A 144,179-nucleotide genomic window follows, 5' to 3' on the forward strand; every position below is an offset into this window, starting at 1 on the left:
GCAGAGGAGAATGATGAGCATTATATAGAGGCAGCACGGTGGCTCAGTGGTTAGCATTGCAGCGCTGGAGTCCTGGGTTCAAATCCCACCAAGGACAACATCTGCAAGGAGTCTGTATGTTCTCCCTGTGTTTGCGTGGGTTTCCTCCAGGTTCTCCGGTTTCCTCCCACATTCCAAAGACATACTGATAGCGAATTTAGATTGTGAGCCCCATCGGGGACAGTGATGATAATGTCTGTAAAGCGCTGCAGAATATGTTAGTGCTATATAAAGATTATTACTATATTAAAGTCCGAACCAGAGAAAAAGATAAAACTCACAGCTGGGGGCTACTATTCTCAGACTGGTAAGGGGCCACTGATATAGGCACCCCATCGCCTAAAAACCGCAGCCCGCAGCTGCCCAGAAAAGACACATCTATTAGATGCGCGTTTTCTGGCGCTTTGCCCGGCTCTTCCCACTTACCTTGTAACGGTGGCAAGTGGGTAATATTTGTGGGGTTGATGTCACCTTTCAAGTGACATCAAGCCCACGGCTTAGTAATGGAGAGGCGTCTATAAGACACCTATACATTACTAATCCTATAGTTGTAATGTTAACCCCGTTAGCTTTTTTCGTTTTTTCATTTTCGTTTTTCGCTCCCCTTCTTTCCAGAGCCATAACTTTTTTATTTTTCAGCTAATATGGCCGTGTGAGGCCTTTATTTTTGGCGGGACGAGTTGTACTTTTGAATGACACCATTGGTTTTACCATGCCGTGTAACAGAAAGTGGTAAACAAAATTCCAAGTGCGATGAAATTGCAACAAAAAGTGCAATCCTACACTTGTTTTTTGTTTGGCTTTTTTGCTAGGTTTACTAAATGCTAAAACTGATCTGCCATTATGATTCTCCACGTCATTATGAGTTCATAGACACCAAACATGTCTATGTTCTCTTTTAACTAAGCGGTATAAAAAACTCAAAGGTTTGCTTAAAAAAAACAAATTGCGCAATTTTCCGATTGCGTCTTCATTTTTTGTGATCTTGGGTTGGCTGAGGGCTTATTTTTTGCGCGCCAAGCTGACTTTTTAATTATACCACGTTTGTGCAGATACGTTCTTTTGATTGCCCGTTATTGCATTTTAATGCAATTGTCGCGGCGACCAAAAAAACGTAATTTTGGCCTTTAGATTTTTTTTCTCGCTACGCTGTTTAGCGATCAGGTTAATCTTTTTTTATTGATAGATCGGGCGATTCTGAACGCTGCGATACTAAATATGTGTAGGTTTGATTTTTTTTTTATTGTTTTTTTTTTGATTGGCGTGAAAGGGGGGTGATTTGAACTTTTATTTTTTTATTTTTTTTTATATTTTTAAACATTTTTTTAAAATTTTGGCATGATTCAATAGCCTCCATGGGAGGCTAGAAGCATCCACTACTCGATCGCCTTTGCTACATAGAGGTGATGCACATATCACCTCTATGCAGCAGAATTACAGTCTTGCTATGAGCACCGACCACAGGGTGGCGCTCATAGCAATCTGCCATCAACAACCATTGGGGTCTCGAGGAAATCACTGGTTGTGATGGAAATGCACCGATGACCCCTGATCACGTGACGGGGGTCAGCGGTGCACGTACTTCAACCGCGCGGCCGGCAGCATTTGTTAAATGCCGCGGTCAGAGTTTGACAGCAGCATTTAACTAGTTAATGGGCACGGGCAGATCCCGATTCTGCTCGCGCCTATTGCAGGCACATGTCAGCTGTTGAAAACAGCTGACATGTTTCGGCTTTGAGGTAGGCTCACCGCCGGAGCCCACCTCAAAGCGGGGAATACTGCCAGCTGATGTACTATTCCGTCAGCTGGCAGAAAGGGGTTAAATAAAGACACAGCCAGAATAAAGTCCTTTATTTGAAAAAATTACACAGACTCCTTTAATGTTCCAAATTAAACCATACTTACAGTAACACCTAATTCCCCGACGCCCTTGATCTCCTGTAAAAAAAATAAATAAACCATTTACCATGCCTGTCCGTCTTTGTGTCCCACACTGTAAATCCAAGTCTGGGGGCTAATTAGTTTTAAACCAAGATGGTGCCAAGATGCAACCGTTCCGGCTGAAAACCACTGGTGAAAGAGCTGCAGAGAACGCAGCATCATTCACCAGCAGTGACATCATCTCTACTCCTACAAGACTACTGACCCTATAGCCACCGATGAGTTCCTATCAGGTATCACTAATCAGTTTCATCCTACAGACAGCCAGGAAAACCTTTAGGACTGGCAGGAACCCAGGCAGTGATTGTCTTCCACCGAAGTTCTGTTTAGCACTGGGAGACCTAATCAGTCCAGACAAATTATAACGGTACGAGAAGATGGTGGTGGAAGGCAGAAATCCTCCATCTTTGAGGGAAGGAATGGTCACAATCCTGTACAAGCGAAAGGGAGAAAGGTGTGACCTGAAGAATTGGTGTCTCATCACTCTTCTGAATGTGGACAAAACCAACGGCGAATCGCAGACAGCTTCGCCCTCAGTCGAGTACATCAAGGCCCACTGTGCACACGTGGCCCTGGTCTCTTTGAATCAAGAAAATGTCTTTGACCAGGTTCCCCATGAGTTCATAGGCAACGCACTGCATAGATTAGGTATGGGTAACATCTAATGTACCTTGACATTCACAGGACTTAATGGCTGGAAGACTGATCCCTTTCTGGTCCTCTCTGGGACCAGAACAACACGAGGTCAAGTACTGACTCTACAAGGATGATGTGACAGGTTGCATTTTGCACTGACTGGTGCTCAGTTGATGCCCTTGTCTAGATATGCAAGACCTTTGGACAAGCTTCAGGGGCTACGGTCAACTGCAGGAAGTTGGAAGCCATTTTCTTCGGAGACTGGCAACTGGCCTCATCCGTCCCTTTCTCCAACATCCAGCTGGATTTCATCTTGTATTCTGGTTGAGGAAAGAATGAGCAGCCCTCAAGTCTTGAGAAGAACATTTGGTCAAGGTACACTAGGGGATTGGACTGTGGAGACTCAGATGCCTCACTTGTGAGGGAAAGGTACTGCCCATGCGGCAGTACATGGCCTATGACTGTACCAGGACAGTGTTTCACTTTGTCTGGGGTTCCAAGATGAACAGAGTGAAGTGGACCATCATGTTCAAGGAGCTTCACAATGGTGAGAAGGGCAATCCTGACATTCCCACCCTCCTAAGGACCTCTTTCGTTTTTTGACTGTATTCAGTGGACTCTGTGAGTGAAGGAGAAAAGCTCTGCGGGCAGCTCCATATCTCATTTCTTCCTGCTTCCTCTTTGGAAGGGACTTATCTGGGACAAGTGGGACAGCTAGTACCCCTACCACTGATCAGCTCCTGGTTCAACGAAGATGTTGTCTGATTCATGGACGAACACTAACTGGAGGGGCTCAAGCTCAATTTGTGGAAGCCAAAGACTATCAATGGGGACTAAGGGGTAAGGTTTCTCCTTGTGGAGAGTGACATACCAGCTCTGGCTTGTCAAGGATAGGAGGCTTATTCGCCGTGCAATGCTCCTCTGGGAAATTTAATATGCAAATTGCCTCTTCAGAGAAAAAGAGGACTTAAACTCTATAGCGCCACCTTTTTAAGTAGCAATCCAACAAGTCACAATCAACCCTTTAACGAGTCGCGCAATATGACTTAGGATAAAAGCCAAATCAGTATTCCCAGTCCAGAGCCTCTCACCTAGCCAAATTAGTTCTCATGCTTCGCACTGACGAGGGCCAACAGCCCGAAACACCGTGTCTGATTTGGTTCTTATCCTAAGTCTTATTGCACAACTCGTTAAAGGGTTGATTGTGACTTGTAGAATCGCTACTTTCAACAGGTGGCGCTATAGAGTGTAAGTCCTCTTTTTCTCTGAAGAGGCAATTTGCATAGTAAAGACTATCAACAAACTCGTCAGAGCCAAGGATGAAGAGGAGAACATTCCAGGTCTCCATGCAGATACATTGAAAACTGTGTGGAACAATGAGTTGTCTAACAGACTGACCAAAGGGCACAAAGACTTTGTCATTGATGGCAATAGAGAGCTGGCTGCCCCTCTGGTCATTCATGCCCGGAACCCATCCAAGAGCTGGTACTGTCCAAGGTGCCCCTTTGTGGAGGAAACATCTGTGCACGTCTTTTGGAATTTCCGTTTTGCACAGCGCCTGTTGGTTGCGACCTAGAGGACGGCCTGAAAAACTCTGTCCTCAAAGTGGGACTATCGTACATTGGTCTATTTATGGACTCTTCCCTGGTGTTCATACTGTTGCCCTCCGTGTGTGTTGTCTTTCAATAACGCTTTGGGCCTGTGACTTTAGCCTTCCCCTATCGTGGTTCCTCATACTTTATTGTTTAACTTGTTTTTTTTTAGCTTCTGTGTTTGTGTAGTGTAGGATTTAGATGTATTGTATACGGTTTCATTCTTTTATGCTATGTAAGAATGATGTAGAATTATTTATGTACTGGGCTGCGATTCAGTACACTGCTTGTTATCCCTTTTGACAAATGCCTGTAAATAAAGATTTTACTCAGTCAAAAATGATGTCCTACCCTTGGTACTTCTGCCAGCTTCAGAGTGCCTCACTGGCATTGACCCCATCTTGAGCCCCACAGCTGCTCTACATTATGTGTCTGTTTGTTGCCCTTCACATCAGCAATTAGTGACTAATTTGGCAGCTGTGGCCTATGGACCTACAAGGGAAAGTGTCTACCTACATACGAAAGGTACATTTGAAGAATAGAGCTCATTTATTTTCATAAATAAAATATCTTAGTGAGTACAATGAGAGTAGGAGTCTACTAACTTTGGCAGGATCGAATGCCCAGATGCCACACTGTTCACTTTCATCTTTGACCATGAGAAAGGGAGGTTATGCTCAGATTTTTAATCATCAAATGCCAATGTTTAGACCAAAAGATAAACCACAAGAAGGGGTAAAGTAGCTGAATGGTAAAGGGGATTTCCAGTTACAGAAAACATCTTTCCCTTGGCTGCAGTTTGTTTTAACAATCAAACTACGGTATGCTTTACTCACCTTCTTCGGGTCCAGAGCTGAGTCTGTCTGTTATTGTCTGTAGCACTGACGATACGTGGGCAGCGATGGGGCCAAACAGTGAGCTCTGCAGCTCGTGACGTCAAGTTGGGTAGAGCTACTTATCGATGTGATGTCAGTGCTGCAGACAATGACATACAACGGGAGCACAGGTGGAGGCTCGGCGCTGGACATGGAGAGGGTTCGTAAAACACAGTTTAATTTTTCAGCTGCTGTTTGTTTTATTAGACTTTGTTATTCCAACTGTGTCAGCCTGCTGCACCAACGCCTTCTGTCCGTGCTACACAGGTTCTGCTTTACCAGACCAAAGGCTCGAGAATCCACCTCTCTTGACATATCCAGTGTATCTCTACATATAAATGCAGTATACCTATGGAGAATCAGAACATTGATAACTTTCATCTGAGAAAGAAAAAACATTCACTTTTCAACACCCTAGAGAAGGAAGCTTATCACTAGGCTCTACCATAGGAGAAGCTCATTACGACATTACTCAGCACAAGTCACTCATTGCAACAAACCGTGACACAGCAGTAAAAGGAGACCTTCAATATGGCCACATCTCCAGTATTCCAGGTTCACAACTTGCTGTCATAGATCGGGTGACTGAAAGCAATAGGGTTGGAGGCAGTCTTCTTTGTTACCTAAGGAATTACCGAGGATTAGTTGATTAGTCCTACAAAAACTTGGTAAAAGGGATGTAAATTATTTACAGTTCTTGTAAACTGATTACACAACATAGTCAAACTATGGTCACACTGCAATTAGTGATCATCAGGCTCTCGCTGAAGGCCTTGATAGCATATCAGTCCATGTGTGGCCCAGTATAGTCAATGACTGACCAAGTGTGCTCAGAAAGAGAGGCACAGTGCGTTTCATGGAGCTGCCACTATCTTACTGATGGGTCATCGTATGGCAGTTGATCAGACATTCATTAGTGAGATCTCCATCTAGTATTAAGGACATATTCTTGAATGCTTTCTCTTGGATATTAGTTATGCTTCCACTCTTATCCCTTGCTTCCTGTCATGGCGTTCATGAAGAGGCCTTTTTTTGATTTTTTTTGTTCCTGCCTTTTTGGACCACAAACCCATTATATGAATGGAGGTCCTATGTGCTCCACATGATTGGAGCTGGAGTACGCATGTGTGAACTCTTCTCGCTGTCTACAGGAGCCATAGACACACATGCACACTACCTCTTCATTAGACACATAGAATTGATTGGCTTTTAATTACTGTAAATGCCAATATACTTTGCTATATTAGCGAATGAAAGGATTTGACTACTACTTGGACAACCCCTTCTTAAATACCTGAGGCCCCCAAGTGAAATAAAAAAAAAAAGATTATACTCAACTCCTGCACCAGTCATGTTCTAGGTATGTTGGGGTAAAGTCCACTGGCAGTTGTATGACATTATGTAATACGAGGGATGAAGCCAATCAGAGGCCAATAACAGGATACTGTCAGAAAACATGCAGAAAAAAACAGTATTTCCACACTTGGGAACTTGGCCTAATGCTCGGATCGCACCTCTATTATGGCACAACTGTGTCCCTGGGCTTTGTTGGGATCTGGCACCACATTATGGTTACTGTTATGAATGGAAAACATGGCCTGGATGTGAACAGAGCATATGGCTGGCCATACACTTTAGGTAGATGTTAGACCCACATGCATGTGTAATCAATATTCCAGTCCACAATTCTCTTCCTGATATCTTGGCTGATTTCTTTAGACTTTCCCATGATGCTACAAAAAGAAGCAGAGTGTTTCAGGTGTGTATTAAAATACATCCACAGGTGTGTCTCTAATTAATTCTGATGTTGCCAAAAACTATCAAAAGCTTTCAAACACATGACATCATCATATGAGCAGTCCGGAATAGTTTAAAGGCTTAGTAATCTTAGTGTATGTAAACTTTTGACTTTGCAGTAAGTAATAAAAATGCTTTAAACATTCTCTCTCTTTCATTATTCTGGCATTTGGCAAATATTAACAATTATGGGAATCCTAGCTGACCTAAAACGGGAATGATTTATTCTGATTTCATGTCAGATATTGAGAAAAACATGTCTGTAGGTAACTCAGCACAATTCTGCTGACAGATTCCCTTTAAAAAACGGACACAAAAACCGGATGTGTGAAGGAGGCCTAAGTGGACATGGTGGAGTCAGATGCTCCTGATTTATTAAAAGGTGCACACTCCTTCATGAATCTTGATCATCTGATGAGCGGTGTGTGCTTCCTTGTCCCACACCAGAAATCTTAGTCCAGGGGTCCCCAACTCCAGGCCTCGAGGGCCGCCAACAGTGCAGGTTTTCAGGATTTCTTTAGTATTGCATCGGTGGTAATGTGATCATCTGCACAGGTGATGATTCCAACCCCTGTGCAACACTAAGGAAATCCTGAAAACCTGCACTGTTGGCGGCCCTCGAGGCCTGGAGTTGGGGACCACTGTCTTAGTCCATACAGAGTCTGGAGTGAGATTTCTGGCATAGAAAAAGCCACAACTCATCATGAATTAGACAAGCCCTGTCCTGCCCCAGCTCCACCTATTTTGGCAAGCAGGGAGAAACTAGTGCAAAAAAAACAAAAGGCTGCTCAATTTTTTTTATTGCAACTTTGTGTTATACCAAAATTTTACAATTTTTCAATATGTTAGCATTTGGGGCCCCACTTTAACCCCTTTCTGACATCCGACGTACTATCCCGCCCATGTGGGCTGAGCCCGTATAACCATGAACGGGATAGTACATCGAAGCTGATTCTCACAGCTGACACCCAGCACTAAGCACGGACGGCACTTTAACCCCCGGAACACTGCGATCAAACAAGATTGCAGTGTTCCAGTGGCATAGAGAAGCATCGCGCAGGAAGGGGGCTCCCTGCGTGCTTCCCTCAGACCAATGCGATGTGATCGCGTTGTTCTGAGGTTCTCCCTGCCTGCAGACCCAGGATCCAAAATGGCCACGGAGTCCTTCCGGGTCCTGCAGGGAGGTGGCTTTTCAGTGCCTACTAAGAGCAGGCACCGAGACAAGCCTCCTTCACTGCTTGTCAGATTGCTGTAAAAAAGTAAAAAAAAAATTATGCTGTGTAAAAATATATTTTTTAAAATTCCTAAATAAAGAAAAAAATAAATAAATATTGTTCCAATAAATACATTTCTTTGTGTAAATAAAAAAACAATATATATATGCATATATTTAGTATTGCCGTGTCTGTAACGACCCAACCTATAAAACTGTCCCACTAGTTAACCCCTTCAGTGAACACCGCAAAAAAAAAAAACGAGGCAAAAAACAACGCTTTATCATCATACTGCCAAGCAAAAAGACGGATATAAATAAACATGGTAGCACTGAAAACGTCATCTTGTCCCGCAAAAAACGAGCCACCATACAGCATCATCAGCGAAAAAATAAAAAAGTTATAGCTCACAGAATAAAGAGATGCAAAACCATTTATTTTTAATATAAAATAGTTTTAAGTATATAAAAGCACAAAACATAAAAAAATTATATAAATGAGGTATCACTGTAATCGTACTTGCACAAAGAATAAAACTGCCTTATCAATTTTACCACACATGGTATAAACATCCCCCCCCCAAAAGAAATTCATGAATAGCTGGTTTTTGTTCATTCTGCCACACAAAAATCGCAATAAAAAGCGATCAAAAAATGTCACTTGCCTGAAAATGGTACCAATAAAAATGTCAACTCGTCCCACAAAAAACAAGACTTTAAATGACTCTGTGGGCCAAAACATGGAAAAATTATAGCTCTATTTTTGCAATAAAAAGCATCTTTTAGCTTGTGACAGCTGCCAAACATAAAAACCAGATATAAAACCCCCTAATAAATAGTAAATCAAACCCTCCTTTATCACCCCCTTAGTTAGGGAAAAATAATGAATTAAAAAAAGTATTTATTTCCATTTTCCCATTAGGGTTAGGGCTAAAGTTAGGGTTAGGGTTTGGATTAGGGTTAGGGGTGGGATTACGTTTACGGTTGGGATTAGAGTTAGGGTTGGGACTAGGGTTAGGGGTGTGTTGAGGTTAGGGATGTGTTGGGTGTAGGGTTGTAGTTAGGGTTGTGATTAGGGTTAGGGGTGTGTTCGGGTTAGGGGTGTGGTTGGAATTGGGGGGTTTGCAATGTTTAGGCACATCAGGGGCTCTCCAAATGTGACATGGCATATGATCTCAATTCCAGCCAATTCTGCATTGAAAAAAAAATCAAACGGTGCTCCTTCCCTTCCAAGCTCTGCCGTGCGCCCAAAGAGTGGTTTACCCCCACATATGGGGTATCAGCGTACTCAGGACAAATTGGACAACTTTTGCAGTCAAATTTCTCTTGTTACCATTGTGAAAGTAAAAATTTGGGGACTAAAAAATCATTTTTGTGGGGAAAAAAAGATTTTTTATTTTCACGGCTCTGCATTATAAACTTTAATGAAACATATGCTGGTTTAAAGTTCACACAACACATCTAGATGAGTTCCTTTGGGGGTCTAGTTTCCAAAATGGGGTCACTTGTGGGGGGTTTCAATGTTTAGGTACATCAGGGGCTCTGCAAATGCAACATGACGCCCGCAGACCAATCCATCAAAGTCTGCATTCCAAAACGTCACTACTTCCCTTCCGAGCCCCGTCGTGTGCCCAAACAGTAGTTTTCTCCCACATATGGAGTATCAGCATATTCAGGACAAATTGCACGACATCTTTTGGGGTCCAATTTCTCCTGTTACCATTGTGAAAATACAAAATTGGGGCTAAAAATGTATTTTTGTGAAAAAAAAAGATTTTTTATTTTCACGGCTCTGCGTTATAAACTTTAGTGAAGCACTTGGGAGTTCAAAGTTCTCACAACACATCTAAATAAGTTCCTTGGGGAGTCTAGCTTCCAATATGGGGTCACTTGTGGGAGGTTTCAGTGTATAGGCACATCAGGGGCTCTCCAAACGCGACATGGCGTCCTTTCTTAATTCCAGCCAACTTTGCATTGAAAAGTCAAACGATGCTCCTTCCCTTCCGAGCTCTGTCATGCACCCAAACAGTGGTTTACCCCCACATATAGGGTATCAGCGTACTCAGGACAAATTGCACAACAACTTTTGGGGTCCTGTTATGACCTGGTGGTCAGGACAATAATGGACCTGGTGGTTAAGAGCACACGGAATGACCTGATAGTTACTGATAATAAGGATGAGCTCTGGGATGTGGGAACTCTGCTGACCGCAATCCCTAAACCTATCAAACACACTAGAAATAGCCGTGGATTGTGCCTAACGCTCCCTATGCAACTCGGCACAGCCTAAGAAACTAGCTAGCCCTGAAGATAGAAAAATAAAGCCTACCTTGCCTCAGAGAAATTCCCCAAAGGAAAAGGCAGCCCCCCACATATAATGACTGTGAGTAAAGATGAAAATACAAACACAGAGATGAAATAGATTTAGCAAAGTGAGGCCCGACTTACTGAACAGACCGAGGATAGGAAAGGTTACTTTGCGGTCAGCACAAAAACCTACAAAAAGACCACGCAGAGGGCGCAAAATGACCCTCCGCACCGACTCACGGTGCGGAGGCGCTCCCTCTGCGTCCCAGAGCTTCCAGCAAGCAAGACAACAAATTAAATAGCAAGCTGGACAGAAAAATAGCAAACCAAAGAAATAGAAGCTGGAACTTAGCTTCTGATGGGAAGACAGGTCACAAGAACGATCCAGGAGTGAACAGACCAATACTGGAACATTGACAGGTGGCATGGAGCAAAGATCTAAGTGGAGTTAAATAGAGCAGCAGCTAACGAATTAACCTCGTCACCTGTGAAACTTAGAAACACCCACCAGAGGAAGTCCATGGACAGAACCAGCCGAAGTACCATTCATGACCACAGGAGGGAGCCCGACAACAGAATTCACAACAGGGTCCTTTGGGGTTTTTCTACTGTTAACCTTGTAAAAATAAAACAAATTGGAGCTGAAGTAATTTTTTTGTGAAAAATAGTTAAATGTTCATTTTTTTTTAACATTCCAAAATTTCCTGTGAAGCACATGAAGGGTTAATAAACTTCTTGAATGTGGTTTTGAGCACCTTGAGGGGTGCAGTTTTTAGAATGGTGTCACACTTGGGTATTTTCTATCATATAGACCCCTCAACGTGACTTCAAATGAGATGTGGTCCCTAAAATAAAATGGTGTTGGAAAAATGAGAAATTGCTGGTCAACTTTTAACCCTTATAACTCCCTAACAAAAAAAATGTTGGTTCCAAAATTGTGCTGATGCAAAGTAGACATGTGGGAAATGTTACTTATTAAGTATTTTGTGTGACATATCTCTGTGATTTAAGGCCATGAAAATTCAAAGTTGGAAAATTGTGAAATTTTCCCAATTTTTGCCAAATTTCCAATTTTTTCACAAATAAACGCAAGTCATATAAAATAAATGTTACCACTATCATGAAGTACAATATGTCACGAGAAAACAATGTCAGAATCACCGGGATCCGTTGAAGCGTTCCAGAGTTATAACCTCATAAAGGGACAGTGGTCAGAATTGTAAAAATTGGCCCGGTCATTAACGTGCAAACCACCCTTGGGGGGTAAAGGGGTTAAAATATTGACTAGGGCCACATGTTGGTTTTGTTCACGTCCTGCATGTTTTTCAAGGGTAGAAAAATTATGCACTTTACAGAACCAATAAAGTGACTGAGATTTCTATGTGTGGTACATTATCGTTCTTTACAGATTTTAAAGTGTTTTTTTTTTTCACATCTGCAGCATGTCCATTCTTTTACTGTTTTTCAACCATTCAAATGAATAGGAAAAAAATGCAAGTAAGAATGCGTAAAAAATGTGCATTTTCATGTAGCATTTTTACGGCAAAATTCAGGTTTTTGGTCCAGAAAATCCGCTGCACGTATTCAACTCATGCACATACCCTTAGTCTAAAGCTGTAGCTGTGAGCATATACCATTTTATTTGCATGGCAGTAGAATGATTATGTGAATGGTCATTAATCCCTGTACAGTTTTCATGAATCCGTGCTCTGATGAACTTGTAATGGGCAGACTGCCGGTGTGAATGCTTGTTGATGTATGTGGTGACAAGAGTTCACTTACTTTAACATTACTCCACCCAGTATAAAAGTATCCCCTGTAACCCGGCCCAAGCCCAAGAGAAAGTAATAAAGGAAACAAATCCACATCCAGATAACTAATCCGGCACTCTGATTCATCTATTAATTACCAGACATACCGGGCAGCCCCAGGACAAGGCAGGAAGCCCCTGTAATACACAGAGAATAAAATAAAGCTCCGACAGGAAGAAATCCATCTACAATACAAAAGGATGTCAAAGGCCAGAAGTGAAGGTTGATCTGTAAGTTGATAAGGACATCGGCAGAGTTAGGCGGAAGACGGGAGAATCGGCATACAGGACTGCTGAATAATGAAATACAAAGCTCCGCAATTAACACAATTAACTGACGAGTGATGGACAATTCTGCAACTGTAAGCCCTACTAGGACAGTTATTGGAGAACTCACAGAATGTATGGTATATACACCTCTGATTCCAACGCATGGAATATACTGTATACAGTTGAAAATGTGTTTGCCCCCTTCCTGATTACCTATTCTTTGCATACTTGTCACATTTAAATATTTCAGATCACCAAACAAATGTAAATATTAGACAAAGATAACACAAGTAATCACAAAATGCAGTTTATGAATGAAGGTCTTTATTATTAAGGGAAAAATAAATCCAAACCTACAGGGGCCCTGTGTGAAAAAGTGATTGCCCCCTAAACCTAATAACTGGTTGGGCCACCCTCATCAGCAACTACTGCAATCAAGCGTTTGCGATAACTGCCAATGAGTCTTTTACAACGCTCTGGAGGAATTTCGACCACTCATCTTTGCAGAATTGTTGTAATTCAGCCACATTGGAGGGTTTCCGGGCATGGCACAGCATGTCAATTGGATTAAGGTCAGGACTTTGACTAGGCCACTCCAAAGTCTTAATTTTGTTTTCTTAAGCCATTCATATGTGGACTTGCTGGTGTGTTTTGGATCATTAACATGCTACATAACCCAAGTTCACTTCAGCTTGAGGTCGCAAATAGATGGCCGGACATTCTTCTTCAGGATTTTTGGTAGACAGCAGAATTCATGGTTCCATTTATCACAGAATTCTTCCAGGTCCTGAAGCAGCAAAACAGTCCCTGACCACCATACTACCTCCACCAAAAGAGGATCTTTTTGTCTACTTCACTTTGTCAGGTAGGTCCTAAATCAGTGATTTCTTGATTAAGAACAGGTGTGGCGGTAATCAGACCTGAGTTGGCTAGGGAATCTGAACTCCGCTTCCCAAAGATGTGATAAACACTTTTTCACACAGGACCGTGAAGGTTTGGATTAATTTTTCCCTTAATAATAAATACCTTAATTTAAAAACTGCATTTTGTATTTACTTGTTATTTTTGGATTAATTTTTCCCTTAATAATAAATACCTTAATTTAAAAACTGCATTTTGTTTTTACTTGTTATCTTTATCCAATATTTAAATCATTCTATTCCCATGCAAATAAAATGTTATATGCTGTCAATTAGAGTTTTAGACTCTTCATGCGTTGAGTATTTGCAGCCAATTTTTCTGGACCAAAAACCAGAGTTCTAGCAGTAAAAATGCTGTTGGTATGATGTTCCTTTTCTGAAATGCTGTGTTACTTCTATGCCAGATATAATGGGACATACACCTTCTAAAAATTTCAACTTTTGTCTCTCCAGTCCACACAGTATTATCCCAAAAGTCTTGGGGGATCATCAAGATGTTTTTTTTTTTTTTCTGGCAAACCTAAGACTAGTCTTCATGATCTTATTGCTCAGCAGTGGTTTTTGTCTAGGAACTCTGCCATGCAGGCCCTTTTTGACCAGTCTCTTTCTTATGGTGGAGTCATAAACACTGACCTTTTCAAAAACCTGACCGGCACATCCAACATAGACTAAGTGTGAACAGGTGCTGAACCTAGAGTCGCCAACTCATATATAGTTAAGTAAATAAGGCAGCACACTGCAGCGCTAGAACATGCAAGGACCTGGTATAAGAGAGATGCCGTAAAGTGGCTACCAGGTACACATAAAATTGGCCATTTTTATGCGCTAAACGCTCTCATTTTTCATATTTCTAGTGCAGTAATGCAGTTCAAATTTCATTTTTCAAGTTTGCATGTTTTGGCGCTGCAGTGTGCTGCCTTATTTACTTAACTATATATGAGTTGGCGACTCTAGGTTCAGCACCTGTTCACACTTAGTCTATGTTGGATGTGCCGGTCAGGTTTTTGAAATGTATTCTTTAGCCTTCTGATCGAGCACTCCGCCTCCTAGCCACAGGTGTTTTAATTACAGCAGGTCCCATACCCCTCCACAGAGAGAGAGATTTTCAGTCTAAGTAGAGGTTTCACATGTACCCATTCAGATGGAGACGTTTATTCTCAGCGAGGTAAGGCAAGCGTAGGACCTGGTATAAGAGAGATGCCGTAAAGTGGCTACCAGGTACACATAAAATTGTCCATTTTTATGCGCTAAACGCTCTCATTTTTCATATTTCTAGTGCAGTAATGCAGTTCAAATTTCGTGTTTTAAGTTTGCATGTTCTAGCGCTGCAGTGTGCTGCCTTATTTACTTAAATAAACACTGACCTTAACTGAGGCAAGTGAGGCCTGCAGTTCTTTGGATGTTGTTGTGGGGTCTTTTGTGACCTCTTAGATGAGTCATCGCTGCGCTCTTGGGGTAATTTTTGGTCGGCCGGCCACTCCTGGGAAGGTTCACCACTGTTCCATATTTTGACTATTTGTGAATGGCTCTCGCTGTGGTCTGCTGGAGTCCCAAAACATTAGAAATAGCTTTATAACCTTTTCCAGACTGATAAATCTCAAATACATTGTTTCTCATTTATTCCAGAATTCCTTTGGATCGCGGCATGATGTCTAGCTTTTGGGGATCTTTTAGTCCACTTCACTTTGTCAGGCAGGTCCTAAATAAGTAATTTCTTGATTGAGAACAGGAGTGGCAGTAATCAGATCTGAGTGTGGCTAGGGAATTTGAATTCAGCTTCCCAAAGATGTGATAAACCACAGTTAATTTATGTTTTAAGAGGGGAGAGGTGGGGCAATCACTTTTTCACACAAGGCACTGATGGTTTGGATTTTTTTTCCCTTAATAATAAAGACCTTCATTTATAAACTGCATTTTGTGTTTAACCCCTTCATGACCCAGCCTATTTTGACCTTAAAGACCTTGCCGTTTTTTGCAATTCTGACCAGTGTCCCTTTATGAGGTAATAACTCAGGAACGCTTCAATGGATCCTAGCGGTTCTGAGATTGTTTTTTCGTGACATATTGGGCTTCATGTTAGTGGTAAATTTAGGTCAATAAATTCTGTGTTTATTTGTGATAAAAACGGAAATTTGGCGAAAATTTTGAAAATTTCGCAATTTTCACATTTTGAATTTTTATTCTGTTAAACCAGAGAGTTATGTGACACAAAATAGTTAATAAATAACATTTCCCACACGTCTACTTTACATCAGCACAATTTTGGAAACAAAATTTTTTTTTGCTAGGAAGTTATAAGGGTTAAAATTTGACCAGCGATTTCTCATTTTTACAACGAAATTTACAAAACCATATTTTTTAGGGACCACCTCACATTTGAAGTCAGTTTGAGGGGTCTATATGGCTGAAAATACCCAAAAGTGACACCATTCTAAAAACTGCACCCCTCAAGGTGCACAAAACCACATTCAAGAAGTTTATTAACCCTTCAGGTGCTTCACAGCAGCAGAAGCAACATGGAAGGAAAAAATGAACATTTAACTTTTTAGTCACAAAAATGATTTTTCAGCAACAATTTTTTTATTTTCCCAATGGTAAAAGGAGAAACTGAACCACGTACGTTGTTGTCCAATTTGTCCTGAGTACGCTGATACCTCATATGTGGGGGTAAACCACTGTTTGGGCGCACGGCAGGGCTTGGAAGGGAAGGAGCGCCATTTGACTTTTTGAATGAAAAATTGGCTGCACTCTTTAGCGGACACCATGTCACATTTGGAGAGCCCCCGTGTGCCTAAAAATTGGAGCTCCCCCACAAGTGACCCCATTTTGGAAACTAGACACCCCAAGGAACTTATCTAGATGCATAGTGAGCCCTTTAAACCCCCAGGTGCTTCACAAATTGATCCGTAAAAATGAAAAAGTACTTTTTTTTCACAAAAAAATTCTTTTAGCCTCAATTTTTTCATTTTCACATGGACAACAGGATAAAATGGATCCTAAAATTTGTTTGGCAATTTCTCCTGAGTACACCGATACTTCACATGTGGGGGTAAACCACTGTTTGGGCACATGGTAAGGCTCGGAAGGGAAGGAGCGCCATTTGACTTTTTGAATGAAAAATTATCTCCATCGATAGCGGACACCATGTCGCGTTTGGAGAGACCCTGTGTGCTTAAACATTGGAGCTCCCCCACAAGTGACCCCATTTTGGAAACTGGACCCCCCAAGGAACTTATCTAGATGCCTAGTGAGCACTTTAAACCCTCAGGTGCTTCACAAATTGATCCGTAAAAATGAAAAAGTACTTTTTTTTCACAAAAAATTTATTTTCGCCTCAATTTTTTCATTTTCACATGGGCAATAGGATAAAATGGATCCTAAAATTTGTTGAGCAATTTCTCCCGAGTACGCCGATACCTCATATGTGGGGGTAAACCACTGTTTGGGCACACGGCAGGGCTCGGAAGGGAAGGCGCGCCTTTTAACTTTTTGAATGGAAAATTAGCTCCAATTGTTAGCGGACACCATGTCGCATTTGGAGAGCCCCTGTGTGCCTATGCAATGGAGCTCCCCCACAAGTGACCCCATTTTGGAAACTAGACCCCCCAAGGAACTTATCTAGATGCATACTGAGCACTTTAAACCCCCAGGTGCTTCACAGAAGTTTATAATGCAGAGCCATGAAAATAAAAAATAATTTTTCTTTTCTCAAAAATGATTTTTTAGCCTGGAATTTCCTATTTTGCCAATGGTAATAGGAGAAATTGGACCACAAATGTTGTTGTCCAGTTTGTCCTGAGTATGCAGATACCCCATATGTGGGGGTAAACCACTGTTTGGGCGCACGGCAGGGCTCAGAAGGGAAGGCACGCCATTTGGCTTTTTAAATGGAAAATTATCTCCAATCATTAGCGGACACCATGTCGCGTTTGGAGAGCCCCTGTGTGCCTAAACATTGGAGATCCCCCACAAATTACCCCATTTTGGAAACTAGACCCCCAAAGGAACTAATCTAGATGTGTAGTGAGCACTTTGAACCCTCAAGTGCTTCACAGAAGTTTATAACGCAGAGCCATGAAAATAAAAAAAAAAAATTATTTTCTCAAAAATGAATTTTAGCCCGCAATTTTTTATTTTCCCAAGGGTAACAGGAGAAATTTGACCCCAAAAGTTGTTGTCCAGTTTCTCCTGAGTACGCTGATACCCCATATGTGGGGGTAAACCACTGTTTAGGCACATGCTGGGGCTCGGAAGTGAAGTAGTGACGTTTTGAAATGCAGACTTTGATGGAATGCTCTGCGGGCGTCACGTTGCGTTTGCAGAGCCCCTGATGTGGCTAAACAGTAGAAACCCCCCACAAGTGACCCCATTTTGGAAACTAGACCCCGAAAGGAACTTATCTAGATGTGAGGTGAGCACTTTGAACCCCCAAGTGCTTCACAGAAGTTCATAACACAGAGCAGTGAAAATAATAAATACGTTTTCTTTCCTCAAAAATAATATTTTAGCCCAGAATTTTTTATTTTCCCAAGGGTTACAGGAGAAATTGGACCACAAAAGTTGTTGTCCAGTTTCTCCTGAGTACGCTGATACCCCATGTGTGGGGGTAAACCACTGTTTGGGCACACGTGGGGGCTCAGAAGGGAAGTAGTGACTTTTGAAATGCAGACTTTGATGGAATGGTCTGCGGGCGTCACATTGCGTTTGCAGAGCCCCTGGTGTGCCTAAACAGTAGAAACCCCCCACAAGTGACCCCATTTTGGAAACTAGACCCCCAAAGGAACTTATCTAGATGTGTGGTGAGCACTTTCAACCCCCAAGTGCTTTACAGAAGTTTATAACGCAGAGCCGTGAAAATAATAAATATGTTTTCTTTCCTCAAAAATAATTTTTTAGCCCAGAATTTTTTATTTTCCCAAGGGTTACAGGAGAAATTGGACCACAAAAGTTGTTGTCCAGTTTCTCCTGAGTACGCTGATGCCCCATGTGTGGGGGTAAACCACTGTTTGGGCACACGTGGGGGCTCAGAAGGGAAGTAGTGACTTTTGAAATGCAGACTTTGATGGAATGGTCTGCGGGCGTCACGTTGCGTTTGCAGAGCCCCTGGTGTGCCTAAACAGTAGAAACCCCCCACAAGTGACCCCATTTTGGAAACTAGACCCCCCAAGGAACTTATCTAGATATGTGGTGAGCACTTTGAACCCCCAAGTGCTTCACAGACGTTTACAACGCAGAGCCGTGAAAATAAAAAATCATTTTTCTTTCCTCAAAAATGATGTTTTAGCAAGCAATTTTTTATTTTCTCAAGGGTAACAGGAGAAATTGGACCCCAGTAATTGTTGCGCAGTTTGTCCTGAGTATGCTGGTACCCCATATGTGGGGGTAAACCACTGTTTGGGCACACGTCGGGGTTCGGAAGTAAGGGAGCACCATTTGAATTTTTGAATACAAGATTGGCTGGAATCAATGGTGGCGCCATGTTGCGTTTGGAGACCCCCTGAAGTGCCTAAACAGTGGAAACCCCTCAATTCTACCTCCAACACACCCCTAACCCTTATCCCAACTGTAGCCGTAACCCTAATCACAACCCTAACCCCAACACACCCCTAACCCTAACCACAACCCTAATTCCAACCCAACTCTAAGGCTATGTGCCAACGTTGCGGATTCGTATGAGATTTTTCAGCATCATTTTTGAAAAATCCGCGGGTACAAGGCACTGCGTTTTACCTGTGGATTTACCGTGGATTTCCAGTGTTTTTTGTGCGGATTTCACCTGTGGATTCCTATTGAGGAACAGGTGTAAAACGCTGCGGAATCCGCACAAAGAATTGGCATGCTGCGGAAAATACAACGCAGCGTTCCCGCGCGGTATTTTCTGCACCATGGGCACAGCGGATTTGGTTTTCCATATGTTTACATGGTACTGTAAACCCGATGGAACACTGCTGCGGATCCACTGCGGCCAATCCGCACCGTGTGCACATAGCCTAATTCTAAAGGTATGTGCACACGCTGCGGAAAACGCTGCGGATCCGCAGCAGTTTCCCATGAGTGTACAGTTCAATGTGAACCTATGGGAACCAAAAATCGCTGTACACATGCTGCGGAAAAACTGCACGGAAACGCAGCGGTTTACATTCCGCAGCATGTCACTTCTTTCTGCGGATTCCGCAGCGGTTTTAGAACTGCTCCAATAGAAAATCGCAGTTGTAAAACCGCAGTGAAATGCGCAGAAAAACCGCGGTAAATCCACGATAAATCGGCAGCGGTTTAGCACTGTGGATTTTTCAAATCCGCTGCGGAAAAATCCGCATAGGACCAGAATACGTGTGCACATACCGAAACCCTAACCCTAGCCCTAACCCTACCCCTAACCCTAACCCTAACCCTACCCCTAACCCTAGCCCTAACCCTACCCCTACCCCTAACCCTAACCCTACCCCTAACCCTACCCCTAACCCTAACCCTAGTTCTTACCCCAACCTTAGTGAAAAAAAAAAAATTCTTTATTTTTTTTATTGTCCCTATCTATGGGGGTGACAAAGGGGGGGGTCATTTACTATTTTTTTTATTTTGATCACTGAGATAGGATATATCTCAGTGATCAAAATTCACTCTGGAACGAATCTGCCGGCCGGCAGATTCGGCGGGCGCACTGCACATGCGCCCGCCATTTTGGAAGATGGCGGCGCCCAGGAAAGAAGACGGACGGACCTCGGGCGGCCAGGTAAGTATAAGGGGGGGGAGATCAGGGCACGGGGGGGGCGTCGGAGCACGGGGGGGTGGATCGGATCATGGGGGGTGGTGGATCGGAACACGGGAGGGAGGATTGGAGCACGGGGAAGGATTGGAGCACGGGGTGAGGGATCGCTGTGCGGGGGGGGGGTGGATCGGAGCACGGGGGGGGGGTCGCTGTGTGCGGGGGGGGGATCGGAGTGCGGGGGGGTTTGATTGCAGCACAGGGGGTGTGATTGGTGCACGGGGAAGCGGACAGGAGGACGGGGGAGCGGAGCACAGGACGGAGGGGAGCGGACCACAGATCTGGGGGCTGGGGGGGCGATCGGAGGGGTGGGGTGGGTGCACATAAGTGTTTCCAGCCATGGCCGATGATATTGCAGCATCGGCCATGGCTGGATTGTAATATTTCACCAGTTTTTTAGGTGAAATATTACAAATCGCTCTGATTGGCAGTTTCACTTTCAACAGCCAATCAGAGCGATCGTAGCCACGAGGGGGTGAAGCCACCCCCCCTGGGCTAAACTACCACTCCCCCTGTCCCTGCAGATCGGGTGAAATGGGAGTTAACCCTTTCACCCGGCCTGCAGGGACGCGATCTTTCCATGACGCATATGGTGCGTCATGGGTCGGAATGGCACCGACTTTCATGACGCAGCGTATGCGTCAAAGGTCGGGAAGGGGTTAATTGTGTTATCTTTGTCTAATACTTAAATTTGTTTGTTGATCGGAAACATGCAAAAGAATAGGAAATCAGGAAGGGAGCAAATACTTTTTCACCCAACTGTATGTAAGTGCTATATAATTAAGGCTGTGTGGCCACGATCAGAAGCAGCAGGGGTTGGGACACCGCTCACCAGCGCTGCATCCAAAGCGCTGTGTTCTTCTAGGTTACAAGCACATTGAATGGAATTTAAATCTCATGCCCACAGTGGTTCTAACGCTGCGTAAATTCGCCCACGGCGTGGGTTTATGAGCCGTAGCTCGCAGTTGTAAGAGGGTGGTGCTGTTATGGACAGTAAGGAACACGCTGTCACTTTAGGAGACTGCACCCCTTGTCTGGTGTGATGGAATGTTCTGCTTCTCCCCTGCAAGAGGCTGTGTGAATGAGCTGGACTGTGCAGAGGGTGGGGGTGGAGCCTGAACAGCGCGTGTGTGTGTGTGTGTGTGTGTGTGTGTGTGTGTGTGTGTGAGAGCTGAAGCTGCTGCAGAGAGAACTTTGTGCTGCTTTCTGCAAGAGAGGACCCACAGCCTGTAACGGAGTGGACTTGTGAGATTTGACAGACCTTTCCAGGTGCAGCGAGAGTGGCTGTCCTGTGCGAGTTTGAAAAGCTACGAAGATACCGAGAAAAGGATTTACAGTTTCCAGGAGCACCTCCAGGACCCAGAAGCAAGGAGAAGACCACGTTTCACGGAGCTGGCAGAGAGCCGTGCGCACCACCGTACTGGACTGTTGGGGGGCCCCCGGGACTGGATCTGAGTCCCCAACATCGCCGGGAGTTTGTTCCTGTTTTGTGCACATGTCAGGGCCTAGTGTTGGCTTCAATAGTCAGTACACGGTAGTCGTGTGGCCTGCTTAGTAAAGGCCAGGGAGGTTATATGTAGAGTAGCATCGTTATTTGTTTATTGTTTGCATTTACTTGTGTGACGTATGTTGATTCTGTAACAGGTGGAGCACCGTGCTATATTACAGACAAGCTAAAGAATACAACTCTTGTAAATTATCTTTTGCCATTGCATACCCCTGTTTTCACCTTCCTCATCCACTTTATTCCTTGCCTTCCAATAAATCTACCCTTTGTTGTTTGCACCTCATCTTGTGTACGGTAGTCTCCCTGCACCGTGGTGGTCCCCCGGCCATCGCTTCATAGTCTCATCCATAGTCATTCATTAGATGCAATAAATCCACACGTTCATTGAACAAATGCAGATTTAACTGTGTGATTAGTATGCAGCGTTTTGAACACAGCGAAAATATGCTGCATCTAAAACGCTGCTATTTCCTGGTAGTGGGCACACAACACAAGCCCTATGTAAATATATTATACACATATAAAACGCAGCACAACGCACCAGGCTCGGCCATAGCTGAAACCTGCAGCAAAAGAAACTTACCCATCATTCGCCACTAGATGGCGGTGTAATACAGTTCCTATAGCTATCACTAGGCTGGCCCCTAGCGGCCTCGCCATGGAACAACAGCTGGGATGGGAGGTGATAAGACCTTGGCGTGTACGGTATCAGCTGATACAATCATGTGACGGCTGGATGACACGAGCTCACAGACACCAGAGCGCGCACGACTCTCCTCTCTGCAGTCTCCATGAATGGCGCCATCTTGTTGAGGACAATACGAACTACTGCTTATATACTGCTGCAGAATATGACTTCTGGAACATGGCTGCCGTGTGGCTGTGAAAGGCGAACGCCTGTAAACTGTGATTGTCACCACTTGTGTTCCTTCTCGTTGGCAGAGGGGGCAGTAGGTTGTGAGGGAGAGGATGGCGGAGATCTGAGGCGCTGACCTGCCGCTTGTCTGTGCCCACTGTGACAGCTCTCCTGTGCTACCAGGTATGGAGCTGGGGACGGTGATTGTAGTGTAGTGTGGGTGATTGTAGTGTAGTGTGGGTGATTGTAGTGTAGTGTGGGTGATTGTAGTGTAGTGTGGGTGATTGTAGTGTAGTGTGGGTGATTGTAGTGTAGTGTGGGTGATTGTAGTGTAGTGTGGGTGATTGTAGTGTAGTGTGGGTGATGGTAGTGTAGTGTGGGTGATGATAGTGTAGTGTGGGTGATGATAGTGTAGTGTGGGTGATGATAGTGTAGTGTGGGTGATGATAGTGTAGTGTGGGTGTGTGGTGCAGGGTGTGCACAGCACAGAGTGCTCCTGTCACTGTATGTGATGGATACAGATATGTACAGCAAATGTCTCATTACACCAGGTGGGTGATGGATATTGTAGTTTGCAAATGGTTCCTGAGATGTAAGAACCGATCATGTCCAGTGTTGGCCCTCGTGACTCCTGACTTACTAGATTCCTGCCTGGAGTAATTTTCTCTTGGCCACAATAACATGTCCCTCCTGCATGGACCCTCCACCGTGTCCGGCCCCGTGCCCCTCCTGCGTGCGTCCCCCCACTTTGTACGGCCCTATACCCCTCCTGCGCTGGCCCTCCACCGTGTCCGGCCCCGTGCCCCTCCTGCGTGCGTCCCCCCACTTTGTACGGCCCTATACCTCTCCTGCGCTGGCCCTCTACCGTGTCCGGCCCCGTGCCTCTCTTGCGTGCGTCCCCCGCTATGTACGGCCCTATACCTCTCCTGCGCGCGTCCCCCACTTTGTACGGCCCTATACCTCTCCTGCGCGCGTCCACCACTATGTACGGCCCTATACCTCTCCTGCGCGCGTCCACCACTTTGTACGGCCCTATACCTCTCCTGCGCGCGTCCACCACTTTGTACGGCCCTATACCTCTCCTGCGCACGTCCACAACTTTGTACGGCCCTATACCTCTCCTGCTCACGTCCCCCACTTTGTACGGCCCTATACCTCTCCTGCGCGCGTCCACCACTTTGTACGGCCCTATACCTCTCATGCGCGCGTCCCCCACTTTGTACGGCCCTATACCTCTCCTGCGCTGGCCCTCTACCGTGTCCGGCCCCGTGCCCCTCCTGCGTGCGTCCCCCGCTATGTACGGCCCTATACCTCTCCTGCGCGCGTCCACCACTTTGTATGGCCCTATACCTCTCCTGCGCTGGCTCTCTACCGTGTCCGTCCCCGTGCCTCTCCTGCGCAAATCCCCCTTACCGTGTCCGGCCCCGTGCCTCTCCTGCGCTGGCCGTCTACCGTGTCCGTCCCCGTGCCCCTCCTGCGCAAATCCTCACCGTGTCCGGCCCCCGTGCCTCTCCTGCGCTGGCCGTCTACCGTGTCCGTCCCCGTGCCTCTCCTGCGCAAATCCCCCTTACCGTGTCCGGCCCCGTGCCTCTCCTGCGCTGGCCGTCTACCGTGTCCGTCCCCGTGCCCCTCCTGCGCAAATCACCGTGTCCGGCCCCCGTGCCTCTCCTGCGCAAATCCCCCTTACCGTGTCCGGCCCTATACGTCTCCTGCACTGGCTCTGTACCGTGTCCGGCCCCGTGCCCCTCCTGCGCGCGTCCCCCACTATGTACAGCCCTATACCTCTGCGCTGGCCCTCTACCTTGTCCAGCCCATGCTCCTCCTGCGCAAATCCCCCTTGCCGCGTCTGTCCCCGTACCTGAGTCCCCCTTGCCGCGCCAGCCCTGTGCCTGGGTCCCCCTTGCCGCGTCCAGCCCCGCTTGTGTGTGCCCCTCTACCATGTCCGTCCCTATGCCTGGCCTACTCTATCCTCCCGTGTCCTGCCCCCCGATCTCCCAGCCTGCTCAGGCATTGGTTTTTATCAGATATCTGATGTAGTGTCTCAGGTAGTGTGCAGCCGTACACGGGACAGTAACATGTCGGTGCGTTGTAAAGAGTCTAAGGCTGCCGTCACACTAGCAGTATTTGGTCAGTATTTTATGTCCGTATTTGTAGCCAAAACCAGGAGTGGGCGATAAATACAGAAGTGGTGCATATGTTTCTATTATACTTTTCCTCTAATTGTTCCACTCCTGGTTTTGGCTACAAATACTGATGTAAAATACTGACAAATACTGCTAGTGTGACGGCAGCCTAATGCCGATTTCAGGCGTCGGTGGAACACGGTGCGAGTCCAGACCGGCCGCGGCTCTCCTGACCCGAACGTGACCTCTTCATACATGCCTCTGATCTGTGTGTCTGGGTCAGGAGTACCATGAATGAGAGGTTTCTTTCGGGTACGTGGATTGTACATGATGGGTGACGCGGCCCTGCTGTCTCCTCATCGCGCAGATTGTGTCACTCGTGACAGGAAGCCTCTGACCGCACTCCTCTCAGTGCTCTGATTGCTTAACAGAGGGAAGTAATATAACGTGACGTCCGTGATTTCCAGAACTGTACGTTGTATTAACACTTAAAATAAAAAAAAAAAATACATTTTTCAAACCTTTAAGTGTTTTCTGGGGATGTAAAAACAAACTCGCCCAAGAAGGTGCTGAAATAGTAAAATTCTTCTACACTGTTCGTACCTTGGAACTTTCACTGCGCTCCAGGGTGTGTCGCCCCCTATGGTGCCAGCCGGTCACTGTGGCTCACACATCACTCTGCAGTGGGCACTGATTGGCAGACACTCATGTGATATATCAGGATTCCAGAGCACTGGGCAGTCATTCATCTCTACATAAATCCTCATTCTGACGTTCTTTTTTGGCATACAAGAGAAAAAAAAAAGGTCCAGTTTCTATCGGTGTGCTGGATCCGATCTGTGGGCCATTTTTACCATTAATGTAACATCTGTTTACGGAAAGATAAAACATTTCCATGCTTCTTAAGGTACCGTCACACTCAGCGACACTGCAGCGATATAGACAACGAGCCGATCGCTGCAGCGTCACTGTTTAGGTCTCTGTAGAGACGTCAAACACCGCAGCCCCAGAACGATGCAGGAGCGATCCAGTGATGTAACGGCGACTCACTTATCATTCTCGCTGGTTGTTAGCTCCATGTAAAACGTTGCAGGCATCGTTGCTTTTGATGTCAAACATGACGAATCCTGACGACCAAATAAAGTTCTGGCCTTCTAGCTCCGACCAGCGATGTCACAGCGGGATCCAGATCGCTGCTGTGTGTCAAACACAACGAGATCGCTATCCAGGACGCTGCAATGTCTCGGATCGTAGTCCATGCACAGTTTCTCAGGGAATCTGGCAAAGTCCTCTGACATCATCACCATAGGTTTTTTTAAGGTGTCTCAGGCAGATGTCAGATCCTTGGGTACTAAAGAGCATTGTCCAACGTTGCCTCAAGTTTGACAGGAGATTTACCGTAGTCTGCTTGACATCTACTACTACTAACTTCTGTGCTGCAACCATCATTATGTCGAAGCTTAACCCAGCTTACTAGGTTTTGTCCATATCTTCCACACACCAAGCAATTTGCAAACGTCTCACAACTGTTTCCAGTGCTGTCCACACTTATTAGCCTCTGCAATCAAGGTAATGCATCTCTTTAAGCAAGTAATCACTTTTCTTAAGGTACCTTCACACTAAGCGACGCTGCAGCGATACCGACAACGATGTCGATCGCTGCAGCGTCGCTGTTTGGTCGCTGGAGAGCTGTCACACAGACAGCTCTCCAGCGACCAACGATGCCGGTAACCAGGGTAAACATCGGGTTACTAAGCGCAGGGCTGCGCTTAGTAACCCGATGTTTACCCTGGTTACCAGCGTAAATGTTAAAAAAACAAACACTACATACTTACATTCCGTGTCTGTCCTCCGGCGCTGTGCTTTCCTCTGCACTGTCAGCGCCGGTCAGCCGGAAAGCAGAGCGGTGACGTCACCGCTGTGCTTTCCGGCTGGCCTGCGCTGACACAGGATGCAGGAGGAGTGCAGAGAAGCACAGCGCCGGGGACAGACAGCTGAAGGTAAGTATGTAGTGTTTTGTTTTTTTTTAACGTTTACGTTGGTAACCAGGGTAAACATCGGGTTACTAAGCGCGGCCCTGCGCTTAGTAACCCGATGTTTACCCTGGTTACCAGTGAAGACATCGCTGGATCGGTGTCAGCGGGAAGTCCAGCGACGAAATAAAGTTCTGGACTTTCCTCAGCGACCAACGATCTCAGCAGGGGTCTGATCGTTGGTCGCTATCACACATAACGATTTCCTTAACGATATCGTTGCTACGTCACAAAATGCAACGATATCGTTAACGATATCGTTATGTGTGACGGTACCTTTATACTTCAAGGTTTCCATGTGGTTAACTATTTCCTTGCTTCAAGTCATAGTTCACCTACATCTTCTATTAACCATTGCCTTATGGAAGATACCAGACTGTTTACTCTTTTAATTCCTGTAATTAACTGTTTCCCTGCTGGAAGAATCCGGAACACATTTACTCTTTCCATGTTTATCTGCCCATCTGGCTCAGTTTCATTTGGTACTACCTGCTCCACTTGCTTGTCCGTCATCCTGCTGAACTGGTACTCGCTTATCCATGTGTCATCTATCAAGACCCGCTCTTTTAAATCACTTCCTCCTGTCCGTGCTGCTCGCCCAGACCTACGACTTAGAAAATCCAGCTCATCAGGTGAGCACGCAGTGGAATACTCGGGCAGAGGCATCAACACTGTTGCAGTTGGATACAGAGGACTTATCAGGACTTATGTCAACGAGAGCTTGTCCAGGCTGTGCGTGATCAACTCATATGCATGCACTGCCTCAAACTGGTGCTGTTACACCTCTGAACCCCCAATCCCTGCCACAGCCGTCCTCTCATCCGGCGCACACACCACACAACTCCACAGTTGCCTACACCTACTTGTTTATATGGAAATCCTAAGGGCTTTGTCTACCAATGCACTGTATACTTTTAACTTTGTACCCAACAATTTTTATATTTTTTCTTTGTGGTTTGGAGACGTTTAGCCTTACCGTTATGGGAGTCAGACTATCCTGTGAAGCACTTTCTGACCTCCTTTCTCAATGCCTTCCATATAGTTGTTGAAGAACCTGGCTGTGTCCATTGTACTGCTGATGGCATTCTCCGGTTTAGACACGGGACTAATACTATGAGACGCTGTCATTCATTTTCCTACCCTGTCATTAGAAGTGGCCTGGAACAATGACGCTCTCTTGAAAATGTGCCCTGCCAATCTCTCTAGCCGGATAAAACACTAACTTGCTGATAGCAATTTGCCATCGTCCCTTTTGACCAGATTTCTCTCGCTTCCCTGATGGACTTATATGTTAAAGAGATGTCAAGGGGAAAAGATCTTGCATTCTAAAGCTTTTTCTAAATCTCCTCATATAGAAGCCTTACAAGAAACCATGCAAACTGTCTGGAAGAAATTGTTGTCGGCCGAATGAGCCCTTGAATGTACAGAAGGGCTATGCCTCTATTGTGGTGAAAAGGATCACCCATTTAGGGAATGTCCCAAACTCAAGGCCAAACAGGGAAATTACAGACCCTCGATGTAAAGGAGGGCTAACTCTTTCTACAGTCTTGCTGTGCCTATGTTTGTTGTTTTTAATTCCTTTGAGTTTACAGGACGAAACTTTGATTAGAGCTGTTGAGAAGTTGATGAACCTCTCACTAGTTAGGCTACGTTCACATTAGCGTTGCGCCGCTGTTGCGTCGGCGACGCAGCGGCGACGCAGCGGCGACGCGCCCCTATGTTTAACATAGGGGACGCGTGCGTTTTTTGGGTGGCGTTTTTCGCCACGTGCGTCGTTTCCGACGCTAGCGTCGGACGCAAGAAAATGCAACAAGTTGCATTTTCTGTGCGTCCGATTTTTGTCAAAAACGACGCACGCGTCGCAAAACGCGCGCGTTTTTGCGCGCGTTTGCGCGCGTTTTAACATGCGTCGCGCGTTGCGTCGCCGACGCAGGGCGGCGCAACGCTAATGTGAACGTAGCCTTAAAGAGCTAAAAGTTCCTTTTGTTCTTTGCGAACGCCTCTGATACTAATCTCCATGAATAGTGGCAATTCCTGGCAGTATAATTTATTTAGGACTGTTAGTGTTACTTCAGATATGGGAACTTCACATTGAGGACATTTCTTCTTAGTTCTTTTTTTTTTAGTTTTGCCACTTTCAGACCCTCCAGTGCTTTTGGAACGTCCGTGGCTAAGGCTGCATGCTCTAGTTCTTGATTAGTCTTCTGACCAGATCACCCAGTAGAGATCATATTGCTTTCAAAATTGCCTCAACTATCTTCTCTGAAACATCACTGTTCCCCCATTGTCTCCAACTTGTCTGCTTCTTACCAGAACTTTGGAGATGTCTTTTTCCAAGTAGAACGCCTAGACGCTACCTCCACATCATCCGTTGACTATGCCGTACCCCTTTTTTTCCAGGTACTGAACCATCAAGGTGGACAGTTTATCATCCCTCCGCCAAGACTAAGGCCTTGTCCTCTTATATTAAAGAAAATCAGGAAAAGGGTTTTCATCCGATAAGATACTTTACGTCTCCAGCTGATGCAGGCTTCTTCTGAGACCGATATATAGTCGGGGACTGACTAAAATTGCACAGGAAAAAAAGTATCCAACACCCCTCATCTGGGTGCTGTTTTATTGGATTAAGGGGGCTACCATCTTCATAAAATTTAATCTGTGTGAAGGCTATTACCATATCCACATTAAAGAGGGAGAGAAATGGAAGACAGCTTTCCACACCCGTGATAGTCTTTATTCATATCTAGGCTTTCATATTATGCAAAACACGCCTGTGTTCCAGAACTTTTGTTATGGAAATTTTAGTGGTGTCTTGTACCAGTAAGTCTTAGTTGATCAGGATGACATAGCAATGTTCTCCAGACTTCTGGACTCGCATTGTCTTCATGTCCGATCCATTTTGAAGAGCTTGCGATAAAACCATCTGTTTGCCAAGCAATAACAATGTCTCTGAGCGTCATGAACTGCGATTTCTCGGTTACATCATCTTCCAGAGGTCTCCGTATGGACCAAGAGAAAGAAAGTTTCATATATTTTGGATTGGCCACAACCTATTGGTCTTAAAGCGCTTAATTTCCTAGGCTATGTAAACTACCTTCAGTTTGATAATAACGACTTGCAGTGGTAGCTTCTCTTACTGTCGCAAGGAAGTTCATTCTCGGTACTGTTGGGATTCTGCAGTTCACGCAACTTAAATCGTGTTTCTCCACTGCTCTAGCTCTACTCCACTCTGATGTAGATAGTAGATGTAGATGTGTTCCTCCTAGAAGTGGATGCTTCTGCTATCAGTTCTATTAGAAAATTCTTCAGAATCTAAAAATTCTCCCTGCTTTTTTTTCTCTCCAAGGAGTTCCGACAGAATAATATTACTTCATTTGGGACATTTAACTAAAAAATTAGCACTACAGGAATGTTGACCATCTATATGGATCATAAAACATTTGCAGTATTCTTAATCTGCCCACAGTGTGAACCCCTATGAACCCCTATGAATCCCAACGATCACTTCATTTTGACTTGTTTGACTTGTTTGACTTCATTTTCTCCTCCCATTTTGTCGGAAAAAAAAATGCAGGGCTGACGCCCCATCCAGGTCCTTTGATCCTTGTGATGCTTTTATAGATTTTTTACTTTTTCTTTCTGTGTGTTTACATCTACCACCCAATCAAATAGCATATTATTAACCTTTTGCAACAGTTATCGGGGCTGTTCACATTTGGTCTCTGCAATCAAGGTAACAAATCTTTTCAAGCGAGTCTCCAGTTTGCCTATAATTCACTGCTATTCTGCAGTTACTCATTTTCTTGCTAGAAGTCCCAGTATTTATACTTTGCTGCTATTAACCATTGTCTTTCTGGAAGATGCCAGATTGTATTTACCTCTGTCATTCCTGTGATTAACTATTTCCCTGCTGGCAGATAGCAGTTTCTTGCACATTTACTATTTGTGTGTGTTTGCACAGCTTCATCAAGCGCTACCTGTTTGTCTACCGCCTTGCATACCCTGCTGTTCTGGTCCTCGCCGGTACATTTGTCGCTTGCTAAACTGCACCAGCGGGTCTGGTCCTTACTTCTTAGGGTATGTGCCCACGATGCGGATTTTGCTGCGGATCCGCAGCGTTTCCTCAGCTGCGGATCCGCAGCAGTTTCCCATGCATTTACAGTACCATGTAAAGCAATGGGAAATGAAATCCGCCGTGCACATGCTGCGGAAAAAAACGTGCGGAAACGCAGCGGTTTATTTTCCGCAGCATGTCAATTCTTTCTGCGGATTCCGCTGCGGGTTTGCCCCTGCTCCAATGGAAATCTGCAGGTGAAATCGCGGTAAATCCGCAGTAAAAACCGCAGCGGTTTTTCACTGCGGATTTAGCAAATCCGCTGTGGAAAATTCCGCAAAGGAATCCGCAGCGTGGGCACACATGGCCTTACACAGTCCTACAGCTTAGAGAATCATCCTCACCGGATGAAACTGAGGCATGTTTTTTTTTTTTCAGAGTCACGTATCAAAGTCAGTGGGTCCATGAAAAATTGTTTCCTCCATGAGCTGTCCATTATTTACTGTTTTATTGGGCAGAAGATGATTTTTTTTTTACTTTTTGCATACAAGAAAAATATATGCACACTGATTGTATGTAAAAAGGACAACCAGGCCAACAATGAATGAAAATGGAGGTCCAGCATGCTGATGAGAAACTGTTTTTTTTCTGTAAGAGAAAAAGTTATCTTCAGGACCAGTGTACATATGAAAGCTAGTCTCTTTGCCCTGTAGGCGTGTGACGCATCAGTTCAGTTGGTCTCTGCACACTTTTCGTGACCATGATTTTGAAAAACCCTATGGGATATTTATTAATGGATAGGGTTATGTTTGTACAATGTGCTTGTATTTCTGCAGATTCCCTTCGAATGAATGAAACAGTTCAAACATTTTCCAACAAATCTTGTGTGAAAGTGTTCACTTATAGGGTTGATTCAAAACGGGTTTGAAATGTTGTGGATTTTACCTGAAAATTTGCCCCAAAAAATGTGCAAATGCTCTGCTGTCAGTGGAGAGGTGGCCGTGCATTCACTGCCCTCTTCATTCATTTACATTAGTGGGGCCCTGTTCTCTGAATATTTGCAGCTTCCATCTAGTCCTTTTTAGCTGTGTGACGGAACACTGTATGACAGAATTATTTAACTTTGGGGGATGGGATTTTCTATGAAATCCTTACTTTTCTGGTGTAAGAGCATTGAAAAGTTTCTCATTAGTGTCATGTATGCAGCCATTACATTTGTGTGTTTCAATAAGGCCTATTGATAGGGAGTGGGCTTGGGACCATGTGGCTGTGACTATTGGTAAGGGTGAGCTGGGGACATTGTGGCTGTGACTATTGATAGGGAGTGGGCTGGGGACCATGTGGCTGTGAATATTGATAGGGGTGAACTGGGGACATTGTGGCTGTGACTATTGATAGGGAGTGAGCTGGGGACATTGGCTGTGACTATTGATAGGGAGTGGGCTGGGGACCATGTGGCTGTGAATATTGATAGGGGGTGGGCTGGGCACATTGTGGCTGTGACTATTGATAGGGAGTGGGCTTGGGACCATGTGGCTGTGAATATTGATAGGGAGTGGTGTTGTGAATTCTGTGGCAGAGCTCCCTCCTGTGGTCACAAGTGGTACTTCGGCTGATTCTCTCTGTGAGCTTCCGTTGGTGGAGGAAAGTGGTACTGCGGCTTCTGAGTTTCCTTCCTCAGGTGATGTGGTGAAGTCGTTAGGTGCTGCTCTATTTAACTCCACCTAGTGCTTTGATCCTGGCCTCCAGTCAATGTTCTAGTATTGGACCTGTTTCCTCCTGGATCGTTCCTGTGGCCTGCTGCTCTGCATAGCTAAGTTCCGCTTTGCTATTTTGTTTGCTGTTTTTTCTGTCCAGCTTGTCTATTTGTTTTTTTCTGCTTGCTGGAAGCTCTGGGACGCAGAGGGTGTACCTCCGTGCCGTTAGTTCGGTACGGAGGGTCTTTTTGCCCCCTTTGCGTGGTTTTTGTAGGGTTTTGTGTTGACCGCAAAGTTACCTTTCCTATCCTCGCTCTGTTCAGAAAGTCGGGCCTCACTTTGCTAAATCTATTTCATCTCTACGTTTGTCTTTTCATCTTAACTCACAGTCATTATATGTGGGGGTTGCCTTTTCCTTTGGGGTATTTCTCTGAGGCAAGGTAGGCTTATTTTCTATCTTCAGGCTAGCTAGTTTCTCAGGCTGTGCCGAGTTGCATAGGGAGCGTTAGGCGCAATCCACGGCTGCCTCTAGTGTGGTTGGAGAGGATTAGGGATTGCGGTCAGCAGAGTTCCCACGTCTCAGAGCTCGTTCTATGTTTTTGGGTTATTGTCAGGTCACTGTATGTGCTCTTTCATTTCAAAAACCTGACCTGCACATCCAAACATAGACTGAGTGTGAACAGGTGCTGAACCCAGAGTCGCCAACTCGTATATAGTTAAATAAATAGGGCAGCACACTGCAGCGCCAAAACATGCAAACTTGAAAAAACGAAATTTGAACTGCATTACTGCACTAGAAATATGAAAAATGGGAGCTTTTAGCGCACAAAAATGGCCAATTTTATGTGTACCTCGTAGCCACGTTAAGGCATCTCTCTTATACGAGGTCCTACGCTTGACCTACCTCACTGAGAATAAACGTCTCCATCTGAATGGGTACATGTAAAAACCTCTTCTTGGACTCAAATTCTCTCTCTATGTGGAGGGGTATTGGACCTACTATAATTAAAACACCTGAAGCTAGGAGGTGGGGAGTGCACGATCAGAAGGCTAGAGAATACATTTCAAAAACCTGACCTGCACATCCAAACATAGACTGAGTGTGAACTGAGGTACACATAAAATTGGCCATTTTTGTGCGCTAAAAGCTCTCATTTTTCATATTTCTAGTGCAGTAATGCAGTTCAAATTTCGTTTTTTCAAGTTTGCATGTTTTGGCGCTGCAGTGTGCTGCCCTATTTATTTAACTATATACGAGTTGGCGACTCTGGGTTCAGCACCTGTTCACACTCAGTCTATGTTTGGATGTGCAGGTCAGGTTTTTGAAATGTATTCTCTAGCCTTCTGATCGTGCACTCCCCGCCTCCTAGCTTCAGGTGTTTTAATTATAGTAGGTCCAATACCCCTCCACATAGAGAGAAAATTTGAGTCCAAGAAGAGGTTTTTACATGTACCCATTCAGATGGAGACGTTTATTCTCAGTGAGGTAGGTCAAGCGTAGGACCTCGTATAAGAGAGATGCCTTAACGTGGCTACGAGGTACACATAAAATTGGCCATTTTTGTGCGCTAAAAGCTCTCATTTTTCATATTTCTAGTGCAGTAATGCAGTTCAAATTTCGTTTTTTCAAGTTTGCATGTTTTGGCGCTGCAGTGTGCTGCCCTATTTATTTAACTGTATGTGCTCTGACCTCTATGTCCATTGTGGTACTGAATTACCTTATCATAACAGAGTGGGCTTGGGACATTGTGCCTGTGAGTATTTATAGGGAGTGGGCTGTGGACCATGTGGCTGTGAATATTGATAGGGGTGAACTGGGGACATTGTGGCTGTGACTATTGATAGGGAGTGAGCTGGGGACATTGTGGCTGTCAATATTGATAGGGAGTGGGCTTGGGACATTGTGCTTGTGAGTATTTATAGGGGGTGGGCTGGGGACCATGTGGCTGTGAATATTGATAGGGGTGAGCTGGGGACATTGTGGCTGTGACTATTGATAGGGAGTGGGCTGGGGACATTGTGGCTGTGACTATTGATAGGGGGTGGGCTGGGGACCATGTGGCTTTGACTATTGATAGGGTGTGACTATTGATAGGGAGTGGGCTAGGGACACTGTGCCTGTGAATATTGATAGGGAGTGGGCTGGGGACATTGTGGCTGTGACTATTGATAGGGAGTGGGCTGGGGACATTGTGGCTGTGACTATTGATAGGGAGTGGGCTGGCGACATTGTGGCTGTGACTATTGATAGGGAGTGGGCTGGGGACATTGTGGCTGTGACTATTGATAGGGAGTGGGCTAGGGACATTGTGCCTGTGAATATTGATAGGGAGTTGGCTGGGGACATTGTGGCTGTAAATATTGATAGGGAGTGGGCTGGGGACATTGTGGCTGTGACTGTTGATAGGGAGTGGGCTGGGGACATTGTTTCTGTGAATATTGATAGGGAGTGGACTGGGGACATTGTGCCTGTGAATACTGATAGGGAGTGGGCTGGGGACATTGTGCCTGTGAATATTGATAGGGGGTGAGCTGGGGAAATTGCGACTGTGACTATTGATAGGGGCTGGGCTGGGGACATTGTGGCTCTGAATATTGATGGGGGATCAGCTGGGGAAATTGCGGCTGGGACTATTGATAGGGGCTGGGCTGGGGACATTGTGCCTGTGACTATTGATAGGGAGTGGGCTGGGGACATTGTGGCTTTGACAATTGACAAGGTTTGGGCTATGGAGATTTTGGCTTTTACTATTGTGAGGGGTGGACTGGGGGTTATTGTAGTTGTGTCTACTGAAAGGGGAGAAGTTGTGGCTGTGTTTGAGAGATAATGGGGTATTGAGGCTGTATCTAGTGAAAGGGTTTCTCATGTGGAGGTACTTGTAAGCTTTGTTGTGGGATTATGGCTTTAACTTCCTAGAGGGCATGGAGAGGTGGAAATTTAGATGCGTGAGTGTTAATGTGGCTTCTGGGAGGGGGTGGGCAGGGTGGTAATGTTGCTGTTTTTTCTACATGCCAGGAGGGCTGAGAGATTGCTGTGGCTACTGGGGGGTTATTAGCTTATGGACAGGAGATATGATAATGGGGCTGTAGATGGGCTGTTGTGACTACTGGTTAGGGGCAGGGGACTTCTCGTGGGGCTTAGCTTCCTTCCAGATTTCAAAATCTTATATATATTTTTTTTCCTCTACTGCCCCATCATAAACACTCATCCAAGGATCACATGACTGTCCTGCCCCATTTCTTAAGCTATAAACAGCATTTCTAGAGGACATTTTTTGCCTTTATTTTATTTTTTTAATTTCTTTACCTTTCTTTTTCATTCTCTTATGTAATTCCTGCCGTTCCATCCATCCGTGGGCTCCAGTCTGCTCAATTACGATCTTAGTAAATTGACATTTGGGATTTAGTTCAGCTATGATCCAGACGGGTAACCGCAGGTAAATGATGGGAAGCTTTCAAAGACCTTTTATGGGAAAAGAAATAAAAGCCAAAAATGAAGTGCTCTTATCCTGCAGTCACAATCCCTTATTGTCCTCTACAAACATGTTTTAGGGTAGCAAGACGTACGTTAGCTGACTACAGAGTTGTTTGTAGTCTGTTGCCATGGAGACAAATAACTTTTTTTTTTAACCAAGACCTTTTGCAGAGTTCTATTTCATTTTAGGCTTGTTTCACACCAGTTCTTTTTAATATTTTAGAGCTACATGTTTTTATATAGTAATATAGTCGAAAGCAGCAATACCTATTTTTTTTTTTAGCATTTATATGGCAGATAAAAAGGTGTTTTTTTTTGTTTTTTTGTTTGTTTTAATGGACATGGAGCTTTCAACTTTTTTGGAAGAAAAACATTATGCAAATTATGACAATACGTTTGCATCTGTTTTTCATAGGCTGCAATGTTATTAAAAATAAATAAATAATTTTTTTGTCTTTTTTTTTTTTTTAATGGATGAGAGTTGAATATTTACATCTTGTAAATAAAAAAATTAATGTGTACAAATGAATACTGTCTGACATACGTTATATACTTTGCAGACTTATGCATTACAATATGTTTTTTACAGTAAAAACTGATAGTTCAAGTAGACCCACAAGCACGTGGTGTGAACAAGGCTTTAGATATACAACATTCAGCCACATTTTAAAACCACTGTCTAGTAAGGATTTTAACATCAGGCTGTGACAATGGCACATGTCAAGGGGTGGAATATATTAGGCAGACAATTTTTAAATCTGATGTGTTGGATGTAACGGGGGTTAATACCCACCAAATGGGTGAGAACTGGTCAATCTGCAGCAAAATCATGAGTACCGAAGGTCCATTGATGTGTGAGGAGCAGTGGCCAGAGGCTCTGTCAGCTGCAATATCGTCCAGGAATGGTTTGAGGAGCACAACATATTTTAACTGGGTTTACAGGGGGTAACGTCTTTACGTTTGTGGAGGGTAAGGAGACTTTTAGGCCATGCAATTCTCCTTTGGAAAATTAAATATGCAAATGGACTTGGTTTCCAAAATTTGCAGATCTGATGTGGGATCTGCTGGACAAGCAAGCCCAAATCTTGGAGGTCGCAGCTCATAGCTTCAAGAACTAACATGATCTGCTGCTTTGACAGGTAATGGGTTTTGGAGGATTGAGGAGGGGTTTTCACAATATTAGGCAGGTGATTATATTTCTTCGGATAATCGCCATATGCGGAAAGTAATAAAAAACCCGTCTATAGTGGATATAAATGAAGACTAGTGCTGACATCCCCATAATGTGTAGTTCGCGGCAGTGAGCGCTACAGACATCACACCGCTGCACATTGTCTAATGTACTGCAGCCTTATTCAGCTGTGAACAAGGTACTGAACAAGCAGAGGATGCTGGCGCATTCTGAGTGCAGCTCTGGATGAAAGTGCAGAATTAACGAAGCATTATTTGTGTGCAGTCGTTCGATACTTGTACTTAGAGATCATCATTCACCTTTTAACACCGTTTTCAAGTTGTGACGGCTCGACGAACAGAACAAATAAAGGTGAAAAACATCTCTGATGTCCTTTAATTTGTTGTTAGCGTTGTACAGCAAGAAGGGCCTCTCTTCGTTATTAATGCTGTGACTCAGACGCTTCAAGATGGAAACTAATTATTAGTGTCAAGTGGTTTACCGTATATTGTGCAGTACTAGTATCTACAAGAGGGAAGCGTTTTACCTAAATATTTCTTTAGTCTTAGGGAGAATTTTCTCTTCTGCTTTCCCTTAAAGGAAACTCATCTTTACAAAGTAGTATAGCCGTATAGGCACTTCTTTAATCAATAAAAAGCAGGGCTGTGGAGTCGGAGACTGTGTCCATTTTGGTGTAGTCGAAGTCAATATAGAATGGACCGAGTCCTAAAATATATAATACATTGGGTGCAGTAGTACAATGCAGGATTTGCTGTATATGTTTTCGTAAGAATTTGGGAAATTTATGAAATGCGTTATAAATGTCTGTTCTGTTCCTGATCTAATGATCTCTGCTTTAGTTGAGATGAATCTGTGCTGCACGTTATGTACAATTGTGGTCAAAAGTTTACATACCCCGGCAGAATTTTTGCTTTCTTGTCCTTTTTTCACAGAATAACATTTTCTCCACTCGTGGTTAGTGGTTGGGTGAAGCCACACGATTTTCATAACCAGCATAGGGAAAGTCGATGTCTGGGGGCCGATTTTTATAGCCTGAGAAGAGACTATTAATATCAGCTCACAACTGTATACTTAGCCTTTACTGGCTATTAAAATGGGGAACCCCCCAAAAAAATGACGTGGAGTCCCCCTATAAATAATAACCAGCAAAGGCTATACAGGTAGCTGCGGGCTGATATTAATAGCCCAGGAAGGGGCCATCGATACTGCCCCCAGGCTAAAAACATCAGCTCTCAGCCTCCCCAGATAAGGCGCATCTCTAAGATGTGCCAATTCTGGCACTTATCTTTGCTCTTCACCACTTGCCCTGTAGCAGTGGCAAGTAGGGTGATAGTTGGGGGGGTTGATGTCACCTTTGTATTGTCAGGTCTCGTCAAGCCCCGAGGTTAGTAATGGAGAGGTGTCAATAAAGGTACCTTCACACTGAGCAACTTTACAACGAGAACGACAACGATCCGTGACGTTGCAGCGCCCTGGATAGCGATCTCGTTGTGTTTGACACGCAGCAGCGATCAGGGTCCCGCTGTGACATCGCTGGTCGGAGCTGAAAGTCCAGAACTTTATTTGGTCGTCAGGTCGGCGTGATTCGTCATGTTTGACAGCAAATGCAACGATGCCTGCAATGTTTTTTCACAGAGCTAACAACCAGCGAGAACGAAAAGTACGTCAGTGGATCGCTCCTGCATCGTTCTGGAGTTGCTGTGTTTGACATCTCTACAGCGATCTAACAGCGACGCTCCAGCGATCTAGTTTAGGTCGGATCGTTGTCTATATCGCTGGAGCGTCGCTAAATGTGACGGTACCTTAAGACGCCCTCATTACTAACCCCATAGTCACATTGTATGAAAACAGACACCCATAAAAAGTCCTTTTATTGAAAGAATGACACAGACTCCTTTAATATTCTTAATTAAACCACATTGATGACCTCGCCCATTCCCCCGATGCCTTCGTCATCTGCAGAAGAGTTAAAAAAAATAAACAGCGATATTCCTCACCTTTCCACAGAGATGCTGCTAATCCATTTGTCCCACGATGGCTCTAGCTCTGCTATGTTTAGATGACAGGCTGCGTGGTTGCGTGATGAGTAGTGTTGAGCATTCCGATACTGCAAATATCGGGTATCGGCCGATATTTGCTGTATCGGAATTCCGATACCGAGTTCCGATACTTTTGCGATATCTGATACCGGAATCGGAAGTTCCTATAGTGCAATGATGCACTATAATGGAGTCTGGGCGGTGTGTGGGCAGAGACTGCGTCCGTGTGTGCCGGGGCTCTGTGCGTGTGTGCCGGGGCTCTGTGCGTGTGTGCCGGGGCTCTGTGCAGGCATCGTCTGATGGGACTACAAGTCCCATCGGACGATGCCTACGACAGTGATTGACACATTAGCCAATGATGGGACAGTAGTAGTCCCATCATCCGGCTAATGTGTTGAATGAAAAAAAAAAAAAAAACATACATACATACATACATACATACATACATACATACAGTACATTAAACATAGAGTTCATACTCACCATTACTTGTCACTTTGTTCCCCGAAGCCAGTGTCATCTGTAAAAAAAAAAATATGAAAATAACAAACAACCAATATACTCCCTGTCCGCAGAAATCCACGAGTGTCCCACGACGATCTCCCGATCTACCGCTCTCTAGGGGCTCCGGGAACAGCGCACTGTATTCCTCCGCCGCTGTAAAAAAAAAATAGTCCCTAGTCTCCTGCGGAAAAAAACAAATATGGCAGAAAAAAACGGATCCGTTTTTTTTTTCAAAACTCGCGGGATTATGCCTGACGGCAAAAACCTGATGTGTGAAAGCAGCCAGATATATGGATAGATACATCTGCACTGTGTTCTAAATTATTATGCAAATTGAATTTAAGTGTCATAAAGATTTAATTGTTTTGTTTTTCAAATAAACTCATGGATGGTATTGTCTCAGGGCTCAATGGATCACTGAAATCAAAGTTTTCCAGGTGATTCTAATTAAAGGAAAACTACTTAAAAATTATGTTCCACATTATTAAGCAGGCCAAAGGTTTCAAGTAATATGGGAACTAAAAAGGATCTCTCTGCTGCTGAAAAGCATTAAATAGTGCAATGCCTTAGACAAGTTATGAAAACATTAGATATTCCACGAAAACGTAAGAGTGGTCATCATACTGTGAAGAGATTTGTGACTGAAACAGACCACAGAGTTCATGCAGATAAAGGCATAATGAGGAAGGTTTCTGCCAGACAAATTCATGGGATTAAGAGAGCAGCTGCCAAAATACCATTACAAAGCAGCAAACAGTTATTTGAAGCTGCTGGTGCCTCTGGAGTCCCTCGAACCTCAAGGTGTAGGATCCTTCAAAAGCTTGCTGTGGTGCGTAAACCTAATATTCAGCCACCCTTAAACAGTGTTCAAAAGCAGAAATGTTTAAAGTGGGCCCAGACATACATGAACACTAATTTCCAAATAGTCTTGTTTACTGATGAGTGTCAAGCAACCCTGGATGGTCCAGATGGATGGAGTAGTGGATGGTTGGTGGATTGCCACCATGTCCCAACAAGGCTGCGACATCAGCAAGGAGGTGGAGGAGTCACATTTTGGGCCAGACTCATGGGGAAACAGCTGGTAGGGCCCTTTAAGGTTCCTGAAGGTGTAAAAATGACCTCTGCAAAGTATTTAGAGTTTCTGACTGACAACTTTCTTCCATGGTCTAAAAAGCAGAAACGTGCCTTCAGGAGCAAAATCATCTTCATGCATGACAATGCCCCATCTCATGCTGCAAAGAAACCTCTGAGTCATTGGCTGCTATCGGCATAAAAGGAGATAAACTCATGGTGTGGCCACCATCTTCCCCTAACCTCAACCTTACAGAGAACCTTTGGAGTATCATCAAGCACAAGATCTATGAGGGTGGGAGGCAGATCACATCAAAACAGCGGCTCTGAGAGGGTATTCTGACTTCATGCAAAGAAATACAAGCAGAAACTCTCCAAAAACTCACAAGTTCAATGGATGCAAGAATTGCGAAGGTGATATCAAAGAAGGGTTCCTATGTTAACATGTAACTTGGCCTGTTAGGAGGTTTTGGAGTTTTGTTCAGTGAATGTGACCTCCTAACGCTGCAAATTCCAAAAATGAGCATTTTCAGTTCTTTAAAACATATCAAATGTATAGAAATTCGACCACACTTAGAATACTGTGTACAGTTCTGGTCTCCGGTGTATAAGAAAGACATAGCTGAACTGGAGCGGGTGCAGAGAAGAGCGACCAAGGTTATTAGAGGACTGGGGGGGTCTGCAATACCAAGATAGGTTATTACACTTGGGGCTATTTAGTTTGGAAAAATGAAGACTAAAGGTACCTTCACACTGACCAACTTCACAACGATATCGCTAGCGATCCGTGACGTTGCAGCGTCCTGGATAGCGATATCGTTGTGTTTGACACGCAGCAGCGATCAGGATCCTGCTGCGACATCGCTGGTCGGAGCAGAAAGTCCAGAACTTTATTTCGTCGCTGGATCTCCCGCAGACATCGCTGAATCGGCGTGTGTGACGCCGATTCAGCGATGTCTTCACTGGTAACGAGGGTAAACATCGGGTTACTAAGCGCAGGGCCGCGCTTAGTAACCCGATATTTACCCTGTTTACCAGTGTAAATGTAAAAAAAACCAAACAGTACATACTTACATTCCGGTGTCTGTCGCGTCCCCCGGCGTTCTTCTTCCCTGCACTGTCAGCGCCGGCCGGCCATAAAGCAGATTACAGCGTGACGTCACCGCTGTGCTTTACGGCCGGCCGGCGCTCACAGTCAGTGCAGGAAAGCACAGCGCCGGGGGACAGACACCGGAATGTAAAGGTACCTTCACACATAACGATATCGTTAACGATATTGTTGCTTTTTGTGACGTAGCAACGATATCGTTAAGGAAATCGTTATGTGTGACAGCGACCAACGATCAGGCCCCTGCTGGGAGATCGTTGGTCGCTGAACAAAGTCCAGAACTTTATTTCGTCGCTTGATCTCCCGTGGACATCGCTGGATCGGCGTGTGTGACACCGATCCAGCGATGTCTTCACCGGTAACCAGGGTAAACATCGGGTTACTAAGCGCGGGGCCGCGCTTAGTAACCCGATGTTTACCCTGGTTACCAGCGTAAAAGTAAAAAAAAACAAACACTACATACTTACCTACAGCTGTCTGTCCCCGGCGCTCTGCTCTGCACTCCTCCTGCACTGGCTGTGAGCGTCGGTCAGCCGGAAAGCAGAGCGGTGACGTCACCGCTCTGCTTTCCGGCCGCTGTGCTCACAGCCAGTGCAGGAGGAGTGCAGAGCGCCGGGGACAGACAGTGGTAGGTAAGTATGTCGTGTTTGTTTTTTTTTACTTTTACGCTGGTAACCAGGGTAAACATCGGGTTACTAAGCGCGGCCCTGCGCTTAGTAACCCGATGTTTACCCTGGTTACCGGCATCGTTGGTCGCTGGAGAGCGGTCTGTGTGACAGCTCTCCAGCGACCAAACAGTGACGCTGCAGCGATCCGGATCGTTGTCGGTATCGCTGCAGCGTCGCTTAATGTGAAGGAGCCTTAAGTATGTAGTGTTTGTTTTTTCTTACATTAGCACTGGTAACCAGGGTAAACATCGGGTTACTAAGCGCGGCCCTGCGCTTAGTAACCCGATGTTTACCCTGGTTACCAGTGGACTTCGCATAGTTGGTCGCTGGAGAGCTGTCTGTGTGACAGCTCTAAAGCGACCACACAGCTACGCTGCAGCGATCGGGATCGTTGTCTAGATCGCTGCAGCGTCGCTAAATGTGACGGTACCTTAAGGGGTGATCTTATTTTAATGTATAAATATATGAGGGGACAGTATAAAGACCTTTCTGATTATCTTTTTAATCATAGACCTGAGACAATGACTAGGGGGGGCATCCTCTTCGTCTGGAGGAAAGAAGGCTTAAGCATAATAACAGACGCAGATTCTTTACTGTAAGAGCAGTGAGACTATGGAACTCTCTGCCGTATGATGTTGTAATGGGACTGGATGCCTTTCTGGAAAAGTATAATGTTACAGGTTATATATGCTAGAGTCCTTGATAGGGCGTTGATCCAGGGAACTGGTCTGATTGCCGTATGTGGAGTCAGGAAGGAATTTTTTTCCCCAAAGTGGAGCTTACTCTTTGCCACATGGTTTTTTTTTGCCTTCCTCTGGATCATCATGTTAGGGCATGTTAGGTTAGGCTATGGGTTGAACTAGATGGACTTGAAGTCTTCCTTCAACCTTAATAACTGTTACTATGTAAATTCTACTGTGCCTAATAATTTGGAACAGTGCATTTTGAGTTTTTATTTATTTTGGAGATTATACTGTTATCATTGGGAGGTTTCTTCAATAAAATTCGATGTATAATCTTAACGGGTGATGAGTGATGACTTTTATTAGACTGACTGTCATTTGCACCGACCATTTAGGAAAATCCAAGAAAAATATCATTTGCATAATAATTTGGAACACAGTCTATGTATCTATAGAGATATCTATCTATAGATATATATATATATATATATCTATAGATAGATATATCCATAGATATATAATAGGCCGATGTTTCTAAGGCTACTTTCACACTTGCGTTTTTAGCAATCCGTCGCAATCCGTCGTTTTGGGAAAATGTACTCGCAGGATGCGTTTTTACCCATAGACTTGTATTAGCGACGGATGGCCACAAGTCGCGTCCGTCGTGCAACGGATCCGTCGTGTTTTGGCAGACAGTCGGCACAAAAAACGTTCAAGTGAAGGTTTTTTTGTCTGTCACGTCCGCCACTCCGCCCCCTCCTCCCCGGACTTCAGAATGAGCAGCGGATGCATTGAAAAACTGCATCTGCTGCCCACGTCGTGCACAAATTTCACAACATGCGTCGGTACATCGGCCCGACGCACAGCGACGGACCCGTACCGATGCAAGTGTGAAAGAGGCCTTAATGAGCGTTGAATTTTTAAAAAAAAAAATGGCGTGGGCTCCCGTGCAATTTTCTGCATCAGAGGGGAAAAGCCGACGGCCGGGGGCCAATATTTGTAGCCTGCTATGAATATCAGCCCACAGCTGTCTGCGTAGCCTTTACTGGCTATTAAAATAGAGGGACCCCCCAAAAAATGACATGGGGGTTCCCTATATTTTATAGCCAGAAAGGCTACGCAGACAGCTGAGGGCTGATATTCATAGCCTAGAGAGGGGCCATGGATATTGCCCCCCCCCCGGCTACGAATATCAGTCCGCAGCCACCCCAGAAATGGTGTATCTGTAAGATGCGCCAATTCTGGCACTTAGCCCCTCTCTTCCCACTCCCATGTAGCGATGGGATATGGGGTAATAAGGGGTTAATGTCAGCTTGCTATTGTAAGGTGACATTAAGCCGGTTAATAACGGAGGGACGTCAATAAGACGCCTATCCATTATTAATCCAACAGTAATAAAGGCTTAATAAAACACGCACACATTAGGAAAAAAGTATTTTAATATTCTTCATTTCAGCATACTTACCATACTTAAGCGCCTGCAAAAACCGTAAAATAATAAACCGTATGCTACCTGTCCGCCGTAGTCCAATTAATAACGAGTGTCCCATATAGAACATCGGGTGATGTCACTGCTCTATAGGTCGCTCAGTGACACACTGACAGGAGACAATGGCTCCTGCAGTGCATCACTGAGAGGTTACCTTAGGACAAAGTCTCACTTTATGGCAATTGCTGCATGGGAAAATTTCTCACACAGCAATGCCAAAAGTGAGACTAGGGACTATTTTTTTTACAGCGGTGGAGGAATACAGTGCGGAAGGATACCTTCCTCCCGTCATTGTGTTCCTGGAGCCCCTGGAGAGCGGTCGCATCAGCTGATGCTGCCGTTCTCTATGGGAGATCGTCGTGGGACACTCATGGATTTTTGCGGCCAGGGAGTATATTGGTTGTTTAGTTTCATATTTTTTTACAGATGACACTGGCTTCGGGGAACAAAGTGACAAGTGATGGTGAGTATGAACTCTGTTTAATGTACTGTATGTATGTAATGTATGAAGCAGCACGGTGGCGCAGTGGTTAGCACTGCAGCCTTGCAGCGCTGGGGTCCTGGGTTCTAATCCCACCCAGGACAACATCTGCAAAGAGTTTGTCCTGGGTGTTTGCGTGGGTTTCCTCCGGGCACTCCGGTTTCCTCCCACATTACAAAGACATACTGATAGGGATTCTAGATTGTGAGCCCCATCGGGGACAGTGATGATAATGTGTGTGTAAAAAAAACTGTAAAGCGCTGCAGAATATGTTAGCGCTATATAAAAATAAAGATTATTTATTTATTATTGTATGTATGTACAGTGCTGGCAAAAAAATTCTTTACACTTGCACAGCAAAAAAAAAAAACCTTACATATAAAATCCTCATCATAATTTCACTTTTTAAAAGTGTACACAATGGGGGAGATAATTAAAAACTGTCTAATATTAAAGCTGGCTTTGTTGCAAATATCAACCAATCAACGCTCAGTTTTCACTTCTCTGGTAAAGCGAAAGCTGCACTCTGATTGGTTGTTATGTGCAGCTCAGCCACTTTTGCTATTAGGCAGTCTTTTATTATCTCCCTCAGTTTTTTATTATCTCCCACAATGGGTCGAACGAAGCTTAAAATGGAAGAGATATCCCGTGCCTTGACTCTGCTCGAGAAGGGGGCTTCTGTGATTGCTGTAGCTAGAGATCTGGGCGTGTCAAGAAAAGTAATGTATCAACTGAAGAGGTTGGCGGCATCATTGCCTCCTGGGATGGTACCGCAGAGGAAGCCAGGCTCTGGCGCACCTAAGAAGACTTCACCAAGGACTGATAAGCTTCTGAAGCGTGAAGTGATGTCACATCCTTCTATAACTAAGTACCCTATGCTCCTCCAAAACATCGCAACTAGGACAATTCGTCACTGCCTGCAGAAGGACCTGGATCTACCAAGTTGCCGTGCCGCAAAGAAGCCCCTGCTCACAGCAGCAATGAAGACGAAAAGGCTTGCCTTATGTAAGAAATATCAAGATTGGACATCTGAAGAGTGGAAGAAAGTGATGTTTAGTGATGAGAACACTTTCAGGCTGGTCAGGGGAGGCTCAAAGGACACGAGACACGACCCAGCAACATCAACAATCTAAAGGAGGTGCTGAAGACACTGTGGGTAAACATGGACTCCACATACTTAGCCAGCCTTGCTGAATCCATGCCTAAACAACTGCAGATGGTGATAAAATGTAAGGGTGACATGACAAAATACTAATTGTAATAAAATATCCACAATAAAAGACTTGAATCCACTTGAATATTAAGATTTTGTGGTTTCATTGAACTTGTAAAGATTTTTTTTGCCGGCACTGTAGTATGTATGTAGTATGTATGTTTTTTTTTTTTTCATTCAACACATTAGCCGGATGATGGGACTACTACTTTCCCATCATTGGCTAATGTGTCAATCACTGTCACTGTAGTAGGCATCGTCCGATGAGACTTGTAGTCCCATCGGACGATGCACGCACAGAGCCCCGGCATGCACGCACAGAGCCCCGGCACGCACGCACAGAGCCCCGGCACGCACGCACAGACCCCTGGCAGGCACGCTCAGACCCCTGAGAGGCCCATACAGATCCCCGGCAGGCCCGCAAAGACCCCGCACACACACACGCATAGTGTCCGCCCACGCACCGCCCACACTCTCCCCTCTCCGGAACAAGATGTAGAAGGACAGAAAGGGCTTATTTACGTACCAATATTTTTGTCCCATTGACTTGCATTGTTATCGTGTATCGGCGATATCCAATATTTTTTGGATATCGGCCGATCCAATCCGATACCGATATTTCCCGATATGGGAAGGTATCGCTCAACACTAGTGATGAGACCATACAGCCTGTCACCCAGCAGATACTAAGCACCGTGTGCCCAGTGTCTCTCTCTGAGCTCCTATTACTAGTGATGAGCGACTGTACTCGTTGCTCGGGCTTTCCTGAGCAAGCTCGGGTGACCTCCGAGTATTTATGACTGCTCGGAGATTTTCATTGCGGCAGCTGAATGATTTACAGCTACTAGCCTGCTTGATTACATGTGGGGATTCCCTAGCAACGAGGCAACCCCCACATGTACTTATGCTGGCTAACAGATGTAAATCATTCAGCTGCAGCTCTAAAAAAAATACTCAGTCACCCGAGCGTGCTCAGGAAAACCCGGGCAACGAGTACACTCGCTCATCACTACCTATTACCTATCCGATGGCACAGCGAGAGTGAGAAAGTTCTCCTGCTTGCGGTGCCATCAGACAGGTCCTTCGAGTTCACCTTTCCGACGTCAGCGCTGTGAATACTCGGACCAATTTTGTGACTCCGGCCTTAAAATGATACCTTGGTTGATGAAATCCATCGTGTGGTTGTTTATTGAGCTTTATGTTCAGTTAATGATATACTCGTGCTCCGGGGCGGCCTGTTGGAGGGGCTGTAGGAGAAGAGGGTCTTAATGTGGTGTTCTGCTTAGGTATTCATGTGTAATGGCTTCTGACCCCCCCGTCTCCCCCCAAAAATAAAAAAAACACTTCTGCAGGCAGGTGCCAGTGGTGCAGCCTGATCGCATATCTAATGTGCATATATAATTATTTTGTTTGATCTTATCCTCATATTCATTAAAAAAAAATCCGTTTGAAAATGGCGCCTGCCTCACTTGCGCAGTATCGGCTATCTGTGATCTGATAGCTGCTATTACGCGGGTGCTTGCGGAGCCATCTTGCTAGAGAAAAAAAAATCCTTCTCCAAGATGGCGCCACCTGCGCAGTAGCAGCTATCGTTGATCGATGATAGATGCTACTCCTCAGCCAGCGCCAATTTCAATTTTTTTTTTTTTTTCATGAAGTCATCGCTTCCAGTGGGACTACATTCGGTTAATCAGTCTCCTAAAACCATAGATGTGAGATAAAAAAACATCCAAGTGGTAAGAGAAAAATTGTCTTGTAGGTACTTACTTACATATCACTTTTGAGCTCCTAACTGGACAGTCATTGTAACTTTTGCCTTATCCATTCACCTCTCCAAACAAACCTACTTCAACACCCTCATCACCTCCCTGTCCAATAACCCTAAACGTCTCTGACACGTTCCAGTCCCTACTCAACCCAAGAGAGCAGGCCCCAACCACGGATCTCCGTGCTGACGATCTGGCCAATTACTTCAAAGAAAAAATTGACCACATTCGACAGGAAATCATCTCCCAATCTCTTCATACCATGCACTGTCCTCCCTCCCCCACTGCATCTAGTTCACTCTCTGACTTTGAAGCAGTTACAGAAGAAGAAGTAAGCAGGCTCCTTGCATCTTCTCGCCCGACCACTTGCACCAGTGACCCCATTCCGTCACATCTCCTCCAGTCCCTTTCCCCGGCTATCACCTCTCACCTAACAAAAATATTCAACCTTTCCCTCACTTCCGGTATTTTTCCCTCCTCATTTAAGCATGCCATCATACATCCATTACTTAAAAAACCATCCCTCGATCAAAACTGTGCCGCTAATTATAGACCTGTCTCTAATCTTCCCTTCATCTCTAAACTCCTCGAACGCCTGGTCCACTCCCGTCTTACCCGCTATCTCTCAGATAACTCTCTTCTCGACCCTCTTCAATCTGGCTTCCGCTCTTTACACTCTACTGAAACTGCCCTCATTAAAGTCTCTAATGACCTACTAACAGCTAAATCTAATGGTCACTACTCCATGCTAATTCTCTTGGATCTCTCTGCAGCATTCGACACTGTGGATCATCAGCTCCTCCTCACTATGCTCCGCTCCATCGGCCTCAAGGACACCGTTCTCTCCTGGTTCTCCTCCTATCTCTCTGACCGATCCTTCACTGTATGTTTTGCTGGTTCCTCCTCCTCTCACCTTCCCCTTACTGTTGGGGTTCCTCAAGGATCAGTCCTAGGCCCCCTACTCTTCTCGTTGTATACTGCCCCTATTGGACAAACAATCAGTAGATTTGGTTTCCAGTACCATCTCTATGCTGACGACACCCAATTATACACTTCTGCTCCCGATATCACACCGACCTTTTTAGAAAACACCAGTGATTGTCTTACCGCTGTCTCTAACATCATGTCCTCCCTCTATCTGAAACTAAACCTGTCAAAAACTGAACTCCTCGTGTTCTCTCCCTCTACTAACCTACCTTTGCCTGACATTGCCATCTCCGTGTGCGGTTCCACCATTACTCCAAAGCAACATGCCCGCTGCCTTGGGGTCATCCTTGATTCTGACCTTTCATTCACCCCCTACATCCGATCACTGGCTCGCTCTTCTTACTTGCATCTCAAAAACATTTCTAGAATTCGCCCTTTTCTTACTTTCGACTCTGCAAAAACTCTGACTGTTTCACTTATTCATTCTCGTCTGGACTATTGTAACTCTCTACTAATCGGTCTCCCTCTTGCAAAACTCTCCCCGCTCCAATCTGTCCTGAATGCTGCAGCCAGGATCATATTCCTCACCAACCGTTACACCGATGCCTCTACCCTGTGCCAGTCATTACACTGGCTACCCATCCACTCCAGAATCCAGTACAAAACTACTACCCTCATCCACAAAGCACTCCATGGCTCAGCACCACCCTACATCTCCTCCCTGGTATCAGTCTACCACCCTACCCGTGCCCTCCGCTCCGCTAATGACCTCAGGTTAGCATCCTCAATAATCAGAACCTCCCACTCCCGTCTCCAAGACTTTACACGTGCTGCGCCGATTCTTTGGAATGCACTACCTAGGTTAATACGATTAATCCCCAATCCCCACAGTTTTAAGCGTGCCCTAAAAACTCATTTGTTCAGACTGGCCTACCGCCTCAATGCATTAACCTAACGATCCCTGTGTGGCCTATTTATAATAAAAAAAAAAAAAAAAAAAAGGTTCCTCGCATCATGTTCTCATACACTTTATGCAGTATTAGCCCTCTGTGTCTGTACTGCTACATACTTAGGCAGGTAACTGGTTCATGCAGCTTTACATGAACACCTGAGCCTTACACTATAGCTGGTCCGAATAACTAAAGCAATTGTTACCATCCACCTCTCGTGTCTCCCCTTTTCCCCATAGTTTGTAAGCTTGCGAGCAGGGCCCTCACTCCTCCTGGTATCTGTTTTGAACTGTATTTCTGTTATGCTGTAATGTCTATTGTCTGTACAAGTCCCCTCTATAATTTGTAAAGCGCTGCGGAATATGTTGGCGCTATATAAATAAAATTATTATTATTATTATTATTATTATTTTAAAGAGCGATCATCTTGGTCTCATTTATTTTTTGTGTCGTTCTAGTGAGATTCTTTCTACAACCAACACTTAAACCACAATCATGACCGAGTTTTGGTTGATCTCTGCTCCTGGGGAGAAAACATGCCAGCAAACTTGGGAAAAACTCATGGCTGCCACCATCAAGAATAACAATTTATCTGCCAACCACAAGTTTAATATACCTGACTTGAAGGTAAGTGATCTGTGCAATATTGGGATTTTAGGAAAATAAATCTGGTCATAGCCAAGAGATCCTGTGAAGGAGGGTGAAAGTCTGTGACCCTGTGAGCTACTTATGGCAAACAAACACTTAAGTGCTGCTATTGATTTTATGACAGGTTTTATAACAAACAAAAATACATCTTGGGCACGTTATAAAATCAGATAATAATTTTTGTTTTCTGCTTCAACGTAGGTCGGCACACTAGATGTCCTGGTCGGTTTGTCAGATGAACTGGCTAAATTGGATTCATTTGTAGAAGGGTAAATGCTATATTGTATTTGTCTAAATGTAAAAATATAAATGTACCTGAAAGACGCCCTGTCACGAGATCAAAAATGACCAGTCTTTAAAAAATATATTTTTTACAAAAGCGAGCAGCCCTGATGGGTGCTATTTTTTTCCCAATCGTTAGCTAATCTGTACATCTCCAGGTGGGAAGAATTGTTTATGTATTCAGGCCATAGGTTTTCCTCCAATATCAGGTGGTATGGTCGCTATATTGACGACCTCTTCCTGATATGTGATGTTTCCCTGGACCAAAGCTGTTGAATAATCCATCAATATGAATAAGCGCTAAATACATGTTTGAGTACTTTTTTGGAACTTATGCATATGTATATTTGTACATTGTTATTATATTTTTCTACGTATATATACATTTTTTAAGGAAAGTCCGTTTATTTGAACATGTTAGGCTACTTTCACACTAGCTTCGGAATCTCCCCGTCGCAATGCGTCGGGGAGAGATTCCGACGCTAGCGTTTAACGCATTGCACAACGGAGGCAGCGAATGCATTTCTCCGGCGCATCCGCTGCCCCATTGTAAGGTGCGGGGAGGTGGGGGCGGAGTTCCGGCCGCGCATGCGCGGTCGGAAAAAGCGGTCCGTCAGGAGCAAAAAAGTTACATGTAGCGTTTTTTGCTCCCGACGGTCCGCAGAAGCACGACGCATCCGTCGCACGACGGATGCGACGTGTGGCAATCCGTCGCAATGCGTCGTCAATACAAGTCTATGGGGAAAAAACGCATCCTGCAAGCACTTTTGCAGGATGCGTTTTTTCTGCAAAACGACGCATTGCGGCGGATTGCAGTTAATGCTAGTGTGAAAGTAGCCTTAGTGTTATCAAGTGTTAAAGAGCTTTGCAAATTGCCTGAGGGGTGTGATACAAGTGATTTCCCCAGTATGCTAGCTATATATATATGTTGAAAACTCAGTCAGTAACATATATGCAAAAAATAAGGACATAAATCAGAAATGCGTATGCGGTTATTAATGACAATTGATTTTAATGGACTTTAAATAAAGAAGAATTATTTTATTGCACCTGTTGCTGGATTCTTCTCTTTTTTATGACCAGTCTTTATCTATTTTCCTGCTGTTTCCCCGAGTATGCCACTTATTTTTTTTTTTTTTTAATTCTAAAGAGCTGGGCATTTTTATTTAATGTTAATATTTATGGTCACCGGATCCTCTGGGGCGTGTCTCTAGGCTGATCCGCCTTATTACCCTGTGACACGCCCTTTTGGCAACAACCATTAAATAGAAGCTCTAAATATAAAGGTCCTTATCTCTGGAATGGGATGGTGGATTTTAAAAAAATCAAAAACGCAATACTCGGGGGAGCAGTGGGAATAACATAAAAGCAAAAACTGGCCACTTTTGAGCTGGTGACAAGTCCTTTTTAAAGGATGTTTTGCAGTGCTGACCTATTCCTTTAGTGGCTATTCATATAATAGACTTTTTTTTGTTTCTTGAGTATATAGCACTGGCTACTAAACAGTGGCGTCAAGAGGCTGGGTATAATCACCGAATAGGTGGGTGTGATGGGTGCTGGACCTCCAACGATCTGATATTAATGACTTATCTCTAAGGTTTCCGCATTGCCATATTCCCGTCATTGCTAGTGAAAGGGTAAATGTGGTGGGCATCTTGGGCAACTTGGCTCCCGGCAAAGGAGGCCGCTATCTGTAGCTGAAACCTTCCACCTTTGCTTTCTCTACGAGTAATACCACGTGTATATCCATCCTGGCTTCTGCTGGTTACTATAGCTAATTATCTGTCTCCTCACTTGCTACTTCGGAGTGATCACCTGTCAAGAGGAATCATTTCGTGAGCTGGTTACAGTAAAGGATCTGCAATTTAGCTCATGACCTTGGAATTTATCATGTCCTTAACAAGCCGGCACTGAGTAAAGCATCAAGTGTTGACCTAGATTTCAACAGCAATTGCAAAAATGAACTCAAATTATAAGTTAAATACCCAGAAGTCTGCGATCATAGATTTCTAGGTAATGTAGACCACCACTGCTCGTATATAAAGGCAAGCGATACAGCTACTCATGGCCTACAGGCAAAGGAGTTGAATCAAAAAAATAGGGGTACCACACACAAAACAAAATCTAAATAGACTAAATGGATGCCAAAACCTATTTAACCAACAATGGACGTGGTAACAGTTCAGTACAAAAACACATGAAAATCCGATAAGAAAAATGTACACAAGAACCAAAAGATGTAAAAAAAATGCAAATTTTATTGAAAAGAAAAAAACAAAAATTACAAACATAATAGGCATTAAAAAGTGGGAAACCAAAAATTGGCAAAGGAACCCACCATGCTATCAAGAGGTACTATAAAGAACCAAAACAAGCCAATGTAATGCACATGGTTAAACCTCAAACACCAATAGAATATAAAACATCTCTAGACATGGAAGTACTCATCAGAGTTCCAATAATAATGTGCAAATAGTTACCTCTGGTGGGTGCCAACGCCTGCCCCTACGCACGTTTCATCGAACAGCCTTCTTCTGAAGGCTTTCTTTCTTTAATCCCTTAACGACCAGAGGTATATTTGGTTTTGCATTTTATTTTTTTTGCGCATTTTAATTTTTTGCTCCCCTTCAGTTGCAGTGAAATTGCAAAAAAAAGTGCAATCTCACAGTTGTTTTCTGTTGTGTTTTTTTTTTTTTTTTAATGCTCATTAAGTGCTAAAACTGATCTGCCATTATGATTCTCCAGGTCATTACCAGTTCATAGACACCAAATAATTCTAGGTTCTTTTTTATTTAAGTGGTGAAAGAGTTTGTTAAAAAAATAAGTAAATTGTGCCATTTTCCGATACCAGTAGCGTCTCCATTTTTTGTGATCTCGGGTCGGGTGAGGGCTTATTTTTAGCGCGATTATCTGACATTTTTAATTTTACCATTTTGGTGCAGATATTTTGATCGCCCAGTATTGCATTTTAATGCAATGTTGCGGCAACCTTAAAAAACTTAATTCTGGTGTTTTTACTTTTTTTCTTGTTACGCCGTTTAACGATCAGGTTAACCCCTTTACCCCCAAGAGTGGTTTGCACGTTAATGACCGGGCCAATTTTTACAATTCTGACCACTGTCCCTTTATGAGGTTATAACTCTGGAACGCTTCAACGGATCCTGGTGATTCTGACATTGTTTTCTCGTGACATATTGTACTTCATGATAGTGGTAAAATTTATTTGATATTACCTGCGTGTATTTGTGAAAAAAAAACGGAAATTTGACAAAAATTTTGAAAATTTCGCAATTTTCCAACTTTGAATTTTTATGCAATTAAATCACAGAGATATGTCACACAAAATACTTAATAAGTAACATTTCCCACATGTCTACTTTACATCAGCACAATTTTGGAACCAAATTTTTTTTGTTAGGGAGTTATAAAGGTTAAAAGTTGACCAGCAATTTCTAATTTTTACAACACCGTTTTTTTAGGGACCACATCTCATTTGAAGTCATTTTGAGGGGTCTATATGATAGAAAATACCCAAGTGTGACACCATTCTAAAAACTGCACCCCTCAAGGTGCTCAAAACCACATTCAAGAAGTTTATTATCCCTTCAGGTGTTTCACAGGAATTTTTGGAATGTTTAAATAAAAATGAACATTTAACTTTTTTTCACAAAAAATGTACTTCAGCTCCAATTTGTTTTATTTTATCAAGGGTAACAGGAGAAAATGGACCCCAAAAGTTGTTGTACAATTTGTCCTGAGTACGCCGATACTCCATATGTGGGGGTAAACCACTGTTTGGGCGCATGACAGAGCTCGGAAGCGAAGGAGCGCCATTTGACTTTTCAATGGAAAATTGACAGGAATTGAGATGGGACGCCATGTTGAGTTTGGAGAGCCACTGATGTGCCTAAACATTGAAACCCTCCACAAGTGACACCATTTTGGAAAGTAGACCCCCTAAGGAACTCATCTAGATGTGTGGTGAGCACTTTGACACACCAAGGGCTTCACAGAAGTTTATAATGCAGAGCCGTAAAAATAAAACAAAACTTTTTTCCCACAAAAATTATTTTTTAGCCCCCAGTTTTGTATTTTCCCAAGGGTAACAGGAGAAATTGGACCCCAAAAGTTGTTGTCCAATTTGTCCTGAGTACGTTGATACCCCATATGTTGGGGTAAACCCCTGTTTGGGGACACGGGAGAGCTCGGAAGGGAAGGAGCACTGTTTTACTTTTTCAACGCAGAATTGGCTGAAATTGAGATGGGACGCCATGTCGCGTTTGGAGAGCCCCTGATGTGCCTAAACAGTGGAAACCCCCCAATTATAACTGAAACCCTAATCCAAACACACCCCTAACCCTAATCCCAACGGTAACCCTAACCACACCTCGAACCCTGACACACCCCTAACCCTAATCCCAACCCTATTCCCAACCGTAAATGTAATCCAAACCCTAACTTTAGCCCCAACCCTAACCCTAACTTTAGCCCCAACCCTAACTGTAGCCCCAACCCTAGCCCTAACCCTAGCCCTAGCCCTAATGGGAAAATGGAAATAAATACATTTTTTTAAAATTTTTCCCTAACTAAGGTAAACGTCTTAGGCTAGTTTCACACTAGCGTTTACCTGATCTGCGGCGGGCTGCGGACTTCCTCCGTGAAGCCCCGTCCTCCGCCGCACGTCTGCTGCTAGCTCCGCCTACATCTGCATGCGGCCCGCATGCGGCCTGTGTACCTATAATTAACATTATAAAACGACGCATGCGGCACAATCCGCATACAGCCGCACGACCTGCGTACCTAATGTTAAATATAGGTACTCAGGCCGCATGCAGATGTAGGCGGAGCTAGCAGCGGAGGGCGGGGCTTCACGGAGGAAGTCCGCAGCCCGCCGCAGATCAGGTAAACGCTAGTGTGAAACTAGCCTTAGCCCTTCACTAACCATTTAGGATTGGTATCAGGATGTGAATGCGTGAACAAACAGGCACTAGACAGTCGGGGGTTAAAGGTATGGGTGGCACACGAAATCAGCTAGAGAGTATGGGAGGGATATTCTAGGGAGCGGTAACCCTGAGGAAGAAGAGCGTGGTCCTTCGAAACGCGTTGGTCAGCTCCATCCCTTCCTTTTTTGAGCGCCACAGCGCTCCATCCTGTACCTGACGTCACAAGTAGATGGAGCTTATCGGCCATTTTTTTCTCTTGCCCTGCGCGATATCCAGGGACGCTGAATTATTTCTTTTCTGGTTTATCCTCAAACGCGGTATTGTTAGTTTTACATGGTTTAATATTTTAGACACAGTTGGCATTACTTTGTCCGGATTCCAGCAGCTGAGGATGATTGTTGTTTCTTAGGGTGAGCGCCAGTGTGACCATTTTTATATTGGTGGTAATTTGTTAGTCAGACATGTCTAACTGCGGCTGCTGACCAGTGGAGCACCACTTGTAGGCTGCTGCGGGATAATAAGCTTGTCCTCCACGTGTGGAAGGGAATTAAAGAGGATCTTAATATATACTTACCTGTAATGTCTTCACATCCTGTTCTGTCCAGATGTGTCCGGATCCCAGAGTTCCAAGTGGTGGAAATTCACCGACTTCCATATTGGGACACCTGTTATGAAAGGCAATTCAGTACCACAATGGACATAGCGGTCAGAACACATACAGTGATCTGACAATAACCCAAAATCATAGAACAAGCTCTGAGACGTGGGAACTCTGCAGACCGCAATCCCTAATCCTCTCCAAACAACACTAGAGGCAGCCGTGGATTGCGCCTAACTCTGCCTATGCAACTCGGCATAGCCTGAGAAACTAACTAGCCTGAAGATAGAAAATAAGCCTACCTTGCCTCAGAGAAATACCCCAAAGGAAAAGGCAGCCCCCCACTTATAATGACTGTGAGTAAGATGAAAAGACAAATGTAGGGATGAAATAGATTCAGCAAAGTGAGGCCCGACTTTCTAAACAGAGCGAGGATAGGAAAGATAACTTTGCGGTCTACACAAAACCCTAAAGAAAACCACGCAAAGGGGGCAAAAAGACCCTCCGTACCGAACTAACGGCACGGAGGTACACCCTTTGCGTCCCAGAGCTTCCAGCAAAACAAATAGACAAGCTGGACAGAAAAAATAGCAAACAAATAGCAAAGAAGCACTTAGCTATGCAGAGCAGCAGGCCACAGGAATGATCCAGGGAAAAACAAGTCCAACACTGGAACATTGACAGGAAGCATGGATCAAAGCATTAGGTGGAGTTAAGTAGAGAAGCACCTAACGACCTCACAAGATCACCTGAGGGAGGAAACTCAGAAGCTGCAGTACCACTTTCCTCCACAAACGGAAGCTCCCAGAGAGAATCAGCCGAAGTACCACTTGTGACCACAGGAGGGAGCTCTGCCACAGAATTCACAACAGACACCCAAGTGATGAGTGTCTCAGTATGGAAACTGCTGGTGGTACCAGCCTCTTGTGCGGTACCACCAGCGGGACACCGTCACACCACACACAGTATATGCTGTACGTGCACCACACACACACACACACACACACACACACACACACACACACACACACACACACACACACACACACACACACACTGTATACGCCGTACACACCACACACACACACACACTGTATACGCCGTACACACCACACACACACACACACACTGTATACGCCGTACACACCACACACACTGTATACGCTGTACGCACCACACACACTGTATACGCTGTACGCACCACACACACTGTATACGCCGTACACACCACACACGCGCACCACACACAGTATACGCAGTACGCGCACCACACACACACACACACACACACACTGTATACACCGTACATACCACACACACACGTTGTAGACGCCGTACACGCCCATACACGCTGTATACGCTGTACGCACCACACACGCTGTATACGCCGTACACACCACGCACACCACACACACGCAGACCACACACGCCACACACACTGTATATGCTGTACGCACTGCATACGCCGTACGCACCACACACAAACACACTGTATACGTCGTATGCACCACACACTATACGCCATACACACCACACACACTATACGCCGTACGCACCACACACACACTATATACCATACACACCACACACGCTGTATACGCCATACGCACCACACACACACACACACACACACACTGTATATGCCGTACGCACCGCACACACACTGTATACGCCGTACGCACCACGCACACTGTATACACCGTGCGCTCCACACACACTGTATACACCGTACGCACCACACACACACACACACACACTATATATACACCATACGCAGCCTCTTGCTCAGTACCACCAGCTGAACACGCCGCCGCCAGGATCACCCAAATGATTCACTGACTGCCACCATCTTTGTACAGCAGGAGCACATAGCACATGGGGTAGACACGTCAAAGAAGAGAGCACAGACGGGAGAAGTCAGCACATGGGGAGAGAGAGTGTATAGGTGGGTGAGCACATGGGGGAGACCTTCTCAACGCTGCAAAGCCTGCCCCCATCGTGACATTACCGCCCTCCCGATGCCTCCATCTAGCACTTTGCATTTTTACCCATTTAATAAACTAAGACAACCCCTTTAATTAAAGGTTAGAATCCTATCGTAATGTGATTTATGATTAGTGACTTAGGCTGGTTTCACACTTGTGACAGTCCTGGTCCAAATACGGACAGCAATCTCCAGACCGGCCACATGTCCACTGATTCATTCAGTAGCCTCATAGACATATACAGGATTATTAGTTTGGGTCAGGGGCCTTCAGCCGGTCTGGTCCGTACTATGGTGAAAGTAAACCTTGCACTCAACTTAAATGCGTCAAGATGAATTTATTGTAGCACATGAAACGTTTCGGTCCACACGGACCTTCATCAGTAACGTGATATGCTGGGCTTGTATATAGCGTAGTTCCCAGAGAAGAACTGTATGTAAAAAGTACAGCGGGAGACCGCACTTGGTGGTATATGAGACACTGAGAGGATGAGGATAGGCGGATACCTCTGCCGCTGGGCACTAAGTGTCATAATGGAGCTGAGAGAGGAGAGGAAAGAGAGAAGGCGGATGCATCTGCCGCCAGACACGGAGTCCACCGCCTATATTAATGGTTTGGGAACCTAACCTTAGCACCACCCCATAGCTGTGCACACAGTGTTTTTTATATACGTGGTCCGTACTATGATCATGATTGACATTTTCCCGCTCCTTGTAATCACCTACTCTTACAGATCATTAGCTTTGTAGATTTCTTTGCGTTTAGTGAATACATCACCAAATGATTGATTCTTGGTCCTGATAATATAGGCACAAATTACATATTTCTTCCAGTATTTAAAGATTTCATTAGTCGTTCTTTTCTTATCATATTACTACCAGATTGTCAGTGGCACAAATTCCTCATATATATACTGTCTTTCATTGATGTTTCACAGAACGGTGAAGAAGGTTGCCCAGTACATGGCTGACGTCTTGGAGGACAGCAGAGACAAGGTGCAGGAGAACCTATTGGCCAGTGGAGGTATGACCCCATACAAACTCTTTAAAATGTATGTTAAAAAGGTCATCCCATTAAAAATTAAATAATTACATCTCCTAATCATTTTTAGATATGTATGTAATGTATTGTAGATATGGTAATGTACTTGCCTATCGCCGTCTTCCCCAGTTTCTAGCGTTGACGCGTTCCACTTCTAGGGCACATGAACGCTCCTCATGTATGGCGGCTGACCCTGGGACCGCTGTGCCGGAAGGTGCTACTTCCTCCAATATAAGTCTCTATAAACTTACATTGTGAAAGCGACTTTCAGCCGAAACATAGACCCCTGTGTGATCCATGAGTCTGATTGGAAGTCGCATGATCCAGAAGTGTAGCGGAGCGGCGCTGTAAACGGGGGGAAGATGGCGAGTATTTAATGTTTCTACAATACATCGCATACATGTTTAGAAAGGATTATGAGATAGTTTTTTGTTTTTTTTTCTGAGAGTGCTTTATTTTTTTTTTTACCTTTTGATATGATAGGTGATATCTTTTGGATAGCTGAGGGCCCCATGGCAGGAACTTCCACAATCCCTAGAACTTTGCTTTGATTTGACTAATGGCCCTGCATGCGATGTCTCTGGTCATCCCATAGACAAAAAGAGGGATGCTGCGCATGCATGGCCATCACTTCTCTCAAAAGGGGCATTATTGATCCCCAATCTCGCGATCAGTGCTGGTCCAAATGATAAAGAATTACATCAGACCGCATCGAAAGGAACCTGTTCGAAGTATTAGGGTCTCCAGACTAATGACAATGCCGGGTACGATAGTAAAAGACAAGTCCATATATACCAAGTTCATAAATACCTTTCTGGCTTCAAATGGATTTTTCATCAATGATTAAATAAACTTTGCATCCTTATGTAGATAAGCTAGAAGTGCCCCGAAGGTGGGACGATTCAGTGCATCAGTTCTCTCCCAAATCCCTACCTGGCGTGGGTGGGTTTCTTTTATGCTATGACAGCCATTCCTAAAATCCCTTTACTTCTAACTTTAATCTAGTCTCCATATATAAGTATTGTTATTAATTGCATTCAGTATAATGTTCTGACTGATAGGTTTTACCAGCCGTCATGGGAGGACAATTGAAGGACTGTAATTATCCGGTAAACAGCATTTTTACTAATATCAGTCATTCCTAAAAGGACGGCTAAGGAGCACATGACGACTGATGTGCGTGTGAATCCGCGGTTCATGCCCCTGTGTGACGTCCATGTTCCCTCACCGCTCTCTGCTGTCTTTATTTTCCAGTGGACTTGGTCACATACATCACAAGGTTCCAGTGGGATATGGCGAAGTACCCCATAAAACAGTCTTTGAAGAACATCTCAGAAATAATTGCTAAAGTAAGACTTGTGTTTCAATATTGTCATTTTCCACCTTCTTGGAAACTCTAGCCCAGGGTGAGGAAGTGTCATGGAAAAGGGAATAGGATGTTTGTGCTTATTCCTGTCCTATGTACGTTAACGAGGCTGAGAATAGTCAGGGCGGCTCTGTTCCTGGCAGACAATGCATGCTGTTGTGTGAAATGTTCACATGATGCACGGAGGCAGCAATACCATATATAACCCATATGGAATTGCAGCGTGACAGTCTGAAATTCTCCAGCGTGTACAAACAAAAAAGTCACTGATCGGGGAGTTATAGCTGAGGTCTACGCACCACACGTCGGTAGGCATTGGGGCTTTATTCATCTTGTGACCCTGATGAAACCTCACTGTCTTAACTCTACCGAATTATTAAAGTACCCAAACATCTAAAGTTGGGTTTGTATGATTGTCATTCAGTTAGTTGTTCAGCGCTCATATATGCAGGCTGATGCAAGCCACCTAAGGGCCAAACGATCATATTAATGTCTGCCAACAAAGATAAATATAAGGCTGATATAAATTATCCAAGCAGCCACCGAACAAGCATTTGGCTCTGATCAGTGATTTTTTTATTTATTTTTTTGCAGGGGTCAGTGATTGGGATTAGAGTATTCTTATGAGCACTTGTTTTGCCCATTATGAGCCTGTTTAACAAGCTTTGTTTTCTTATTTAAACTTAGTACTTCCTCCAATTGCCGCTGTTCTATTAATTCGGGAACAGTTTTCTTTTTTCTTCTGTGCCCCTGCGAAATAAAGTTATGCCCTCTAGTTATAAAGTTGCAAAATATTCCCTTGAACCTCCTGGGCGTGTACCATAGAACTTCACTGTAGGCATTGGCTTGTTCTTCTGTGATGCTGGCCAATCAGTACACGGCCACGCCCACAAAGAAGTTCTGCAATGCACGCACAATTGTTGAAAGGGAGGTTTAGTACCAATATTATTGGGGGTCATAACTTTGGAAAGGAGGGGAACAGAAGATAAAGAAAAACTGTTCCAGAACCGGTGAAACAGCAGCAATTGGAGGAAGAAGACAAATTATTTAAAAAAAGATCCCTTGAAATGTCCTGTTTTAAAAAACTGTTGTTTCAGTCAGCTGATGGCTATCTTTCCTGATCCTTTTATGGACATGGACACTTTGTTTTGCCCAGAATGTGTTTAAGTTCAGTGGAGAGAGTGGAGTAATACTTTGCTTTCTGACCCCCCCCTCTGGCTGCGGCTCATTTTCTTGAGAAAAAATGTAGTTGGTCGCTTAACATGCATGACCCTTCTTCTTTTCCTCAACATCATCTGTTTGTGCAACAGTCAGGAAGCCACCCATACATGTCAGCTGGTAGCCGATCCTGTCAAAATAGTCAGTTTGGTCCCTAATGTGTATGGGATAGTTTAGAGCTATGAAAAGGGAGCTCTTCTGCAATTGGTAAATTTTGCAAACTATGTATTATAAAATATTGTTTTTCATAAATCGGGGAAAACATTCTAATGTTGGATAGCTGAGGTAGACGACAAACACAGCCTGCGCTGCCAAAGATCGCATTATAAGGGAATAGGGTTCCATTGCAAGCAAGTGGCGAAGTCTTGCTCACAATTGTGACAAGCAAGTCAATAAGTTAGAACCGATTGGATATTTTGAGAATTTCTAGTAGCGGTTCACAACACCACCCCATTCACCGGCATTTCGCAGAATAGAGCGATCTTTGGGGGTGAAGCCAGGAAGATGATGTTGGATGGATGGAGATGATGATGGATTGAATGGAGATGATGATGGCTATATGATTGGAGATAATGATGTATGGATATATGATTGGAGATTATGATGGATGAATGGAGATGATTATGGATAGATGAATGGAGATAAGGAGATGGATGGAGATGATAGCTGGATTGATGGATGAATGAATGGAGATGATAGATGAATGAATGGAGATGGTGAATGAATGGAGATGATGATGGATGGATATATGAATGGAGATGATTGTGGATGGATGAATGGAGATGATGATGAGGAGATGGATGGATGGATGGATGAATGAATGGAGATGATGGTCTTTGGGGTCAAAGACCTCGCCCTATCTTGGATCTCCTCATACCTTACCAACCGCACATTTAAGGTTTCCTACTCCCATACTACCTCTTCATCTCTCCCCCCTCTGTTGATGTCCCTCAAGGCTCTGTCCTTGGGCCCTTACTCTTCTCAATCTATACACTCGGCCTGGGTTAACTCATAAGGTCCTATGGCTTCCAGTGCCATTTATATGCTGATGACACTCAAATCTACCTCTCTGGCTCAATGTCACCTCAAGCTTAATGTGGACAAATCTGAACTAATTATCTTTACCCCATCTCGCATATCATCCCTATCTGATCGATCTATCAAAATAAATGAAATCACACTTTCCCCTGTCCCCAAAATCCACTGCCTCGGAGTAACCCTGGACTCTGCCCTGCCCTTCAAACCACACATCCAAGCTCTCGCTACCTTCTGTCGCCTCCAACTTAAAAATATTTCCCGAATCCGTCCTTTCCTCAACCCTCACTCTACCAAAATGCTTGTGCATGCCCTCATCATCTCCCGCCTCGACTACTGCAACATCCTCCTCTGTGGCCTACCTTCTAACACTCCCGCACCCCTCCAGTCTGTCCTTAACTCTGCTGCCCGACTAATCTCCTTGCTACACTCCTGCTTCCCCTCTTTGCAAATCCCTTCACTGGCTCCCAATTTCCCAGCGTATCCAGTTTAAATTACTAACACTGACCTACAAACCATCCATAACCTTTCTCCTCCCGTATATTTCCACACTAATCTCTCAATATCTTCCCTCACATAATCTCCGGTCCTCCCAAGACCTCCTTCTCTCCTCCATGCTTATTCGCTCCTCACCCAATCGCCTCCAAGTCTTCTCCCGAATATCCCCCATCCTCTGGAATTCAGTGCCCCAACACATCCGGTTATCCACCACATTTGAATCCTTCAAAAGAAACCTGAAAACCCACCTCTTCAAGGAAGCTTACAGCCTGTAAAGACCACACGGCCACCTCAACACCATCGGAGCTACTGCAACCCTCGACCTACTGTCTCCTTCCCCATAATCCTGTAGAATGTAAGCCCGCAAGGGCAGGGTCCTCGCCCCTCTGTACTAGTCTGTCATTGTTAGTTTTGTTTACTGTAAGTGATATTTGTATTTTGATGTAACCTCTTTTCATGTACAGCACCATGGAATTAATGGTGCTATATAAATAATATTATTAATAATAATAATAAATGGAGATAATGATGAATTAATGAAGATGATGATAGATGGTAGGATGGAGATGGAGGATGGATGGAGATGGAGGATGGATGGATATGGAGGATGGATGGATGGAGATGGATGGATGAATGGCGATGATGATGGATGGATGAATGGCGATGATGATGGATGGATGATGGCAAATCTGGTTCTGTCTTTTCATAACTCACTTATCACAATCAGGGGACTGTAACAAGGGGGTCACAAAAAGACAGAACCAGTTGGATTTATTTTTATATTTCCTGTTTCAGTAGCAGTGTCCTGTGGGTCACAGTGCAGTCCCATTCACCTGCATTATGCTGCGATGTAGCGGGGCATAGTGATCTGTGTCAGTCATACTCTGTGTAGTCCCAAAAATTTCTATTTTAAAGTGATGGAAAATTGAAAGCAGTGTCGTCCTAGGCTGAGATATTGTGTCTGGACTTGGACGTCACTTTTGGAACATTTTTCTTCCACCTTCCGAAGCATTGCGTCGTTCGTGCTCGTCATTGGCACTGTGGGCGCACTCGTCTGACTGTACCTCTTGTCCTTTTTCAGGGTGTTACACAGATTGACAATGACCTGAAAGCGCGAGCATCTGCCTACAACAACCTGAAAGGAAACCTACAAAATCTTGAAAGGAAAAATGCGTAAGACTCCACATTCTGTGTCCCTGAACAAGTTTCTCTCAACCTAGGAAAAAAAAATTCTAAAAATTGTGAGCCCTCGGTGTTTATACTTTTTATTAGTATCAACCACCATGGATTCTAATTTTTTTTTCCTAAATATAAAGGCAGCCACCATTTAACACAAGATACGACACGGTAACCCCCTTATGACTGACGAGTTTCTATTTTTGTGCTTTCGTTCTCCTCCTTTTCTTCCAAGAGCCATAACTTTTTTTTTCTTTTCTGCCAATTTACCCATATGACGGATTGTTTTTTGATGGCTGAGTTGTAGCTTTTACATGACCCTGTTCAGTTATCCATTCAACATCATGAAAAACGTGGGAGAAAACGTCCAAGTGGGGTGAAATGTTAAAATAAAACCGCAATAAAAAAAATACGATTCCACCATTTTTTATTTATTTTTTTTTTTTAAAAAAAATTGGTCCTGTTGGCATGATTTTCTAGGTCAATGCGTTAACAAAGTTTTAAGGTTTTTTTTTTTTAATTTAGGTAGTAAAAACAAAAATCAGAAATAAAATTTAAAAAAAAATTTGGGTTTATTGTTGTCATTTTCTGAGACCCGTAACTTATTTTTGTTTATCTGTTGATGGAGCCGTCTGTGGATTTCTTTTTTTTTTTTTTTTTTTGCGTGAAGAGATGATCTCTTTTTTTACATCATTTTGGGGTCAAAACGACCTTTTAAATGCTTTTCACTGTATTTTTTGGGGGAGGCGCTGCTACTGATGGGAATTGGTGCACACACCAGCAAACACATCGTTTAAGTGCTACCCTCCGTGATTGACAACAGTAAATTGGTAAACGGCAGCGATCGGAGCTCTGGTCACTCGTGTTACAGGCAGGTGCCGGCTGTATACCACAGCCAGCAATTTACTCTGTGTGGAGCGGACTCCTGAGCCCTCGTCATACACCTGCACCCCGCACATCACAGATGTACGTCACATGTCAGGAAGGGGTTAAAATAAGTTTATTAGTTTAATTCCTTCTTTCCTTTTATCATGTGAGTTTCTAGGTCTGTTGGAAAATTTGATGTTTTGGGAAGTGAGTCCTTTCTTGACAGATTTATTCATGCGGACCTCTAACTTCTCCATTAAATACCGTTATGAGAAGCACAAGTGAAGCACACAGTATGGAGGCCATTGCCACACTGCCAGCTAGAGACAGTACCAAGGGCCCCATAAAAACTTAAAGGGGTATTCACACCTGGGACTTTATGGCATGGTTGGGGTCCGCACAGAATGGCACCCGCATTACAGCTGCCAGAGGTGTGTACCTGTGCGTCCATCACCACACCAGAACAGATTTTTATACAATCTTGGTTCCTTTACATTACAGCAAGCAGAGATCTTAAAGGTCAATTGATGCAAAAAGTATGGAGGAAAAAATCTGTAATGTTATCTTATATTGCTGAAAACCACAATCGCTCAGTACAAATAAAATATATTTTTTCATTTTTTCAATCATTTAGTTTTATAATATTGACTCGATCCTTTTAACCTCATTACAGTTATTATATAATTCTGTTTTGTGCTGTTAACAAGATTGATTTTCGTTTCCACGTGATTGTGTTTTTCCTGCAGAGGAAGCTTAATAACCAGAAGCCTGGCTGAGATTGTGAAGAAAGATGACTTCGTCCTGGATTCTGAATATCTGATCACATTATTAGTAGTTGTTCCAAAGTAAGTGCTGCCAGCTGCGAAAAGACGTATATTCTGCTTCATAGAGCCAGTATGGAGATGGCCATCGTCAGCCCAGCCATTAATCATCATTATCTCTTGCCATTCATCTCCATCCATCCATTAACCATCATACCCATCCATCCTTCGTCTCCACCATCCATTTTTCCATCTATCCATCCTTCAGAATCTCCATCCACTCACCCTTATCTCCATCTATTCCATACAAACAAAAACGAAGGCAGAACTCCATTAGTTTTCCAAGTAATAGTGGATTTTATTCAGCCCCACGTGGCATGGCGACGTTTCGGCTCAACTGAGCCTTTCTCAGGCTTGTGAAAGGCTCAGTTGAGCCGAAACGTCGCCATGCCACGTGGGGCTGAATAAAATCCACTATTACTTGGAATGCTAATGGAGTAGTGATGAGCGCTTGGGTTTTCCAGAGCACGCTCAGGTGGTGTCCTGAGTATTTGTAAGTGCTCCGAGATTTAGTTTTCGTCGCCGCAGCTGGATGATTTACAGCTACTACACATCTTGATTACATGTGGGGATTCCCTAGCAACCAGGCAACCCCCACATGTACTCAGGCTGGCTAGTAGCTGTAAATCATGCAGCTGTGTCAACAAAAACTAAATCTCCAAGCACTAACTAATACTCGGAGACCACCCCAGCGTGCTCAGGAAAACCCGAGCAACGAGTATACTCACTCATCACTATAATGGAGTGCTGCCTTCCTTTTTGTCTCTATGGAATCCTGGCAAGTAATGGATGTATTGTTGGGGAGTCCTGAGCACCCGATGTTCTAATATTATTCTGTTCCATTTTTCCTACAAATGTTTCATACATCCATCCATCCATCCATCATAATCTCCACCATCCATCCATTCATTATATCTTTCCATCCATCCATGCACCATCATCTTCATCCATCCAGCCATCAATCAACATCTCCATCCATCCATCCATACCTCCATCCATCCATATCTCCATCCATCCATCAACATCTCCATCCATCCATCAGCATCTCCATCCATCCATCAGCATCTCCATCCATCCATCAACATCTCCATCCATCCATCAGCATCTCCAGCCATCCATCCATCCATCAACATCTCCATCCATCCTTCAACATCTCCATCCATCCAACATCTCCATCCATCCATCCATCAGCATCTCCAGCCATCCATCCATCCATCAACATCTCCATCCATCCTTCAACATCTCCATCCATCAACATCTCCATCCATCCATCAACATCTCCATCCATGCATCCATCAGCATCTGCAGCCATCCATCCATCCATCAACATCTCCATCCATCCTTCAACATCTCCATCCATCCTTCAACATCTCCATCCATCCTTCAACATCTCCATCCATCCATCAACATCTCCATCCATCAACATCTCCATCCACCCATCCATCAACATCTCCATCCATCCATCAACATCTCCATCCATGTCTCCACCCACGTCTCCATCCATCCACCCATGTCTCCATCCATCCGTAATCCACTTTCAGTATTTTGCCTTAATTTATTACAGTGGTGGCAAATTTTGCAGGGTAACACAAATCGTTTTGAATTTTAAATTGGTCAAGACCCCTTTTTTCTCAATCTTATAGGTAGTAGTAGTGCTGGCAAATAATGGTGAGCTATGGAGGACCATGTCTGTCGCACTACATAAGACTCGTTCACCATTTAAAAGTTAATTTTTTACTAATGTTTTTGAAGGCCTAACAACATCATCCTTTTGACATTGAGTGTCAGGACGCGAGTGCTCATGGACACCCTTCGTAAAGCTATCTGATGATTGGTTTACAAGATTTAGTTTTATTAAAGAAATTGTATTTTCTCCATTGTTTTTCAGAATGAACTATAATGACTGGGTTAAGCAATATGAAACTCTGGCTGAGATGGTGGTGCCACGTTCTAGCAGGTAAGTGACCAGCAAGCGAAGTGTAGGAGAAAGGAGTCAAACCTGCCAATCTAATGTTTAGGGGAGTCACCCCATCCCCCGGACAGGATATGTCAGAGGAAAGCAGGATCAGGCATGTTTAATGTTAGCATGCCCGATCATTCCTTCCTACAGGAAATGAGCTATTGGCTTTTTTCTTTTTCATGAAATAATCATAGATGTTTGTCTCAATTTTATAGGGGGGGAGCTGGGAGAATTAAATAATTTGACCATCAGTACACTTAGTAGCAGCAGCACAGAGTATTTCAGTGTTGTCCCTTCCAATACATTGGGACAACAGACAGCACAGCCGTTAAGTAGGTGGCATGACAGGTAGACAGAGCAATGTGAAGAATGAAGATTATCCTGTAAAACCCTTTAAAGGGATTGTTTTATCAGAAAATGTGCTATTGTTTAAATCTCAATTTTATGTTAATTGTATTTTTGAAATATGGTGATCAGTATTAAACGAAAAAAAATCTTGCAGTTTTCTCATTGGCCACTTGTGGGGGGGGGGAGCAATTCTAGACTTTCTTTTTCTTCAGAAAATGCACATGAACATTAGCACCCTATCTTTTATATTAAAGCATCTAATGAGCATGTGCAGAGGACATTGTGAAGGGAGGGAGAGCTTTGACAAAACCTTTTGTGATCGGAGGATCCTGTGTTATCAGCTTTGTATTTTGTTACCTGTCATTCTAATTCTGCCTCTGATGATAATGAGACTGATGAAAAGTCTTCTGTAAAGAAAAGGAGGTAGGAGTCTTCTTCCCCCAGTAGAGAGGGGGGAAAAATGCAATAATTCAATTTATTATACAGATTTGTGATGGGGTAAAAAATGTGTAAAAATTGCAATTAACACAAAAAGCTGCGTTCTCTTGTGACTTGTGTCTCTGTGACGGACACCACAGACTTTTCTGTCTCGTGATTTACTCCTCAGTGTGTTATCAGAAGACCAAGACAGTTACCTGTGCAATGTCACCCTGTTCAGAAAAGCGGTGGACGATTTCCGGCACAAAGCCAGAGAGAATAAGTGAGTGCTAATATGGCTCGTCCATGAAGATGAGCGGCCGCGGGACCTAAAATGTCGCCTTATAATGTTCCTCCTCCTTACAGGTTCGTCGTCCGGGATTTCCAATACAATGAAGAGGAGATGAAAGCCGATAAGGAGGAAATGAACAGACTGTCTACTGACAAGAAGAAGCAATTTGTAAGGACTGCGCTTTATATTTAGTCATCAGAGACCCCACTGAGAGCCGTCCACCTTCCTATTCATTGTACAGACGTCTCCGCTGATCTATATGTTATCATTTATCCCGCGGATGTGTGATAGCTTGTTTTCCACGGACAGCCCCTTTAAGGATGATGTGTGAACTATTACTCATGCAAAACTGTTTCTACTATTGTCGGGAGCACGGGTTCTGGTCATACAATGGGATGTGCAGACCACAATTTAGGATTTTTGTGCCCGTTCAAAAGATACAATTGGCTGTTTGACACTTGACCACTAAGCATGTGTGACCGAGGCAATGATTGGGTTTGTATGAAGGATTGGACGGCCGATCGTCTCCCAGTGTAAAATTGCCCCTGAAGTGCGCTCTGCCTCTTTGGGAGTGCACTTAATCATAGGAGTCGGATGGTGATCAGCAGCTGCCTTGTATGGAGCCGTGCTTCTGTTTGCATCCGCTATTAATTTAGGTCGGAGGATGATACTGTACACAAAACTCAGACGTCCCCACACACAAAAATAAGATCGGTCCACAGCCGTCAGTCAGGGGGAGATAGAAAAGAAAGGCTGGGGTGGAATTAAGGGGTTTAAAGGGAAAATGACATCAAACCATGGCCTATTGATTAAATCAGATTTTTATGTAAAGTTTACATTATTTTTAGAGATGTTTAATTTTTCATATTAAAAATGTATTATTATATGGACACTAGCGTCACTTGATGGGACTCGGACCCTATGTTTTGTCTGGAAGCATTATCCGAGCATGCTCTAATCTGGGCAAAGGTCATTGTGAAGGGGAAGGAGATGAGCTGTGACATCAACTATTGAGAATGGTAGATCCAGTTATCTACTGTATATAGAGGTGTTATAAGTCATTGTGCAGGAGGGAGAGGAGGTGAGCTGTGACATCACCTATTGTGAATGGTGGGTCCTGTGTTATCTACTGTATATAGAGGTGTAATAAGTCATTGTGCAGGAGGGAGAGGAGGTGAGCAGTGACATCACCTATTGTGAATGGTGGGTCCTGTGTTATCTACTGTATATAAAGGTGTAATAAGTCATTGTGCAGGAGGGAGAGGAGGTGAGCAGTGACATCACCTATTGTGAATGGTGGGTCCTGTGTTATCTACTGTATATAAAGGTGTAATAAGTCATTGTGCAGGAAGGAGAGGAGGTGAGCAGTGACATCACCTATTGTGAATGGTGGGTCCTGTGTTATCTACTGTATATAAAGGTGTAATAAGTCATTGTGCAGGAGGGAGAGGAGGTGAGCAGTGACATCACCTATTGTGAATGGTGGGTCCTGTGTTATCTACATCTAATAGATGTGCCTGTTTTGGGTGTCTACAGGTTGCTATTTTTAGGCTGGGGGGCAATATCCATGTCCCCTTACCAGCATGAGAATAACATCCAGCTGTCTGCTTTAGCAAGGCTGGTTGTCAAAAATAATTTTTTTAATTATTTAAAAAATCGAAGTGGGGACCCCTCTATTCTTGATAACCAGCCTCACTAATGCTGACAGCTGAGGATTGTAGCCCCAGCTGTGAGTTTTACCTGTCTGGTTATCAAAAATGAGCTGAGTTGTGACATCACCTTATTGTGAATGGTATATCTGGTTATCTACATCTAATAAATGTGCCTTTTCTGGGTGACTGCGGGCTGCTACTTTTTAGGCTGAGGGCAATATCCATGGCACCTTGCCAGCCTTTGAATACCAGCCCCCAGCTATCTGCTTTAACAAGGCTGGTTGTCAAAAATTATTATTTAAATTATTTAAAAAATTGGAGTGGGAACTCTATTCTTGATAACCAGCCTTGCTTATGCTGACAGCTGAGGGTTGCAGGCCCCAGCTGTGAGTTTTGCCTGGCTGGTTATCAAAAATAAAGCGAAATACATGCTGTTTTTTTATTATTATTTATTTACAGCGCGGGAGCCAGCTGATGAATACTCCCATCAGCCACTTCTGCTCTCACTGTTATTAGCATCGGCTGATGGGAGCGGTAGTCCCATGAGCTGACAGCAGTGACTGAAGTACCTCTGATCACAGCTACAGGCTCATGCTGTCATTTGACAGCATGGGAACCGCGTCTCTCTGACCAGCGATGATGATGATTTTACCGCCGATCAGAAGCGGTATGTGCTGTGTTGTCATGCCGTGTTCTGTGTCCGTGCCCGAACAGTAGATGTGCAGTATGGACGCCGAACTTGACTTTTTGGGTTCACCCATCTCTAAATTTAACATAAAAATGTTCTCACATATTCCCTTTAAATTGGCATAATGACTCCCCTAATGGCTTCTTTGCATTTCTCCTTGTCACTAGGAGAACGTGAATTATACTTTTTTCAGAATTTTGCCGATCCTTTGTTAATGACAGTATACAGCGCGGTCAGGCCTGCTGGCCTTGTGTACACCCAGTCCTCTGTAATCGGTCCTTTTTCCGTGTCTCTGCAGGGGCCTCTTGTGCGATGGCTCAAAGTTAATTTCAGTGAAGCTTTTATTGCATGGATCCACGTGAAAGCTCTGCGGGTGTTTGTAGAGTCCGTATTAAGGTAGGAAGTGATTACTATCATTATTAATAATATCATTAGAAGCCAGACCTTGTAAAATGTCTGCGATGTTTAAAGATCGGCAATGTGCTAATCGTCTGCAGCTGTCGCATGTTGAGAGTTGTAGTCTCACAACAGTCATGGCCAAAAGTATTGACACCCCTGCAATTCTGTCAGATAATACTCAGTTTCTTCCTGAAAATGATTGCAATCACAAATTATTTGGTATTATTATCTTCATTTAATTTGTCTTAAATAAAAAAACACAGAAGAGAATGAAGCAAAAAGCAAAACATTGATCATTTCACACAAAACTCCAAAAATGGGCCAGACAAAAGTATTGGCACCCTCAGCCTAATACTTGGTTGCACAACCTTCAGCCAAAATAACTGCGACCAACCGCTTCCGGTAACCATCAACGAGTTTCTTACAATGCTCTGCTGGAATTTTAGACCTTTCTTCTTTGGCGAACTGCTCCAGGTCCCTGATATTTGAAGGGTGCCTTCTCCAAACTGCCATTTATAGATCTCTCCACAGGTGGTCTATGGGAATCAGGTCTGGACTCATTGCTGGCCACCTTAGAAGTCTCCAGTGCTTTCTCTCAAACCATTTTCTGGTGCTTTTTGAAGTGTGTTTTGGGTCATTGTCCTGCTGGAAGACCCATCACCTCTGAGGGAGACCCAGCTTTCTCACACTGGGCCCTACATTATGCTGCAAAATTTGTTGGTAGTCTTCATACTTCATAATGCCAATCACACGGCCAAGCAGTCCAGTGCCAGAGGCAGCAAAGCAACCCCAAAACATCAGGGAGCTCTATGTTGATGCCTTTGCCCAAAAAGCTCTACTTTTGTCTCATCTGACCAGAGAACATTCTTCCAAAACGTTTTAGGCTTTTTCAGGTAAGTTTTGGCAAACTCCAGCCTGGCTTTTTATGTCTCGGAGTAAGAAGTGGGGTCTTCCTGGGACTTCTACCATACAGTCCCTTTTCATTCAGATGCCGACGGATAGTACGGGTTGACACTGTTGTACCCTCGGACTGCAGGGCAGCTTGAACTTGTTTGGATGTTAGTCGAGGTTCTTTATCCAACATCCGCACAATCTTAGGTTGAAATCTCTTGTCAATTTTTCTTTTCCGTCCACATCTAGGGAGGTTAGCCACAGTGCCATGGGCTTTAAACTTCTTGATGACACTGTGCACGGTAGACACAGGAACATTCAGGTCTTTGGAGATGGACTTGTAGCCTTGAGATTGCTCATGCTTCCTCACAATTTGGTTTCTCAAGTCCTCAGACAGTTCTTTGGTCTTCTTTCTTTTCTCCATGCTCAATGTGGTACACACAAGGACACAGGACAGCGGTTGAGTCAACTTTAATCCATGTCAACTGGCTGCAAGTGTGATTTAGTTATTGCCAACACCTGTTAGGCGCCACAGGTAAGTTACAGGTGCTGTTAATTACACAAATTAGAGAAGCATCACATGATTTTTCGAACAGTGTCAATACTTTTGTCCACCCCCTTTTTTGTGTTTGGTGTGGAATTATATCCAATTTGGCTTTAGGACAATTCTTTTTGTGTTTTTTCATTTAAGACAAATTAAATGAAGATAATAATACCAAAGAATTTGTGTTTGCAATCATTTTCAGGAAGAAACCGAGTATTATCTGACAGAATTGCAGGGGTGTCAATACTTTTGGCCATGACTATAGGTTGCACACCAGTGCAATGAACAGATAGCAGTTCTGGAAAGTTAATTTGTTTTTTTAATTGAAGAAATTAAATTGACGGAAGTCATCCCTCAATTGCATTTCTCTGTTATGCCTGTGATTTGTACCTTGCTCACTAGATGTCAGTAGAGCAAACAAAACCTCCGGCTGGTGCGGATCAGGTTTTCGTTTGACTCTGTGCTGTAAAATACGAGATGGCTGTACACATACAGGGGTTGGTAAAAGTATTCATACCACGTGAACTTTTCCACATTACACCGACAAACTTAAATGTATTTTATTTGGATTTTATGTGATATAACAACACTAAATAGTAAGTATTTGTTAAGGAAATGATACATGATGTTAACAAAATATAAATCTAAAAATTGTGACGTGCATTTGTATTCAGCCTTCCTGAGCCAATACTTTGTAGGACCACCTTTCACTGTAATTACTGCAGCAAGGCTTCTGGGGTCTGTCTCTACCAGCTTTGTACATATAGAGGTGACATTTTTGCCCATTCTTCTTTGCACACTCGCTCAGTTAGATTGGATGGAGATGTCTGCAGCAATTTTCATGTGTTCCTACGGGTTCTCAATGGGATTGAGGTCTACACTGTGACTGGGCCACTCACACACATGAATATGCTTTGATCTAAACCATTCATTGTAGCTCTGGCAGTATGTTTAGGATCGTTGTCCTGCCGGAAGATGAATCGAAGCCCTGGTCTCAAATCTTTTGCACCCTCTAACAAGTTTTCCTCCAGAATTGCCCTGTATTTAGCTCCATCCATCTTCCTATCCACTCTGACCAGCTTGCCTGTCCCTGCTGAAGAAAAGCTTCCCTAAAGCATGATGCTGCCACCATCATGTTTGACAGTGAGGATGGTGTTTTCAGAGTGATGTGCACTATTAGTTTTCCTTCACACATAGCACTTTGCGATAAGCCCAAGTAGTTTCTATTTTGGTATCATCTGACCAGAGGACGTTTTTGCACATGCTAGGTGTGGCCAATAAATGGCTGTTTGCAAACAGGATTTCTTATGGCTTTCTTCTTGCCACTCTTCCATAAAGGTCAGAATTGTGGAGTATACAATTAATAGTTATCCTGTGGACCTTATTTAGTTTAGGTGTACGGCCATGTCTTGGTAGGTTTTCTGTTGTGCCATACTCTTTCCATCTTTGGATGATGTATTGAACAGCACTTTGTGAGATGTTCAGAGTTTGGGCAGTTTTTATAACCTAACCCTGCTTTACTCTTCTCCACAACTTTATCCCTGACCTGTCTGGTGTGTTCCTTGGTTTTCATGACTCTTTCATCCCTAATGTTCTCAAACAAACCTCTGAGACCTTCATAGCACAGCTGTAGTCATACTGAGAGCAAATTACACACAGGTGGACTCCATTTACTTAATACGTGACTTCTGGGGGCAATTGGTCCCTCAGGACTTTATTTATGGGTATCAGACTACAAGGGGCCGAATACATATTTGTGTAGTGTGTTATATATTGATAATATGATTTCAACACTCCAATTAATACGAATAAGAGAGATGTTGATTGGTTTTATTATATAATATACTATATATATATATATATATATATATATATATATATATATATATACATATATATATATATATATATATATAATATATATATGTACTTTCAATGGAGTCAACAGAAAGCTACCGTATATACTCAAGTATAAGCCGAGATTTTCAGCCCATTTTTTTGGGCTGAAAGTTCCCCTCTCGGCTTATACTCGAGTCATACGCAGGGGTCGGCAGGGGAGGGGGAGCGGGGGCTATCTAATTATACTCGCCTACTACTGGTGCGGTCCCTGCGCGTCCCTGCTTCTTTCAGCGCTGCATATGCTTCCTGTACTGAGCGGTCACATGGTACCGCTCATTACAGTAATGAATATGCAGCTCCACCTCCCATAGGGGTGGAGCCGCATATTCATTACTGTAATGAGCGGTAACGGTGACCGCTCAGTACAGGAAGAATGTGCAGCGACGGGAGAAGCAGGGACTGAACCGCGCCAGGAGCAGGTGAGTATATGGGGAGGGGGAGCGCAGCGCTGCGCGATATTTACCTGCTCCTCGTTCGGGTACAGCTCCATCATCAGCGTCCTCTTGCTGTGACGCTCAGGTCAGAGGGCGCGATGACGTTGTCAGTGCGCGCCCTCTGCTGAACGTCCGTGCTGAGGACGGAGCCGCACCCGAACGAGGAGCAGGTGAAAGTGCCGGGGTCCTGAGCGACGGGGAGGTGAGTATGTGATTTTTTTTTTTTATCGCAGCCACAGCATATGGGGCAAGTGAGTGTATGGAGCATCTGTATGGGGCCATAACGATTGTGCAGCATTATAAGGGGCAAGTGTCTGTATGGAGCATCTTATGGGGCCCTTATTACCATTTATGCAGGATTATGTGGGGCATATTTTAATATGGAGCATCTTATGAGGCCCATCAAACTTTATGGAGCATTATAAAGGGCTCCTGATTCAATATGGATATTCAAAAACACTTAACCTACTGATGTCTCAATTAATTTTACTTTTATTGGTTTCTATTTTTACTTTTGACATTTACCGGTAGCTGCTGCATTTTCCACCTTAGGCTTATACTCGAGTCATTAAGTTTTCCCAGTTTTTTGTGGCAAAATTAGGGGGGTCGGCTTATACTCGGGTCGGCTTATACTCGAGTATATACGGTAATTGAAAACTTTTGCAGCCACATGTTAATTGTCCAGATGGTCAGTACCTAGTAATTTACATTTAGTGTACACTTTACACTTATCTTCAAAGATGAGAACCAATGGAATGGACTTGTCCCAAGAGAAGGTATCATGTAAATGTTAATTAGACAGATACTTGTTAGGCTATGTGCACACGGTGTGGATTTTGCTGCGGATCCGCAGCGTTTGTGCAGCTGTGGGTCCGCAGCAGTTTCCCATGAGTTTACAGTTCAGTGTAAACCTATGGGAAACCGAAAACGCTGTGCACATGCTGCGGAAAAAAACGCGCGGGATCGCAGCGGTTTACATTCCGCAGCGTGTCACTTTTGTGCAGAATCGCGGTGATTCTGCACACATAGGAATGCATTGATCCGCTTCCTTCCTGCATGGGGCTATGCCCACGATACGGGAAGTAAGCGGATCATGTGCAGATGGTACCCAGGGTGGAGGAGAGGAGACTCTCCTCCAGGCCCTGGGAACCATATTTGTGTAAAAAAAAAAAGAATTAAAATAAAAAAATAATGAAAAACTCACCTCTCAGCGCTGCACGCTGCCGTCCGGTCGCAGGGTTGCTGTGCGAGCAGGACCTGTGATGACGTCACGAAGGTCCTTCTCGCACAGCATCTTTTTTAACATTACTATTGATGCTGCATATTGCTGCATATGCAGCATCAATAGTAGGAGTAAACCCGCAGCGGAAACTGCAAAACAAACCGCGATAAATCTGCAGGGATAACCGCAGCGTGCTTCTCTGCACTAAGCGCCGGCCGGAAAGCAGAGCACAGCGGTGACGTCACCGCTGTGCTTTCCGGCCGGCGCTTACACAGTGCAGAGAAGCACAGTGCCGGAGAGGACAGACACCGGAATGTAAGTATGTAGTGTTTGTTTTTTTTTACATTTACACTGGTAACCAGGGTAAACATCGGGTTACTAAGCGCGGCCCTGCGCTTTGTAACCCGATGTTTACCCTGGTTAGCAGTGAAGACATCGCTGAATCAGCGTCACACACGCCGATTCAGCGATGTCTGCCGGAGTCCAGCGACGAAATAAAGTTCTGGACTTTCTGCGCAGACCAACGATGGCACAGCAGGATCCTGATCGCTGCTGCCTGTCAAACTCAACGATATCGCTAGCCAGGACGCTGCAACGTCACGGATCGCTAGCGATATCGTTCAGTGTGAAGGTACCTTTAGGTCTTCAGTATACATACCATGATAAACATCAAACCTTAGAGAAGTTGCAATGGAGTTGGTTTAGCATATAAATGGGAGGTATGCCTGAGACAGACACACAGAGACAGATTGGATGAGAGAGGACACTTTGAGCTTGGGTCTCTTGCTTCCTGGATGATCAGTGATGAACCCCTACCATCCTATGACTTATGACTATTGATTATGTGTTATTTTGAGTAACTGTTTATATTTATTATCTATTATTAAGTAAATTCATATTAGTTTATTCAATTGTCATGTGAGCATTTATTTATTCATCACAATTCTTTGAACCATAACGAAACAAGTGGTGTCAGCAAGTGGGAATTGTGTCTTGAATAAAAATGTTTGCAAAACTGAATAAGTTTGTTAAGAATAGGAAAGCAATTGAGAGTGTTAGATCCTTGCCAGAATGGGTGTTGTCAGGACCGTGGACCCCAATGGCACAGGAATGTAATAAGTGTATGGAGGGACAGTCAGGATGTGGCTGCCAAATTTGATCTCTCAAGGTATGATGCAAAGGAGCAAAAAACAGCAGTGGCCGTTGGATGGATCTGTGTCCAGGCACTGCAAAGTTTGCAGGAGGAGATTGATCACTTGCGTTTAGAGCTGCATACAGCTATAGAGCAAAGGATCAGCTTGCAATCAGCTTTGAGAGATCAAGTGAAACAGCATGATAAAATGCAAAAGAGTATTGAAGAATATGTGATACAAAATATGAATAAGAATAAGCGCAGGAGGAGACAGCAGTCAGTGTCAGATAGTCATACTGCACACGTTAGAACCATGATTGCACGTGAGAAATGGTCAGATTTGTTCGAATGTGAAGACTTAGAAAATGAGGTAGAATTGCATGCCAGACCTATTGTAGTAACAAAGACCAGGAGAGAAGTCACTCAGCGTAGGGGAGATAGGATGGATGCAGGAGATGCAGCTGTTGGCGCAGAATCCGCCATGACAGAGGAAACTAGAAATTATACAGCAGGGGAACTAACAGAATTAGCCTCCAGATACCGACAGCAAGCAGGAGAGCATTTATTAACATGGATTCTCAGGTTATGGGATTTTGGAGCCGATACGATAATCTTGAACCGTCATGAGGGCTTAGGAATTGCTAGTATTTGTATTGATCCCATGGTGCGTCTAAAAATGAGACGTGCAAGGGACACTGCAGAGAATTTTTCCCTATTGCATTTGGTGAGGGATTCTGTGGCACCAGTATATGATTCTCCTATTGAACTAATACCACAAACACGATGGGAGTCTCTTGCAGATGGAGTGCAGAGACTGAGAGAAATCGCATGTATAGGTGGTATAACTCGCAATCCTTTGCCAGATATGAATGATCATTTTGTTGTTGTCGAGGATTGGAAGGGGCCAGATGCTGCAGTGCTGACAGTAATGTTCAGTAAATTCATAAATGTGCCTCAGCTGCTTACAAATCCCCATTATTCACCATGTTCAGTGCGCTCATGGGAAACTCCACTAATGTATATACAGCATGCAGTTTGATCTCTGTTATCTGCTCTAGAAAAAACAAAAGTGTCAGTAGACAGAGTAGATCAAGAGACGAGGAAAGGGGATAATATCCAAGTTAGAAAAAGTAGAAAGGAGCTGTTTTATGACCTGATAGCTAGTGGAGTTCCATTCCAGGACATAGATGGCATCCTAACTTGTGACCTGTTCAGAAGATGAAGACACAAAAGAGAATAGTAAAACCAAAAACACTCAGTTTGAAAAAATGTTGCAGTAATCCGCAAATGCTAGTAAAAGATGTAAAAAACAGGGTATTTGGTTGATACGTTTTTTGCAAAAAATGTATACTAAGCTGCTCTACCAATCTTCACGGTATACCCTTATCAGAGCAGTCCTAACTAATGTATGCAATCCCTATCTGATGTATTTAAAAACCTGATCATCAGTATATAACCTGTGTGAACAGGGTTCAGAGAGGAAAAATCCATGTGTGCATACAGGGTAGAAGAGCTTTTGTGCAGATAGCCCAAGAGGAGTGGTGGAACTCCCCAGTCTTGTAGACACGAGAACAATTATGGAAACAGGAACACATGGGCTACTTGCACAGTGAACAAGTCTGTAAGAACATGTTCACACACCACCAAGAAACCTGAAGACACAAAAGAGAATAGTAAAACCAAAAACACTCAGTTTGAAAAAATGTTGCAGTAATCCGCAAATGCTAGTAAAAGATGTAAAAAACAGGGTATTTGGTTGATACGTTTTTTGCAAAAAATGTATACTAAGCTGCTCTACCAATCTTCACGGTATACCCTTATCAGAGCAGCAAAAAACGTATATAAAAAAAACATTATATAAAAAGTGCCCAGGAGTGCAAGATACAAAATAAAATACAATACTAGCGCACACAAATCGCAATAAAGTTGTGTTAACAAGTGCCCAGGTGCATAGACCTCTATGAAGGTCCAAAACCATGTGACCAATAACAAGGATTATGATGGTACAATATATTACTTATATATACCTGGGGGGTAGGCTGAGACCTGGACCTGCGGGCGCACTCCTGGGCACTTTCTATATAATGTTTTTTGAGCCTCCTTCTATGTAAATTTTGCACGTATTTTGTGCACATTTTTTATGGAATTAATTTTACTTCATTTTTGATACCTCTTGCACTTTATGATATGTACAATTAAAAGTATGTATTTCCCAAAAAAAAATTGGGGGGGCTATTTGGCTGAGTACGATTATTGTGGAATCCTGTCCTTGCGGTAACTTTGAAAATATTTTTTATTATACTATTTTTAGAATTTGTATTGTTGCCAGTTTGATAAATAAAGGCATATTTTGCAATATTCCCGTGTCCTTTGACTATCTGGTGATTCCATATTCCATGGTGGTTCGATGTTTGATGGAATTGAGTTTGGTCTTGGTGATGCATAAATATGCATTTCTCATTTGAGGGTTTGTAATGCCTTCCAGTTGACAGTCCATTTGCTGCTAGACCTTGGTGTTTTGAACCCCTTTACCCCAAGGGTGGTTTGCACATTAATGACCAGGCCAATTTTTACAATTCTGACCTCTGTCCCTTTATGAGGTTATAACTCTGGAACGCTTCAACGGATCCCAGTGATTTTGACACTGTTTTCTCGAGACATATTGTACTTCATGATAGTGGTAAAATTTCTTTGATATTACCTGCGTTTATTTGTGAAAAAAAACGGAAATTTGGCAAACATTTTTAAAATTTTGCAATTTTCCTACTTTGAATTTTTATGCAATTAAATCAGAGAGATATGTCACACAAAATACTTAATAAGTAACATTTCCCACATGTCTACTTTACATTAGCACAATTTTGGAACCAATTTTTTTTGTTTGTTAGGGAGTTATAAGGGTTAAAAGTTGACCAGCAATTTCTCATTTTTACAACACCATTTTTTTTTTTAGGGACCACATCTCATTTGAAGTCATTTTGATGAGTCTATATGATAGAAAATAACCAAGTGTGACACCATTCTAAAAACTGTACTCCTGAAGGTGCTCAAAACCACATTCAAGAAGTTTATTAACCCTTCAGGTGTTTCACAGGAATTTTTGGAATGTTTAAATAAAAATGAACATTTAACTTTTTTCACAAAAAATTTACTTCAGCTCCAATTTGTTTTATTTTACCAAGTGTAACAGGAGAAAATTGACCCCAAAAGTTGTTGTACAATTTGTCCTGAGTACGCTAATACACCATATGTGGGGGTAAACCACTGTTTGGGCGCATGGCAGAGCTCGGAAGGGAAGGAGCGCCATTTGACTTTTCAATGCAAAATGGACTGGAATTGAGATGGGACGCCATGTTGCGTTTGGAGAGCCCCTGATGTGCCTAAACATTGAAACCCCCCACAAGTGACACCATTTTGGAAAGTAGACCCCCTAAGGAACTTATCTAGATGTGTGGTGAGAGCTTTGAGTACCCTTTGACCCACCAATAGCTTCACAGAAGTTTATAATGCAGAGTCTTAAAAATAAATCATATTTTTTCACAAAAATGATCTTTTCGCCCCCAATTTTTTATTTTCCCAAGGATAAGAGAAGAAATTGGACCCCAAAAGTTGTTGTACAATTTGTCCTGAGTACACTGATACACCATATGTGGGGGTAAACCACTGTTTGGGCGCATGGCAGAGCACGGAAGGGAAGGAGCGCCATTTGATTTTTCAATGCAAAATGGACTGAAATTGAGATGGGACGCCATGTTGCGTTTAGAGAGCCACTGATGTGCCTAAACATTGAAACCCCCCACAAGTGACACCATTTTGGAAAGAAGACCCCCTAAGGAACTCATCTAGATGTGTTGTGAGAGCTTTGAGCCCCCAAGTGTTTCACTACAGTTTATAACGCAGAGCCGTGAAAATAAACAAAAAATTTTTTCCCACCAAAATTATTTTTAGCCCCCAGTTTTGTATTTTTCCAAGGGTAACAGTTGAAATTGGACCCCAAAAGTTGGTGTCCAATTTGTCCTGCTCGGAAGGGAAGGAGCGCCATTTGGAATGCAGACTGATGGAATGGTCTGCAGGCATCACATTGCGTTTGCAGAGCACCTAATGTACCTAAACAGTAGAAACCCCCCACAAGTGACCCCATATTGGAAACTAGACCCCCCAATGAACTTATCTAGATGTGTTGTGAGAACTTTGAACCCCCAAGTGTTTCACTACAGTTTATAATGCAGAGCCGTGAAAATAAAAATTCTTTTTTTTTCCATAAAAATTATTTTTTAGCCTCCAGTTTTGTATTTTCCGAAGGGTAACAGGAGAAATTGTACCCCAAAAGTTGTTGTCCAATGTGTCCTCAGTATGCTGATACCCCATATGTTGGGGTAAACCCCTGTTTGGGCGCACGGGAGAGCTCGGAAGGGAAGGAGCACTGTTTTACTTTTTCAACGCAGAATTGGCTTTAATTGAGATCGGACGCCATGTTGCGTTTGGAGAGCCCCTGATGTGCCTAAACGGTGGAAACCCCTAATTATAACTGAAACCCTAATCCAAACACACCCCTAACCATAATCCCAATGGTAACCCTAACCACACCCCTAACCCTGACACACGCCTAACCCTAATCCCAACCCTATTCCCAACCGTAAATGTAATCCTAACCCTAACTTTAGCCCCAACCCTAACTGTAGCCTTAACCCTAGCCCCAACCATAACCCTAACCCTAATGGGAAAATGGAAATAAATACATTTTTTTATTTTTCCCTAACTAAGGGGGTGATGATGGGGGAAGGGGGGGGGGGTTGATTTACTTTTATATTGGGTTTTTTAGCGGATTTTTATGATTGGCAGCCGTCACACACTGAAAGACACTTTTTATTGCTAAAAATATTTTTTTGCGTTACCACATTTTGAGAGCTATAATTTTTCCATATTTTGGTCCACAGAGTCATGTGAGGTCTTGCTTTTTTGCGGGACGAGTTGACGTTTTTATTGGTAACATTTTCGGGCACGTGACAATTTTTGATCGCTTTTTATTCCGATTTTTGTGTGACAGGATGACCAAAAACCAACTATTGCTGAATTTCTTTTGGGGGGGGCGTTTATACCGTTTCGCGTTTGGTAAAATTGATAAAGCAGTTTTTTCCTCGGGTCAGTACGATTACAGCGATACCTCATTTATATCATTTTTTTATGTTTTGGCGCTTTTATACGATAAAAACTATTTTATAGAAAAAACAATTATTTTTGCATCGTTTTATTCTCAGGACTATAACTTTTTTATTTTTTTGCTGATGATGCTGTATGGCGGCTCGTTTTTTGCGGGACAAGATGACATTTTCAGCGGTACCATGGTTATTTATATCCATCTTTTTGATTGCGTGTTATTCCACTTTTTGTTTGGCAGTATGATAATAAAGCGTTGTTTTTTTGCCTAGTTTTTTTTTTTTTTACGGTGTTCACTGAAGGGGTTAACTAGTGGGACAGTTTTATAGGTCGGGTCGCTAGGGACATGGCGATACTAAATATGTGTACTTAATCTGAATAAAAAAAAACAATAAATGTATTTGTAGGAACAATATATATATGTGTGTGTGTATGTATATATATATATATATATATATATATATATATATATATATATAATGTGTGTTTTTTTTACACATGTGAATATATTTTTTTACACTATAACATTGCCCCATGTTATAGTGTAAGATCACTAATCTGACACTTTGCTGTGCACTGTGTCAGATCAGCGATCTGATGTGCACTCCTGCAGGCTTACCAGTGCTTGCTCTGAGCAGGCGCTGGTAAGCCACCTCCCTGCAGGACTCGCATGCAGCCCCATGGCCATTTTGGATCCAGGCCTTCTGCAGGGAGGAGGAGGTAAGAGACCCTCGCAGCAATGCAATCACATCGCGTTGCACCGGGGGTCTCAGGGAAGCCCACAGGGAGCCCCCTCCCTGCAGGATGCTTCCCTATACCGCTGAAACACTGCGATCATGTTTAATCGCAGTGTGCCGAGGGTTAATGTGCCTGGGGCGGTCCATGACCGCTCCTGGCACATAGTGCCGGATGTCAGCTGAAACCCGGCCGCGATCGTGAGCGCGGCTGATCGCATATGACGTACTATGCCGTTGGTGGTCATATGGGCCCACCTCTACGGGATAGTACGCCTAATTTCAGAAAGGGGTTAAATGGCAAAGGACCACAACAGACACAAGATGACTGTATGTGGAAGCCATTGGATGTTAAAATTACAGACAATGATTAGTTAGATGACAAATAATATTATGGGGGTTGACTGAAGTAATAGATGACTTATTTGTTACATGTTTGTCACTGTATGTTGTTTGTGCAAACCCCTGTATTTGTCATGGATATCCTTTGTTTAAATTGATTCATAGCCAAAGAGAAAATCCACGTGGTATTTTTGTATTTTTATTTTGTATTTTTTATGAGCTCATTCTTTCAATTTTGTTTTGTACAGTGATTAGTGTTTTTTTAAAGGAACAATTTTCTCCTTTCAGCCCACCAAATGTTGGATTGGGGGGTGGGGGGTGTGTAAATTAACTTTACATCTGATTACCATGTGTGCATTGTAAATAGTTTTTGTCTCTTCAGAATTGAAACAGGAATCCATTTAAATTTAGATGTGACTTTTATTTTTTTGAGCTTTTTTATATTTTTGGGAATTGTTTATTGGGTTTTGAAAAACGTATACGGTATGTTAAAAAGAAATTATTTTAAGTGAATGTTTATTAATATCAGTTTTGTTCTTGATTTGCATCTACACTTCACTACAGAATTAACATACAATACTAATGTGTGGGTTACCCAAAGCGTGATTTTCTTTGTTCATATGTAAATGAGAAACGTTACTGCTTACTGAGTGAATGCCTTGCTGAAATCACGGACAGTGAGTGGATGTAAAGTGTTTGTTATTGATGTAAATATTTAATTTGGTAAAACTCAGCTATAAAAGCTTATTTGTTTGCGTTATGTTTTTAATGAAAAATGTGAAAACATTTAGTGACTGATTTTGATTATTAACATAGTTTTGTAATTTATATGGACATTATTGTACTAGAAATTATGATTATTATAATGCAACTTTGATATGAATTTTATGTATTTGATAACTGGTGATTGATATTCTGGAGTTATGATATATTTCAATGTATAAGTACAGACATATATGATGATACATGTTTTATTTAGTTTATGATTTTAGTATTAGAAATATGTTTGCTACCGTAGAAAAATTTCAAAGGTTGTTTTGGGCATATTTTATTGGACCAGGTATTTTTGTTTTATTCATTTGATGAAGTGGTGGAGAAATAAGCCACCAGGACCAGAACTTTTGGACTGAGTTATCATGGACCAAGTTAATACATCTTGGATTGTTGCTTCGGACTGAACTTTTTCAAGTGTGGCTTTGAATTTCTTTCCAACAGTGCAGGCTGTATCTGTGCCAATGTCCAATTGAGTGCTGAGACCGAGGCCAGATGCTGCAAAGCCATGACCAGGGTGAACCTCAGAACCGCCAGCTGATGACAAGCGAGGGGAGAACTAACCCTAGAAGCTTCTGCCTGAATGGCCTATAAAGGCAGGCCCTGACCAGCTGCAGCAATAGAAGATGAAGGGGCTCAGCCATGGACACCTGCACCCCCCCTCACCCATTGCTTTGAAAAAACGAGGGGTTAATGTCATAAGGGCGGGGACAGATTATGTTTGAGTCTGTCCTTTGGCCAATCAGGGAAAGCAGTGAAGTCATCTTGGCCTTTAGGCAAGAGGATGAGGGCACAATAATCCCCGTGCTTTCCCTGCAATGTAGACCAATCTATATTTGTGGTCTAAAGAAGATTTCTGCAAAGACATTTGATTTTCCAGTACTTTTTGGTCCATTGTTTTGATTTTTTGATTTTTATGTCCATTTTTTGTACCAAAGTGGTTTTCTATTGGTCGCAAACAAATAAACATATTAGGGAACAATAATGTATAATGGTTTATGAAGAATTTGAATAGTTTAGTGGTAGGATAATTAATTAAAGTGATTGAAATCAGGGGTGGAATGTGTAGCATGTTATATATTTTTAATATGATTTCAACACTCCAATTAATACGAATAATAGAGACATTGATTGCTTTTGTTATATAATATACAGTATGTATATATATGTACTTTCAATGGAGTCCACAGAAAGCTAATTGAAAACTTGTCCAGTCACATGTTAATTGTCCAGATGGTCAGTACCTAGTAATTTACATTTAGTGTACACTTTACACTTATCTTCAAAGATGAGAACCAATGGAATGGACTTGTCCCAAGAAAAGGTATCATGTAAATGTTAATTAGACAGATACTTGTTAAACCCCCAGGGATGCCTGGTGGTGAAGTCTTATCTATTTGCCCTTAAGGCTTCAGTACACATACCATTATAAACATCAAACCTTAAAGCTTAGTCACACTAAACGACTTACCAACGATCACGACCAGTGATACGACCTGGCCGTGATCGTTGGTAAGTCGTTGTGTGGTCGCTGGGGAGCTGTCACACAGACAGCTCTCTCCAGCAACCAACGATCCGGGGAAAGACTTCGGCATCGTTGAAACTGTCTTCAACGATGCCGAAGTCCCCGGGTAACCAGGGTAAACATCGGGTTACTAAGTGCAGGGCCGCGCTTAGTAACCCGATATTTGCATCCACAGGGTTAAAACTGCTTTCAGCAAGAGCGCTGCTAATGCACGTGCTGCTGCCGAGAGTTTCCCTGCACTGACTGTGTCAGCGCCGGCAGTAACAGCGGTGACGTCACCGCTGTGCTCTGCTTTACGGCCGGCGCTGACACATTAGCAGCGCTCCTGCCGAAAGCAGTTTTAACCCTGTGGATGCCGGGGGACGTGACAGACATCAGAATGTGAGTATGTACAGTTTTTTTTTTTTTAACCTTTACAATGGTAACCGGGGTAAATATCGGGTTACTAAGCGCGGCCCTGCGCTTAGTAACCCGATATTTACCCTGGTTACAAGTGAACACATCGCTGGATCGGCGTCGCACCCGCCGATCCAGCGATGGCAGCGGGTGATTAGCGACCAAAAAATGGTCCTGATCATTCCCCATGACCAACGATCTGCCAGCAGGGGCCTGATCGTTGGTCGCTGTCACACATAACAAGATCGTTAGTGGGATCGTTGCTACGTCACAAAAAGCGTGACGTTGCAACGATATCATTAACGAAATCGTTATGTGTGACTCCCCCTTTAGAGAAGTTGCAATGGAGTTGGTTTAGCATATAAATTGGAGGTATGCCTGAGATAGATTGGATGGCAGAGGATACTTTGTGCTTGGGTCTCTTGCTTGCTGGACGATCAGTGATGAACTCCTACCATCCTATGACTTGTGACTATTGATGATGTGTTATTTTGAGTGACTGTTTATATTTTCATATTAGTTTATTCAATTGTCGTGTGAGCATTTATTTATTCATCACAATTCTTTGAACCGTAACAAAACAATAATCACGTCACAGTTTTCAGATATATATTTTTAAAATTGTTAGAAAACCATGAATCATTTCCTTTACACTTCACAAATACGTGCAACTTTTTGTTAATCTTCTAAAATCCCAATAAAATGCCTTTAAGTTTGTGGGTGTAATGTGAAAAAATGTGGAAAAGTTCACAGATTATGAATACTTTTTCAAGGCACTATACATAAAACATGCTGCTATGAAAAACCCTCCCAACATGTTTTATACTGTTCTTTCTTGTGACTTTTAAGTACAAAATATAAACCGAAAATCTTCTCCAAATCTGCCTATTGATCCTGACCATGTCTCGCCCCTCAGGTATGGGTTACCCGTGAACTTTCAGGCCATGCTGCTTCAGCCCAATAAGAAGACGATGAAGAAGCTGCGGGAAGTCTTGTACGATCTGTACAAACACCTGGACAGCAGCGCGGCCTCCATTATTGATGTAAGTAGCCCCCCATCTGTCACATCTACATAGTCATTATGTCCTTGGTTTGAGTGTCAGCTGTTACTGCACGGACGTCAGAGTCACCATGAGGACACGGCTCGTGTTACCTGGGAAATCGTGAAGTCTTCTCGCCTGTCCTCGCATCACTCAGGTGTAGCCATAACACAAGCAGCGTATCGCCTGAGATCTCACATTAGATGAGTGATGTCCATGCTGCAGAATCGGCTTGTTGCAAGGCATAAGTGATAATATTCTAATATATGAAATTGAAAGGTCTTCAGATTTTGGCTTGTCAGCCGCCATAAAACTGCTACTCCTAGCTGGAAGGGACTAATTAAATTGGAAGGGACTTCCTGGGTCATCGTGTCCAACCCCCTGCTCAATGCAGGATTCACTAAACCATCGCCGACAGATGTGTGTCCATCCTGTGTTTGAAGACTTCCATTGGAGGAAAACTCACTATTTTTTTGTAGTTGTACTGAAAAAACCTGATAATATGGAAGTCAGCTGGTTCATACTACAAGGCTCCCCCGGATCAGTAATAATGTAATGATCGCTGATATCTCATCACTGATGAGAACATGCACGACTGCTCAGTTTATACAGTGCTTGGCTCCCTCCTGCTCGCGATCATTAAAGGTCCTAGAAGTGGGACCCTCAGAAATCAACAAGTTATCACCTTTCCTGTGGATTGTTAGTAACTTGCAATCGTGGAACTTCTTTTTAAATGCTCATTTCACCATTGATTCCACCAGCGTCCCTGCAAAATAGGGCGCTACACTTCCTTCCTTTGGGGGAAACCATATACTACCCAAACATAATAATGTTCCGTATTGTCTGCAGCAGGACCGGTCCGTCTCCTTAATGATCACACACCCGGTCTCGTTGGTCTCATTATAGAATAATTGCATTGTGTCCTGTTATGACCTGGTGGTTTAGGAGCAACATGGGACGAGCTCTGAAGGAAGTGGTACCTGTACTGACCGCAGTCCCTAAGCTCAACACAACACTACAAGTAGCCGTGGGATGCTCCTAACACTCCCTAGGCACCTCGTCACAGCCTGAGAACTAACTACCCCTAAAGATAGAAACAGGAAAACTATCTTGCCTCAGAGAAAATCCCCAAAGGATAGATAGCCCCCCACAAGTAATGACTGTGAGTGGAGAGGGAAAAGACATACACAGAATGAAACCAGGATGTAGCACAGGAGGCCAGTCTAGCTAAATAGATAGGACAGGATAGAATACTGTGCGGTCAGTATTAAAAACTACAAAAATCCACACAGTTTACAAAAATCTCCACACCTGACTAAAGGTGTGGAGGGTAAATCTGCTTTTCAGAGCTTCCAGCTTAACTGAATTAATCCATACTGACAAGCTGGACAAAACATAGAAAGCACAGAACGAATAAGTCCACAACCTGTGGACAGAAAAGAGCAAGCAAGGACTTAGCTTTGCTGAACTGGTCAGGATATCAGGAAAATCCAAGAGAGATGTGAATCCAACCAGGAACCATAGACAAGTGGCACTGGCTGAAGGGAAGAGCCAGGCATAAATAGCCGAGCAGAAAGACAATCAGTGGAAGCAGCTGCAGACTGCTAAATCCAAGGAGCAGCCAGACCACTTAAAACCACCGGAGGGAGCCCAAGAGCAGAACTCACAAAAGTGCCACTTACAACCACCGGAGGGAGCCCAAGAGCGGAATTCACAACAGTGTCCATAGAGCTCTACTGACCCAATGACCACATCTGGCTTAGTGTCATGAGGGTCATGTCTGAGAGATCCTTTATAGGGGGGAGAATATACAATAATGGCTTTGCCTGGAGATCTTTATGCTAATTACACTTTTACCTTTGGCTTAAAATTATTCACAAAACTCCTTATGGATGCATCATATGCTGAGCTACGTGTCTGTGCCTCTGGCTGGAGTGAGAGGAGAACACGAATGTCATTTACAGGCTGTGAACACCTTTGACATGGAAAAATAATTTTTACATACATTAAAATTCCAATAAGTTTCAGTTCACTTTAATTCATTCATTTTCAGGGTTTCTGATTTATAGTTTGCGGGCAGTTCCAAGATTCAGGGTTTTTTGGGGGATTGTCTCTGTATGGATGCGAGGTCTGTGCTTATCGGGGTGCTGCATTTTTTTCGTATCAGCACAGCTTCTATCCTGCAACTTCTATCCTGCAGATTGTATCAGCACAGCTTCTATCCTGCAGATTCCACTGATTCTGAGATTATTTTTTCAGGACACATTGTACTTCATGTTAGTGGTAAAATGTCTTTGCTATATCTTGCGTTTATTTATGGGAAGAAAAAAAACAGAAATTTGGCAAAAATGTTGAAAATTGTGCAATTTTCAAACTTTAAAATTTTTGTGCCCTTAAATCAGTAAGTGGTGTCACACAAAATAGTTAATAAGTAACATTCCCCACATGTCTTCTTTACATCAGCTCAATTTTGGAAACATAATTTTTTTAGTTAGTACATTATAAGGGTTAAAAGTTGACCAGCGATTTCTCATTTTTCTAACAAAATGTAGAAAACCATTTTTTTAGGGACCACCTCATATTTGAAGTGAGTTTGGGGGGGTCAATATGACAGAAAATACCCAAAAGTGACACCATTCTAAAAAGTACACCCCTCAATGTGCGCAAAACCACATTCAAGAAGTTTATTAACCCTTCAGGTGCTTCAAGAGAACTAAAGCAACGTCGAAGGAAAAAATTAACATTTTTACTTTTTTCACACAAAAATTTCTTTAGACCTAAACTTTTTTTTTATTTTCACAAGAGTATCAGAAGAAAATGGACCACAACATTTTTTTTTTGTACAATTTCTCCTGAGTACGCCGATACCCAGTATGTGGGGGAAAGCCACTGTTTGGGTACATGGAAGAGCTTGGAAGGGAAGGAGCACTGTTTGACTTTTTTGAACGCAAAATTGGCTGGAATCAATGGCGGGCACTTTGGAGACCCCCTGATGTACCTAAACAGTGGAAACCCCCAATTCTAACTCCAATCCTAACACAGCCTTAACCCCAACCCTAATTGTAACCTCAACCCTTACCACAACCGTAGCCCAAATGGAAAAAAATACATTTTTTCAATGTTATTATTTTTACCTAACTAAGGGGGTGATAAAGGGGGGATTGATTTACTATTTGTTTTATTTTGATCACTGTGATGGGTGTATCACAGTGATCAAAATGGACCAATAGGAAAAATTCACCTATTGTTGCCAGGAACTAGCCGGCAGATCTCAGGCGCATTTGCCCACCATTTTCTTCCGGGAAGATGACATGGATTGTCGAGGGATGGAGTGGGAGGGTCTGGCGATGGTGGAGGTACTGGGGGGGGGGGGGGCTTGGGGACCTCGTCTCTTTCCTCTGGTATGCTAACGGCGATCATAAGACTGGGGACGGTAAAAAACCGACCCAAATCATGTTCTCTGTGGTTTCAGCTACCCCCCGGAGATTTTCAAACGCTGGGGGGGCTATACCCTTATTTCTCAGCGCCGTTAACTGACGCCGTTAAAAGGTGTTAAAGGAATATTCCTGTGGCACAGTTTGGCATATAAAAAAACACTCGGTATTTGTCTTCCCCCGACTTCACCAGTGAGTCTGCTGTTGTTGGCCGACGTCACACTGACAGTGAGCTCAGTGGCTGAGCGGAACAATCCGTCTACTCCTGAGCTGCTGAGCTCAGTGATCCTGTCAATTTTTAACCATGATAGCCAATGCCAGACACCAGGCTCAGTGGTGGACAGGGAGTTTAGCCCGGTTTGGTTTGTTTGTGTCTTGTTATCGAACTGCGCCGGGGGACGAAAATTTCCCAAAAGTCTACAACCCCTTTGTTTTAAGTTGCATTCATTTTCAGTCTGTAATCTCATTAATTATGTGCAGTTTATAATTCGCTCCTAATGTCAGACTTTTCTCATGTGAACGTGCCCCTCTCAGTAATACAGGCTGGATGTGAGCTCTGTTTGTACTCAGGGGACTGCTGATCTCACTCTCGGGTATCAGCACAGCTTCATTTCTGGAGCGATTTCCCTTTCTCCAACCCCTGAAGGATTTCACGTCCCCTGTGCTGACACCGACTCCTGTAAGTGTGTTTTTTTTATTCCCTGTTTGTTCTAACCCTGTTTCCTTTTCTTTTCTAGGCTCCCATGGATATACCCGGATTAAACCTTAGCCAGCAGGAGTACTACCCCTACGTCTACTACAAGATTGACTGCAATTTGCTGGAATTTAAGTAAAATAAAACCCTGTGGTCGTGTTATTGGAGCAGAGATGAGTTTGAAGTACAGTGATTCTCCCATCTACGTAACCCTGTGCTTGCTTCTCACACCTGTACCCAGGATGACCCTCTCGCTCTTGCCCCTTGTCACTGTCGTCCTTTTTTTTTTTTTGACACTTGATTTGTTTTCTTTTAAAGATTAGTCGTTAGATATTGTCGCTTTTAATCAGTTATTTAATGTCCACCCAGCAAATAAGAGTCTATTTATGAAGAGGTTTATTTAAGGCCGGCATTGCCGCGTGGCCCAGAGATGTAGACGTCATTCCTCATTCGTCCGGTGATTCCTCTCGTTAGCGCTGCTCGTAGCTAGATCCTGTTTACAAGGGCCGATGGTGTAATTGTTTTATACCATTCCATTCACTGTATTTAGTCCATTAATGGTGTTTAATTGTGGATTTGTGATGTAAAGTGTATGTAATATTTAACGTTTAACGTACGTGCTTCCTGTATATTTGATAAAGATCTCTACAGCACTGTCGGCGCGCACACAAGGAAAAGAAAATTAAACATACCCGTACAAACGGCACCGCGTCCAGGTTTCTTTTATCTCCCTTTTTTACGTCGCTTGGCTGCGTCATTGCTTTATGATCATGTACATACAACCTTTGGCGACGACCATATAATCCTGAGAATCAAGAGGATGCTTCGTAATGCTGCTTCTCTTCATTCTCAGCAGAATGGCGCCATTCATTTAAAGGGAACCTGTAAGGACGGATTTACTACTGAAACTAGTGATACAGCTGTATAGATCATAGCACAGCTAGAAAAAGGACACCTGTCTTGTTGTAATCCGATGTTCCTGAGCTGAGAAAACGAGCTTTGAAGCCGTATGCAAATTAGCCTGGAAGTGCATTGGGGCGGGTTGATGCTCTGCATACATCACCACATCCCCGATGCATTTCCAAGCTAATTTGCATACGGCTTCTAAGCTCATTTTCTCAGCACTGGTGTGTTAGGCAGAGATATGTGCACAGATCGTGTACTTTGTGTGTTGTATCTATATATGTATTCATATGGATCTAGAGCAGTGATTTTCAACCAGTGTTCCGCGGCACACTAGTGTGCCGCGACACATGGTCGGGTGTGCCGCGGGGAACGCCGCCGCCTAATGCGGCGGTCCAAAGTGTCTCCCCCGACGGCTGCATTCTGCCGCCCCCGCACTGGGAGTCAGCTGTTCACTGTGCCGACTGTCAAGCTGACAGCCGGCACAGAGAAGCTGCAGCGCGCCGGCTCCCGGAGATCAATTATACTCACAGACATCTACCAGCTGCGAGTAAAATTGAGGCTCTGACCGCTGGGTCAGAGCGACGCCAGCAGCGTGATTAAGTCATGTGATCACGCTGCTGACGTCACTATCTGGCGCACAGGAGAAAGAAGAGACTTGGTGGTAAGTGCTCCTGTAGTTGTGGAGCTGAAGACACCGAAGATTCAGCGTGGGGTGGGTTTATGGGGAATATTTATTCAGTGTTTGGGGGAGTCAGGATTTAATCAGTGTGTTGGGGGGGGGGGATTTATTAAGTGTGTTGGGGAGATTCAGTGTGTGTGGGGGGATTTATTAAGTGTGTGGGGGGATTTATTCAGTGTGTGTGTGGGGGGGATTTATTCAGTGTGTGTGTGGGGGGGATTTATTCAGTGTGTGTGTGGGGGGGATTTATTCAGTGTGTGTGGGGGGGATTTATTCAGTGTGTGTGGGGGGGATTAAGTGTGTGGGGGGATTTATTAAGTGTGGGGGGGATTTATTCAGTGTGTGTGGGGGGATTTATTCAGTGTGTGTGGGGGGATTTATTCAGTGTGTGTGGGGGGATTTATTCAGTGTGTGTGGGGTGATTTATTCAGTGTGTGGGGGGGGTTTATTCAGTGTGTGTGGGGGGGATTTATTAAGTGTGGGGGGATTTATTCAGTGTAAACTAAACAAAAGAAGAAAGTAGGCCCAAAACAGGGGGGAGTACACCACACAGAAAATATCAATATAACCAAAACAGCTTTATTAACACATATATGCAAAAGACAGAATACATATTAAAAACATTAAAAATAGGGAAGAAAACACTGAACCCTATATAAGCACAGGCCCAAAATAAGGCCAAAAACCCACACCTACCTAAACCGAGTACAGTACATATGCATATATTTGAACCATAACCAGAATAACCATCATCGTACCATGTCACAGAGTGCCCAAAGAAAAAGTCCCTGCACGAAATATCAAAGGGACAGGAGGATGTCCTAGGATAAAGACATGTGACCCATCAGGTTAGTATGTCATGATGGCTTATCTGGGCAAAGATGAAAGTAAAGTAAGCACAAACACACGGTCGTGCCGGCCGTGGACTCAATCATGCAAAAAACCAAAGCATGATAAACACTACATATAGTCCAGTGCCTACTCATGCACTGACTGCCCGGAAGCAAGAAGCCCCATAAAGGGAAAAATGAAGGCAAAATGCTGAATAATACCTATCCGAGGCAGGGCAGTGAGGCATATGGACCCAGATAAGGAGAAGGTGCGGGCACCAGGCACCCAACTCGTATCGCCACGCACTGGTGGCTTCGTCAGGGGTGATGCCTGCAGTATCTGCCCTTTGCTTAAATATCATATAATTAGCGTCTTACCGAAAAACAGCTGCGTAGCGTCCGAGGGGGTCACATGGAGAGCGCGTAATGGCGATATCTACAAGCCGGGCCCGGCGTGTGTGCACTGCGCATGCGCCGGCGTCTAGGAGCGGAAGTGTACACTCCGCTCTCAGTCACCATGGCAGCATGCGCACTGCGCTTGCGCATGCCGTATAGGCAAGTACCATGAGCGCCGAGGACACAGAACATCACCGTAATCGGTGACAGATAAAGGTGCACACATCGGAGCATACATTCTCAGTCACCCTAACAGCACGCACACTGCGCTTGCGCGCGCCATATACACATGTACAGGGAGCACCGAAGATATAGAGAATCACCATAATCGGTGATAAACACAGGGGCACACAATAAGGCATGATAGTTTCAGGGGAGACATGTGTCCTAAAAACTAAATTGGCTAATATAATAAGCGCCGAAGACATAGAGGGTCACCCTGATCGGTGAAGAACACAGGGATACACATCGGAGCAAACACTCCGCTCCCAGTCGTCATGGAAGCACACAAGCAGCGCTTGCGTGCGCCACATAGGCAGATACAGTGAGTGCCGAGAGCATAGAAGATCACCGTGGTCGGTGATAAATACAAAGGCACACATCGGGGCATAATGGCTTCAGGGAAAATGCGTACTAATGGCATGGTAGGCTAGAGAAGCCAGATGCAATCCCAGACGCCAGAATGACACACACAATAATGAAGCTCAAGGGGAATTAAGCAAGCCCCGAAAAGTAGAACAATGCACACGAAACATGTGTCAAGGCAAATCACTAGCACTTAAGGCCACAGGGCATGCAACACATAGAGAACAGCAGTAGTGCCAAGCCCAATAGGTTGTAATAAAGCCCCCACCACCACATGGGAATGCACAGGGACTAAATACCCAAGGCCACCCTTTATACTCCACACAAAGACAGGTAAGTAAAAAAGCCCCAAACACCTGGATAAGGAAAAAGGATGGAGGCAAATTTAAATCCACATAAACATACAAACACATGTCCCAGTTGAATAGGACAGTGAGCCAGGGCTCATGAAAGTCCACTAAAGGAGAAGGTTATCAAAGCTAGTATTGTCATGTCCTATTGTTTATAAAAACCCATAAATAGCAGATCCTCGTTGATGCCATTGGGGATGACACAATTCAGATCGAAGATCCACTTCGATTCCCGCTTCAAAAGTTCAAGAGTAACATTTCCTCCCCGAATATTCATATGCACTTCCTCAAGTCCTAGAACCTTCGTGCCAGCCCATTGTGCATCATGTTCGGCCAGGAAATGCGCAGCCACAGATGTAAGGGTTTTCCCCAATGCTTTATCCCTTCTTGCCGTGGTAATGGTAGAAAAATGTTGCTGAATCCGTCGTCTTAGCTCTTGAGTGGTTTGGCCCACATAGACCTTTGGGCAAGGGCATACCAACGCGTACACCAAATTCCGAGATCTACAATTGAAGTAGGCCTTGATAGGAGTCTGTGGAGACAAAGAGGGCACCATGATTCTGTTGTCACCGCTGGTATAAGGACAGATATTGCAATTACCACAGGGGAAGGTGCCGAACAATCTACCCCCTCTGCGGAGTTTTGTAACAGGGCGCTGAAAATGGCTATGGCTCAAGCAATCCCTCAAGCTCCTGGTCCTCCTGGCTATTAAACGCCGAAGGCGTAGGAGCGGCCACAGGAGGAGATACTGTACAGAAAAGACGCACTCGGAATCGCAAAGCGTGGTCGCCCCGTTACCAACGGGAGACGCGGCAGAACAGGAGGCGTTGATTTCGGAGCCACTGCCAGCTACTGGTAAGTTGCAGATTATCAATTTATCAGAATATGTTCTGTCAGAGCGTGAGACCATTTTGTTAGAGAAAGGCCTTTCTTTTTGCCCTACAGGTGGGCTTGACAAATTTACATTCATTAAAGATGTTTATCTGTTTTGCCGACAGCTTACTTTTAAAGGGAACCTGTCACCCCGTTTTTTCAGATTGAGCTATAAATACTGTTATATAGGGCCTGCGCTGTGCGTTACTATAGTGTATGTAGTGTACCCTGATTCCCCATGTATGCTGAGAAATACATTACCAAAGTCGCCGTTTTCGCCTGTCAATCAGGCTGGTCAGGTCGGGTGGGCGTGTTCACAGCGCTTTTCTTCCCCAGCTTTCCGTTGGTGGCGTAGTGGTGTGCGCATGTCCAAGGTCCGAATTCCCTGCGCCCACGTGAAGACAGCGCGCGATCTGCGCTGTCATCCCTTTCATCGGTGGGCGCGGCCATCTTCCTGGGGCCGCGCGTGCGCAGATGGAGTGCTCTGCTGCACGGGGCTTCAGGAAAATGGCCGTGGGATGCCGCGCGTGCGCACAAGAGATCGCGGCGGCCATTTTCCCAAAGCCGAGATGCAAACTCGGCTTTGGGAAAATGGCCGCCGCGATCTCTTGTGCACACGCGCGGCATCCCGCGGCCATTTTCCTGAAGCCCCGTGCAGCAGAGCACTCCATCTGCGCACGCGCGGCCCCAGGAAGATGGCCGCGCCCACCGATGAAAGGGATGACAGCGCAGATCGCGCGCTGTGTCTTCACGTGGGCGCAGGGAATTCGGACCTTGGACATGCACACACCACTACGCCACCAACGGAAAGCTGGGGAAGAAAAGAGCGCTGTGAACACGCCCACCCGACCTGACCAGCCTGATTGACAGGCGAAAACGGCGACTTTGGTAATGTATTTCTCAGCATACATGGGGAATCAGGGTACACTACATACACTATAGTAACGCACAGCGCAGGCCCTATTTAACAGTATTTATAGCTCAATCTGAAAAAACGGGGTGACAGGTTCCCTTTAAATTGCTTTACCATCGCCCTTCCACTCTAGATGAGCTGCCTTTGGCTGACAGATTGGTCCTGAGGGACCTTTTGGACCTGCTTGATGAGAGTGATGAGTGCCAGCCAAGAAGAAAATTTACTGGAAGACTTCCATCACAGGCCACTCCCCCGTTGACGCTATGCCCGGCGGTGCAGAGTTTCTTCAATGCTGTCTGCAGAGAGGTACATAGTCTCAGGCTTGACCCCAATAGGGGGAGGAATATTAGCCGTATAGATCAGGCTATCCTGGCTAAATTGGGCTCCAACAGGGACTTTGTAATCCGAGAAGCGGATAAGGGAGGCAACCTGGTGATTTGGCCGGTTGACCTATACACACAAGAAGCTATGCGCCAATTGGGGAATGTGGAGTGCTATCGAGTGTTGCCCTCAGACCCTACATCTGTTTTTCAGGACAAATTGAGTCGCTTATTGGAGGCTGCTTATACACGTAACATCATTAATAAGCGTGAACGTGACTTTCTGACCAACCACCATCCCAGGACCCCCACCTTCTATATGCTCCCGAAGGTGCACAAGTCCCTACAGGCACCCCCGGGTAGGCCTATAGTTTCAGGGATAGGGGGGTTACTTGAACGGCCGTGTTCTTCATTGACTTTTTTCTTCAGCCTCTAGTTGTGGCTCTCAATTCGTATGTCAGGGACTCTACATCTCTCATCGTGCAACTTCAAGATCTGGAGATTCCGTTGGGGGCGTGGCTTGTCACCCTCGACGTGGAGTCTCTCTACACCTGCATTGGACACGAGTTGGGCATACGTGCTGTATCTTTCTTCTTGGATTCCAATTCTACAGGCGACAGAGGACATGACTCGTTTATCCTGGATCTACTGTCATTTGTTCTGAATCAGAATTATTTCATCTTTGATCGTGTATTTTACAGGCAGGTGAGGGGCACAGCTATGGGGGCTCGGTGTGCCCCCTCGTACGCCAACCTCTTTTTAGGTTGGTGGGAGGTCACATGGGTGTTCTGTCTGGAACTTTTTTCTAGTCATGTCATCAAATGGCTTCGATACATTGATGATGTTGTTATTATTTAGACAGGCACCCTGGAACAATGCATAGAGTTTGTGGACACTTTGAACAATAATCCCTGGAACATACGCCTCACCTCACAGTATTCCCAGAAGGATATGGAGTTTTTGGATCTGAGATTGCAGGTGAAAGGGCGGAAAATACTCACGACCCTACATCGAAAATCTACGGCTACCAACAGCCTGCTGCATTTTGACAGTTTCCACCCACTGCATCTAAAAACAGGTATCCCTAAGGGTCAATTCTATAGGGTTAGGAGAAACTGCAGTGAATTTCGGGACTTTACCATGCATTCACGCGATCTTACTGCACAGTTCCGTGAGAGGGGATATCCCAAACGGGTTATTTCCCGTGCTTTCTCTGCGGCCAACAATACTGACAGAGGTGACCTCCTACAGAACAGAGTCAGGGCTAATGATAAACCACTGGGGATAATCACTATGTTTAATAACCAGTGGCAGGACCTACGGGGCATTTTATCAAAATATTGGGGTATTCTGCAAAGTGAATCTAAACTGCTTCCCCATATTGTCCCGCGGCCTAATTTAATAGCCAGGAGGACCAGGAGCTTGAGGGATTGCTTGAGCCATAGCCATTTTCAACGCCCTGTTACAAAACTCCGCAGAGGGGGTAGATTGTTCGGCACCTTCCCCTGTGGTAATTGCAATATCTGTCCTTATACCAGCGGTGACAACAGAATCATGGTGCCCTCTTTGTCTCCACAGACTCCTATCAAGGCCTACTTCAATTGTAGATCTCGGAATTTGGTGTACGCGTTGGTATGCCCTTGCCCAAAGGTCTATGTGGGCCAAACCACTCAAGAGCTAAGACGACGGATTCAGCAACATTTTTCTACCATTACCACGGCAAGAAGGGATAAAGCATTGGGGAAACCCTTACATCTGTGGCTGCGCATTTCCTGGCCGAACATGATGCACAATGGGCTGGCACGAAGGTTCTAGGACTTGAGGAAGTGCATATGAATATTCGGGGAGGAAATGTTACTCTTGAACTTTTGAAGCGGGAATCGAAGTGGATCTTCGATCTGAATTGTGTCATCCCCAATGGCATCAACGAGGATCTGCTATTTACGGGTTTTTATAAACAATAGGTCATGACAATACTAGCTTTGATAACCTTCTCCTTTAGTGGACTTTCATGAGCCCTGGCTCACTGTCCTATTCAACTGGGACATGTGTTTGTATGTTTATGTGGATTTAAATTTGCCTCCATCCTTTTTCCTTATCCAGGTGTTTGGGGCTTTTTTATTTACCTGTCTTTGTGTGGAGTATATAGGGTGGCCTTGGGTATTTAGTCCCTGTGCATTCCCATGTGGTGGTGGGGGCTTTATTACAACCTATTGGGCTTGGCACTACTGCTGTTCTCTATGTGTTGCATGCCCTGTGGCCTTAAGTGCTAGTGATTTGCCTTGACATATGTTTCGTGTGCATTGTTCTACTTTTCGGGGCTTGCTTAATTCCCCTTGAGCTTCATTATTATGTGTGTCATTCTGGCGTCTGGGATTGCATCTGGCTTCTCTAGCCTACCATGCCATTAGTACGCATTTTCCCTGAAGCCATTATGCCCCGATGTGTGCCTTTGTATTTATCACCGACCACGGTGATCTTCTATGCTCTCGGCACTCACTGTATCTGCCTATGTGGCGCACGCAAGCCCTGCTTGTGTGCTTCCATGACGACTGGGAGCGGAGTGTTTGCTCCGATGTGTATCCCTGTGTTCTTCACCGATCAGGGTGACCCTCTATGTCCTCGGCGCTTATTATATTAGCCAATTTAGTTTTTAGGACACATGTCTCCCCTGAAACTATCATGCCTTATTGTGTGCCCCTGTGTTTATCACCGATTATAGTGATTCTCTATATCTTCGGTGCTCCCTGTACTTGTGTATATGGCGCGCGCAAGCGCAGTGTGCGTGCTGTTAGGGTGACTGGGAATGTATACTCCGATGTGTACACCTTTATCTGTCACCGATTACGGTGATGTTCTGTGTCCTCGGCGCTCATGGTTCTTGCCTATACGGCATGCGCAAGCGCAGTGCGCGTGCTGCCATGGTGACTGGGAGCGGAGTGTACACTTCCGCTCCTAGACGCCGGCGCATGCGCAGTGCACACACGCCGGGCCCGGCTTGTAGATATCGCCATTACGCGCTCTCCATGCGACCCCCTCGGACGCTACGCAGCTGTTTTTCGGTAAGACGCTAATTATATGATATTTAAGCAAAGGGCAGATACTGCAGGCATCACCCCTGACGAAGCCACCAGTGCGTGGCGATACGCGTTGGGTGCCTGGTGCCCGCACCTTCTCCTTATCTGGGTCCATATGCCTCACTGCCCTGCCTCGGATAGGTATTATTCAGCATTTTGCCTTCATTTTTCCCTTTATGGGGCTTCTTGCTTCCGGGCAGTCAGTGCATGAGTAGGCACTGGACTATATGTAGTGTTTATCATGCTTTGGTTTTTTGCATGATTGAGTCCACGGCCGGCACGACCGTGTGTTTGTGCTTACTTTACTTTCATCTTTGCCCAGATAAGCCATCATGACATATTAACCTGGTGGGTCACATGTCTTTATCCTAGGACATCCTCCTGTCCCTTTGATATTTCGTGCAGGGACTTTTTCTTTGGGCACTCTGTGACATGGTACGATGATGGTTATTCTGGTTATGGTTCAAATATAGGCATATGTACTGTACTCGGTTTAGGTAGGTGTGGGTTTTTGGCCTTATTTTGGGCCTGTGCTTATATAGGGTTCAGTGTTTTCTTCCCTATTTTTAATGTTTTTAATATGTATTCTGTCTTTTGCATATATGTGTTAATAAAGCTGTTTTGGTTATATTGATATTTTCTGTGTGGTGTACTCCCCCCTGTTTTGGGCCTACTTTCTTCTTTTGTTTAGTTTACATTTGGTACTGTTTAGACCCAGGGTTTGAGTCCCACTGACCGTGGTGCCCCCATTCTTTCTATATTTGGGATTTATTCAGTGTGTGTGGGGGGGATTTATTCAGTGTGTACATGGGGGGGCTGGAATTTATTTAGCATGTGTGGGGCAGGGTGCATTTATTCTGTGTGGAAGGGGATGGATTTATTCTATCGGAAGGGGAGTGGATATATTCTGTGGGGGTGAGTGGGGAGATGGGGGTGGACACAGTAGCGAGGGGAAAAATGTGTGCTGACACAGTATTGGGAGCAACGGTGATGGGATGTGTGAGGACAGTATGGGGAGTCGGGGGAATGTGTGAGGGGGGAATGTGAGGAGGAAATATGGAGAGAGCAAAGGGGTATGTTAGCAGGGGGGGATGTACATGAGGAGGCTATTAGAAATGTGTGCAGACAGTATGGGGGGATGAAAGTGTGAGTGGATACAGAATAGATACTGAGTAGTGTGAGGGTAACAGCCAGGAGGAGACAGTATGCCAAGTAGGAGGAGTGTAATGAAGGGGCACAGTAGAGAGACTGGGCTCTCTATGAGGGACACAGTATGAGAAGGCAGTGTGAAGTATGGAAAAGAGAGAGAGGGTAGTGTGGATGGCATGTACCATAAGAGGGACAGTGAGGGTCATATTATGTGCTGGGAATAAAGTGAGGGGCAATTATTTACTCAGGGGCTCAGCCTAGGGCAGATATTGTTATTCCGGAGCATTATAATAACACTGCTATCTTTAAGGGTGTTGTGTCGGGATGTGCTGCAGAAGACAGGAGAAGATGGAAGTCTGCAGAAACGAGCTCTGCCGGTGGATGAGAAGAGTCATCATGGCATCTGGACAAGGTGAAGATGAAAAGAAAGAGGCGACTCCATAAACAACGTCGTCTATCAGGTACCTGGATGTAAATGTGTTTTTTTTGTGATACTAATGCTCATATTTTTATTTATGTTAGGAACATTAAAGGGGATGTCCAAGGTTGTGATGAGTCTGCAGTCATACTATGTGACTGCAGACTTCTGACTTCTCACAGTGCACACTGCTATCATAATTCTCTGATGTTGGTGATTTACATACATGCGGTCACGTGCTGACTAGACATGTGTGGCCTCATTCAATGAAAATGAATTGACTGAGGCCGGACACGTCTAGTTAGAATGTGGCCAGAAGTATCCAAATCACATACTTGTGCTGTCATGACCGTCCACTCTGGCTAATCCTAAAAGTGTGCAGTGCTTGTGCTGTGAGAATTCAGAAGCCTGCAGTCACATAGAATAACTGCAGACTTTCATCTCAAACCTGGACGCACCATTTTGTGCCATTTTTGGTTGGTGGTGTGCCCCGGGATTTTTTAAGTATAAAAAGTGTGCCGCGGCTCAAAAAAGGTTGAAAATCACTGATCTAGAGCATAGATAGTGGCCGCATATAGTGGTGCTGTGAGGTCCCGCACCCTTCTATAGAGACTGCATACAGTGATGCTGCAAGGTCCCATACCCTTCTATAGTGGCCACATACAGTGGTGCTCAGTGGGTCCCATACCCTTCTATAGAGGCTGCATATGTGGTGCTGTGCGGTCTCACACCCTTTTATAGAGGCCGCATGCGGGGGTGCTGTGAAGTCCCGCATTCTTCTATACAGGCCACATACGGTGGTGCTCAGTGGTCCCATACCCTTCTATAGAGGCCGCATATGTGGTGCTGCGTGGTCTTACACTCTTTCATAGAGGCCATATACGGTGGTGCTCAGAGGTCCTGCACCCTTCTATAGAGGCCGCATATGGTGGTGCTCCAAGGTCCCAAACCTTTCTATAGATATATGGAGGCGCAGCACAGTCCCGCACCCTTCTATAAAGGCCTTCTATAGAGGTCGCATACGGTGGTGCGGTTTGGTCTCGCACCCTTCCATAGAGGCTGCATATGGAGGTGCAGCACAGTCCTGCACCCTCCTATAAAGGCCGCATACAGTGGTGCTAAAAGGCCTCTCACCCTTCTATAGAGGCCAAATTAAGGCTATGTGCCCACATAGCTTTTTTTCCGCCACTGAAACGCTTAAAAAACGCATCCCATTATTTTTAATGGCATTCTGCAATTGTTGTGCCCATGCTGCATTTTTATCCACAGCGGAAAAGCATTGCTGAAAAATACGCTGCATGTTCATTAATTTTGCCGGATCGCGGCGCTTTTGCTGCTATAGAATTGTATTGGGACGTATGAAAAAAACGCATGAAAAACGTGACACATGCGCAACAAAAATGCAAAAAAGCGGGAAAAATGCAAGCGGATTTCCTGGCAAGCGTGTCTGGTTTTTATGAGGAAAATTCAGTTTTGATTCTGCAACGTGGGCACATAGCCTAAAGCTTGGTATATTTCATGCTACTGATAAAATTGTCAAACTTCGTCCATTGCCCAAAAGTCTAGAATATTTATGGTCCAGACACAATAGAAAAAGCCTCAGAGATGTCGGGTCAGTAATGACAATGTGATGAAGCCATACGAATGGTGAGAGTCATCATGTCGGGCAGTTCCTATATATTTGTGATTCCAGCGTCGTAGTATTTCAGACCTCGAGAAGTATCATCTTACGGCTCGGTGCACAACTGCGTTATTTTTGTTGTCCTGCTTCATCAAATGATTTGTCCTATGAAAGAAGCCAATAGACTGTATGGTGAGAAGGTGGGCCAGGGATTTGCAGAAGGACCATGACCATGAGATACCTCCAAGCACAGGTGCCCTAAGGTTCCCACCACAGAGTAGGTGCTTGATGCTGAACCATGGGGAATCTATGGAACGTTATCCGGTCTCTGATGCAATTTATATATGTAAAATTATCTGTGATGCTGTTTTCTTCTTGAGCTGGATGTTTGATGCACAAATTGCTGCTATTCCTTAGGCCTGAAAGTATAATGTGAACGTGCGTTTGTAGTAGATACGAGACCTCAGGATCCTCTTCACTTGCGGCTGCTTGGTCGATTGTTGAATTAAACGTTGTTTCTCTCTCCACCTCTGTAGACTCTGCACATCGTTTATTTTCTGCCAGTGGCTATTACATGCTGCTTTTGGAAAGGTGACAGCAGTACAATCTGAGTGTATGACGTCCATCATGAGACTGGCCGTAGCTGTGTGGGTTGTGTAATCTGTGCTATTCTGTTGTCTAGTACAAATGTGTTCTTACGAGCTGCAGTCGCCTGTGATGAAGCACACTTCATGGTCGCCTACGTAGTGTGGTGGGAGACATTCTGTAGTCCATTTAGATTATCATGATGGAGTGACATGAGGATTCATCGGGGGCCAGTGACGTTACCCTGTGCCTCACAGCTCAGTGATTGATCCGGTTCATTTACTGGCTGTATATTGATATTCTGACCATGAAGTAACAATGCTGGGGCACCCTTTCCTTGAGTTGCATTGCGTAGTTCCTCTTAGTCCTCTTGTAAATGTATAAATTAAACTTCAGCATTATTATTCCTCCTGTCCATTAGCCTGCACCGTCAGACTCTGTCCACACTGTTTGGACACTGCTGGAATAGTCTTGGCAGCTGTAAAGAATGGACTACTCGTGATAGTTTCCATAAAGTGGAGGTAGTATTCACTATGCCAAACTACTGTATTTTTCGGACTGTAAGGTTGGTTGCACATGTCCGACATTCACAGTCTGAGGATATATCACAGTGTCAGGACCGGTCGTGGATCCTTCTTTCTAGAACTCAACAGCTTCATATATGTTCAGGCCAGAACATCACGGTCCGTATTCAGACCATGAACGGCAGATGTGTGAAACTTGTCTAAGAAGTCTCCTCCGTGGTCAGACAAAGGGCACATAAAGTGCTGTGCCCGATCAGTGAAAGACCTGTGCACAGTTCTCTCTCTCTGTCCTACCCTGATTTGGCTGATCAGTGCAAGGCAGCACAGCTTTCTGCTTCTGAAGGCCTCCTTTCATACATCCGATTTTCACTTGTAAATTCTATCCATTTCTTTCCTGTTATAATCTGTCTTTTTCCACGTGTTGATTTTTATTAAAAAATAAATAAATTCCTGGACCATCTGAAAACATTAGAACAACTTTCATCAGTATTCTGGATCAATAGAAGACAAGACCACCATTCCTGTAATATTAAAGGAGTTAGCAGGGTTTACTACCACAAAAAAAATACATCCATGTTGTTCTGCGTTATTCAATACTTTTATTTTTGTAATTCCTCTTTGCGTTCCATAATGATCCTTTTTTTAATGCTAATTATTATTTATTATTATAGCGCCATTTATTCCATGGCGCTCTACATGTGAGGAGGGGTATACATAATAAAAGCAAGTACAATAATCTTAAACAATACAAGTCATAACTTGTACAGGAGGAGAGAGGACCCTGCACGCGAGGGCTCACAATCTACAAGGGATGGGTGAGGATACAGTAGGTGAGGGTAGAGCTGGTCGTGCAGCGGTTTGGTCGATCGGCGGTTACTGCAGGTTGTAGGCTTGTCAAAAGAGGTAGGTCTTCAGGTTCTTTTTGAAGGTTTCGATGGTAGGCGAGAGTCTATGTTGTGGTAGAGAGTTCAAGAGTAGGGGTGATGTGCGAGAGAAATCTTGTATGCGAATATGGGAAGAGGAGATAAGAGGGGATTAGAGAACGAGATCTTGTGAGGATCGGAGGTTGCGTGCAGGTAAGTACCGGGAGACGAGGTCACAGATGTATGGAGGAGAGGTTGTGGATGGCTTTGTATGTCATGGTTATGGTTTTGTACTGGAGTCTCTGGGCAATAGGGAGCCAGTGAAGGGATTGACAGAGGGGAGAGGCTTGTGAGACTGGGGAGAGTGGGTAGCCGTTTACTGTAATGGATAGGTTCGTTGGGGGGGGGTTCTCGCGTGAGATGGGGAAAGATGATAAATTCTGTTTTGTCCATGTTAAGTTTTAGAAATCTAGTGGAGAAGGATGAAATAGCAGACAGACATAGTGGGATTCTGGTTAGTAGGATGGTGATATCTGGTCCAGAGAGGTAGATTTCTGTATCATCAGCTTAGAGTTGATACTGAAAGCCGTGAGATTCTATGAGCTGTCCCAGGCCAAAGGTGTAAATGGAGAAGAGCAGTGGCCCTAGGACTGAACCTTGTGGGACTTCGACAGATAGGGGGCGAGGTGAGGAGGTGGTGTGTGAGTGGGAGACGCTAAATGTCCGGTCTGTAAAGTATGACGAGATCCAGGATAGGGTCAAGTCTGTGATGCCAAGGGATGAGAGGGTCTGTAATAATAGGGAATGGTCCACTGTGTCAAAGGCAGAGGACAGGTCCAGGAGAAGGAAGACAGAGTAGTGTTGCTTGCTCTTGGCGGTTAGTAGGTCATTGGTGACCTTAGTTTCAGTGGAGTGGTGTGACCGGAAGCCAGAATGTAAGTGGTCTTAGAGGGAGCAGGAAGAGAGATGGGAGGACAGTTCAAGATGGACGTGGTGTTCCAGTAGTTTTGAGGGATAGGGGAGAAGTGATATAGGGCGATGGCTAGATACAGAGGATGGGTCAAGAGGGCTTTTTCAGGATAGGCGTGATTGAGGCATGTTTAAAGCTTGAGGGGAAAACACCAGTTGTTAGTGATAGGTTGAAGAGATGCGTTAGGGTTGGGATGAAGTGGGAATTGATCGGGTCAAGTGCACTGGTGGTAAGATGCGATCTTGAAAGTAGAGTGGAAAGTTTATCTTCTGTAATGGTGGAAAAGTTGGTTTTGGAGGTGGAGGGCTGGGAAGTTGGGAGGAAGGGCTCTGGGGGTTGTCGACAAAAACGGTTTCTGATGTTATCAATCTTCTGCTTGAAAAATGAGGCAAAGTCTTAAGCTGAGATGAGTGGGGAGGGAGGAGATGCTGGGGAGAGAATTGAAGGTGTTGAATAACTGTTTAGGGTTGTGAGACAGGGAGGATATGAGAGATGAGAAATAGGTTTGTTTAGCTGTGGCGAGTATGGCCTTGAAAGTAGTGATGGACTGTTAGAATGCGAAGAAGTGCTCGTTGGAGTGGAATCTTTTCCATCTCCGCTCAGCAGCCCTGGAAGCTTGCCTCAGTTCTTTGGTCAGGCTGGTGTGCCAGGGCTGTCTGTTGATTTTGCGAGCTTTCATATGTGTGAGAGGGGCAACAGATTCCAAAGCTTACAGCTATTGTGGTGTTATATAGAGCGGCAGCGGCATCCATATTGTGTAGGGAACTTATTTCTGTAAGAGGGAGAAGGGATTCAGAGAGTGAGTGTAGATCGAGGTGTTTAAGATTTCTGTGAGGGTGTGCAAGTTTGTGTGTTGGGGGTTGTAGACAAGGAGTTGAGAGGGAAGAGAATGTGAGTAGGTTGTGGTCCGAAAGAGGAAGAGGTGAGTTAGAAAGGTTAGATAGGGAGCAGAGGCGGGTAAAGATGAGGTCCAGTGTGTGGCCATCTTTGTGGGTGGCTGTAGAAGACCATTGAGTGAGGCCGAAGGAGGAAGTGAGAGATAGAAGTTTAGCGGCAGCTGAGAGGGAAGTGTCAATGGGGATGTTGAAGTAACCCAAAATGATAGTGGGGATGTCAGCGGAGAGGAAATGAATACATCCAAAAAGAGAACAAGAGAGAGCTATGGCCTTAAAATAGTGAATATACTTTATTTCAATCAATAGGTAAACAAGAAAAAACAGTATTATGAAGATAAAATTAAAAAGATATATGCGGATCCAAAGTGCAACAGATATAATCGATCATCTTACCCCTCGTAAAAGCGACACGCGAAACGCGCGTCGGGGAATCGCTCCACGGCTCACAGGTAATGTGTCTCTGCCACTGTGCCTTATTTTTCAGGGTCATTCTTTATGGTTGTTTGAATAGGACTTGTTCACCTCTCTGGAGCCTAGCTAGGCCGCATAGCATACTAAGATCATTCTCATTTAGGTATAGTCCCATAGTCCCTATTCCTACAGCCTTCTTTTGCTGCTTAGACTTTCTTGCACTAAAGCACAATAGCACTTTTCCTTATAATATTAGAAGCATCCCTACGCTTTTGGTTGCAATTTGCACCTTATGTACGCTACATTTAATGACCCTTGACACTGCCTGTTTTTGAGTCTGGATCGATTATATCTGTTGCACTTTGGATCCGCATATATCTTTTTAATTTTATCTTCATAATACTGTTTTTTCTTGTTTACCTATTGATTGAAATAAAGTATGTTCACTATTTTAAGGCCATAGCTCTCTCTTGTTCTCTTTTTGGATGTATTTATCTATTGTAAAAGCTGCCTTCCCTAGGCATGTATTTTTCTGAGGAGAGGAAATGAAGTAGCCAGGTGCTAAAGTGGTCAAAGAAGGTGGTGCCTGTCCCTGGGGGGCGGTAAATGACAGCCAGTTGGAGGGAGAGTAGATGCGCATAGAGTGCACCTCAAAGGAAGGGAGGGTAACAGAGGGTGGTAATTGGATTGGGGTGAAGGAGCAGTTATCTGACAGGAGAAAACCAACTCTTCCACCATGCTTGCTGTCGGGGTGGGGTTTGTGAGAAAGGTGGAATCCACCATACGAAAGTGCAGCAGGAGAGGCTGTGTCAGAAGGGGTGAGCCAGGTTTCGGTGATGGCGAGGAAGGGAAGTTTGGTAGTAACAAAAAGATCATGGATGTAGGAAAGCTTGTTACAGACAGAGCGAGCGTTCCACAGAGCTCCTGTTAGTGGGACTGGGGAAGTGGGGGTTGGGCGAATGGGTATAAGGTTAGAGAGGTTACGGAAATTTGTGATAGAGCGTGGATGAGAGGTAGAACTGACTGTGGGGATGTGGTGAGGAGGACCAGGATTTGGAGAGATATAACGAGCAGAGAAAGTGTTGGCAGGTGGGAGCAGGAGAGGGCATGAGGAGGCTGTCTGTGTTTGGAGACAGGATTGTATGGTGAGGAACAGTTCTGAAGAGGAGGTGAGATGGATGGGGAGGATGGAAGAAGAGATGAACAGTTCCTTACTAGGTGTAGGGATTAGGGGAGTTAGCAGAAAGTGAAGGATTATAGGGGTGAGAGTGAAAACAAACAAACATCGTTTACAGTGACAGTGTCCAGTTACCTTCAGTTCAATTCTGGAATTAATTCTGATCTTCACACTACTAGGATACTCACTGCAGACTAAAGTCTTGGCAGACTTGAGGTATACAATATATGTGCTACAAAGTGCATTCAGGTGTGAAGCAGAGAGGAGTGGTCTCTGTTCATCTTGGTCAGAAAATTTAGAGTGGACCAGATGAATACAATCAAGCCAAAGTAAACAAGATCATAAATAACACTGAGGTAAAGCTGGGGTTAGTTAAAAGACATACCATGTGAGTACTAGGAGGAGAGGTAAGAGTCTGTGTGGAAAGTTGGGTGACGTACAAGGTGGGGATTAATGCACTTCATATAAACAGACAAAGCAGGAGAGCTGGGTGGATGATCATGCCAGTTACTTTAATGATCCATAACTGCAGAGGGCATGGATCAGAATTATGGATCTCCACTCGCACCGCCTCGTCTAAGATGACCAGAGCCTGGAGTGACTGCTCCTGCGCCAGATTTCCGATGGAGGAGGCAGGTTGCTTTAGATAAGTTACTTGTCAATTGGAGCGAAGGACGGCAGCAGGCAGAGAAAATTGGAAAGAAGACGGAGAGCTGGAAGTACACACTTGCAGTTCATTTGCCTAAAATTAGAGAATTGTTTTGGAATGCAAAGAAGAGTTACAAAAACGAAAATATGGATTGATATCGTATTATAGCGACCCAAAATAACTTTATTTTATGGTAGTACAACCTGCTGACCGTTTCCCTTCAATTGTGCAAGTGAACGTGCAACATGGCCAATATACAGATTATATATATATATACACAGTATACAAGCATACAGTGGGTGAAATAAGTATTGAGCACATCACCAGTTTTCTAAGTAAGTATATTTGTAAAGGTTCTATTCTCTCCAGATGTCGGTAACAACCCATCCAATGCACACAGGCAAAGAAATCAAACTATAGATGTCTGTAAATTGTGTAATAATGAGAAATGACCCAGGGAAAAAGTATATATATATTTTTTTATATATAGCGCTAACATATTCCGCAGCGCTTTACAGTTTGCACACATTATCATCACTGTCCCCGATGGGGCTCACAATCTAGAATCCCTATCAGTATGTCTTTGGAATGTGGGAGGAAACCGGAGTGACCGGAGGAAACCCACGCAAACACGGAGAGAACATACAAACTCTTTGCAGATGTTGTCCTGGTTGGGATTAGAACCCAGGACCCCAGCGCTGCAAGGCTGCTGTGCTAACCACTGCGCCACCGTGCGTATTGAACGCGTTTACTGAAATGTAATTAATACTTCGTACAAAAGCCTTTGTTGGTGATGAAACTCCAAGATGTCTCCTGCTTGGAGAAACGAGTCTGTGCTGCTGTGGCAGGGTCTCTGGAGGGGGCTGAGTGCGTATAAGTGGTTGATGTATATTAGAGAGAGAGAGACTGTGTATGATGAGGAACATGTTTGCGCTTTGGGGCGGCCTGTGGGCAGGTCTTTTCTTGGTTTTTCTGGCTTAGAGCAGGAAGAGAAGACTCTGCCTACTGTCCTGCCCCGTAGTACGGGCATATTATTTAATCAAAACGTCTTAACACCACTGATTACCAAGAACCACAAGACTGATTTCTTCACCCCAGGTATCATTTTAATCAGTATAACACTGGCAGCATGAAAATGCCTGTAGGTTACTTGGCCAAATCCTGCTGATAGGGTCGCTTTAGTCCCTAGTATAGAACCGTAAAAAAGATTTTCAGGAACTTGTTACATTGACAACATCATTAGTCAATGGTTGCCTGACCAGAGCCTTGCGAATCTTCTCATGCCAACCAATATACCTGTCGAATCCTATGATTAGCAGGCCCACACGAGACCATTATTGTAGCACAACACACGCATGATATTGAGAAGGGCCAGGGGGGTGCCAGGAGTTTCTCAGGGTTTTGATCCATTATCCTTGGACTACTAACATGGACATGGGACTGTGGTCTTGTGAATTTGTTTGCTCAATACTAAAGCTTAGTCTTTTTGTAATACACTTTTTTCACATCAGATTCAGCCGTTCAAGTCTATGGGAATGAGAAAAATATGGATAGAACAGAAAAGTCTGGGTGCCATCCGTGTATCACAAATGCAAAATTGGACCCAATTTTATGAAGAAAAAGCTCCTCTTCTTAGGATACCCTCCACGTACCAGAGCAGCCACAGTTTGTCTAATTGCTTGAAGTCAGAGTGCTGTATAAATCGGAGATTGGTTTGCAATGAGTGGACTGGCCAGCGTCTCTCCTGACCTGAGAGTGACCACTTTATATATTTCGGCTCAAAACGGAAAAGAGTGGCAGAATCGAGGAAGCTCAGGGATTTTTACCAAGTATTTAAAGGGAATCAGTCAGCAAGCCTTTTCCATGTAATCTGAGGACAGCATGAAGTAGAGGTTAGAACACAGAATTCAACAATGTGTCACATGTCCGGCAGGGTCTTGTGGTTTACTTAGACCTTGCGATTATCATTGCTTGGACTACAGAAGCATGTGCCTCCTTGTCCGAATCCGCCCCCTTTTGTGATAACCAGCTCAGTGTCTGCCTGGTGTGGGCAGGGTTAGCTTTCTCAGCTCTGCTGTGTTTCTAGCTCTAAAAACTCTGATTGTATTAGAACCGCTGAACCCAGTAAGCAAAGTGATACATGTTTGAATTCAGGGTCTCTTTGCCTACACCATGCTGTTCTCGCATGAAGCAGCAAAAACCTGCTGACAGATACCCTTTAACTATTTTTTTTTTTTTTGAGCAAGTGACTGGTCATCTTTACAGTCAATATCTACTGTAGACATGGGCACCCTTTTATTACTTTTCTAGGTTTGGCTCAGGACAACAAAATGCCCTATTCTGGCTTCTGGACATCAAAGTGATTCAGAGATTTTTTTCGGATGCATTACACGAACGAACATTTGCCGAGCTTTCTTTGCGTGCTTGGATATATGATTGAAGTAACATATCTTTGTTGCTGGGGAGGACAAGCTGTGCATTACAAATCCATGTTTTCCCTTTACCCACTATCCTGGAGTTGGCTAGAGGATGGCAGTATGTGACTGTGACCATTGGATGTCTCTGCTTTGCAATCGCAAACCTTTGATAAAAGGTGGGGAAAGAAAAGGACAGATACATTAGAGATTAAGACCAAGAGGATACTGCTCTAGGAGGCGCTGCGTGGAGCTTTTCAAATTATGATGAACCAAAGTCATCATTTATAGGGTTTTTAAAAGTCACTTTTCTTTTTTGCAAATGAAAATATATACCTGTACCTTTACGCAAAGGAACTCACACAACGGAGGCAGCAGGAGGTTGTGCACACACCCGTCAGTGTGCGTAGAATTACTGGAGTAGCAAAGAAGAATAGGTCAAACACCACTCTTCAAAGATAGCTGGTGTAACTAATGACTTTAAAATGAAAATCCCATTAAAAAGTTGCACAACTAGTTAAAGTCAGGAAAAAAAGGCAATTTAGAATTTTGCATAAAATTCAAGAATCACGTTCATCATTGTGATGAATTTGATGCAGAAAACAAAAGTCAAAAAAAGAAAGTAACAAAGAAGATTAGGTCAACCATTGCTCTTCAGAGATCGTTGGTATAAATAATAATCCCAAAATAATGTAAAAAGGATAGAGATATACAAATCAACCAACAACTATGGCTCAAGCAAAGTGATAGAAGTGCAAACAACTCTACAATATTAGCCATTTGTAGTAGAAAAAAGTGAAAAATATGGCCATAAATAGCTGCGGACTGCACTACAACACAAATTGCAGCAATATAACAATTGAAAAAATTGGAGTCCGGCTCAACAGGACAGGATTTTCCTTTTTTATTTCAAAAGAAAATATAGTGTATACAATAGAAAAATTTACATAGTCGACATGACGCAGTCGACGCGTTTCGACTGCACTAGGCAGTCTTACTCATGACCTAAGTCTTACTCATGAGTAAGACTGCCTAGTGCAGTCGAAACACATCGACTGGGTCATGTCAACCATGTAAATTTTTCTTTTGTATGCACTAATCTTCTTTGTTACTTTCTTTTTTTGACTTTTGTTTTTTGCATCAAATTCATCACAATGATGAACGCGATTCTTGAATTTTATGCAAAATTCTAAATTGCCTTTTTTTCCTGACTTTAACTAGTTGTGCAACTTTTTAATGGGATTTTAAATTTTTTCTATTTTCCTTGATGTGAGGCCTGGGCGAGGCCGGTGTCTGAGCCCCAGCTGGATGAGCATAGAGCAACTGTGTGAGCTGGAATCAAGTTTCTATATTCAATATAACAATTACTGATATAAGCTGGATATTGGAGCCAGCAATCTAACAAGAATGAGTTCCCTGGTAATTGATCGGAAGCCGGACTATGACAATGAATGGGAGTGTGGTGTCACAACATACAAGTATGGAAGCCTGGTTGGTCAATAATAATATACATGTTTCAAAAATCACTGTTTCTTTAGTCACGGGAAAGTCCAGATAAGCCATGCTATAGTGATAATGCTATATACCTCTTAACCCTAATGGCAATACATATCCTTAGCATGGGTGCATCTGGTTTTTGAACATTTGTTTAGCATTGCACAGTGTTGTGCGGTGGCTATAATGAATTAAAATGTATATACATTATTAGGTTAAAATAACATGAATATAGAAGTACAGAAAATAATAAATATGTTTATATAAATATATGCCAGAAAATACAGTAACTAGTAAACAATATTATATAAACAGTAAAATATGTTTATTCAATGTTATAGAATAAACTTAATAAAATGTATCTGAAAATGGCAAATAAAGAATGAATAATAAAAGGAGCAAAAAATGTAAATAGGCATTAAAATCATCATAGTCACTGAAATGCAAATAGTTACATATCAACTAATTGAACAAGACAAAAAAAAACCCAAAGGGCCATGCCCACCAATAGATTGCCTTCCAGAAAGATGGCATGATATTCCCAATGTGTAAATTAGCATAGCAAGGGGCGAACCTGGTCCCCATTGTGGTACCGCACATTTCAAGAGATATTTCTTTTTTGTCTGCAAAATAAATATGTGATAAAATAACTTGGATACTATCGAGAAATAATGGTATATTTCCAACTTGAGAGAACTGAACTAACTCACATTCTGTCCAATCACAGTATATAGTGAGGTGACATCTTATGCGCCCATGATATATCCTTGCTCCCTAATAGTTGTGTGTCATATTTCAATAAAATGATTGGTATTCTTAAGATATGCTGTTTATTTGGGTGACAAGTGGCTGAATGTTATGTTTGCTAATGACAGGTGTTATGAAGGCAATCCAGAAACACAGTGTGCTTAGCGATCAGAGCGCACACAGTGATCTGACAAATACCCAAAAATACAAGAACGAGCTCTGAGACGTGGAAACTCTGTAGACTGCACACCTGATCCTATCCTAAACACAACTAAAAGCGGCTGTGGATTGCGCCTAACAACTACCTAGGCAACTCGGCACAGCCTAAGAAACTAGCTAGCCTGAAGATAGAAAAATAGGCCTGACTTGCCCCAGAGAAATTCCCCAAAGGAAAAGGCAGCCCCCCACATATAATGACTGTGAGTAAGATGAAAAGACAAAACGTAAGGATGAAATAGATTCAGCAAAGTGGGGCCCGATATTCTAGGACAGAGCGAGGACAGTAAAGCGAACTTTGCAGTCTACAAAAAACCCTAAAGCAAAACCACGCAAAGGGGGCAAAAAAAAACCACCGTGCCGAACTAACGGCACGGCGGTACACCCTTTGCGTCTCAGAGCTTCCAGCAAAACAAAAGACAAGCTGGACAGAAAAAAAGCAACAAAAAAGCAAAAAGCACTTAGCTATACAGAGCAGCAGGTCACAGGAACAATCAGGAGAAGCTCAGATCCAACACTGAAACATTGACAAGGAGCAAGGATAGCAGCATCAGGCGGAGTTAAGTAATGAAGCAGTTAACGAGCTCACCAGAACACCTGAGGGAGGAAGCTCAGAAGCTGCAGTACCACTTGTGACCACAGGAGTGAATTCAGCCACAGAATTCACAACAGTACCCCCCCCCCCTTGAGGAGGGGTCACCGAACCCTCACCAGAGCCCCCAGGCCGACCAGGATGAGCCGCATGAAAGGCACGAACAAGATCGGAAGCATGAACATCAGAGGCAAAAACCCAGGAATTATCTTCCTGAGCATAACCCTTCCATTTAACCAGATACTGGAGTTTCCGTCTAGAAACACGAGAATCCAAAATCTTCTCCACAATATACTCCAATTCCCCCTCCACCAAAACCCGGGCAGGAGGCTCAACAGATGGAACCATAGGTGCCACGTATCTCCGCAACAACGACCTATGGAATACATTATGTATGGAAAAGGAGTCTGGGAGGGTCAAACGAAAAGACACCGGATTGAGAACCTCAGAAATCCTATACGGACACATAAAACGAGGTTTAAATTTAGGAGAGGAAACCTTCATAGGAATATGACGAGAAGATAACCAAACCAGATCCCCAACACGAAGTCGGGGACCCACACGGCGTCTGCGATTAGCGAAAAGTTGAGCTTTCTCCTGGGACAAGATCAAATTGTCCACTACCTGAGTCCAGATCTGCTGCAACCTATCCACCACAGAATCCACACCAGGACAGTCCGAAGACTCAACCTGTCCTGAAGAGAAACGAGGATGGAACCCAGAATTGCAAAAAAATGGAGAAACCAAGGTAGCCGAGCTGGCCCGATTATTAAGGGCGAACTCAGCCAACGGCAAAAAGGACACCCAATCATCCTGGTCTGCAGAAACAAAACATCTCAGATATGTTTCCAAGGTCTGATTGGTTCGTTCGGTCTGGCCATTAGTCTGAGGATGGAAAGCCGAGGAAAAGGATAGGTCAATGCCCATCCTACCACAAAAGGCTCGCCAAAACCTTGAAACAAACTGGGAACCTCTGTCAGAAACAATATTCTCAGGAATGCCATGCAACCGAACCACATGCTGAAAGAACAAAGGTACCAAATCAGAGGAGGAAGGCAATTTAGCCAAGGGCACCAGATGGACCATTTTAGAAAAGCGATCACAGACCACCCAAATGACTGACATCTTTTGAGAAACGGGAAGGTCAGAAATGAAATCCATCGAAATATGTGTCCAAGGCCTCTTTGGGACCGGCAAGGGCAAAAGCAACCCACTGGCACGAGAACAGCAGGGCTTAGCCCTAGCACAAATCCCACAGGACTGCACAAAAGTACGTACATCCCGTGACAGAGATGGCCACCAGAAGGATCTAGCCACTAACTCTCTGGTACCAAAGATTCCAGGATGACCAGCCAACACCGAACAATGAAGTTCAGAGATAAGTTTATTAGTCCACCTATCAGGGACGAACAGTTTCTCTGCTGGACAACGATCAGGTTTATTCGCCTGAAATTTTTGCAGCACCCGCCGCAAATCAGGGGAGATGGCAGACACAATGACTCCTTCCTTGAGGATACCCGCTGGCTCAGATAAACCCGGAGAGTCGGGCACAAAACTCCTAGACAGAGCATCCGCCTTCACATTTTTAGAGCCCGGAAGGTACGAAATCACAAGGTCGAAGCGGGCAAAAAATAACAACCAACGGGCCTGTCTAGGATTCAAGCGCTTGGCAGACTCGAGATAAGTCAAGTTCTTATGATCAGTCAATACCACCACGCGATGCTTAGCTCCTTCAAGCCAATGACGCCACTCCTCGAATGCCCACTTCATGGCCAGCAACTCTCGATTGCCCACATCATAATTACACTCAGCGGGCGAAAACTTCCTGGAAAAGAAAGCACATAGTAACATAGTAACATAGTTAGTAAGGCCGAAAAAAGACATTTGTCCATCCAGTTCAGCCTATATTCCATCATAATAAATCCCCAGATCTACGTCCTTCTACAGAACCTAATAATTGTATGATACAATATTGTTCTGCTCCAGGAAGACATCCAGGCCTCTCTTGAACCCCTCGACTGAGTTCGCCATCACCACCTCCTCAGGCAAGCAATTCCAGATTCTCACTGCCCTAACAGTAAAGAATCCTCTTCTATGTTGGTGGAAAAACCTTCTCTCCTCCAGACGCAAAGAATGCCCCCTTGTGCCCGTCACCTTCCTTGGTATAAACAGATCCTCAGCGAGATATTTGTATTGTCCCCTTATATACTTATACATGGTTATTAGATCGCCCCTCAGTCGTCTTTTTTCTAGACTAAATAATCCTAATTTCGCTAATCTATCTGGGTATTGTAGTTCTCCCATCCCCTTTATTAATTTTGTTGCCCTCCTTTGTACTCTCTCTAGTTCCATTATATCCTTCCTGAGCACCGGTGCCCAAAACTGGACACAGTACTCCATGTGCGGTCTAACTAGGGATTTGTACAGAGGCAGTATAATGCTCTCATCATGTGTATCCAGACCTCTTTTAATGCACCCCATGATCCTGTTTGCCTTGGCAGCTGCTGCCTGGCACTGGCTGCTCCAGGTAAGTTTATCATTAACTAGGATCCCCAAGTCCTTCTCCCTGTCAGATTTACCCAGTGGTTTCCCGTTCAGTGTGTAATGGTGATATTGATTCCCTCTTCCCATGTGTATAACCTTACATTTATCATTGTTAAACCTCATCTGCCACCTTTCAGCCCAAGTTTCCAACTTATCCAGATCCATCTGTAGCAGAATACTATCTTCTCTTGTATTAACTGCTTTACATAGTTTTGTATCATCTGCAAATATCGATATTTTACTGTGTAAACCTTCTACCAGATCATTAATGAATATGTTGAAGAGAACAGGTCCCAATACTGACCCCTGCGGTACCCCACTGGTCACAGCGACCCAGTTAGAGACTATACCATTTATAACCACCCTCTGCTTTCTATCACTAAGCCAGTTACTAACCCATTTACACACATTTTCCCCCAGACCAAGCATTCTCATTTTGTGTACCAACCTCTTGTGCGGCACGGTATCAAACGCTTTGGAAAAATCGAGATATACCACGTCCAATGACTCACCGTGGTCCAGCCTATAGCTTACCTCTTCATAAAAACTGATTAGATTGGTTTGACAGGAGCGATTTCTCATAAACCCATGCTGATATGGAGTTAAACAGTTATTCTCATTGAGATAATCCAGAATAACATCCCTCAGAAACCCTTCAAATATTTTACCAACAATAGAGGTTAGACTTACTGGCCTATAATTTCCAGGTTCACTTTTAGAGCCCTTTTTGAATATTGGCACCACATTTGCTATGCGCCAGTCCTGCGGAACAGACCCTGTCGCTATAGAGTCACATGGTTTCATCACTGAGCAATCAGAACCTCTCTGTGACAAAACCGCCCCTGCTCCAATCTCAGAAGCATCAACCTCGACCTGGAACGGAAGAGAAACATCTGGCTGACACAACACAGGGGCAGAACAAAAACGACGCTTCAACTCCTGAAAAGCTTCCACAGCAGCAGAAGACCAATTAACCAAATCAGCACCCTTCTTGGTCAAATCGGTCAATGGTTTGGCAATGCTAGAAAAATTACAGATGAAGCGACGATAAAAATTAGCAAAGCCCAGGAACTTTTGCAGACTTTTCAGAGATGTCGGCTGAATCCAATCCTGGATGGCTTGGACCTTAACTGGATCCATCTCGATAGTAGAAGGGGTAAAGATGAACCCCAAAAATGAAACTTTCTGCACACCGAAGAGACACTTTGATCCCTTCACAAACAAAGAGTTAGCACGCAGGACCTGAAAAACCATTCTGACCTGCTTCACGTGAGACTCCCAATCATCTGAGAAGATCAAAATGTCATCCAAGTAAACAATCAGGAATTTATCCAGATACTCACGGAAGATGTCATGCATAAAAGACTGAAACACAGATGGAGCATTGGCAAGTCCGAACGGCATCACTAGATACTCAAAATGACCCTCGGGCGTATTGAATGCAGTTTTCCATTCATCTCCTTGCCTGATTCTCACCAGATTATACGCACCACGAAGATCTATCTTAGTGAACCAACTAGCCCCCTTAATCCGAGCAAACAAGTCAGATAACAATGGCAAGGGATACTGAAATTTAACAGTGATCTTATTAAGAAGGCGGTAATCAATACACGGTCTCAGCGAACCATCCTTCTTGGCTACAAAGAAGAACCCTGCTCCCAGTGGTGATGACGATGGGCGAATATGTCCCTTCTCCAGGGATTCCTTCACATAACTGCGCATAGCGGCGTGTTCGGGCACGGATAAATTAAATAATCGACCTTTAGGGAATTTACTACCAGGAATCAAATTGATAGCACAATCACAATCCCTATGCGGAGGTAGAGCATCGGACTTGGGCTCTTCAAATACATCCTGATAATCAGACAAGAACTCTGGGACCTCAGAAGGGGTGGATGACGAAATCGACAAAAATGGAACATCACCATGTACCCCCTGACAACCCCAGCTGGATACCGACATGGAATTCCAATCCAATACTGGATTATGGGTTTGTAGCCATGGCAACCCCAACACGACCACATCATGCAGATTATGCAACACCAGAAAGCGAATAACTTCCTGATGTGCAGGAGCCATGCACATGGTCAGCTGGGCCCAGTATTGAGGTTTATTCTTGGCCAAAGGTGTAGCATCAATTCCTCTCAATGGAATAGGACACCGCAAAGGCTCCAAGAAAAACCCACAACGTTTAGCATAATCCAAATCCATCAGATTCAGGGCAGCGCCCGAATCCACAAACGCCATGACAGAAAACGACGACAAAGAGCATATCAAGGTAATGGACAGAAGGAATTTGGACTGTACAGTACCAATGACGGCAGACCTAGCGGACCGCCTAGTGCGCTTAGGACAATCAGAAATAGCATGAGTGGAATCACCACAGTAGAAACACAGACCATTCAGACGTCTGTATTCCTGCCGTTCAACTCTAGTCATAGTCCTATCGCACTGCATAGGCTCAGGTTTAACCTCAGGCAGTACCGCCAAATGGTGCACAGATTTACGCTCGCACAAGCGTCGACCGATCTGAATGGCCAAAGACAAAGACTCATTCAAACCAGCAGGCATAGGAAATCCCACCATGACATCCTTAAGAGCCTCAGAGAGACCCTTTCTGAACAAAGCTGCCAGCGCAGATTCATTCCACTGAGTGAGTACTGACCATTTCCTAAATTTCTGACAATATACTTCTATATCATCCTGACCCTGGCACAAAGCCAGCAAATTTTTCTCAGCCTGATCCACTGAATTAGGCTCATCGTACAGCAATCCGAGCGCCAGGAAAAACGCATCGACACTACTCAATGCAGGGTCTCCTGGCGCAAGAGAAAATGCCCAGTCTTGAGGGTCGCCGCGCAAAAAAGAAATAATAATCAAAACCTGTTGAATAGGATTACCAGAAGAATGAGGTTTCAAGGCCAGAAATAGCTTACAATTATTTTTGAAACTTAGAAACTTAGTTCTATCTCCAAAAAACAAATCAGGAATAGGAATTCTTGGTTCTAACATAGATTTCTGATCAATAGTATCTTGAATTTTTTGTACATTTATAACGAGATTATCCATTGAAGAGCACAGACCCTGAATATCCATGTCCACACCTGTGTCCAGAATCACCCAAATGTCTAGGGGAAAAAAAAAAATGAACACAGAGCAGAAAAAAAAAAAAAAAATGATGTCAGAACTTTTTCTTTCCCTCTATTGAGAATCATTAGTTAGGCTCCTTGTACTGTTATGTTTGCTAATGACAGGTGTTATGAAGGCAATCCAGAAACACAGTGTGCTTAGCGATCAGAGCGCACACAGTGATCTGACAAATACCCAAAAATACAAGAACGAGCTCTGAGACGTGGAAACTCTGTAGACTGCACACCTGATCCTATCCTAAACACAACTAAAAGCGGCTGTGGATTGCGCCTAACAACTACCTAGGCAACTCGGCACAGCCTAAGAAACTAGCTAGCCTGAAGATAGAAAAATAGGCCTGACTTGCCCCAGAGAAATTCCCCAAAGGAAAAGGCAGCCCCCCACATATAATGACTGTGAGTAAGATGAAAAGACAAAACGTAAGGATGAAATAGATTCAGCAAAGTGGGGCCCGATATTCTAGGACAGAGCGAGGACAGTAAAGCGAACTTTGCAGTCTACAAAAAACCCTAACGCAAAACCACGCAAAGGGGGCAAAAAAAACCCACCGTGCCGAACTAACGGCACGGCGGTACACCCTTTGCGTCTCAGAGCTTCCAGCAAAACAAAAGACAAGCTGGACAGAAAAAAAGCAACAAAAAAGCAAAAAGCACTTAGCTATACAGAGCAGCAGGTCACAGGAACAATCAGGAGAAGCTCAGATCCAACACTGAAACATTGACAAGGAGCAAGGATAGCAGCATCAGGCGGAGTTAAGTAATGAAGCAGTTAACGAGCTCACCAGAACACCTGAGGGAGGAAGCTCAGAAGCTGCAGTACCACTTGTGACCACAGGAGTGAATTCAGCCACAGAATTCACAACAGCTGAAGGTGTGTGTGTGTATGTGTATATATATCTATATATATAATTGCCTAAGGGTTTTTCCGTCTGTCTGTCTTTCTGTCTGTCTGTCTGTCCTGGAAATCTCACGTCTCTGATTGGTCGAGGCCGCCAGGCCTCGACCAATCAGCAACGGGCACAGCGACGATGATGTCATAAAGGACGTAGAAATCACACGTTTCTGATTCAGCGACGGGCACAGTATCGACGTAGATGTCATAATGGTTGCCATGGCGACGATGATGTCATAAAGGTTGCGTCGACTAATCAGTGATGGGCACAGTCTGCCGCAGATTCTGGAATCATCATTGTCCATATACTACGGGGACATGCATTTTCTAGAATACCCGATGCGTTAGAATCGGGCCACAATCTAGTTATATATATATATATATATATATATATATATATATACCGCCACATTAAAACCCTGTCATGGGGAGTCCAATCTCCAGCTCTGAACCCCATTGAAAACCCCTTGAATGTAATCAAGAGGATGATGGATAGTCACAAGCCATCAAACAAAGGACTGCTTAAATTTTTGCACCAGAAGCAGTGTGAAAGACTGATGGAAAGTATGCCAAGACGCATGAAAGCTGTGATTAAAAATCATGGTTATTCCACAAAATATTGATTTCTGAACTCTTCCTGAGTTAAAACATTAGTATTGTTGTTTCTAAATGATTATGAACTTGTTTTCTTTGCATTATTTGAAGTCTAAAAGCTCTGTTTTTGTTTTTTTAACTTTTACCATTTCTCCTTTTCAGAAAAAAAATACAAAATTTATTGCTTGGAAATTCGGAGACATGTTGTCAGAAGTTTATAGAATAACTGAACAATTCACATTTTACTCAAAAATATACCTATAGAGAGAAAAAATCAGACAAACTGAACATTTTGCAGTGGTCTCTTAATTTTTTGCAGAGCTGTATATATATATATATATATATATATATATATATATATATATATATATATACTAGATGGTGGCCCGATTCTAACGCATCGGGTATTCTAGAATATGTATGTAGTTTATTTATGAAGATTTGAGAATAATGCAATGAATGCACAGGATTCGGCCGGCCGGGCACGACCAATTAGCGAAGCGTGGTTCAAATGCTGCGCCAATTCACGGCCGGACTACGCCTGTTGCTGATTGTTTGCGTCCGGCCACGTAGCATATAACACAGCCCACATAGTAAATAGCACAGCCACGTAGTATATAGCACAGCCCACGTAGTATATAGCACAGGCACGTAGTATATAACACAGCTACGTAGTATATAACAGCCACGTAGTATATCGCACAGCCATGTAGCATATAGCACAGCCACGTAGTATATAGCAGCCACATAGTATATAGCACAGCCCACACAGTATATAGCACAGCCACATACTATATTGCACAGCCACGTAGTAATAGCACAGGCATGTAGTATATAACACAGTCATGTAGTATGTAGCACAGCCACGTAGTATATTGCAGAGCCACGTAGTATATTGCACAGCCCATGTAGTATATAGCACAGCCCATGCAGTATATAACACAGTCCACATAGTATATAGCACAGCCCACGCAGTATATAACAGCCCATGCAGTATATAACAGACCATGTAGTATATAGCACAGCCCATGCAGTATATAACAGCCCATGTAGTATATTGCATAGCCACATAGTATATAGCACAGCCCACGTAGAGTAGAGCACAGCAACGTAGTATATAACACAGCCCACACAGTATATAACACAGCCCACGCAGTATGCAACACAGCCCACGTAGTATATAACACAGACCACATAATATATAGCAATGTGGGCACCATATCCCCATTAAAAAAAGAATTAAAATAAAAAATAGTTATATACTCACCTTCCAGTTGCCTCCGGATCCAGCCCAGGCCTTTACCGATGTTCGTCGCGATGCTCCGTTCCCAGTAATGCCTTGCGGCAATAACCCATGATGATGTAGCGGTCTCGCGAGACCGCTACGTCATCATCTCGCAAGACTGCTACGTCATCACAGGTCGTTGCCGCAATGCATTCTTGGGACTGGAGCATTGCAAGGAGCGGGAAAGGCTGCCGCGGATGCCGGAAGGTGAGAATATAATGATTTTTCCTACACCTCATTGGGGGACACAGACCGTGTATGTATGCTGCTGCCACTAGGAGGCTGACACTAAGTGATACAAAGAAAGTTAACTCCTCCCCTGTAGTATACACCCTCCTGCTGGCTCTCAGCTAACCAGTTCTTGCTTAGTGTCTGTAGGAGGCACTTGGGTCTGGTTCAGACCCCAACGTTTTTATTTTATTTTTTACTTTTCTGTAAATTTTTATTTTTTAATTAACGGAGTGAAGGGGGCAGGGGGTGACGAATCCTTTCAAGGTTCCGATCTCCTCTGAATCATCAACAGGCAATCACGCGGAGTATACCTTCCCGTACCCTCTCCTGCGACGTGGGAAGCCATGCCTGAGCTCACTTCAGGGGCAACGATTCCTTTGAGTCCCGATCTCCCCACACCAGCAGCAGGCGACCACATGGAGTGTCGCCTCCATGTATCCTCTCCTGGAGCCAGGCCTATAGCCGGACAACTGGCCCTGTCCACCCGGGGGGCTTGAACTCCGTGGATGCACAGAGACACCCTCTCTTTGGCGTCCGAGCAGCCCCACTGTCCCACCACTGTTAAAGTGGATGGCACAAGGAGGTGGACGGTTCCTCTCCACCTCCCTAACAAAGGGATGGTGGATTGAGGTTTATCCCTCTATCCCTGCACCTGCAGCAGAACAGGAAGATTCAAAGAATAAATAGACTCAGGTCAGCCAGTGCAATCCCGCCTGCAACACCTTCCTTCCCAGGCGTGCATCAGACGAGGAATGGGTATGAACCCCGTAAAAACTCGCAAAGGAGTGCAAAGATGACCAGGTTGCGGCCTTACAATCTGGAAAGCCAAATCCTGGTAACGAACAGCCCAGGAGGCCCCCACCACAGAGTGGAGTGAGCCTTCACTCCCGGAAGAGCCTTCACCTCCGGAAGAGGCTGTTTGTCCTGAACGCGGAATGCCTCCATGGCAATAGTGAACTTAGGAGCTGGGAGCCCATTAAGAAAACCCTCAGAGATGATGAACAGGGCATCAAATTGACGAAAGAGAGCAGTCCTTGAAAGGTAGACTCGGATAGCTGTGATGAGGTCCAGCTTGTGGAGGAACTTCTCCTGGAAATGGACTGGAGAGACAGAAGGAAGGACAATGTCTTCATTAATGAGCAATGACAAGACCACCTTGGGTAGAAAGGAAGGAACAGGCCTGAGAACTACCTTGTCCTGACATAGAATCAGGAGCGGGGAACAGCAGGACAATGCCGCTAACTCAGAAACTCTCCTGATGGACATAATTTAACTAAGACGACAACTGTCCAAGACAGGAGAAAATACGTGATGTCTTGAATGGGCTCAACAGGAGCGCACTGCAGCGCACCAAAGACAAGGTTAAAAACCCAGGTACCAAGTGGGTGACTCCTTGAAGAAAGGTCCTGTACCTGGGAATGAGAAGCCAGACTTCACTGGAAAAGAATTGACAGAAACAATAAAGCCAAGTCAAGACCCGCTTGTAGAAAACCAAGCATGGAAGGAAGAGAAAAAAGGACATAGGGACCAACACTTGTCCACAGTCCACTGGAAGAAGGCCTTTCAGTATTTGTAGTAGATATGCAAGGATGCTGGTTTCCTGGCCCTAATAATGGTCTGAATGACCAGATGGGAAAAAACAGCCTCCCTCAGGACTATGGTCTCAACGGTCATGCTGTTAATCTCTGGGACTATAAACTCTGGTGGAAGAGGGAGCCTTGAGAGAGAGAGAATCTGGACTGCCTGGAAGCTTCCAAGGGGCGTCCATGAACATGTTCACCAGGTCCTTCTTGGCCAGTCCGGAGCTATCAGGATTATATCTTCCTTTATCCTTTTTACGACACTCAGATAAGGTAAGAGACGGAAAAAGATAAGGCAGTTGGAATTGTGACCACGATTTTGACACCCAGGTGTAGGCAAATATAGAACAGAGAGAGGCGCCAGCTGCTTCAAAGGCTGACTTAGCAATGGATTCAATCTGTCTATCTGTAGAATCCTTAAGCGATGCACTGATCAGTAGAGACAAGGCTGTCTTGGAAGACAGGCGAGAAGCCAGTGGATCGACATTAGGGATTCTGCCCATTTATCAAGAAGGTCTGGGCTAAAGGAGTAGAGGATGTGTAGCCTCTTCCTACCTGGGATGCACTTTTAGGGTGTTCCCAGTGTTTAGAAATAATCATGACAACTTCGCTGAGATTAGGGAAAACTCCAGACAGGACATTTTACCCCTTAGAAAGCAACAGAGTTCTCCTGAGCAGGTGCCTCGTCCTTCCTTAGGTTCAGAATCTAAGGAGGGGGCATGGGATGAAGAATGCATCCAGGAGAAAGTAGAGGGACCCACAGCTTCCTTTGTTTTGTACCCGATTTGTCCCTGAGAAGGTCGCGGAAAGGTGCATGCGAATCACCGTGAGAGGTGTTCGGAGCACTGGTGGCAGAAAACAAATGTGGAGATCGCTCCGGTACCTGGACCAGGGACTGTGAGACTTCAGTCAGATCTGAGACCAACTGTGATATGGCAACAGCCCACTCCGGAGGGAGGGGAGTGCTCTCATCCCGGGCATTATAGGGTTTCTCTGCATGCTACTTTTCTTCTACAGATGGCACAGGCGTCAGGATTATAGGGACAGGAATGTGCCTCCCTGAGATTGGACATAACTGATAGACTAGGGCTACAGCTGGGGAGAGCTAAGCCTTTGTAAAGAGAGAAATTAACCAGTCTGCGCTGGTCCTACCTGATAATAGACCTTTGTCTGCCCTCAACAGGGCAGACAAAGTACGCCTGCATCGGAGCCGCAGTGTGAAGACCAGAAGAGGACGTCATGGAATGAAGATAGGAGGCACCGGAGCGGACCTGAGACACCAATTTGACCAGACTGCAGCGGGACCGCCCCTGGGTGAGTATAATCTAACCTCTTTTTCTCCTCTTTCAGGATACATCAGGGGCTTATCTACAACATTACAGAATGCTGTAGATAAGCCCCATGATGACGGTGAGCTTACCTCACTATCGATTTTGGAGGTGACAGGTTCCCTTTAACAAGCCTTGTCACATGACTTAGGATAAAAGCCAAACCAGAATCTCAGTTTGCAGACACTGTGTTTCAGGGTACTGCCCCTCATCAGAGCAAAGTATGAGATCTGGTTTGGCTGTGTGACAGGTGTCTGACCGGGATCCAAGAAGTATCGTTTCTCCTTGTGGAGAGTGACAGGTTAAGCATGCCGAGACGAGGAGACTTAAAGTCGCTATTCTCCTCTGGGAAGGCAACTTATCTTTCTCCATCCAGGATTCAGGCTCTAAAAGACCTCGTTCTTGAAGAACGGAAAAAAATAGATATTGTAATGTGTCACCAACTAGTTCATTCCATGTTTTGAAGACTTGGTGCTGTCCTTAAAAATCATAGAAGTCATACAAAATAATCTGGTATTTTGTATGACTTTTATGATTTCCTGAAATTTTTTGAAATGAGGTGTATTTTTTTTCTTTTTCTTTTATTGTGCATCTTCTTAACTGGGAATTCATACATAATTGCTACAGTTACAAGGAGAACAGTCCTTTAAATGTCACAGCAAGAAGATCTTGACAATCTAGCTAGGACTCGGTAGTTCTGCTAAGCTGGTCAAACACTTGCCGATCATGTGATAACTGGGTTTTATATGTGACTGCAAAAAAGGAAGACAGAAGTGGTAGTAAACAGCTTCTATCTACTCAGGGTTGAGCGGGAAAAGGACGCTGTAGCTCCTTATAGTAGGACTGGAGACGTTTTAAGTAGGTCATCAGTCTGTGTATCCTTATGGCACTGCGCAGTGTGAGCTCAGCCAGTCGGTGACATGTTCACATTGCTCAGCACCACACTGTTGATAGAAGAGGATGTTCTAGGGGTCATTGTGATGGTGGCAGTGTGGGACCTTCAACAGACTGTCCAGGTCTGCAGGATTATCCACCCATTCCATTTATTGCTATTGCTGCTTGAGTTTGGTTACGTCCTTCGTACATACTGGTGAAGCTGTACACAGTATTCCATATGCTCTCTCTCTCTCTGGCCAGTTATTTGCATACACCAAAACTGTGTTCATAACATGTGCATCAAGTTCTATCCTAAAATATTGTAAATGTCCTAAATTACTGTATTCACTGGTTCATTATGAATTTTCTATTTCACGTGGACTTTAAGTACATGAAATCCCATAAACTGCATCTAAATCTCTAATGGGGGGCAGCAGCAGTACCGAACACCAGACTCCTAGTGGGATCCACTATTTGTGTAGAAATGAGACATGATGCTTCCAATGTATCAAGACAAAGCTGCCATTGTTGAAAGGGCACTCTGCTAAACGGTGAAAACCACTCGGAAACAGCAGTGAAGTCAGGCCGCATTTCATCTGCTTTGTACCGTACCTGAAAATAAGCTCTGATAGGGCGGAGGGGGGGGGAGAGTGCGCATTATACTTGGCACACGAGAAAAGGGTATTTATCAGGGCTAAATGCTTTGTAGCCACTTTGTGCCGTGAATCACGGCAGGAATTGTTAAGTATAAAATAGAATTCGATTTTGTTCTCTCCAATATTCACATAAGTGCCTAAAACTTTGTAATTAGTTATACAATCTAAACTATGCAGAAGTACTAAAAGTTCTCATCCGGAATAGTCAACAAATACTACGGATTGCACCCCACTAATCAGCTGTTAATGACACCAGCGGCAGCCGGAAGTTCTTAGATGCTACCGAAACACTTCATTTCTTTGGTTGCCACACCAGGTATTGCAAATCCACCCACTATTCAGATATATGATATTGTTGAATTTGGATAGGGCAACAATATCTGAACAGTGGAGGTGTGACACCCAGCACCCCACCGATCAGCTGTCACCGCCACTGGAGGTTGTTGCCAGAACACTTCATTTCTTTATTGCCCACACCAGGTACTGCAGATCCAGCCACTTTTAAATATATGACGGAACTAATGTGTTCCATCCGGATCCGAGACCTTCCGGTCGGCGCTAATAACAGCTGATCGGTAGAGGTTTTCGGGAGCTGTGCCCCCACCAATCAGGTCTTGATGGCCTATTCTAAGGGCTCTTGCACATGACAGTTTTTCAGTCTTAGTGCGATCCGACAAAACATCGAGCAATGTTATTCTATGGGGCTGTGAATATGTCCAATTTTTTCCTTGACCAAGTCAGTCCAAGGAAAACCGCCGCATGAACAAGTTGGATCAGATTGTCTGATCGCACTTGGCCATGCAAGTCAATGAGTGCATGGGAAACATCAAACCACCCACAGAATGGAGAAGATGAAGACTTTTTTTTCCATCTTCTCATCTGAGAAAATCAGATCACGCTATGATCACACTCTGATCAGAGTGTGGTTTGCATAATTGGAAAAACTTTCATGTGACCCAATCTATAAGGTAGGCCATCAACCAAAAAGTAGTAGCCAATGAAATAGTCATTAAGGGTCTTAACCGGTTAAGGATCAGGTGATTTTTAACTTTTGTTCTTTAATTTCCATCTCTCCTTCCTTCAAGAGAGATACCTTTTATTTTTACTTAAAGGGAATCTGTCAGCAGGATTGCGCACAGTAACCTACAAACAGTGTCAGGTCAGTGCCGTTATACTGATTATAATGATACCTGGTGATAAAATCCGTCTTGTGGTTGTTGTTTAATCGTTATTTTCAGTTTTGAGTTAATGATATGCTCTTGCTCTGGGACGGCCTGTGGGGGGTCTTCATGTGGTGCTCTGATTAGGTATTCATCTGTATGGCTTCTGACAGTGGGCTGAAGCCATACAGATATCCAAAGCCAACAGTATACAGCTGAAAACTACTATTTACTTATATCTCAGGTCAATTTTAAGTCTTATTGGTGGTCACTAAGGGGTTACGAAGACCACTACATGCAGCTATTCTATATTAATCCTATGCCTTGCCTGTGTATTTGTTTTTGCATTGTAGTACATTACAAATGGGGCATAAAATGCATCAATTACACCATGGAATTGTTATAAGATAAATCATAGCTGACCCTTTTAAGGGACCACTGATACACTTAAAGGGGGATTGTTTCTGCCATTGTTATATAGGCAGTACTGCAGTTTGGCTACTGCCAATCAGCTCCTATTCCTGGCTGACGACAGATTGGCACAGATCCATGGGGTAAGTCATCAATTTCATTTGCACGGAGAAGCCCTTTAAGGGACCACCGACACTGTTATATCAGCACTATGGAGAACAGTATGCTATACCTTGCTTTCTCCAAAACTTGCAAAGAATACCATAGTTTATGCAATGAGTGAAAAATAATGCTAAGCTTGCCAACAAACATCTGAACTTGGCATGAAATGGATTTTAGTAATTCTATTACAATGTATGAAATGGCGTTTCCAGAGTGTCAGCCAGGCCGAAAGTAGAAATGACTAAAGCCTAACCAATTTCTATTAGTGTATGCCTGATGAAGAGACATCGTAGTCTCGAAAGCTTGCAGTTTGTTACCGTCTTTTCAGTTAGCCATTAAATGGTATCAACCACTGAGGACTCTCAATTCTAAATATTTTTCTATCCACTGGCTAACACGGTACCAAGATATATATCTTTCCTTTAAAGCCTACCCACAATGTAAAAAAATAAACAGAAAAACTATTGCAGGACTATTATTAATGTGCGTCAAGGCTCTTTACATGAGCCCTGCCTATGCACATATACAGAATTCTCCTTCGCAGCTCGATATAAGGCTCTGATGCCATACACAGATGTAATAAAGAATCGGGGAACATATTAGTCACCTAAATGTTATACTAAATGAACATGCAGCTAAATTCAGCTTCAGGCACAAACATTGTATAGAAGCAATTCTCACGCATTGCTTATTCCAGATATGACCTTCACAAATCTTATATAGAACTAAAAGGAACAGAAAATCTCCCCAGTCACTGCTTCCTTCCTTTATACATTGTACAAGGACCCCTGACAACCATACAATTGATTGCATACAATCCTGGAGATTTTAAATGGATATTCTTAAATAAAAAATATATATGTATATATATATAATATTATATATTGTGGTGGATCGGCACACTCGACTGCATGGTAAACACTGGAACGCTATTTCTTTAAATCTCTCACTTTTTTCATTTAAAGATGCTGTTTAAGCCAGTGCAGAGTTATCAAAAATAAACACAGACTTTTTGGCCTAAGGAAAAACAAAACATAACAAGTCTGTGTTGCGGTGATCCGCACGCCCAGGAGAACAACCCCACACTGATTCCGCTTTTTTCTTATCAGGAAAAACACTGAAGTTCCTCTCTCCAGCCCTACTGAACTCTAAATGCCTCAGAAGACTAACTATTTAAACACCAGATCACACCCTGGGGTGGAGATAAGGTGGGCAACCTCCCACCTGCTCTATGTATGTTCACAAAAACTAATTAAAATGTCTGATTAACCCTTCTCAACACATAGTGTGCTGGAACAAACTTCTGGGTTTCAAATCACTGAAGCTAAAAGCCTCTGTGAAACATATCTCCTTGCCAGCACTTTGCCAGTGACTTTGTTACATATCCCCACCCTCTGTCCAAAGGCAGGGGTTTTGACACCTTTACTCACTAAGCATAAGCCTGTGCTCCACATGAAAAATAAAGTGCTAAAAGTCACCTAGTCACCAGGGCATTCTTCCCCTTCCTTTCTATGATCTATCTCAGAGGTGCATGCTCTGACACTAGCCTGAACTTCTGGCCTAGTAGCTAGTATCTCAGCGTGTCAATTGCCCATTATATGTCCAAGTACTCTTTCTTTCTCTACGATGGCATAGCTCTTTTCACAGGAGGAGAGTTTCCTACTCAAGTATAGCACTGGATGTTTGTCCCCATCTATTTCTTGGGACAACACAGCTTCCAAACCAAACTCGGAGGCATCTGTCTGGACCACAAACTCCTGTTTGCATAGGCAGAGCTTCAGCTCTTGGAATGCTATCTCCTCTTCAGGGGACCATTTGGCCATCGATGTCTTTGTGAACTTAAGAAGATCAGTCAGGGTGTGGCTATCATGGCAAACTTTGGGATAAATCACCGATATTTCGCATAACCATAATTCCCAGAAACCTGCTTTATGGAGACCGGTTTCGGACAATTTTGGATTGCGTCCACCTTACTTGCGGCTTTATTTTGCTTCTTTTGATAATGTGGCCCAAGTATTTTGCTCTTCTTTCCCCATGGCACACTTCTTTGGGTTTATGGTAAACCCTGCCTTCCTCAGTGCATCCTGTACCACCTAGACCTTCTGCAGGTGACTTCCCCAATCCGGGCTGAAGATCACAATGTCAGCCAGATAAGCTGCGGTATACTTTTTGTGCGAGATTAGAATCCGGCCCATGGCCCTTTGTAAGGTAGCTGGGGCTCCCTGCAGATCAAACGGCATCCCTGGTGTATTGAAAGCATCAATCAGGTGTAGAGAAGGCCTTCTTCTCCTTGGCACTTGGGGACAGGAGAATTTGCCAGTACCCTTTCGTTTGGTCCAGGCTGGTGATATATCTGGCTGACACTAGCCTTTCAATGAATTCATCAACGTGGGGCATTGGGTACGCGTCGAATTCGGAGATCTCATTTAGCTTCCTGTAAGCTTTACAAAAACTCCATTTTCCATCAGGCTTTGGTACCAGTACTGTGGCGCTGGACCAGCTGCTCTTTGATTCTTTGATGATACCCAGGCTCAACATTCCCCTCACCTCCTTGGAGATCACGTCATCACAATTTTTGCACCACAAGCAGTGTGAAAGACTGGTGGAAAGCATGCCATGACACATGAAAGCTGTGATTAAAAATCATGGTTACTCCACAAAATATTGATTTCTGAACTCTTCCTGAGTTAAAACATTACTATTGTTGTTTCTAAATGATTCTGAACTTGTTTTCTTTGCATTATTTGAGGTCTGAAAGCACTGTTTTTTGTTTTTTTTCTTATTTTGACCATTTGTCTTTGTCAGAAAAAAATACAAAATTTATTGCTTGGATATTCGGAAACATGTTGTCAGAAATTTATAGACTACAAGAAAAATTTACATTTTACACAAAAATATACCTATAAAGAAAAAAATCAGACAAACTGAACATTTTGCAGTGGTCTCTTAATTTTTGCCAGAGCTGTATATAAGGCCTAAAGTGAACACATTTTTTTAGCCTAAAATACAAAGGACATTTTTCATCTTTTACCATTTTAAAAATTACAAAAAGGAAAATGGGCTGATGCAAAATTGTGGGCCCCTAGTAGCACCCCCTTTTGAAAGTATCACCGCTGGTAAACACTTTTTGTAGCCAGACAAGAGTCATTCAATTCTTGTTTGATGGATTTTCATCCATTCTTCTTTGAATAATTCTTCCAGTTCTGTGAGAATTCTAGGTTGTCTTACATGCAATGCTATTTTGAGGTCTAGCCACAGATTTTCAATGATGTTCAGGAGACTGTGAGGGCCATTGTAAAATCTTCAGTTTGTGCCTTTTGAGGTAGTGTGTTGTTGATTTTGATGTGTGTTTAGGATAATTATCAATTTGTTGAAATTTTGTTGAATCCATTCTTCCCGCTACCCGTGAAATGTTCCTTGTGTCATTGGCTGCAACACAACCCCAAAGCATGACTAATCCACCCCCATGCTTAATGGTTGGCGAGATGTTCTTTTCCTGAAATTCCTTACCCTTTTTCTCCACGCATACCTTTGATTTTTATGGCCAAAGAGTTCTATTTTAACCTCATAGGTCCACAGGACTTGTTTCTAAAATACATCAGCTTGTTTAGACGATCTTTTGCATACTTCTGATGCTGAATTTTATGGTGAGGACGCAGGAGATGTTTTCTTCTGATGACTCTTCCATGAAGGCCATATTTGTGCAGGTGTTTCTGACAATGTACCACAACTCCAGAGTCTGCTAAATCTTTCTGAAGGTCTTTTGCAGTCAAGTGGGGGCTCTGATTTGCCTGTCTATCAATCCTACAAGCAGCTCTGAAATTTTGCTTGGTCTTCCAGACCTTATCTTGACCTCCACTGTTCCTGTTAACTGCCATTTCTTAATTAAATTTTAAACTAAGGAAAGAGCAACTTGAAAACGCTTTACTATCTTGTTATAGCCTTACCCTGCTTTGAGGGCCCCCACCACTTTCATTTTCAGAGTGCTAGGTAGTTTATAAAGCTGGGAAATGTACTTCACCTGGCCTTTCCTGATGATGATAGTGAACAAGCCATAATCCTAATAGCCTAATTAAGGTATGAAACCTTGGGCAAAGTTATCTAAGCACACAAATCTCCAAGGGTACGCAAACTTTTGCACAGGCCCATTTTCCTTTTTGCAATTTTTAAAATGAAAAAAAAATGACTATTTTTTTTTAAACCAAAAATTGAAAGTAAATGTCTCATCTTTATCCTTAGTCCTTTTAGAGATCGTTTATTCTTCAACTTGTTTGACTGTTCCCAATAACAGTAATTTTAACTAGGGGTGCCCAAACTTTTGCATACCACTGTAAATATGTAAATATAAATATACATATATAAATCAAAGAAGCAGCACACCATCATTTTAGTGCAAAAAGTCATTTTAATAGCCCATTTGTGTATATATATATATTCATTTTTCACTACCTTTTTTGTTTGCATATTTTCTGCTCCACTAATTTCAGCCATGGAGACCTGAACGTGACCGGAAGTGCTGGCCTACAGTGAAATAGGTTGGAGATGACAATAAAGTAAGCATTAGTGTAAAAAAAATTATACTCACCTCTGTGGCCATCCCACTGCCTGTTGTCTGGTCTTGGCCTATAGTGAAGAGGCCGGAGATGCAGCACCTGATGGAAGAAAGAAGAGGATCTGTTTTTTATTTCCACAGCTTACTTTCATATCTAGCAATCATACGTAAGTTGGATGTTCATAAGTCAGGGGCTGCCTGTAATTAATTAATTGATAACTTAATTGCCAGTGGTAAAAGGAAATAGGGGAAAACAAAGGCCCATTGGCTGTATACAATCAAGAATCACATGGGACTAAGCATCAACCAATTGAAAGAAGCCATAAAAAGTAGGAAAATATGGGGAACACTGGTCTACAGAGTACCCAAGGGACAGACGCGACTGATTTGTGCAAATCGACAAAAGTGGCCAACAATATTTTACACAATGCAGAAGACTGTATCAGCCAGAGACTGATCACATTACCGCGGGTGTGACCAGGCGGTCTTCCCAATAATGCTGCACACCTATCAATTCACACACAATAGCACAGCCATCACGTAGTATAGCACATCACACAGTATGTCACAGGTCTAGCATAGCCCGCATAAAAGCCAAGGCAGGGAATGCAGGGCAGCAACCATTTTGGGGTGAATCTGTTTAGTGAGGATGTCACAGTTCGCAGGTTAGCAATAGAAAGGGAGAAAAGGTCAAAAAACTTTGAATACAATGAACGAAACCACAGTGAAGAATGGTTGCTATCCGTTTACCGATAGTTCACAGAAAGAAACTCCAATGTATATATATTAAAAGATAACTCTTATTCAATCAATCTAAAATCTAACAACTGGTGCAACAAAAACCAATCCCATCACCAAAAGGTAAAAAGACACTATATCTGGAGGGGAATCTCCTTGCGTGTTGAGGACATCTTTGAATATATATCACCATATATTAAACTAAAAAGCCTTTACTTTGTATATTTACTCCTGATGAACCTCAGATAAAGAGGAGAAGCGCGTTGAGTTTAATTTAGGGTACACATGCTTTGTTTTTGCATGGATTTTCTATTCATCAAGATGAGCTCTCCATTTAATTTGGTAATGTTTATATTAGCGCCTCCTATGGGGGTGTTTTTGGGGAGCTGGATTGTGAATTCTTTTGTATACTATAAAGCTATGTTATTACTGCCATCTGGTAAATCTTTATAGGATATGTACTACATGTTATGTAGTACTGCCATCTGGTAAATCTTTACAGTACTAAGCACCACATATTTTTTGGTACTACCATCTCGTAAATCTTTATGGCACCATGCATGAAATCCTTTTTAGTACTGCCGTCTGGTAAATCTTCATAGTACTATGCACTACATCCTTTTTATGGATGAGCTCTCTTCTATGATATTGGGCTTTATATTTATTATATATCCAATTTGATGTGTCTTACACTCTATTGGAGGTCCCATTTATGCACCTAGCACTTTATAGTTTATTCCTCCTATGACCAATAGGCCAGGGTCATTTGGGACAGTCGTTGAGGAGCAGGGGCACCAATTTCGTTCTTAAATTTAGGGTGTCAACCTCCGCTGTTAGGCAGGGTCTGGATAGGGATGGTATTAGATGGTATACTGTCAATTCCCTGCCTAAGGCAAACATCTCTCCCTTTTTTTCCAATATTGAAGAAATGTCACGTTTTTGTGTTCCTATTATTGGACACATTCTGATCTGGTTATCAGCTTTTCTACCCTACCCACATAGGGGTTTTTGAGGGGTAGAAGGGCCAGTCGACGGTGAGCGGGGGTGCCATTTGCGCAGAAATAGGGTGCCAACCTCCGCTGCCAGGTAGGGCACAGACAGTTCTAGAATGGGACCAGGCACTCCCTTGGCCTTTTCTATTTAGTGTCTTTTTCACCTTTTGGTGATGGGATTGTTTTTTGCTGCAACAGTTGTTAGACTTTAGATTGATTGAATAACAGTTATCTTTTAATATACAGCTCTGAGAGACCACCACATCAAAACCCTGTTATGGGCAGCCCAATCTCCAGACCTGAACCCCATTGAAAACCTCCTGATTAGAATCAAGAGGATGATGGATAATCACAAGCCATCAAACAAAGAAGAACTGCTTACATTTTTGCGCCAGAAGCAGTGTGAAAGACTGGTGGAAAGCATGCCAAGACGCATGAAAACTATGATTAAAAATCATGGTTATTCCAGAAAATATTGATTTCTGAACTCTTCCTCAGTTAAAACATTTGTATTGTTGTTTCTAAATGATTATGAACTTGCTTTTCCATTATTTGAGGTCTGAAAGCACTGTATTTTTTTAATTTTGACCATTTCTCCTTTTCAGAAGAAAAATACAAAATTTATTGTTTGGAAATTTGGAGACATGTTGTCAGAAGTTTATACACCTGTAGAATAAATGAACAATTTACATTTTACTAAAAAATATACCTATAAAGAGAAAAATCAGACAAACTGAACATTTTGCAGTGGTCTGTTAATTTATGCCAGAGCTGTATATACATTGGTGTTTCTTTCTGTGAATTGTCAAAAATTGTCCACTCCATATTTACTTTTTGTGATGTAACCGTTTACCGATAGCCAAATATCTGAAGGTCACTTTGACATTACTAAGGCTTTGTTGAGTTTAGGAGCTTGGAAGGGGTTTGATACAGTCAATGGAGACCTGAAAGTTATATAAAAGTATATTTTGGAAAAATTTGCAGAAGATGAAGAATTAAAATTTCAAAAGAATTGATCATCTCTACTAATGACCTTTGAATATAATTAAAATAAAAAATAAAATGATGTTTATGTAGAGAGAACAAATGAGCTGCATTAAAATTCAACAGAAATATGACTCTGACTTTGCTGATTTTTTCACTGTCACAGAGATAATTTACTAGAATTCAACATGCCACAACTACAATTAAAATGATATTTGTGCACTTCCCGTAACAGACCAAATACCAGGGTGACCTCAAATTCCCAGATATCAAACACTATAATCTATCTTCCCTTTTCGGAACAGAGGAACATTGGACACCTGGAACCACAATGTGGGTGATCTAATTGAGGGATGATTTGATAAAGCCAATTCCCTTCTTTACATTCCCATGTCTCCCAAGAGGATCTCTCACATGTCAACCTCCTGCATTTCTTTGCAATAAAAGCCTAGCAGGTCATCAAAGTTTAGATGCCTTATTGTCTCATTGATCATCCTCAATGTAATAGTCTGATTACAATGATAACTATGGGAAAAAAACAGTAGGCAGAATTAATTGACTGCACCCTCAAAGAGTCTGTACTGAGCAATGGGGAACTTATTTATCCATTACTTGGTCTCGTGGTTGATTCCATAAATACTGTCTAGCGGGACTAGACCTGGACATCGTGGGAATAGCTGTACATGCATTTACTATATATTTGTCAGCCAGATAAATGATACCTTCAGAAATTAAATCTTTTTCTCCTAGATACATTTAGTCAAATCTGTGCTTTACCATACTGAAGAATTCTGCTGCCCCAATTCCTTAATGAACAAAAAACAGATCTGTTTATGGGATTTACTTGATGACCTCTGCTCTCCCGTTTTCCTCAGCACCTAAACCAGCTCCCGCGGATGTCAGACTGGCTGCGGTGATCAAATTTTCTCCCACGTCTAAAGGTCAGTAATAGTATATCTCAGGTTGTGTACCTAATGTGATGTATTTCTGAGGCTATTTACTGCACAGGTGCAGCTCCATTTCTGCTGTCATCTTGGTGAGTGGCACACGTACCAGGCTGGGAAGACTGAATCTGCAATAGGCAAGCAGCTTGATGTGATGAAATCAACTGTGGGAGTAATAATAAGAAAATGGAAGACATAAAAAGACCACTGATAATCTCCCTTGATCTGGGGCTCCACACAAGATTACACCCTGTGGGGTCAAAATGATCACAAGAACGGTGAGCAAAAATCCCAGAACCACACAGGGGGACTGTTGTGAATTCTGTGGCTGAGTTCACTTCTGTGGTCACAAGTGGTATTGCAGTCTCTGGGCTTCCTCCCTCAGGTGTTTTGGTGAGCTCGTTGGCTGCCTTGCTATTTAGCTCCACCTGAGTCTGTCTTCCTTGCTCCTTGTCAATGTTCCAGTGTTGGATCTGAGCTACTGCATCTTTCCTTGGGCCTGCTGCTCTGCTAGATAAGTGCTTCTAGTTTGTTTTCTGTTTTTTCTGTCCAGCTTGCTATTAACTTTTGCTGGAAGCTCTGAGAAGCAAAGGGGTGCACCGCCGTGCTGTTAGTTCGGCACGGTGGGTCTTTTTGCCCCTTTGCGTGGTTTTCGTTTTAGGGTTTTTTGTAGACTGCATAGTTCTCTTTGCTATCCTCGCTCTGTCTAGAATATCGGGCCTCACTTTGCTGAATCTATTTCATTCCTACGTTTGTCTTTTCATCTTGCTAACAGTCATTATATGTGGGGGGCTGCCTATTCCTTTGGGGTATTTCTCTGAGGTAAGTCAGGCTTGTATTTCTATCTTCAGGCTAGTCAGCTCCTCAGGCAGTGCCGAGTTGCATAGGTAGTTGATAGGCGCAATCCACTGCTGCTTATAGTTGTGTGAGGATAGATCAGGTACTGCAGTCTACAGAGATTCCACGTCTCAGAGCTCGTCCTATTGTTTTTGGTTATTGCCAGATCTCTGTATGTGCGCTGATTACTGCACGCTGTGTTGCCTGATTGCCAGCCATAACAGTACAAGGAGCCCTTCAATGATTTCCAATAGAGGGAAAAAAGAAATCCTGACATCATTTTTTTTTCTTAGCTCTGTCTTCAGTCTTTTTTTTCCCCTAGACATTAGAGTGCTTCAGGACACAGCTGTGGACATGGATATTCAGGCTCTGTGCTCCTCAATGGATAATCTCGTTGTAAATGTACAAAAGATTCAAGATACTATTGATCAGAAATCGATGCTAGAACCAAGAATTCCGATTCCTGATTTGTTTTTTGGTGACAGAACTAAGTTCCTGAGCTTCAGAAATAATTGTAAGCTATTTTTGGCCTTGAAACCTCATTCTTCTGGTAATCCTATTCAACAGGTTTTGATTATTATTTCTTTTTTGCGCGGCGACCCACAGGACTGGGCGTTTTCTCTTGCACCAGGAGATTCTGCATTGAGTAATGTTGATGCATTTTTCCAGGCGCTGGGATTGCTTTACGATGAGCCTAATTCAGTGGATCAAGCTGAGAAAAATCTGCTGGCTTTATGCCAGGGTCAGGATGATGTAGAAGTATATTGTCAGAAATTTAGGAAATGGTCAGTACTCACTCTGTGGAATGAATCTGCACTAGCGGCTTTGTTCAGAAAGGGTCTCTCTGAAGCTCTTAAGGATGTAATGGTGGGATTTCCTATGCCTGCTGGTTTGAATGAGTCTATGTCCTTGGCCATTCAGATCGGTCGTCGCTTGCGCGAGCGTAAATCTGTGCACCATCTGGCGGTATTGTCTGAGAGTAAGCCTGAGCCTATGCAGTGCGACAGGACTATGACTAAAGTAGAACGGCACGAACACAGACGTCTGAACAGACTGTGTTTCTATTGTGGTGATTCTACTCATGCTATTTCTAATTGTCCTAAACGCACTAGGCGGTTCGATAGCTCTGCCGTTATTGGTACTGTACAGTCCAAATTCCTTTTGTCCATTACCTTAATGTGCTCTTTGTCATCATATTCTGTCATGGCGTTTGTGGATTCAGGCGCTGCCCTGAATCTGATGGATTTGGATTATGCTAAACGTTGTGGATTTTTCTTGGAGCCTTTGCGGTGTCCTATTCCGTTGAGAGGAATTGATGCTACACCTTTGGCCAAGAATAAGCCTCAGTACTGGGCCCAGCTGACCATGTGCATGGCTCCTGCACATCAGGAAGTTATTCGCTTTTTGGTACTGCATAATTTGCATGATGTGGTCGTGTTGGGGTTGCCATGGCTACAAACCCATAATCCAGTATTGGATTGGAACTCTATGTCGGTAACCAGCTGGGGTTGTCAGGGAGTACATGGTGATGTTCCATTTTTGTCTATTTCGTCATCCATTCCTTCTGACATCCCAGAGTTCTTGTCGGACTTTCAGGATGTATTTGAAGAGTCCAAGTCTGATGCCCTACCTCCGCATAGGAATTGTGATTGTGCTATCGATTTGATTCCTGGTAGTAAATTCCCTAAGGGTCGTTTATTTAATTTGTCCGTACCTGAACACACCGCTATGCGCAGTTATGTGAAGGAGTCCCTGGAGAAGGGACATATTCGCCCATCGTCGTCACCATTGGGAGCAGGGTTCTTTTTTGTAGCCAAGAAGGATGGTTCGCTAAGACCGTGTATTGATTACCGCCTTCTTAATAAGATCACTGTTAAGTTTCAGTATCCCTTGCCATTGATTTCTGACTTGTTTGCTCGGATTAAGGGGGCTAGTTGGTTTACTAAGATTGATCTTCGTGGTGCGTATAATCTGGTGAGAATCAGGCAGGGAGATGAATGGAAAACGGCATTTAATACGCCCGAGGGTCATTTTGAGTATCTGGTGATGCCGTTCGGACTTGCCAATGCTCCATCTGTTTTTCAGTCTTTTATGCATGACATTTTCCGTGAGTATCTGGATAAATTCTTGATTGTTTACTTGGATGACATTTTGATCTTCTCAGATGATTGGGAGTCTCATGTGAAGCAAGTCAGAATGGTTTTCCAGGTACTGCGTGCTAATTCCTTGTTCGTGAAGGGATCAAAGTGTCTCTTCGGTGTGCAGAAAGTTTCATTTTTGGGGTTCATCTTTTCCCCTTCTACTATCGAGATGGATCCGGTTAAGGTTCAGGCCATCCAGGATTGGACTCAGCCGACATCTCTAAAAAGTCTGCAGAAATTCCTGGGCTTTGCTAATTTTTATCGTCGCTTCATCTGTAATTTTTCTAGCATTGCCAGACCATTGACCGATTTGACCAAGAAGGGTGCTGATTTGGTTAATTGGTCTTCTGCTGCCGTGGAAGCTTTTCAGGAGTTGAAGCGTCGTTTTTGCTGTGACCCTGTGTTGTGTCAACCTGATGTTTCTCTTCCGTTCCAGGTCGAGGTTGATGCTTCTGAGATTGGTGCAAGGGCGGTTTTGTCACAGAGAGGTTCTGGTTGCTCAGTGTTCAAACCATGTGCTTTCTTTTCCAGGAAATTTTCTGCTGCTGAGCGTAATTATGATGTGGGCAACCGAGAGTTGCTGGCCATGAAGTGGGCATTCGAGGAGTGGCGTCATTGGCTTGAGGGTGTTAAGCATCGCGTGGTGGTTTTGACTGATCATAAGAACCTTACTTATCTTGAGTCTGCCAAGCGCTTGAATCCTAGACAGGCCCGTTGGTCGTTATTTTTTGCTCGTTTTGATTTTGTGATTTCATACCTTCCGGGCTCTAAAAATGTGAAGGCGGATGCTCTGTCTAGGAGTTTTGTGCCCGACTCTCCGGGGTTATCTGAGCCGGCGAGTATCCTCAAGGAAGGAGTCATTGTGTCTGCCATCTCCCCTGATTTGCGGAGAGTGTTGCAGAAATTTCAGGCTAATAAACCTGATCGTTGTCCGGCCGAGAAACTGTTCGTCCCTGATAGGTGGACTAGTAAAGTTATCTCTGAACTTCATTGTTCGGTGCTGGCCGGTCATCCAGGAATCTTTGGTACCAGGGAGTTGGTTGCTAGATTCTTCTGGTGGCCATCTCTGTCACGGGATGTGCGTGCTTTTGTGCAGTCCTGTGGAATTTGTGCTAGGGCTAAGCCCTGCTGTTCACGTGCCAGTGGGTTGCTTTTGCCCTTGCCGGTCCCGAAGAGGCCTTGGACACATATTTCGATGGATTTCATTTCTGACCTTCCCGTTTCTCAAAAAATGTCGGTCATTTGGGTGGTCTGTGATCGCTTTTCTAAAATGGTCCATCTGGTGCCCTTGGTTAAATTGCCTTCCTCCTCTGATTTGGTGCCTTTGTTCTTCCAGCATGTGGTTCGTTTACATGGCATTCCTGAGAATATTGTTTCTGACAGAGGTTCCCAGTTTGTCTCGAGGTTCTGGCGAGCCTTTTGTGGTAGGATGGGCATTGACCTATCTTTTTCCTCGGCCTTCCATCCTCAGACTAATGGCCAGACCGAACGAACCAATCAGACCTTGGAAACATATCTGAGATGTTTTGTTTCCGCTGACCAGGATGATTGGGTGTCATTTTTGCCGTTGGCTGAGTTCGCCCTTAATAATCGGGCCAGCTCGGCTACCTTGGTCTCTCCATTTTTCTGCAATTCTGGGTTCCATCCTCGTTTCTCTTCAGGACAGGTTGAGTCTTCGGACTGTCCTGGTGTGGATTATGTGGTGGACAGGTTGCAGCAGATCTGGACTCAGGTAGTGGACAATTTGACCTTGTCCCAGGAGAAGGCTCAGCTTTTCGCTAATCGCAGACGCCGTGTGGGACCCCGACTTCGTGTTGGGGATCTGGTTTGGTTATCTTCTCGTCATATACCTATGAAGGTTTCCTCTCCTAAATTTAAACCTCGTTTTATTGGTCCGTATAGGATTTCTGAGATTCTCAATCCGGTGTCTTTTCGTCTGACCCTCCCAGACTCCTTTTCCATACATAATGTATTCCATGGGTCGTTGTTGAGGAGATACGTGGCACCTATGGTTCCATCT

At 43.8% G+C, this 144,179-nt stretch overlaps 1 protein-coding gene across 1 annotated transcript; it reads left to right on the forward strand.

The window, feature by feature from the left end:
• Positions 1-22,504: 22,504 nt before the first annotated feature.
• Positions 22,505-93,154, forward strand: ATP6V1C1 (ATPase H+ transporting V1 subunit C1). Its single transcript, XM_069731731.1, has 13 exons — positions 22,505-22,709; positions 50,458-50,626; positions 50,849-50,916; positions 59,393-59,478; positions 60,751-60,845; positions 64,695-64,786; positions 66,403-66,501; positions 68,366-68,434; positions 69,393-69,485; positions 69,569-69,662; positions 72,133-72,230; positions 88,197-88,323; positions 92,492-93,154. The coding sequence occupies exons 2-13, from the start codon at positions 50,495-50,497 to the stop codon at positions 92,585-92,587; spliced, it is 1,149 nt and encodes a 382-aa protein (XP_069587832.1). The 5' UTR covers positions 22,505-22,709; positions 50,458-50,494; the 3' UTR covers positions 92,588-93,154.
• The last annotated feature ends 51,025 nt before the right edge of the window (positions 93,155-144,179 follow it).

This window comes from Ranitomeya imitator, chromosome 6 (genome assembly GCF_032444005.1).
Source record: "Ranitomeya imitator isolate aRanImi1 chromosome 6, aRanImi1.pri, whole genome shotgun sequence".
NCBI classification, from domain to species: Eukaryota; Metazoa; Chordata; class Amphibia; order Anura; family Dendrobatidae; genus Ranitomeya; species Ranitomeya imitator.

Excerpts from the sequence above, each read along its gene's own strand:
- ATP6V1C1 (XM_069731731.1), top strand. The coding sequence starts at position 50,495 with ATGACCGAGTTTTGGTTGATCTCTGCTCCTGGGGAGAAAACATGCCAG. Across the intron at positions 68,435-69,392 it reads GTGGTGCCACGTTCTAGCAG|TGTGTTATCAGAAGACCAAG; the intron begins GTAAGTGACCAG and ends TTTACTCCTCAG. Across the intron at positions 69,663-72,132 it reads CTGACAAGAAGAAGCAATTT|GGGCCTCTTGTGCGATGGCT; the intron begins GTAAGGACTGCG and ends GTGTCTCTGCAG.